We start from the raw sequence: 144,179 nt of genomic DNA, 5'->3' as shown, positions 1-144,179 counted from the left end.
AGGGAGGTATGCGGTGGACACTGGTGGCTGCCTAGCTGGTAACAGTCCTGCGCCTTCTTTCCTGCTCACAGACCCTCAGTGCGGGCGGTGGGGGAAGGGACTGGATTGCCATGTGTTTAAGGGGAAGGTTGGGCCTCTCCTCATCCCCAGTGCCCAATGTTTCTGTGTCCAAGTGAGTGTGCACACACACGTGTATCTTCGTGTACACACACACACACACACACGCACACACACGAATCTTAAATAGTCCAAGCAATCATTTTAAGGCTGTAACATCCACTTGCTAGCTTGTAATGGGTTTAGCATGTCATAACACCTTCCGTGTGGTTTTGGACAGGTCACTTATTCTCTTTGTGCCTCAGTTTCTTCTTTAAAGTGGGAAGAGTTCTTACTTTCCAATGTTTGTTGTGGGCCTTAAAATTAAGCCAGCTAAAGGGCCCAACGTCTAGCAGGAGTTAGAGTTAACAGTTCTTAGACAAACACTGTTAGCTTAATTCCCCATTTGAGGACTTTTTGTTCTTTTCATAGGTGACAACTAGTGACGATGTCTTTAGTAACTCCATTTGCTAGTCCTACTTGGAATATGTATGAATTATTAGGTTAAAGGCGCATTTTGTTCAATGAGCAAGGTGATCTCATAACATTGGGGGTGCGTATGAGGAGAAATCTCTAAGGACAGAGGATGTAGGCGGTGAAATATGGAGATTTACTTGTGTCTGGAAATTGCTGATGTCTGGAAAGCCATCCTGTGAGAAATATGGAATGCTGGCCCCTTCTCTACAGGTCCAGGTGCAGTGGGGCCTCTGTTAAGAATTTTATCAGTTGAAGAATTTGGGAAACCATGGTTTTAGAGATTCATTCTAATCCCTGATTTTGCCCTTTACCATCTGGGCAAGTCATCCTATTTCCATAAGCCCTGGATTCCTCATCTGTAAAATGGTAATGATATAACCAACCTCAGTGGTTTGTAGTAAGAGTTAACAGTGATTCCCAGCTGGGGGTGATTTTGTCCCCCAGAGGACATGTGGCTGTCTAGAGACATTTTTGGTTGTCATAACTGGATTGGTGGAAGGAGGGTGCCCCTGGCATCTAGTGAGTAGAGGCCAGGGATGCTGCTAAACGTCCTACAGTGCACAGTATAGCATCCACTACAGATAATTATCTGGTCCCAAATGTCAACAGTGCTGAGGCTGAGAAGCTCCAGGTTAAGTGTGTTAATGGGCCTACAGAGGGTGTAGGCCAAGAAGACTTTTTTAATTACCTTAGAACAAACAAAGCTGCCCATAACATAAAGGCCTTCCCCCAGTCCGGTAAAGCAGAGTTAAGTGCGGGGTGCAGATAAGGTTGGAAAGCCAGAGAGAGCTCCATTGTTCTGTGTGAGCTGTGGTGGGGAGAGTGGCAGCGGTGCCAGAATCTCTGTGTGTGACCCACTGGGAGAAGCCAACTGGCTGCCAGGGGTTGCCAGGGCCTTTACTCCAAGCTGCATTGTGTGGCAAGTTTGAGGTTTTTACATAGATGGTATCTACAGCTCAATGAAAGTGACTCTGTCTTCTGAAGTTGCTTGTTGTTACATTTTATATAATATTAAGAAAATATCAATGGTCCATATCAGTGGTTCTCAACCGGGAGTGATTTTTGTCTCCTGGGGGCCTTTGGCAATGTCTGGAGACAATTCTGATTGTCACAACAGTGGAGGAGGCTGCTGGCATGTAGTGGGCAGAAGCCAGCGATGCTGCTAAACATCCTGCAGCACAGAGGACAGTCCCTTCCTCCCTGCAAAGAATTATTTGGCCCCATATGTCAATAGTGTGGATATTGAGAAACCCTGGGTTATATTAGGATGTTTTTGTTATTGTGTATTGCGGTCTAAAAGCCACCCCAGCTGTCAGAGGATGGGGGAGGGCAGGTTTGATGGAGTGGAAATGATAAATTCTGTTTGGACAGGTCAGGTAGTTCCTGAGATCATTTGGGAGCCAGAGGGGGACCCTAGGGGGTATTTCACAGACTGCTTCTTGAGTGTTTCTTTTACATGCCATGTCCTCTGCCCTCTGCTGACCACAAGGACATCTTAGAGAGAGTTCGTCTCAGCTCTGGAGAAATGTCTGGTCAGTTGAATGACAGGCACTAAGGATTTTGAGGGTACAGAAGGAAGGGCCCTGGGCTGGGAGTTCAGGTCCTGTCTTTGTTTCAGTGAGGCCAGCAAGAGCCTCTCTCCTGTCGAGCTCTGCAAGCCCTGGACTCTCAGGGGCTGAGATGATAGGGAAACAAGATGGCAGGGACACGGGGAACTTGGGAGCAGGACTGGCACCACTGGGATTCCCAGGACACAGGACACAGTTGAGGGCCAAGGAGGTCCAATAGTAAGGACTTAGTGTAAGCAGATGCAGGGCAGGGCAGAGGCCTAGCCAGCTTTTAGCCAGAGAGGAAGTGATGAAGGGAAAGAGAAGGTTGTCAGGGGGAGGAGACGGTGCAGAGGATACACCTCTCGACCTGGAGTTAAGGTCTCAAGCCACATAGGGGTGGCTGCAGTTCCTGAAGTGGGTTTTAACACTGTGTCCCCAGAACCCCCTTAGTCCTAGGCAAACTGGGACAGTTGGGCACCCTGCTCAAACTTCCCATTCCCAGTCCGCCTTCCTCTACTAGAGAAGCCAGGAAGCTAAATATTTCATTTTCCTAGCCACCTCTGGCCAGCGGAGACCATGAGACACAGTTCAGGCCAACCAGAAGTAAGCTGAAGTCCACTGGGAAGGCTTTCCTTCCGGAAAATAAAGACAAAGCCTTACCAGGACAGGACATTTGGACTTTCTCTTTCTTTTAGTAGCAAAATCCCTGAATTTTAGCTGGGTGGCCAAAGACTGCATTTCCCAGAACCCCTTGCAGATAGGAATGTCTGTGTGACTATGTCCTGGCCAATGGGATGTGAACAAAAGTGACATGCACAAACTCTGCTGAAGTTCCAGCATTCACTCTGATTGGACTCATTTAGGTCATGGCCTATCTCAGAACCAATCACTGTCACTCAAGGGAGGCAATGCTTTGATTGTCCAGGTCTGGTCACTTGTCTCTTGGGGTAGGGACAGTCTCACCTGAACCTCAGGGATGAGACATGGGAGAGGGAAAGTTCCCCAAAGAAATAACTGGGTGCTGTGAGCAAACGATAAGGGGATGAATGCTGGACAGGCAAGGGGAATTGTTTTCCGTGTAGAATTCCTGTTCTAGGCCATACATCTCCCCTACGTGCTCAGGGGCTCTGGACTTCTTGGCACTCTTGGTGGGTCCAAGCTGCCCTTTTGTCCAGATCAAGAAAGGAGAACTAAGGCACTGACTTAGGAGACCATCAAAACCATGAAGCAGACTTTGTGGATTGCTTTATTCCCCTTCTTCCTTGCCAACAGAACCTAATTTTGTTGTTGAAGAGCAACATGCCAGGTCCAGAGAATGAATTCTGATTGGCCTAAGCCAGCCATAGCAATCCTGTCTCCCTTTGTCTTAGTCTTGGGGTAAGCTTGGGACCCAGTCCTGGCCAATGAGGCAGCAGGGAAAGTCTGCTGAGGGCTTCTGGGAAGGATTTTCCTTCTTGTTAAAAGAAAGAGAAGTTTTCTCCCCCAACCCCTTTTCTTTCACAGATGTCTTCTTATAGCCTTTGGATGTTGTTGTGACATTTGGAGCTGTAGCAGTCATTCTGAGACCATGAGGGAAAGACCAAGGGAATCCTCCAGAAGCTGACTCACTGCCCTAATACTGAGATGCTGAACTATCCAACCCTGAAACATTCCACCTGTTGGCTTATTGTTACCTGAGATTAAAAATGTCCTCATCATTTAAGGCCCTCTTAACTGAGTATACAGTTATCTTCAGCCCAAAGCACCCCAGTGGATTTACCTTCAGCCTATAAATTTTAAGGCAAGGAGGCTGCCACTCCTCAGAGATTATTTGGTTCTAAAGCTGGTCAGGCCTCTCCTACTTTGCTCTCTGAATGTTCTATTATGAAGCTCTTGCATGTGATAAACATTAATAATTCAGGCTTCCCTCGTGGCAGTGGTTAAGAATCTGCCTGCCAATGCAGGGGACATGGATTAAAGCCCTGGTCCGGGAAGATCCGCACTTTGTTGCTGCGGAGCAACAAAGCCCACGCACCACAACTACTGAGCCTGTGCTCTACAGCCTGTGAGCCACAACTACTGAGCCCACGTGCCACAACTACTGAAGCCCACGGGCCTAGAGCCCATGCTCCGCAACAAGAGAAGCCACTGCAATGAGAAGCCTGCATACCACAATGAAGAGTAGCCCCCGCTCGCTGCAACTAGAGAAAGCCCGCATGCAGCAACAAAGACCCAATGCAGCCAGAAGTAAATGAATAAATACATTTATTAAAAAAAAAACACATTACTAATTCATCAGGACCCTACCACCATGGACTGAGTTTTGTACCTTCCTTGTAAGTCTCAAAGTTGCCTGAAGCTCTTTACAAGCATTCACAACACAGAGAGTAAGTGTGGGCTGGCCTAGGAGTCTGGTCTCTAACATTTTAATTTTTGTTTCTAATTTTTAAATTTGTTAATAATATCAAACCTACAGGAAAGTTAGATGAATAAAAATAGAATAAAGTATATCTATATACCCTTTACCCCAATGCACTTATTGTTAATATTTCTTCTTCTTCTTCTTCTTTTTTTTTTTTTGCGGTATGCGGGCCTCTCACTGCTGTGGTCTATCCTGTCGCGGAGCACAGGCTCCGGATGCGCAGGCTCAGCGGCCATGGCTCACGGGCCCAGCCGCTCCGAGGCATCTGGGATCCCCCCGGACCGGAGCACGAACCCATGTCCCCTGCATCAGCAGGCGGACTCTCAACCACTGCGCCACCAGGGAAGCCCTTATTGTTAATATTTCTATAATATCTTTATCATTTGTGTTCTCTCTCTTTCTGTCTCTGTGTTTACATAATTTTTTGAACCTTTTGATTGTATGTTACATATGTCATAGCCCCTCACCACTAAGTATTTCCTAAGAGTAGGAATATTACCTTACATAAACCCAGTGCAGTTATCAACCTCAGTACCTTTAACATTGATAACGTTTTAATTTGTGTTCCAATTTTGTTAATTAATTGATCCAATAATGTCCTTAAGTTTTTTTTCTCTTCCAGTATAGGGAGGGTCCAGTTTAGGGTGTCATATTGCATTTAGTTGTCATGTCTATTTAGTCTCCTTTAATCTGGAACACTTCACAGCCTTTGTCTTTTGTGACATTGACATTTTTGAGTAATACTTCCGTCTTTTTTTTTTTTAAACAATGTGTCTCATTTTGGATTTGGATACTTCCTCATGATCAGACTCAGATTATGCATTCTCAACCTGGCCTTTAATTTTGATTCTAATAAAATCTGGCCATATGATCCTAAGCAAGTTATACCTCCTCTTTGAGCCTCAGTTCCCCTAAATGTAATAAAAAAAGGGTTGATTAGAACCCCCTCCTAGGATTCTACTATAATTTTTCACATGACACCAACCCTGTAAATTCTTTCCTTCTTTTCTTCTAAAAGGAAAAAAATGAATAAAAGGAATTGATAAGAGAAGTATATAGCCACTGACAATTTGGGATTCATTCACTCAATAGATATTTACTGTTCACCCATATTGACCAGGACTCTTTCAACTGGAAGGTACAGAAACTTAACTCATACTGGCTTGAACTACAAACAGAAGAAGCCCAGAGGAAGGTTTAGCTTCAGATAAAGGTGGGTACAGGTGATCAAGTGATGTCACATGGCATCTGTGCCTCTCCCTTTCTTCATCCTGCTCTCTTTTCTGTTGACTTCATTCTCTGGCAGGCCCTCTCCTCATTGTGGGGAGCTGCTCACCAGCAGCTCCAGGCTTGCAAACAACCAGCTCAGGAGCAGTAGTGGAAACGTTGCTTCTGCTTTCCCATTCTTCTAGCATAAATCCTGGGGCGGGCTGTCACTGGCGAGGACTGGGTCAGGTGCCCATGCCTGAACCAATCACTGTGGATGGGAAAGTAGAATTATCTGGATGGGGGCCTGGATCATGTCTCCACCCAAAAGCCAGAAGATGGTGTCTGCCCTGGACTGTATCAATCAGCGGAACAGAGCAGAGTCACTGTCAGTGACTCTCCCATAGGATAAGGGATTTATTATAGGAAGTAGGTCGCCTACAATTGTGGGAGAAGTGGGGAAGTGAAGGCTTGGAAGAGGACTCAGTGGATCAAATAACAGTCATCAGTCAAATTGAGAGACTAAGGCAGCTTTTGGTCAGCAGGGCCAGCAGTTAGGAAAAAGAGCTGGAAGTGGCATAGTGGAGAACAAGAACAAGTCCACCAGTCATGAAAACAGACAATTACAATCTAGTTTGATAAGTGTTTTAACAGAGGAAAGCATAAGGTGCAATGGAACCCTAAGGGTTTACTGAATCCTGTCTAGAAATCAAGGAAGACTTCTTGGAAGAGACAGCATTTGAGCTGAGACATGAAGAATGAAGAGAGGGCCAGATGAAATGGGGGAAAGTAGAGGAATTAGCACATGCAAAAGTCTAGAGCCAAGATAGGATATTAAAGAACTAAAAGTAATTTAGTCTGGCTGGGGCCTAAATATGAAGTGAGGAGGGTCAGGGGTGATGCCAGGAGGCCAGCAGGGGCCAGATTGCAGGTCCTTACAATGAGGAGTTGGAACTCCTAAGAGCAATGGTGAGTCATGGGAGGATCTGAAGCAAGGGAGAAGTAAGTGTCATATTTAGGCGTTGGCAATTTGGAGATGGGAGGATTTTCTAAACATCTTTCCAGGAAAAGTGCAAATACCTCAGCTGGAACTCTGAGTTCTGTACCTTCAAGGGTTTGCTAGCTTTGGTTTCCTTCCTTGCAATTTGGGCAATAGGGCAGGGGTCCCCAACCAGCAGGCCATAGACCAGTACCGGTTGGTGGCCTGTTAGGAACAGGGCCGCACAGCAGGAGGTGAGCGGCAGGCGAGTGAAGCTTCATCCGTATTTGAGGTCTGCCTCCAGTCAGATCAGTGGCGGCATTAGATTCTCATAGGAGCACGAACCCTACTGTGAACTGCTTATGCCATGCGAGGGATCTAGGTTACGTGCTCTTTATGAGAATCTAATGCCTGATGATCTGAGGTGGAGCTGAGGCAGTGATGCTAGCGCTGGGGAGTGGCTGCAAATACAGATTATCATTAGCAGAGAGGTTTGATTGCACCGAGACCATAATTAATCAACTGCTTGCAGACTCATCTAAACCCTATCTGTGGGACTTCCCTGGTGGTGCAGTGGTTGAGAATCTGCCTGCTAATGCAGGGGACACGGGTTCAATCCCTGGTCCAGGAAGATCCCACATGCCACAGAGCAACTAACCCCGTGCGCCACAACTACTGAGCCTGTGCTTTAGAGTCCGTGAGCCACAGCTACTGAACCTGTGTGCCGCAGCTACTAAAGCCTGCGCGCCTAGAGCCCGTGCTCCACAACGAGAGAAGCCACCGCAATGAGAAGCCTGTGCACCGCAACGAACAGTAGCACCCGCTCGCCACAACTAGAGAAAGCCCACGCACAGCAACGAAGACCCAACACAGCCAAAAATAAATAAATAAAATTAAAAAAAATAAAAATAAAAACCTATCAGTGAGTGGCAAGGAAAACAAGCTCAGCGTTCCACTGATTCTACATAATGGTGAGTTGTATAATTATTCACTATATATTACAATGTAGTAATAATAGAAATGCACAATAAATGTAATTTGCATTTAAATGTAAGTGCACATTAAATGTAATGAGCTTGAATCATCCCGAAACCATCTCCCCACCCCGCCCCTCCCTGGTCCGTGGAACAATTGTCTTCCACCAAACCGGTCCCTGGCGCCAAAAAGGTTGAGGACCGCTGCAATAGGGCGTTGGGAAGGTGACTGCACTGATTATGATATTTTCAACTGTAAGTGACAGCATGCCTGACTCATAGTGGCTTAAGCAAAGAAAAAATGTTGTTACCTTTTATAACAAAATGTCTGGAGGTTGGCAGCTCCAAAGATGTTGCAGTGGCTTGATGGTGTTCTCAAGGACCCAGGCTCCTCTCACCTTTCTTCTCTGTCATCTCCAGCAGTTGGCTTTAGTTCTCAGACTCATCACCCATGACAGCTGCTTCCAGTGCCCCACATCATGTGATCACAAGACACTGATCAAAGCAGGAAGGAAGGGGCAGGGGCAAAAGGCTCTCACCTCCCGAAGTTCTATGTTATTAATGAAGTTAACCCCCAGATTTCCCCTGACCTTCCATTGGGGCGAAGAGCTGGATCATGTGACCATCCTGGACCAATCAGTGCTGCAGGGGAATAGGATTATTGCTCTTACTCAAGATGGATCATGATTTATCAGCTGGGGCTGGAGAGCAACCTATCTTTCAGAGATCAAGGGATTTCTGCCTCTTAGCTGAGCCCCCAATCAAGGTTCTTTGGTGAGGGAAGATGTGGAAGTGGAATGGGAATGCCTGCGGGGTAGCAAAGGGTCGTTTGTCCGTTCGGGTGCTCTGTGAAGCAGATGCTAAAGTGGAGTTAGGAATACAAGAGGTTTATAGTGGGTGGGAGGAGTGTTATACTTATGAAAGATAAAATATGGGAGAAAGCAGAATTGATCGAAGGAGCTTCAGACTTCAATACAGACCTGACAAAGTCTTCGTCAACAATGTGGGGAGCTCCAGAGCAAAGGCCGTTGGTTAGAGGAGCCCCATGTTGGGCGGAAATGGCTGGCCCAAGTTCCCCACTATACTCAGTCATTGCCTGGGGGCTACTCAGGAAGAGGCTGGCCTTGGCTTGAAGTTTAGACAGATCCCAAAGATGCTGCAGCTGGAGGCTGTCAGCTAACTGCACTCTTCACAGGAGAATAGCAAGTTCTTTCTTGAAGCTGTGCCCCTCCAGGACTGTTGTCCTGCCCCACCCAGCATCTGGCCTGTCTGTGTCCAAGGAAGTCAACTTTGAGGTGACAAATCTATTTCTGCCCAGATCAGCATCTGCCTTTACAGAAGAAGTGAGAACAATTGAGAGATTAGGCTCAATTCAGAAATTGAATTTCATTTTTAGAAAAACATTTTTTCCCACACATAGGCTATTTTCATTATAGTAAAATTAGAAATTGCACATATGCACAAAGAAGACAAAAATCAGTCGTAATTCTTGCACCATTGATGAGGATGATATTAATAAGATAATAATAGCTAACATTTATGGAGTGAGGATTATGTGCCAGGTGCTGTGATAAACAATTCATATTCATCACTTCATTTAATCCCAACTCTGCTGCTTGAGTGAGTTGCTTAGCCCCTCTATGCCTCAGTGTGCTCATCTGCCTAATGGGGATATATGAAAATATCAACCACATGGGGTTGTTCTGTGGATTCAATGAAGTTAATCCATGTGAAGTGCTTGGAACATGACCTGGCTCAAAAAATGCTCAATAAATATTAGCTATTATTTTCATTACAAGTCCTCATTCTTTTATCCACAATTCTGAATTTTTTTAAGTTATGAAAACCAACAGTTTCCCAAAAGTCTAGTGCCAAAGCTCATCTGGGAACAAACCCTGACCTGATCTGAGGTTATGTATAGGCTTGTTGAACCCACTTAGCGTGAGTTTTCATGTGTTTCATATCAATGAGTTTGATTACTTTTCTGAAATGTAAAAATTTCTAAATTTTGAAACGCTGATTTCTGATAATGGATTGTAGACTTGTGCTATCAATCCTCGTGACAACTCTGTGAGGTGGGTACTAGTAATATCCTCGTTTTATTTTATTTTATTTTTATTTATTTATTCTTTGGGGGGTGTGTGCGCAGCATGGCTTACGGGATCTTAGTTCCCTGACCAGGGATCGAACCCGTGCCCCCTGCAGTGGAAGCGTGGAGCCCTAACCACTGGACCACCAGGGAAATCCCAATATCCTCATTATACAGACAAGGAAGCCGAGGGTCAGGGTCATTATGTGTGTTGCCCAACCCACTTGGCTAGTAGGTGAAACCGTGAGATTTGAACACAGACAGACTGACTCCAGAGCTTCTGTTTGGGGGAAATTTTTTTTAATAGTTTCCTTTACTGCAAGACTTTCCAGAGGCTTTAATCTGCTAACATGCTCTATAAATCTCCAGGAGGGGCCTACAGAAAGTGGCAATCCCCAAACTTATAGACGTCAAGGTCACTTTTTCACAGGGGATTTCCCAGTGCTAACACTGAGAATGAGGGAGTCCCCTCGGAGCAGATAAGGAACCTGGGCTGACCAGGATCATCAAGGGGCCAAAGCAAGTGAACATGGGCAAGCAGGGGAATTCTTGGCAACTCCCACCCTGTCACCAATTGACTGTGTGTGACCTTGAAAAAAAATCCTACTTCCTGACTTGTAAAACAGATGAGGGTTTTGTCCAGTCTTTGAAGGAGAAGAGGCTGACTAATGCGTCTGAAGTATACATTCAAAAAGAACTTCAAGGAGGTGCAGCTCATGCCAGCCTCCTGGAAATCCTCTGAAACACTAGGCGGGGCTGGTTGAACTGCTCAGTGGCAGGAAAGCAGGCAGGAGAAATTCCGAGCGTCCCTCGAGCTCTGCAGTGCTGAGTCCCAGATCACCTTCCAACCCCTTCACAACTGAATTTGTCAACATTTCTGTTTTGGCTGTCCTACCAGCCTCTCTCAGATTATATCGGTAAGGACCAGGCTTGCCAGATTAAATTTATTTATTTCATGCCTTTAAAAGAAATGTAAAACTCAGTTGTTCCACTGGCTTTTTTTTTTTTTTTTTTTTTGCGGTACGCGGGCCTCTCACTGTTGTGGCCTCTCCCGTTGCGGAGCACAGGCTCCGGACGTGCAGGCTCAGTGGCCATGGCTCACGGGCCTAGCCACTCCGCGGCATGTGGAATCTTCCCAGACCGGGGCACGAACCCATGTCCCCTGCATCGGCAGGCGGATTCTCAACCACTGCGCCACAAGGGAAGCCCCTCCACTGGCTTTTGAAGTTTTATTTTCTAGTTTTTGAAATGGTAAAAAGCTGACCCGAGATAAACAAAATTTAAGCAGAATGAAAATATCCAGAAAAAGTAAGTCTTCCTCTCATCCTCTTCCCACTGCCTCCTGCCCCCTTCCCCAGAGCCATTCGCTGCCACCACTTTTACGTATCTCCTTCCAGGTAAACTTGAGACATACACAAGCATATATTGTTGTATCTATTGAGATGCTTTGGGCTGCAAAACACCCAACCTACAAACATATGATTTACTTATAAGACGTCTGGATGTAGAAACGTTTTAAAGTTGGTTCATTTAAGGGACCAATGATATCATCAAGGGTCCAGGTTCTTTCCTTCTTACTGCTCGGGCCTTGGCAGTATGACCTCTGGCCCTGCACCTTTGAGTCTTGATACTGGGTGAGTCAGAGTGTTGGCAGCCAGAATATTCTGGAAGCTACTCCTATGCCAGGACAGCAGGCAGTATTTTCACTATGCATGGAAGAGCTTGTGAGCTCCGTGATCACATCCACTGAACCCAGACTGAATGTATCCCCAGTTCAGCTTCTCTTTAGCTGGTCCCCCCAGTGCCTGTGCTTCCCCAGTGCCACCTGATGCCAGGGCAGGAAATGGGGGGAGGTGGAGAGACAGCAGTCTTGATGATTACAGTTAAAATTCCTTACTTTGCAGATGTTACAGACCCACATGACCCTGTGGACACATTGAAAGGGCTGTGTGGCTGAGGGACCCTGAACTTTTCCTTCATTCTCTTCATGGTAGAGCTACCTCTAGATTTACAGGAAAGCCAGACAGGACTGAGTGATAGATTGGATGTAAAAAGTGAATGAAAGGCAAAAGTTGAGAGTGATTCTAATGAGCTTCTTAGCTTGAGCAACCAGATGTTCAGTAAGGGAGAAGTAGGTTTTGGAGGGTCAGAAATCAAAAGTTCCATTTTGACCATATAATGTTTGAAATTTCTATTAGACATCAATAAGTAACAGTTGCACACATGTGACAGGCCTTTATTATCTCCAGACTTCTTGATAAGTAAATCATACATTTATAGGTTATTATTTTGTACTTGCAGCCAAAAGCATCCCAGCAGATACAATATATGCATGTATATGTGTGTGTATATGTATATTAGGTATAGGTATACATATATACATCTAAATATACATATACATCAATCTGTTTCTTTCTCTCTCTCTCAAATTTACCTGGAAGGTGTTATATGAACGTAGTAACAGTGCATGCATTCTGGGGATGGGGAAGCTGGGAGCAGCAGGATGGGTATGGGAGAGAGCTGACAGACTTACTTCTCCTGCTTGAACAAGGTAATGGAGGCTCAGATGTAACTTGCCTGAGGTCTCACAGCAAGTGGGTGACAGAGCTGCCATTTGAAATGAGCTTGGCCTGTCCCTGGAGTCCAAGCTCTTTCTATGCCGACAGACTCACTCTTCTTTTTTGGCCATGGCTCATGGCATGTGGGATCTTAGTTCCACTACCAGGGATCGAACCTGCGTCCCCTGCAGTGGAAGCACGGAGTCTTAACCACTGGACCGCCAGGGAAGTCCAGACTCACTCTTAATGGAAACGGAAGTGAGTTACTTCAGGACACATGCTGGTCTTCTCACCTGCCTCTCCCAGGGCTGGCTCCTTTGTATGTCTCACTATGGCACCTCCTGTGGTTGAACATCAGTAACTGACAGCCTGAAAGGATTCCTGTCTGTGACCAGGAAAGGCTTTGTGCTCTCTTCTCCCCTCTTTTATGGAAACCACAAAGCCTGTGGCTGCAGATGCAAGTGAAAGTAATCCTAGAAGGCCCCCAGACTACACACCTTCCCCAAATGGATGAATTTCTCCTGCCTTCCTTTACTTAAGGATTAGAGCTGCTTGGGATTCTGGTTGGAGAGGTCGAACATCCGTTCTACCACTGCTGGTGGAGCTCTGTGTCCTTGGGCAAGTTACTTATCTTCTTTGTGCCTCAGTTTCCTCATCTGCAAAATGACACTGAAAATAGTAGCTACCTCATAGGATTGTTGTAAGGGTTCACTAGTCAGCAGATGTATCATAAATTGTATGGTTCTCCGCCTACCTGGGTCACCATTAGTCCACCTACATCACTCCTGCCTCACCCACTCCCTTCCCCTACAGGGCCTTAGCACATGCTGTTCCCTCTGCCTGGAACGCTTTTCCCTTTCCTCTTTGCCTAATTAATGGCTATTTGTCCTTCAGATCCTCCAACATTTGACCATAACCTTCTTGAGGGCAGGATCATTTTTGCCCTCCACTGTGGTCCCAACACTCAGGACACACGTATTTGGCATATAGTCGGCATTCATTAAATATTTGTTCAGAGAGTGAGTAAATGACTAAACGAATAAATGAGGCAAATGATCTGTTAATGCTAATTCAGTCAACAAATGTTCTGTAAATGAGGAAAATAAGTACCTACCTCATTGTATCACTGTGAGGATTAACAACGTTTTGCATGGGACTTCCCTACTGGTTCAGTGGGTAAGACTTCGCCTTCTAATGCAGGGGGTGTGGGTTCGATCCCTGGTCGGGGAGCTAAGATCCCACATGCCTCGTGGCCAAAAAAACAAAACATAAAATAGAAGCAATATTGTAACAAATTCAACAAAGACTTAAAAAATGGTCCACATCAAAAAAATCTTTAAAAAAAATAGTTAGGCATTTAAAGTACCTAGAGTAATGCCTGGTAGTGGTGCTGAAGAAGGATTACTAGTAGCACTATTTTGTATTGTTGTCATGATTATTATTTCCTGCAGGTGTTCTTGTGATTTCCGGGTGGGATCAGGCTCTCTTGGTCCTGTTCTGATTGGATGCTTCTCTGGGGACCCTGTGGAGCTCCACCCCAACACCTGGGTCCACTTGTCCATCCAGGCAGCTTCATCCATTCCCCAGAGGCAAGAATTTGTCCTGTCCTAAGGAAACACATTCTTGGTTTCCGCACTGCTTCTGCAACTTGGCTTCAATCTCTATGTAGATCACCTCATCGGGATACAGAGTGTCATGGACACATTATGTGGTACCTTCCCAGTCCATTGGTGACCTCTCTCTTTGAAACAGGTGTGGGCACCCCAGGAAGCCATGCTTACAACAACTACATGACCCTGTCCTCCAGCCAGAGTTGACTGGATAAAGGTGGGTGCCTGATTACATGAGCCAATCAGATCCTCTCTCCTGTGAATCTGGGATTATGACCTAGTGATTTTTGTGGGTAGTGTTTAAAGGAAGGGGTCGTGCACTCAGGTGCTGTGAGGCAGCCATGTTTGGTCATGGGCTTGGGGAAGAGGAGGAGAGAGAGAGAAGGGGCAAAGGGAAACAGAGGTCAAGGAATCTGTGGGCAGGGTGATAAAGGGATGCAGAATATTGCTCCCACAATTCCTGGTGGTTTTTCAGACACTATTTCCAGAAATGTCTGAAGCCACTGCTCTTCCTGCCCTTGTGTTCGATATGATAACAGTGGTTCTCACAGAAGGATAGCTGGGTGATGTAATGGACACCTATTGTCTTAGCTTTTCAGGTCTTGATATTCCCCCTTCTTCCAGAAATAGCACCTTGATTTTCCCAGGGGAACTACCCCCCTTTTAATTCCTGTCCATGGTGTTCAGCAAAGCTGATTCCATCTTCACCTGACTCTAAGCTGGCCCAGTCATAGCATTTTATCCCCTGAGGGTGATAAGTGGTTCAGAAATGGACACATGACCCAGTTAGAACCAATGAGGACTCCATTCTGGGAGTGAGAAGACAGTGAGAAGACAGACTCTATTGGCCCTGTAGTTGATGAGAGGGCTGGAGCCACTGGTGCCATATTGTTCCCAGGAGGAGAGGCTCACTGCTGAGATGGAGAGAATGTACCTGGAGCATCATTTAAGCCTTAGGTCCAGCTGTGCCTGAAGCTGGCACTCATCCTGGTCTTTTAAATTAAGTGAGCCAAATGACTTCTCTTTTTGTTTAACCCAATTTTGGTTGGTTTCTTCTGTCGCTTACAAAGGAAATGCTCCTTACTAATACTCCACACAGTAAGCCCCTCCTTTTCACTTGAGCTAGTTTGAGTGGGTTCTGTTACTTACGATCTAAAGATGTTGGACTAGGATTAGGATTGAGTTTCTATTCTGATGACCATGCTTCTATTCCTTTCCCAGTGACTCTGTTGGTTCTTTTTCCTTTCTCTTTTGAGAACCTGCCTGGGAAAAAGAGAAGTGGGAACGCCCGTTCATCAAATGATTACAATTTTAATGGTAACTCTGAAGAAGGGATTGTAATCAGCCAGAAGTGAGCTGAGGATCAATGAAGGCAGGGCTGTACAGATGAGGAAGCTGAAGCGACTTGCCCCAAATTAGCCACGTAGTAAATAGCTGATCTGGGATTTGAACCCTGATCTATATGACTTCAAAGTCTGGCCTTTAACCACCACCTGTTTGCTGCTCAGCAACAAGAACACGCCCATGTACCACCACCTGCCAACATTATATACATGGAAAGTCTCCAGGTTTATGCTCTTTGACCTGCAAATCCCATATCAAAGTTTTATTTTAAGAACTGAAGATGTGCTTCACAACTGAGAGTTGTGAGTCAAAACTGGAGACAACCTAAATGTCCCCGAATGGGGATTCGATCAAGTATGATATAATAAATTATGCTAGGAAAAGCTATATTTACATATATTACAGGGTTATGGTTAAGGTCATAGGCTCTGGAATCAGACTTTCTTGAGTTCAGATCCTAACTCTGCTGTTTACTAACCATGCACTCTTAGTTAATTTACTTGATCGCTATGAGCTTCACTTTCCTCTTCTATAAAATGGGTATAATAATAGTCCCCACCACAGAGCATTCTCAGGAAAGATTAAATGAGTTAAAACAGAGACTGCCTAGAGATATCCCTGAGCGTAAGTAAATGTGGGCTCTGGAACTAGACTCTCTGGGTGAGGGTCCTAGCCCTGCTGTTTACTTAACCTCTCTTCTTTCCCCATCTGTAAAATGGGCCTAAGAATAGGATTATTGTGAAAAGTGAACACATACATACAAGTAAAGTGCTTTGGACAAGGCCTGGCGTATAGCAAGGACTTAATAAATGTTAGCTGTCCGGTGGGGCAGTGTCCTGGCTCCTCCTCAAGGGATATACATAACAATCTGGTACATATCTCTGAGTTCTACAGGAACTAAGACCCCCACCCAGGTGGAGGATGGTAGCTTCAGGCTGAGCACAAGCCCTGGACCCCAGATTGGTTGGAACCAGAAGGCTGATGATTGAGATTCCTGGAACACCACCCCATTACTTCACCACCAACCAATCAGAGGAAGGTCACACACCCTGCAGACCTCCCCTCAGATTTTGCCTATAAACACTCTTCCCTGAGAAACCATTGAGGAGTTCAGGTCTCCTGAGCACAAGCCACCTGTACTCCTTGCATGGCCCTTGCAATAAACCTTTCTCTGCTCCAAAAAAATTAAAAAAAAAAAAATAAATGTTAGGGGCTTCCCTGGTGGTGCAGTTGTTGAGAGCCCGCCTACCGATGCAGGGGACACGGGTTCGTGCCCCGGTCCGGGAAGATCCCACATGCCGCGGAGTGGCTAGGCCCGTGAGCCATGGCTGCTGAGCCTGCACGTCCGGAGCCTGTGCTCCACAACGGGAGAGGCCACAACAGTGAGAGGCCCGCGTACCGCAAAAAAAATAAAAATAAATAAAAAATAAATAAAAAATACATGTTAGCTATTATTATTTTACCTGTTAAAGCCTTATAGAATCACCTGTATCTACTTTTTACAAATTCTATGTGTTACTCTCAGTATGATAATTGCTAATGTTCTGGAGCACTTATATGTGCCAGATACTGTGTTAAACTCTGTCCTAAGCCCACTGCCTGTTTGTTTGTTTGTTTTCCTAGATGGGCAATTCATATTTTGTTTCTCCAGTGACATATTTATAGTTGAATATAAATTAAAGGCTTCCTTGCCCACCAAAGCCAGGTCCTCTGGGTGGACCTCACCTGTTTTTGTATGCCCATAGAGCTCAGATTTGTTTTTTACATTTTTTTATGGTTTAAAAAAATCAAAAACTGGGAGTTCCCTGGTGTCCTAGTGGTTAGGATTCCAGACTTTCACTGCTGTGGCCCAGGTTCAATCCTTGGTTGGTTAACTGAGATCCTGCAAGCCACTTGGTGAGACCAAAAAACAAAAAAAAAATCAAAAGCTGAACAATATTTGATGCCACATGAAAATTATATGAAATTCAAACTTCAGTGTACAAAAATAAAGTTTTGTTGGCACACAGCCGTACCCATTTGTTTTCTTGTTGTCTATGGATGCTTTGGCCTCTGATGGCAGAGTTGAGCAGTTGTAGCAGAGACTATATGGCCCTCAGAGCTTAAGATATTTACTAAGTGACTTTTACCTAAAAGTTTTGTGGACCTCTGTCTTATTTGAGTCTTATAATGTTTTTATCCCCTTTGTACTAATCCCATTTTAATCTACTATCCCATTTTTATTCCCTTTCTATTAAGGAGAAGAACGAGAGGTTATGCCATGCCCAGGGTTATGCAGCAGGAAAAGCTCGTCTTGGAACCCAGGTATCCTGGCTTCTGAGTTCTGGGCCTGCCCACTGGCCTAGAATCCTCCTCGTTAGCTGTGCCTGAGACTCACCCTGGGGAACCCCCAGCCTGTGGCCCATCATCCTGGTTACAGCAGAGGCTGGTCCAGCATGAGAGACTGCAGTGTCTCCTCATATGGCCTCATGGGGCACCTCGCCAAGCCCTTTTTCCCTCTGGAGCCCGGCCTAGCTCACACAGGCTGCTCTGTGAGGCTGTGGGCAGGAGACCTCTCTTGCCAGCTGTGTGCAGTTACCCCAGTGACATTCAATTGTTCCTAGGGGAGGAGGCCCATTTTTGGCAGCTCCTAGACCTGGATTCCAGGAAGTTCTGCCCGACTCCTTTTCTGTTTGTTTCCAATCAGCAAGTCGGCCTGTATCACTTTCCACTGGGTTGCATAAGTCCGCCTGCCGCTCTCACTCTCTCTCTCTTGCTGTCATCTTTATTTATGCCACCCTGAGCTCACTGCCGGTCAGGGAGGAAGACCTGGGGCCTATAAGGGGAGGGGACAAGATGCAGGGTGCCTCAGCAGGAGTTTATTGCTGCCCAGATAGACCCAAATGGCAGTTTGGCCGAGCCCCAACATTTCCAGGGATGCATGTCTTACCCTAGACAGAGGAGCCCAGGCTCTCAGCCCTGAGAAGAGATCCCTGAGGTGGCAGCTCAGCCCTGCAGGTGAAGAACCCATGTCTGTGTGTACACTGATATAGCCCCTCTACCCTCTGCATGGTAATGTGGCAGGAGCTTAGAAAACTCCAGGTTGAACACGCAACCCCAGAGGCAACTGCCCAAGTACAGATTCTAGCTCTGCCACTCATTGGCTGTGTGACTTTGGGCAAATTACTGAGCTTCTCTGTGCCTCAGTTGCTGTATCTGTACTATGGAGATAATAATAAAACCTCCCTTATTAGACTGTAATAAGAATTGAATCAGTTAATACATGTAAAGGACTTAATACTATGCCTTGCACATAATAAAGGTTCAATAAATGTAAGTGATTTTACTATAATTACAATAATAATAATTATTGCTATTCACCAGAGAGAAAAGGTCATATTTGTGCCCAAGGAGATATGAACAGTAACATTTATTGAAGCACTGTTTTTAATAATGGTAAACTGAAAGCCATCTAAATACCTCTCAGTAGGGAATGGCTAAACAAATCATGGTACACCCACACTATGGATTTCTGTGCAGCAGTTCAAAAGAAAGGTGCAGATTAATATGGCCTGAGGTGTTTTCACTTCCAAAATATAGCACTCAGTGACAAAAAGCAAGAAGCTGAAGGATTTACAGACTTAACACGGATGTAAAACACAAAAATGCAAAACAGTGTGTGAGTAATATATATATGTAAATGCACAGGGAACTATGTCTGGGACAGCACCGTCTGATATGGTTGTCACTAGCCTCACATAGCTATTTACATTTCAAGGTAAAAGTTTACTTAGTTATTTATTTTTGAATTTTATTTTACTTATTTATTTAAATGTAAAAGTTTATTTAAAATTAAATAAACAATTCAGTTTCTCAGTGGCATCAGTCACACTTCAAGTGCTCAGTAGACACATGTGGCTAGTGGCTAGTGTATTGGACAGTGCAGATACAGCCTACCTCCATTACTGTAGAACGTTCTATTGGATGGTACTGGTCTAAATGGTTGAAAAAGCCAAACTGATAATAATGGTTAACTTGGCATGGAGGGGGCAAGGATGGCAGGGTCTCATTTATTCTTTTAACAGGTATTTATTGAGCACTAACTCTGTGCCAGGCACAGAGTGGCCCTTACACAGGGACCATGGCTATGAGTAAATCACTGAACTCCCTGCCCTCTTGGAGTTTTCATTCCAGTGTGTGGTATGTCAAGTGGAAACTGGTGCTTTGGTGATAAAGAATGTTGGCAGGTGGCACAGGGTGGTCATTAAAGACATGTTTTACATTCACCTGCATTTTTTAAAAAGGAGGAGACTGCCTTACTTGTGTAATTAAAAACTGATAAAAGGAAACAAAAGTACCTCAGCCCTGGAGAGAGGAAACCTGGATTCCTGCTCCAGGTCTGTCCCTAACCGTTGTGCCCTGTGCCTAGTGGCTTCAGCTTTCTGGTCCCCCAGTTCTGTATCTTGATGTGCATTAGATGAGGGCTCTGAGGCCCCACCGGCCCCTCCATCCTGTGGTTGGATGTTTGCACGAGTCTCTTCATCTGTCCAGGAAGCCCATGGATCACTGGAGTCCTTTGGAAGTGTTAACATGTAAAGACTCTGCACGAACCTGTTGCAAGAATCATAACAAACCAAGGAGGAAAAGGACAGAGAAGAGGAGGAGGACGGGATGGGGGGCGGAGGGGAGAGACAGGAAAGCGGGGGAGACCTCCTGCTGTCAGCAGAGGCTTGGATTTCCAGCAAACTCAGCCTGAGAGCTGCTTCTGCATAGCCAGGTTAAATTAACACAGAGTTCTTATTATAGTAGTGCAGACAGACACTTTATAATCATAGCTAATGTTTATTGAGATTGATCATGCTGCAGGCACACTTTACGTGGATTAACTCCTTTAAACCTCACTACAGCTCTATGGAGGTCAGTACAATTTATCAACCGCATTTTACAGATGAAAAACCTGAGGTTCCAACAAACTAAATAACACCCGATGGTTAGGTGGAGAGGGATGGACTTCAACCCAGAGGTCTTATCCACCGTGCTTCAGCGCCTGTGGCTTATAGTCAACTAGAACGTGAAAGAGAAGTAAAGGCTTTTGCTTGTTGAAAGCAGTCCATGCATGTGTTCTGGGGGCATAGACCAAATGGGGATTAATTCTGATTGAGGGTGTTGGGTCTTCTTGCTTCTGCCTTTGCTAGCCACTCCCCAAAAGCTAAAGGAATCTTTTTTTTTTTTTTTAATCTATCTATTTATTTATTGCGTCTTCGTTTCTGTGCGTGGACTTTCTCTAGTTGTGACAAGCGGGGGCCACTCTTCATCGCGGTGCATGGGCCTCTCACCATCGCGGCCTCTCTTGTTGCGGAGCACAGGCTCCAGACGCGCAGGCTCAGTAATTGTGGCTCACGGGCCCAGTTGCTCCGTGGCATGTGGGATCCTCCCAGACCAGGGCTACGAACCCGTGTCCCCTGCATTGGCAGGCGGATTCTCAACCACTGCGCCACCAGGGAAACCCTAAAGGAATCTTAAGTCAGATCCTGTCCCTCTGCACAAAATCTCCCACGGCTCCCAGCTCATTCAGAGTAAAAGCCTTTCTTTGATCAGCAAGGCCTTCTGTGATGGCCCCCACCCACGTTACCTCTGACCTCGGTCCTCCTGCCCGCCCACCCCCACCCCCGCCAGCCCACTCCAGCCACACGGGCTGCCTCCCTGCTGTTCCACCTGTCAGGGTGTGTAGGTGTATTTAGCCTCAGAGAGTGGGAAAGGGAGGGGAGGTTTTCAGGGAAAAGGGGTGTGTGTAGGGGAGGGGGCAGGGCTCATGCAAGGGACATAAAGAAAACCAGTGAGGTCCATGCTCCTGAGAAAAGAGACTGAGTGGAAAAGCTGGAGGAGGAATGACAGGTGCCCAGAGATCAGTTCACGCAGGTCTGAGCAAATGTTAAGAGTATTTGGATTCTCTCTTGAGGGCAATGGGGAGCTATGGAAAAGGGTTTGAGCAGAGGAAGGACACATTTGAATTTGCTTTTCCCCAGTTCACTCAGTCCTTCCTGGGGGCACGTTGCTGCTCATGGTTGGCTACAGGTGACCCTCAGTTTCACCTCGATCAGTAACTCAAACAATATATATATTTTAAAATTGTGTCTTTTTCCCCCTTGAGGAATGTGTTCGTGTGCGTGTTAATTGTCTATTTTATTTTTTTAGTGCAGTTTGAGGTTTACGACAAAATTGAAAGGGAGGTACAGAGATTTCCACATAACCTCCCCCCTCCACCGTGCATAACCTTGCCCATTGTCAATATCACTCACCAGAATGGTACATTTTTTTTAAAACCAAAGATGAACCTAGGGCTTCCCTGGTGGCGCAGTGGTTGAGAGTCCGCCTGCAGATGCGGGGGACGCAGGTTCGTGCCCCGGTCCGGGAAGATCCCACGTGCCGCGGAGCGGCTGGGCCCGTGAGCCATGGCCGCTGAGCCTGCGCGTCCGGAGCCTGTGCTCCGCAACGGGAGAGGCCACAACAGTGAGAGGCCCGCGTACCGCAAAAAAAAAAAAAAGATGAACCTACATGGACACATCATAATCACCCAAAGTCTACAGTTTACCTTAGGCTTGTATGTTCACTCTTGTACATTCCATGACTTTGGAGAAATATGTAATGATGTATATACACCATTATAATATCATAAAGATTATTTTCACTGCTCTAAAACTCCTCTGCACTCCGCCTATTCATCTTTCCCCCCTGCCCCCATCCCTGGCAACTACTGATCCTTATTTTGTCTCCATAGTTTTGCCTTTTCCAGAATGTCATATAACTGATATCATACAGTTTGCAGTCTTTTCAAATTTGTTTCTTTCACTTAGTAATATGCATTTAAGGTTTCTGCTTTTGGGCTTTTGTGACTAATGCTGCTATGACCACTCATGTACAAATTTTTGTGTGGACGCATATTTTCACATTTTTTTGTGTGTATACCTCAGAGTAAAACTTCTGGGTTATGTGGTAACTCTATGTTTAACTGCTTGAGGAACTACCAGATTGTTTTCCAAAGTGGCTGCGCCATTCTGCATTCCCACCAGCAGTGTATGAGGGTTCCACTTTTTTGATACCTTTTTATACTTTTTGTTTTTTTCAGTCATACAACCATATGAACATATAGAGAAAGAGGTGAAGAAAGGTGAGGATAGGGTGACCAGAGCGGGTTAGAGAGGATGGTTAGAGAGGTGGCTGGTTGGTACCTGATCCTTCTGGGTCCCTAGGCCTCAGTGAGGTGTTGACTTTTATTATTATTTCAGGGCATGGCTCTTGGAAGTTTTTAAGCAGGGAAGAAGCATAAACTGATTTGTATGTGTGTGTATATGTATGTGCACTTTCATTGTTTCAACATTTAATCCCTAAATGGGTAATGAATGATTCATATAGTTCCCTCCCCCTGCAACAGGTAATTACTGTTTTATTTTTGTATGTGTTCATTTAGAGTATTTTTTGAATACATGTGCAAATACAAACATACAGTCTTGTTTTACTACAGTTTTTATACAAGGTAGGTATCATCACACTTATTTTTTCCCATAACAATATATTTTAGAGACTTTTCCATATCAGTACATAGAGAGCTTCATCATTCTTTTTTTTTTTAACTGCTGCGTTGTATTCTATCATAACTATTCGATCACAGTTTACTTTACCAGTCTCCTCTCAATGGACAATGGGTTTTTGTTTTCTTTCTTTTTTTTTTTTTTTTGTTATTATGGCCCATGTTTTTGTTAAATAATTTCATACAAATGTCATCTTACACATATGCAGGGTTATTTGTAGGACAACTTCCTAGAAATGAACTTGCTGGATCAAAATGTATATGCATTTATCATTTTGATAGATTTTGCCAAATTGCCCTTCAGAGAGGTTGGGCCAATTTATACCCCACCAGGAATAGAAGGTTCCTGTTGCCTCAAACTCTTATCACTCAGCATGTTATCAAGCTTCTGGAACTTTGCCAAAGTGATAGATGGAACTAGTTTTATTTTATTTTATTTTATTTTTTTGCGGTAGGCGGGCCTCTCACTGTTGTGGCCTCTCCCCTTGCGGAGCACAGGCTCCGGAGCACAGGCTCAGTGGCCATGGCTCACGGGCCTAGCTGCTCTGCGGCATGTGGGATCTTCCCAGACCGGGGCACGAACCCGTGTCCCCTGCATCGGCAGGCGGACTCTCAACCACTGCGCCACCAGGGAAGCCCTGGAACTAGTTTTAATTCGCATTTCTTAGAATGAGAGAAGCTAAGCAGCTTTTCATATGTTTAACAACCATTTGAATTTCCTTTTCTATGAACTGTATGTTTATATCCTTTGTTTATTCTTCTATTGGGTTTTGTCCATTTTTCTTATCTGTCTCTATGAGCTCTTCTTACATGAGGAAGAGTAGCTCTTTGTGGGATGAGTTGCAAGAATTTTTCTCTGGCTTGTCATTTGTGTGGTTTTTTTTGTTTGCTTGTTTGTTTTTTGTTGGCCACTTTGGGTCTTCATTGCTGCGCACGGGCTTTCTCTAGTTGAGGCGAGCGTGGGGAGCTACTCTTCATTGTGGTGCACAGACCTCTCATTGCGGTGGCTTCTCTTGTTGCAGAGCACAGGCTCTAGGCGTGTGGGCTTCAGTAGTTGTGGCACGCAGGCTCAGTAGTTGTGGCTTGCGGGCTCTAGAGCGCAGGCTCAGTAGTTGTGGTGCACGGGCTTAGTTGCTCCTTGGTATGTGGGATCTTCCCGGACTAGGGATCAAACCTGTGTCCCCTGCATTGGCAGGGGGATTCTTAACCACTGCGCCACCAGGGATGTCCCGTCATTTGTGTGTTTTTTCTCTCTCTCTCTTTTTTTGCCATAAGTTTTTTTTTAACATAGTCAGATTTATCAGTCCTTTATGGCTTCTGGTCATTGAATCATAATTAGAAAGCCCTCTTTCATATTTTCTTTTAGTATTTATAGTTTCATTGTTTATATGTTTTAAATTCAGCCAAATGTTATCCCCCTGTATGTCTCATTTTGTAGCTTGCTGTTCTCTCACATTATTGATATATAGAGAAACTTTAGTTCATTCATTTTAACTGTTGCATGGTATGCCATCATGTGACAAATAAAACCACTTTTTCCCCCGTTCCCCTAATAATGGCTTTAGGTTGCCTGTAAATTTTCACTGTTACACTCTATGCTGCAATGAACACCCTTGTATATACCCCCTTATGCTCACTTGCCAGAATTTCTTTGGAGTACATATCTAGAAGTAGAATTTCTGTCAATCTCTGGATGTAAAACAGTATCTGATTCTGGTTTTAGTTTGTATTTCCCTGATTAATCCTGACACTGGGCACCTTTTCATATGTTTACGGGTTACCTCTTCTCACAGAAATGCCTTTTAAAACTCTCTAGTCCTTTTTCACTGGGGTGATTGTCTTTTTTCTTATTGATCTGAAAGAGTTCTTTATAAATTCTGGATATAATCTCTTTGTTATATTGGTTGTGGGTATCTTCTCTGGCTTGTCTTTTCCCTTTGTGAGGTCTTTTGTCATTGAGGGATATTCATTTTGATGTAGTCCAATTGGTTAATCTTTTCCTTTATACTTTGTGCTTTTCATGCTTGGTTTAGGAAATCCTTTTCTCTCCAAGGTCATAAAGATATTCTTCTATATGTTCTTTAATCATTTTAGAGTTAGAGGGAAAAAATTTCTTTTGAAATCGAAATGATGCCAAAGGAGACTGAGGTGCTTTTATGTTCATTGAAGGCGGGGTATGGGTTAAGAAAATGGAAGAACAGAGCTCTAACCTCTGCCCATCCTGTGGCCTCTAGCTCAGGGCAATATTACATTTGCTGTCGTACGGGCTGACTGATTATGGCCGGGCTCTGGGATGTTTAGACCCTAGACTCAGACGTTCTCTCACCTCCTTTGGTCAACATTCCTAATTCCTGCCTGTGACCCTGGGGCTTAGCTGCTGCCACAGCTCCTTCCTCTGACCCCCATTACTCTGCTTGGAGTCATGCTGCGGGCTCAGAGGATGGGAGGGGGAGAAGCAGACACAGCTGTTTTTCCTTCCTGATACCATGACAATATCTGATTGCTCCAGACACATGCCACAACATAATGTCCTTGGCTCACTGGCTTTCCCTGTTGTGGACATGGGCAGCCTTTCCTCCAATCAGTGGGTGATATTTGGAGCCCTGTCGGTCTCTTGGGAGTTGGGATATTTTATCACCCCAGCAGAGGATGAACTGAGCCCAGCTCTGGAATGTCAGCGTTCTGCTCAGGAGCTGGGCTGGTAGGGGTAGCAAGTGGCTTGGAGATGAGAGTCCTCTGACCTTCCCACGGGAACTTTCCAGCAACTTCCCCATCTAGGGTCATTTTAGGATATTCCTGGGCCTCTGGCATTGTTACTTTGTAAGGCCGCATCCACATCATATTAAGCATAACAAAATGCATCCCCATGGCTCAGTAGATACAATTACATGCAATCGTGTGAGTTCAGAGGTAGATGACTAGCTGACCTAACATTATATTTTATAGACATTTTTATTAAACCTAGACTAATTTCAATTTTTGCGGTTTCCATTTTATATTTTGGAGTCAGTATTGGTCTCAGACATCTTTATGTGCACTTGAAACATTTAGAGACTCAGGGCTCTGGCCTTTGGGGTCCATTGATGGAACTGCCCATCCCCCAGCTTTCCTTTGTAAGATCAGATTTGCCAAGCCCACTACAGCCCACAGAATTCCCAAGCACTTGCCAAGCGCTCTCCTGCGTATTAAATAATGAACTGCTTCCAAATCCTCTTCCTGTATGTAACATCGAGGGACATTTGTAAGGATTCTTTGTCTTCTCAGCAGAATCAAGGAGTGTTTGCTGGACTCCCTTCATCTGTGTAAAATCTTGGAATGTGTTCTGAACCCTCTCCTACATATAAAATCATGAGATATTTGTAGACTGCCCCTTCTCTGTGTGAAATCAAGGAATATTTACAGAATACCCTCCTATCTGTAGTATCATTAACTGCACACAGAGTTTCCTATGTTTGGTACCATGGAATCTTTACAGAGCATTCCTGTTCTCAGTAGAATCAGGGAAATGAACACCCTCTTCCAAGTAGAATCATTAATTGTTTGCAGATCCCTCTCCAGGATCACCAACTGTTTGCAAAACACCTTGGAAAATCAAGGAAGACTCACACAGCCCTTTTCTATCTATAGAATTATGTAATATTTGTAAGTCTCTTCCTAGGTATAAAATCATAAAATGTTTACAGAACACTCCCTGAGTATAGAATTTTAGGGTGTTTGATCAACTTTTCCTTCCTGTATATAGAATTATGAACTATTTTTGAGGAACACTCTTATATATACAGAATCATGGAATGTTTGCAGAACCCCTTTTTGTGGCTTAAATCTTGTACTGTTTGCAGAACACTTGCTTCTATAACATCATTGAATGTTTGCAGAGCCTCTTTGCTTATCATTATGGAATGTCTACAGAGCTTCCTGATCTGTATAGACCCAAGGAATGTTAGCTGAACCCACTTCTTTTTTTTTTGGCTGTGTTGCGTCTTCGTTGCGGTGCGCGGGCTTCTCATTGTGGAGGCTTCTCTTGTTGTGGAGCGTGGGCTCTAGGCATGCGGGCTTCAGTAGTTGCAGCACGTGGGCTCAGTAGTTGTAGCACGTGGGCCCTAGAGTGCATGGGCTTCAGTAGTTGCAGTGCGTGGGCTCAGTAGTTGCGGCGCGTGGTCTTCAGTAGTTGTGGCTCATGGCCTCTAGAGTGCAGGCTCAGTAGTTGTGGTGCACGGGCTTAGTTGCTCTGTGGCACGTGGGATCTTCCTGGATCAGGGATTGAACCTGTGTCCCCTGCATTGTCAGGCGGATTCTTAACCACTGCGCCACCAGGGAAGCCCTGAACCCCCTTCTTCTGTGTAGAGTCATGGAATGTTGACTGAGCCCGGTATGGTGTAGGATCATGGAATGTTACTAAGCACACTCTTCAGTATAGAACCTGAAATACTTATTCTCCATCCCCACTTGCATGTTGGAGAGACGTAAAAGATACAAAGGGTCACGGCCAGGTCATGGAGGGTCTTGAAGGTCAAATGAAGATTATGTTTTCTTCTATAAGCTATAGAGAGCCACCAAAGTTTTTGATAAGAAGAGTGAATGATGAAAATTATGTGCCAGGAAGTTTAATATACTGAAGGAAGTAAATGGGATAAGCTGAACGGTGGTGGCTTAAAAAATAATTTTTCAAAACAAAGTAAAAATTAAGGTACTGATGGATTTTACTAGGTGCAATAATCTGTAGTAAATACTTTGATACAATAGAGACTCATTCTCTAGTGCAGGGGTTAGCAAACTACAACTCATGGGCCAAATCTGGCCTACTGCCTATCTTTGAAAATAAAGTTTTATTGGAACACAGCTGCATGTCTATGGCTGTTTTTGTGCTACACTAGCAGAATTAGGTGGTTGTGACAGAGATTGTATGGCCTGCAAAACTAAAAATAGTTGCTATCTGGCCCTTTACAAAAGAAGTTTACTTACCCATGCTCTAGTGGGAAAAGAAATACCTTGAAACATTTTTTAATAATTGGATTTTGAGGGGGAATTTTTTTGTTTTCTTACAGCAGACTCAGATGAATTCATAAACATTTTATTCATGCATTCGTTTAACCAATATTTGCCAAATATCTACCATGTGCCAGGCCTTGATTTAGGCACAAAGCGTGCAAAGATGAAAAAGAGACATTTTCTTGCCCTCAAGGAAATGTATAATCTAGCCATAACTGTCGCATAACTTATATATATATATAAAAAAAAAACACAGCTGTGTGACTTTGGGCAAGTTCCTTAAACCTTCTACACTTCAGTTTCTTCATCTGTGAATGAGGGTGGTGATAATACCTCCCTCAAGACGTTGTTGTAAGGCTTAAGTAAAGTGCTTAGAACAGAGCCTGATGCAGCATAAATGCTATTTAATTGCTTGTTTTATTATGTACACACGTGAAAATACACCCACATGTATGTATGTACACATAAAGCAGTGTAATTGGTGCTCTCACAGAGGTGTCTATGATTATTCTACATCAGAGAATTTTATGTCAGGATGTAGTTCAGGAAATAGAAACCACTCCAGGTCCTTAGTCAAAACAGGATTTGATACAGGACTTAGGTGCTTGCAAAGTCACCAGAAGGGGTGGAGGAGTGATCGGGGTGACCATTCTGGACTTCTCTCTCTCTCTCTTTTTTTTTTTTGGCCACGCTGCGCGGCATGTGGGATCTTAGTTCCCTGATCAGGGATCAAAACCGAGCCCCCTGCAGTGGAAGTGCAGAGTCCTAACCACTGGACTGCCAGGGAAGTCCCCATTTTGGACTTTTGATTTTTTTTTTTTTTTTTTTGTGGTACACGGGCCTCTCACTGTTGCAGCCTCTCCCTTTGCGGAGCACAGGCTCTGGACGCGCAGGCTCAGCGGCCATGGCTCACGGGCCCAGCTGCTCCGCAGCATGTGGGATCTTCCCAGGACTGGGGCACGAACCCGTGTCCCCTGCATCGGCATGCGGACTCTCAACCACTGCGCCACCAGGGAAGCCCTGGACTTTTGATTTTAAGCTTCCTCCACTTTAAGGTTCCTTCTGGCCGTGCTTCAGAAGTCACCAAACTGCTGCTGCTCCTGCCATCACCACTGCCACATCCTCCTGCCTCACACCCTTCAAACTGGGGCCGAGATGGAGGACTCCACTGCCCATGCTCCTCCCATCTTCCAGGACTGGCTGGTCAGGAGCCACAGCCACAGGAAGAGGACCACTGCCTCCCTCCCACCCTTCAGATCTCATGCACATGCATCTAGTTGACAGAACTTAATTTACCACTGGCCTCCTTGCTGCAAGGGAGCCTGGGGAATGTCATTTTAAGCTTTTGAGCCTCTTGCAGTAGAAGGAGAGTGAAATGGAGGTCAAGAGCACCCATCTGAGTATCCAGACCAAGAATTCTGGGAGATATCACACTGGGGAAAAATATTTGAGCTGGGTCTTAAAGGATGAAGAGAAATGAGAACCCAGGGTTTCCAGGTAGCAGAAACAGAGTATGTAAAGTCATGAATGCATAAAAAAAGCTTGGTATGGTCCACAAACGTCTATTGTTTTTGCCTACCCAGCATCTATTCCACTGGAGTAACTGCACCTTGGTCTCCCTTTGGGAAGTCACCCTTTCCACCATCAGTCAGGTAGTTCATATGAAGTTCCTCTTGCCCACTGGCTCTGGGTGTAGGCATGTGACCAGGTCCAGCCAATCAGCACACTCCATTCCCTTAGTCCCTGATTGGTTCAGGGATGGCCATGTGACTGAAACCAAGCCAATGAGACTTGATCATAAACACTTTTTTTGGCAGGGATTCCTTAGCTGTGGGGACCACCTCCTCGGGGGTACAGGTGAATCTGATGAAGCCAACCCAAAGGAAAGCAGAGATAAGATATGGAGAGAAATTGTGTGCTGTTATTACATGAGCCCTTGGGATTCAGTTATGCCTGAAGCCATGTAACCTTGCTTCGGGCCATTATAGTCATTTAAGGCAATACATTTCTTTTTTGTTTAAGCCAGTTTGAGTTGGAAGTCCTAATACATTATGTCAAGAGAGTAGTTTACTAGTACAAGAGCTACTACACTAAAGACTTTACAGCAGCATTATTCATAGCAGCCTCCAGCTAAAAACTGCACAAATGCCTGATAACAGTTGACTGGAAAATAAAATGTGGTATAGTCACACAATGGAATACTATTCAGCAATTAAAATGAGTGACTTACAACTTCACTCCTCAATACGACTGAATCTCACAAACATAATGCTGAACAAAAGAAGTCAGACATAAAAGAGTATACTTGGGCTTCCCTGGTGGCGCAGTGGTTGAGAGTCTGCCTGCCAATGCGGGGGACGCGGGTTCGTGCCCCGGTCCGGGAGGATCCCACATGCCGCGGAGCGGCTGGGCTCGTGAACCATGGCCGCTGGGCCTGCGCGTCCGGAGCCTGTGCTTCGCAACGGGAGAGGCCACAGCAGGGAGAGGCCCGAGTACTGCAAAAAAAAAAAAAAGAATACACTCTATGATTCTATTTGTACAAATTGAGTTCCAGTGATGTTCTTCTTTTTGATGTGAGTGCTTGTTAAATGGGTATATTCAGTTTTAAATATTCAGTGAGCTATACACTTGTGATATGTGTATGTCTCTGTATGTATACTTCAATTAAATATAAAACAAAACAAAACAAAAAGTTCAGCAGGTAGAAAACCTGGTGTGTGTGGGGCGGGGGGGGGTGGCGGAAAGAATGGCAGGCTAGGACTAGATGGATTCAGGACTCAAATTATGTCATCAGGACTCGATTTCTCTTTGTTACTTGCATCAGTTTCTCTCCATATGCCGGCTTCATCCCCAGGCTCCACATGTGGATAAAATGGCTGCCATTGCATCAGCCTCACAACCTTTCATATTTATATCTAGCATGGAAGAGAAGGTTGGCTTCTCCAAAAGCACAACTTTAAATGTTTGGGAATTGAGTCTCATTGGCTCTGACTGGTCTACCCAACCCTGAACCAATTACTATTACCAGAGGAATACGATGTTCTGACTCGCCAGGCTGGCTCACCTAACAAGTCTGGAGGCAGAAATGGAGTCAACAACCTCAGAGAACCCCACAGACTGAAAGCAGAGGAGGAGGAAATTGGAACTATTGCAGAAGTGAGTGGAAGTTAAATATCTAAAAATGTTCAATAAATATCTGGTACCTATACTTCTTCTCCTCCTCCTCTTCTTTCTTTTCTTAGCATTTTGAAAAATGCCTGGCACCCACTTTGGTAGATATAAATACTTGCTGAATGAGAGAATCACTTCCATCGCTTGATATTCCCTAGGAGTCACCTGGTCATGTCCTAGGTCTTCCTGTCCAGGATAGAAAAGATAGTGTCAGAATTTAGAAAAGCGATATATATCAGTCTTTTGACTGCAAAGCCATAGGTCTCCATAGAATTAATGCTCCTGAAGACTTTTGCTAACTTTTTATGCCAGTTCCTCATATCTTACTCTCTTTCTTCAGAGGGCCTTTGTGGCAGAGGGACAGAGCCCTGGAAAAGTCTCATCATAGCAGCCATGGTTGAGGCAGGAAGTCCTTGTTCACTGCTGCAGAGAGTGTAAATTGGCACACCCATTTCAGAGAACAATTGGGAAACAGTCAGTTAAACAGAGGATGTGCATATCCTACTGCTCAGCAAATGCACTCTTGTATGTTTGTGCTATGGAGAAACTTTTGCCCTGGTGTGCAGGAGACATACAGAAGAGCACTGTTGTAGGTACTATTGTTGCATAGAAAACCACCCCAGACCTAGTGGTGTAAACAAGAAACATTTTATTATGCTCATGGATTTGGAAAGGGCACAGTGAGGACTGCTTGCCTGGGGCTTCAGCTAGGAAGGCTTGAAGGTGGAGGATGACTTGACAGCTGGGGGCTAGACTGTCTAAAGGTTTGCTGTCTCACGTGTCTGGTGATTGATGCCGACTGTCAGCTGGGACCTCTGCTGGGGCCTTGACCAGAGCACCTGGACGTGGCCTCTCCATGTGGCCTGGGCTTCCTCACAGTGTGGTGGCTAAAGGCTCTTAAGGTGGATGGTCCAACCAACAAGTCAGAAGCTGCATTTCCTCAGAAGTTGTGCATTGGCATTTCCACTACTTTTTATTGGCTATAAGTGATTCACAATCCCACCCAGGTTCAAAGGGAGAGGAATTAAAGTAAGTTCCAGAAGAACATGGGAATGGGAAATATTGTTGAGGCCATCTTTGTAAATGACATTCTGCAAGAGATGTTCGTTGCAGCAGCGTTTGTACTGGGCCACCATCCCTCATCCAAACCCCTTTGGGGCCGGATATGTTTTGAAATTAAAAAAAAAAAACTCAGAATTTTGAAAGGTAACATGGTACATACACTGAATATTTATATAACACCCCTTGAGAGGAATGGGTCACCCTGTACGTAAAAATCTAAATATTTTCTCACTGGAACATATGATTATTCATATTAAGTGTGATAAAGATTATAGATAGCTTTCTGTCTATTGAGGTCAAGTTTTGCCACCAAAGAAGTTCAGGTCAGCTCAGGTCTTACTGCCAAATAAATTATGAAAAATTAGGTTTCAGATTTTTAGATTTTGAATTGTGGCTAAGGATCTATGGACCAGTAATAGCAAAAAAAAAAAAAAAAAAAGGAGGGCTTCCCTGGTGGCGCAGTGGTTGAAAGTCCGCCTGCCGATGCAGGGGACACGGGTTCGTGCCCCGGTCCGGGAGGATTCCACATGCTGCAGAGCGGCTAGGCCCGTGAGCCATGGCCGCTGAGCCCGCGCGTCCGGAGCCTGTGCTCCGCGACGGGAGAGGCCACAACAGTGAGAGGCCCGCATACCGCAAAAAAAAAAAAAAAAAAAAAAAAAAGGAAACAAATTAACATCATCAAGAAATGAATAAACCTCAGTTACATGTTTCATTGCGGCTATACCTTATAAAAATATGTTGAGATGCTGCCTATGATGCTGCCCAAGAGTATATTTGTGATCAGTTAGGATAAGTCAGTTATGTTGTAGTAAAATAAACAGCACCTGTATCTCAGATGCTTAAAACCAAGTTTTATTTCTTGCTCATGCTATATGTTCATCACTGGCCTGATGGGTTCAGGGGAATTTTCTCCTCCCTTTGGGACTCAGCTGGTGGGGCAGCTGCTCTGTGGAACATTGATGGTCACTGTGGTAGAGGGGTAAGAGGACACACTGGCTCTTAAAGCTGCTGGCAGGAAATGGTGTCTGTCACTTCTGCTCTGAGCCTCAGTTTCCTCTGAAAGGGTTGATTAAGGACTGCCTGGCTGGAGTTTACCAGGGTGAACCTCACAGTCAATATTCAGTCAACAGGAGTTTCTGGCACCAGAAGTAATCAATGCCAAGTCTCCTGGGGCCTGGAAAGCAGTTATGACATGTCAACTACCTTTATCTACTCACTGCCTCTGGGAGTTTGAACTCAGATAGTCACTGCTTTGTAATATTATCACAATACTGGTGATTGGCATTTATGGATTGTGCGATGGCTTCCTCGGGGCAGGTGCCTGGAACAGGAGAGTTTGAGGGGGTTGGGGAGGGCATAGTGTTATTTCTGACTTACTTCAGGCTCTGGATCCTTTTCTTCATGTGTTTTACTTGGGCTAGTCTGTAATTGAGTGTTGACAAGCATGTGAGGCCCAATTCATGCTATCCTGGAATTTCTCAAGGGACCCCCCCACCACCTTTCTTTAGGCCACTCCTCTCTTCTAAAGCCTTCAAGGGTTCCCTATGGCCCACAGGAAAAAGTGTAAGAATAGGACAGCTCCCATTGATTGAGCGCCTGCTACATGCCAGACACTTTATAGGTACTATCTCTAGTCCTCACAGCAACTCCAGGAGGAAAAACTATGATCCACATTTTACAGATGTGGAATTGGAGGCTCAAAGAGGTGAAATGGCTTGCCAAGGTCACAGAGCGAGAGTGAGGAAGAGGCAGGACTGGTTGGTCATGAGATCTTTCTGACTCTGGGGCCCCTACTGAGCTATAGGGTTAAGGCCCCTCTGATCTCGCTCCATCCCTTTTCCTTTTCCTTGGAGGCACCAGCTGCTCCAGGCAGGCTGGCCTCCTCTCACTGCCCCTCGAGCAAGCATGTCTCAACTCCCTTTCAAAGGCCATCTAGAATCTCACAGGACACTTCCCCAGACTGCTGCTCATATGAGTCTTGCCCTCGTCGCGTTGTACCACAGTTACCCACTTTCCTATCAGTCCTGCCAGTGGGCTGCAGGCACCTCCTCTTGGTCACCTCTGCATTTGTCATGCCCAGATGTGCTCAATGCATATCTGCTATTCATTCAGCATTCCTTCAATAATTATTGAGCACCTGCTGTGTGCCAGGCACTGTGCTAGATGCAAGGATTCAGCAGAGAATGAAACAAAATCCCTGACTGCATGGAGCTTATGTTCGATACAGGAGACAGAAAAGGAACAAATAAACACATACATGTATAACATGATGTCGGGGATGAAAAGTGACCTTGGTCTCATGGACAAAGGCAGAGGCGCCTCTTCCCTCAGCCTCCAGAGCCCTCTGTTTCCTTGGCAGAGTCATAATTTTTAGCTCTGCCATTCAAGGTGGACTTCCTCCAGGCTCGGCTCTAGGCACTTCCTGATATCCTCTGAATCAGCAGCCCAAAGATGGTATTGAGGTGTGGTTTTAATTTGCAGTTTTCAGAAGACAAATGAACGCAAGCACCTTTACATGTGCTTATTGGCCACTTGCATATCTTCTTCTGTGAAATGTCTGTTCAAGTTTTTCCTTTTTTTTCCTTATTGGTTTGTTGGTCTTTATAAATCTGTGTGTGTTTTAAACAATATTCTGGATATAAATCCTTTTTTTTTTTTTTTTGTGGTACGCAGGCCTCTCACCGCTGTAGCCTCTCCCGCTGCGGAGCACAGGCTCCAGATGCACAGGCCCAGCAGCCATGGCTCACGGGCCCAGCCGCTCCGCAGCATGTGGGATCCTCCTGGACCGGGGCACGAACCCGTGTCCCCTGCATCGGCAGGCAGACTCTCAACCACTGCGCCACCAGGGAAGCCCTGGATATGAATTCTTTGTCAGCTACGTATTTCTATTTCTTCTACTGTGCAGCCTATGCTTTCCCTTAAAGGTGTCTTTGGATGAAGAGAAATTCTTATTTTAATGTAGCCCAACTTATCAAAATTTTCCTTTTTGGCTGGTGTTTGATGAATCTTTGCCTACCCCAAGGACAGGAAGATATTCTTCTATGTTTTCGTCTAAAAGCTTTTGTTTTTTTGTTTTATCGTTCGTATTTAGATTTACAATCCATCTTAAACTGATTTCGTGGATAGTGTGAGGTAGGAGTGATGTCTTTTTTTTTTTCCCCATATGGAAGTCCAATTGACCCAGCACCAATTGTTTTGTTTCAATTAAACAAAACATTGAATGGTGGTGTACGGGTGTTTATGGTACCATTCTTTCAACTTCCCAATGGGTTTAAAAGTGTTTTAAATAACATGTTGGGGGAGGGATGATAAAAAAAAAGGGTAGAGGGACTATGGTAGATAAACGAATACTATGGAAATAATTTCAAATGCAATGTGTAAACCCTGATTTGATACTGTTTAAAAAAAGCTATAAAAGACATTTTTTAAAGCAAAGGGTAAATTTGGGAATGGACTGGATATTACAGGTCATTGTGGTGTGATTGTTCATTTTCTTAGGTGTGATAATGTTATTGTGGTTATGTAGGAGGATGTAATTTTTCTTAGGATTTCTGTGGAAGTATTGAAGCATGAAGTACCAATAAGGCAGCAACTAATTTAAATAATTCAGAAAAAAACTGTACATATGAATATAGATAGATAAATTTGAAAAAATAGGGGGAGGGGCAATATAGGGATGAGGGAGTTAGAGGTACAACCTATTAGATGTAAGATAGGCTCAAGGATGTATCATCTGACATAGGGAATATAGCCTATATTTTGTAGTAACTGTAAATGGAAAGTAACATTTAAAAATTGTATAAAACATTTAAAAAGCTGGAAAAATAACAATCCAAGTGGAGAGTGTACAGGTGCTCCTTGTACTAGTCTTTGAACTTTTCTGTATGTTTGAAAATATTTGTTAAAGACAGAGCTGGGCAGGAGGCGGGGGCCATTGTATGGTCCAAACAAAGGTAGTGGCAGGTCAGATTATTCCAGCTAGTTTGAGATTTCTGGTCTAAGGCCTCACCTCTGCTATCTCAATTACTCTGCATCACATCCCTATGGGGTAGACAACACTGGGCCCATTTCACAGGTAATGAATAGAAGCTCAGAGGGTGAAGTGACTTGCCCAAGGTCACACAGCCAGTTGAGACCAAGCTAAGATTTGAACTCATATCTGTCTGAGTCAAAATTATTTGCTTTTCTTTTTTGTTGTTTAAGCCTCTTCTCTCCCATTCCATTTCCCAGGGGTGTTGGTCAGCTGAGAGCCTGTATGCATGTATTACTCAAATTCTCACAACAACCCGATGCAGTCATTACTAATAATACATGCCATTTTACTGAGAGGCCGAGAGGTTAAGTAACTTGCTCAAGGTCACTCAGCTAAGAATGAAAGAGACAGGAACAGGGAACAAGGAACAGGAACAAGGAACCAGGACAGTCTGGCTCTAGAGCCCAAATTTAAAGAGTCAAAGAAACACCATAAAAAGATAAATCACTTCAGGAATACAAAGCAGGATTATTGCTGGTTCTCACAGAATCCCTGCAAAGTCCTTTCTTCTCCTGACTGCTATGGCATTCCAAGGGGACACTTGCCTCCCCAGTTCAGCTGGCAACTTCTTGAGTTGAGGCTGAGGCAGGTTCTATTTGCCCTCACCTGTGTCTCTAGTTACTACCTACTGCCATCAGAGGTCTTCTGGCCTGGGGCTGATCTTAAAGCATTGTTTTGGATATGGCCGCACACTATCCTACAGAGCAGGGTACCGATTTGTCTGCAGGATGGAAATTAGGGTTCAGATGGAATGCTGAGGCACTGACAACCTAGTAGTCAAGGGTGCCTTGGGAGACAGGTCATTTTTTATTTAAGCCCTTATTGCAAGGCTTGGGTGGATTACTTTTTTTTTTTTTTTTTTTTTTTGCGGTACGCGGGCCTTTCACTGTTGCGGCCTTTCCCATTGTGGAGCACAGGCTCTGGACGCGCAGGCTCAGCGGCCATGGCTCACGGGCCCAGCTGCTCCGCGGCATGTGGGATCTTCCCGGACCGGGGCACGAACCCGTGTCCCCTGCATCGGCATGCGGACTCTCAACCACTGTGCCACCAGGGAAGCCCGGGTGGATTACTTTTCCATCTAGGAGCCTCAGTTTCCTCATCTGTACAATAGGAATAATAAGAGCACACATCTCAGGCCTGTTGGGGTGATTTAATGAGGTAGGTAAAGCCCAGTGTCTCTCAAGGGCAAGTCTTCATATTGATAACTGTTATCATTAAGCTCCTTAGGAATCTTTGGGATATGGAAACTGCTCAGAGCTACAACCTCATCCCTGTCGCTCTCCCTGCCCCACTGGATTGTATCCATGCTGGCCTTGAGTTAAGCTGGGGTCAGATCAGGCTTTTTAACCTCAGGACCTTTGCATCTGCTGTTCACCGTTTTATGTCACCCCTCAGTGAGGCCTTCCCTGACCACATTAGTCTGCCTCAAACATATTCTCCTGTTTTATTGTATTCATATCACTTATCAGTACCTGACATTATGAACTGATTTGTTTCTTTTTCTCCTCCCATTTGAGTGTTAGGTTCAGGAAGACAGAGATTTTGTCTGTTTTGTTCTATGTAGCATCCCCAGCGCCAAGAACGGTGTCTGGCATATGTCTGGCTTTCAATAAATGGTGAACTGAATGAATGAATGAATGGAGGTGTATACCGAGCCCTCATGCCTACAATCCCTGCTCTTCTGTCGCAGTGGGTGGCCAGCCGAGTCAGACATTGCATACGGTCCCTTGGCTCCCAGGTTGGGGGCGTCCAAGAGCGGACCGACGGGCACTTGAGCGACATTCCCCAAAAGCCAGGGCGGTGGCCGCGCCAGTAGAGGGACTGTCGCCATTTGGCGACTTTCCCTGCGGGCCACTGAGCCGCCGCGGGGGCCAAACAGGGGATCGCTCTGTGAGCGCGCGCGCGCAGGTCTTTTGCGACGGTGCCCGGCGGCGCTAGCCCCGCCCCAGGCCCGCCCCCGCGGCCCGCCCCGCCCCGCCCCGCCCTCGCCGCTGCGCTCTCTACCGGGCCGCTCAGGCCCCCGCCCGCTTCATGTGGCCCGGCCAGCGGCGGCCGGCGGCTGGGAGCGGCGAGGCGGCGGCGAGCGGCGGCCGGCGAGGCCCGGGAGGTGGCCGAGGCCCAGGCGGCGGCGGCGGCGGCGGCCCAGGAGGCGGCGCACGGAGAGCGGCGGGAGCAGGCCCGGCCCGGCCCTCGAGCGGCCGCCTGGCTGCAGCATGCGCGTCCGCCGGGGGCTGCTGCGGCTGCCGCGCCGCTCGCTGCTCGCCGCGCTCTTCTTCTTCTCGTTCTCGTCCTCGCTGCTCTACTTCGTCTATGTGGCGCCCGGCATAGGTAGGAAGGGGGCCTGGGACCCCGGGGGTGCCGCTCTGGCCTCGAGGGGACCCCGGGAACCCCCGCCCCGCCCTGAGGGGACCCCGGCTTTCAGAAGACACCCGGCTGGGAGGCGACCCCGAGCCTGGCCCTTAGAAGACTACGGGGACTCCGGCCCGACCCTCGGGAGACCCCACGCCTGGCCCTCGGGGGGCTTCAGGACATTCCAGTGCCCTGCACCCCGATGGGCTCCAGAACCCCCCTCCCCCGCCAGCCTCCCGCCCACCCCTTGCCCTCCTTTAACCCCTTCCCCGCGGGAACCCGACTATGCCTTCACACACACACACACACACACACACACACACACGTGTACACACGTGCTGGGACGCCCCCTTTCTTGCCCTGGCCTCCCTAGAACCCCCACTTAACGCTCCTCGGCTCGAGAACTCCCGCTCCCCCTCCTCCGGGGTCTCCTCCAGCCCCGGTTCCGGGCATTCCGCGGCCCCCGGACCTCCGCGGCCCGCCCTCCCCTCCTCGCGGAGCCCCTGTGCTGGGGTCTCCAGGAGTCCCACCTTCCCGGTTCCCCATCCATCCTTCCCCTCTCTCCTCCCCGGTGACTCCACCGTTTCCTGCTCTCCCTCCTACCCTTTCTTCCCTCGACTTTCCCTTGTTACATCCACCTTCAGGTCCTCCTCCCCAGCACACACATTCTCCTCTTCCAAGTGGCCAGATCCCTTTCCTAGCAGGGTGGCATCCCCCACCCCCCAGGGAGGTCCACCCCCCCCCCATTCAGCCTAAGAACCCCTGAGCGTGCCACGCCTCCTCTCATCCCCTCCCCCTGCCCCGCCTACCCCCAAGGGCACTCCCTGTCATCTCTGCTCCCTTATCTCCTATCCTTCCCCGAATCCTCACCAGCCCCCTCTGGCCCTCAGCCACAGTTTCTTTCTGATTGAAGACTTGGGGAAGGGGTGCTGTCTGGGCTCTTCCTTTCTCCGCTTTCTTTCACTTCTGCCCTCTCCTAGCCTTGAGGGTAGAAGGTGGCCCTTCAGTATCCTATGGGGCCGGGGGGTGGGGTACATTTAAATTGGTCCTAGAGAAGGAGATATGACAAGGGCCTTGGGGAAATGGTGCAGGTGGGAAGGAGCATGGAGAAAAGGTGGAGTGGGGACTCATTCTTCTCAGAGGCATGTCCTTTAAAGGAAAGACAGCCCTGGAGAAACTGAACCCTGACCGAGCATAGGCTGTCTAAGAGCACAGAGCAGACATTTAGGCCGTGAAGAAAGATTAGAAGGAAATAACAGCATGAGGGTTAAGGTCAGAGGACATGGAGGTCAGATTTGGATTCTAATCCCTGCCCTTTATGACCTTGAACAAGTTACTAAGCCTCACCTTTTCTCCTCTGTAAAATGGGGGTACTCATCCTAACCTCATAGGGTTTTAAGGATGGAAGTAGATAAATTCCCTTTTAAAGCACTTATCATTGTACCTGATGCTTAGAGAGTTTTCCAAAAAAAAAAAAAAAAAGCTATTATATGTAGCTTTCAGGAAAGAAGGGAGTAGATGGAAGGTTTAAGGTATGTATTTGCCTGACTTGGCATCACCATGAGGCCCTAGAGAAAACCTCAGCTTAAGGTGAAAAATGATCAGAAAATGCTGTTGGGGGTGTGGCAAGGAGAGTAAATTTTGCTGTAAAAAGTCTGGATCATTTGGATGTTAGGAAAGGGTTGATGGTTTAACCCTAGGGAAATACCCTTTAGGATTGTAGTAATGATTAGTGCCATTCTCTGTTGACCTGTCAACACTGAACTAGCTGAATAGAGAAATTTCCAGATAGAGCCGGAGATTGTCTCCTGATTTTTTAAAAAAATAAATTTATTTATTTTTGGCTGCGTTGGGTCTTCATTGCTGCGCTCGGGCTTTCTCTAATTGCGGCGAGTGGGCTTCTCACTGCGGTGGTTCTCTTGCTGCAGAGCACGGGCTCTTGGCATGTGGACTTCAGTAGTTGTGGCATGCGGGCTCAGTAGTTGTGTCTCGCGGGCTGCAGAGCACAGGCTCAGTAGTTGTGGTACATGGGCTTAGTTGCTCTGCGGCATGTGGGATCTTCCTGGACCAGGGCTTGAACCCATGTCCTCTGCATTGGCAGGCGGATTCTTAACCACTGCACCACTAGGGAAGTCCTCTCCTGATTGTTTTTTTTTTTAAGAGCATATATTTCATTTGATGGTTAATATTGATGATTTGTAGTACAAACTAGATCTAGTTTGTACTACAAAGATAGAACAGGTAATATCCTACTGCCGTAACATTTTATGAAATGTCTTAGGAAAAGCATCCCTCTGGGAGGGTGTTGTATGTGGCCTGATGGATCGGATGAGGGGATAGGAGTCTGGGCAGAATAAGAACAGGTGAGTAATTAGTGGAATTAATTGAGAAAAGAGTTCATTAGCATATTGGATATTAGACTAATAAAAATGGGTGTGAAATGATGGATTTGAACCTAGAGGCAGTCTTGAAGCCATAACCCCTTTTGTGAAAGTGATGGGTTTTTTCTGGTGTGGGTGCATAAATCAGCTATGTTGAAATGCAAAAATATATCCCACTGGGATAGTAATCACCCTCTTGATTAGAAAGATTAGAAGCCAGATTCTAAAACAGAAATGGAACGTAACAACTTAACTAAAACTCTTCAGCAGTAGATATTTAGGTCAGTGGAACCCCAGTGTAAGGCAGTGGGCTTGGGGCTTCCCTGGTGGCGCAGTGGTTAAGAATCCGCCTGTCAATGCAGGGGACACAGGTTTGATCCCTGGTCTGGGAAGATCCCACGTGCCGCGGAGCAGCTAAGCCCGTGTGCCACAACTACTGAGCCTGCACTGTAGAGCCCGCAAGCCACAACTACTGAAGCCTGCGCACCTAGAGCCTGTGCTCTGCAATAAGAGAAGCCACCACAATGAGAAGCCCTCACATCTCTACAAAGAGTAGCCCCCGCTCCTGCAACTACAGAAAGCCCGCGCGCAGCAAGGAAGACCCAACGCAGCCAAAAATAAATAAATAAAATAAGTAAATTAAAAAAAAAAAGCAATGGGCTTCTACCACACTTAGATTCCTACATCACTGATAACTGAGGAAGATGCAAAGCACTTAAATATTCACTAATTTCTTCTTAAATGTGGGTCTTCTAAAGGGCAGATCTACTTAAGATTCACTTCTGTTAGTTGGAAAGGGGAGTGGTGGGAAGGATGTGAAGTGGTTTTAGAAGGGTACATTGAGCAGTTTGGTGATTTTATTTATCTTGGCTTTCCTGTTTATGAGCTTAATTTTTTAAATAATCAGCTTTGGACAGAGGGTGGCAAATCTTTTCAAAAGGTTAAGACAGTCTAGAGAAATAGAAGGTTTTATATGCCTTGGATTATGAAGACCTTATTTTAGACAGTTGTTAAAATGAGCTTAGAAAATAATACTGGGTTGAACCACATGAAATTTCCATTTTTTGCAGGTCAAAACCAGTTGTATATTGGCAGTTTGATATAGCTCAACCTAATACATTTCCAAATAATGACAATCCTGTTTTCTGGCATAACGGGAAGTGTCAGACTTGTATTTCCTTCCAGGTTTAATATTTTTCCAGTCCTGCTTTTGATTTACTTTGTATACCCTGTGGCCACACTGTGCTCTAGGGCTAAAGAGAAATCATCAACCCGAGAGTGTGTTACAGCTATATTTGGAATTAGGTAGACTTGAATTTGAGATATGAGAAAAACCATGTTAGTTATAAATGTTTTAAAGTTGCTCATGTGTAATATAGCCCAGCTACAATTTCAACCTAACTATTGTTGGTATTTTTGAGATCTAATGCTAGCTCTTAATGTTAGTGTCCCATAGTCTAACAGCAAAGGGAAATTTTCTTGGACTTGAGGGTCATCCGAAATGGAGGTAGTGGTACCATTTGGCTTAGAAAATTGGATGTGAGGAATATTACTAAATATGACTATAATGTGTTTGTAACAAATACAGAGTGCGCTTAGCTACTTTAATAAACCCCTGCCAATCCAGTTAAGTAATTTAAAAATATGACTTCATTGGCCATTATGTTTTTGTTATTAAATCAAAAGTAGTGTTTTATATCAGCAGTTTAAAAGTAGAAAAGAAAAGGATGGGGCAGAAAGTGTGAGGGAGGTGGTGGATTTGAAAAAGGAAGAGGAAGGGAATACGGTTATAAAAATGCATACATGGGCTTCCCTGGTGGCTCAGTGGTTGAGAGTCCACCTGCCGATGCAGGGGACACGGGTTCGTGCCCCTGTCCGGGAAGATCCCACATGCCGTGGAGCGGCTGGGCCGGTGAGCCATGGCCGCTGAGCCTACGCGTCCGGAGCCTGTGCTCCGCGACGGGAGAGGCCACAACGGTGAGGCCCATGTACAGCAAAAAAAAAAAAAAAAAAAAAAAGCATACGTGCCTCTTCTCTGTAGCCCCTTGCCCTCCACAGCCTGAGTGATTATCATTTATTTCATCACTTGTTTTACCTGCACTGTTGAAATATCCCTATTCCTTTCAGGGTTCCGAAGAGAACTTTGAACTTATTTATGATCCTTTAACTTAAAAAAAAAATAAATCTAAGAGCTCGGAGTACCTCCATATTCCAGTCTGACCAGGTCTTTTAGAAGATAAGAGAAGTGAACTATTTACGGATGGACGTACATTTGAAGGGCTGATTTAAAAAAATCTTATTAACTTTATGGTGCTGTCACGTGGCAAGGTTGTATAGAGGTTACTGATCTTTGCAAATTGTTTAGTTACTGATTTTGAGAGAGATGCCTGTGCATGGTTAGAGGCAGTAGTCTATATACTGATGAAATTTTATTAAAGTTCCACTATTTAAATTAATTTTTCTTTTGTCTTGATTATTGAGGAAAGGAAATGGGGAATGATTTTTCCCTTTTGGCCTGCTTGGTTCCAAGAAAAGTTTGATTCATGGCTGGCTTTTGGAAGACAGGAATCAGTAATTCTAATCCCACCTGATTTGACCAAATGACCTTGAGCAAGTCACTTGATTCTCTGATCTTACACTTGGCCAGAAAACAAAGCTGTTTGAAAAACTAGAACTGCATCTTAGCCAAACTTTTAGTGAGAAGTTTTTATGTATAGAAAGTTGATAATTCATTCATGTCCTATGCAAATTTTGGACCTAAGATTTTAGATAACATACATGTTTTATGTAACTGAATGTAACTTTTTCTAATAACCCCAGGAAAATTTCAGATTCCCCCCCTTGTTTTTTAAAAAAAAAAAAATATATATATATATATTTGGCTGCGTTGGGTCTGTGTTGCTGCGCACTGGCTTTCTCTAGTTGCGGCGAGCGGGGGCTACTCTTCGTTGCGGTGCGCGGGCTTCTCATTGTGGTGGCTTCTCTTGTTGCGGAGCACGGGCTCTAGGCACGCAGGCTTGGTAGTTGTGGCTCACGGGCTTAGTTGCTCCGCGGCATGTGAGATCTTCCTAGACCAGGGCTCAAACCCGTGTCCGCTGCATTTGGCAGGCGGATTCTTAACCACTGGACCACCAGGGAAGTCCCATCCCCCACGCCCTTGTTAAGTGTAGTATGAAAATAGCCTTTTTGTTGTTCCTCACATGAAAGTGTCCTCTAAATGCTGCAGTGCACTTAGTTTCTGAGCTTTTCTGGAGTGAAATACGTCATATTGTGAATGTGGGTTATTTTATTTTAGAAAATTAAAAAGCCTTACCCTGTTTAAGGACCCCCTTCTCCCCACGTGTGCCTGTACGGACTCACTCACTCACTCAGATGTTTCCTTTGAGTATTGCATCGTGTCAGTCTTCTTAGAAGGAAACCATATTTGGAGAACAGATTGAAGTTATAAAACTAAACAGCACCACTTTTGACCAGGATTTTGGTGATGTTTTATGTCCTTTCTGCATCAGTTTGCTATGTCGGAAACAAAGTCTTGGGTTTGGAATTGAAGTCTCTTGAACAGTGAAAATATGCTAGTCTTGGACAGTCTTTGGAAGCAGCCGTTCGGCCAGTATCAGTTGCTGTTCCAGGGCATCGCTACTCTAGCCAGTAGATAATTCTGCTCCCAACCCTGACATTTCCCCCCAGAGCTTGACAGGCCAGTGAGAGCAGCGTATAACATCGTATAACAACGCCAGGAAGGAGGGTCTTCTTGTGTTGCCATGACTCTTTAGAGCTCTTTAAGAGGGTGGAAAGCCGTAGAAGCCGAAGTGCTATACTGACTTACTTGCTTCCCTAATTTTGCAGCGTTTTAGATCGTGGAAGATACATTGTACACATCCAATCCAACTATATAAGCAAACAGAACTTCAGTAAGCAAGAAGTAGGCAATGTGATGCTGCAAAGGCCTGTCAAAGAACTAGAGAAAACTAGTGGTTAACATTGGTCAAGATAAAGGTTAATCAGAAGCAAACAGATTGGGTGTTGGCTTAAAAGAAGTTAAAGGAGTTATCGTGAGAAGAGGCAGGCCTGTGTGTACTATTAGTGAAAGGACAGTTATTCTTTAGTTTCTAATACTAGCTAAATAAGAGTATGCCTTCCTTTGCACACTGTGTGTATTTTTGTAGAAAGCTGTGAGAAAATTAAAGGAATTTAAGATCTGTGGGTCAATAATAATCCAGTATTTGAGTATCTTCCTATCATGTTACCAGCTATGGGAGATATTTGGATTCTAGACTTTTGACTGCTTCTTTCATTTTACAGATGATTGTATAAACCCAGGTTGAGTCATTAACTTGCCCAAAGTTGAGAATTATAAAATAGCTGTAAAAATAAATAAATAAATAAATAAGATAAAATACCTCTGCAGCACATACTATATGGTTGAAAATACAAGATTAATCATAAGAAATAACTAGAGAAAATAGAAAATAGTATGTAGTCAATTGCTGACTTGTATGATACTGGTCCTTAATGAGGTGGGAGATTCAGACACAGGCACTCATTCCTTTATTCAATACGTAGTTTTTTTGGAGTGCCTTCTCTTGTCAGATACTCTTTTGGGTATCGGACAGTCTAGAAATGAGTAAGGCAGAACGTTTCTGCCATCCTGGTGATTTCATTCTAGTGGGACGTTTTTGCCCTTTGTGGTGCTTTTATTCTGATGGGGAGACAGCCAACATACAATATAATTTCGGATAGTGGTAGGAGTGACCGAGGGTCTATTTTATTATTTATTTATATTATTTTATTTATTTATTTTTGGCTGTGTTGGGTCTTTGTGGCCGCGCACTGGCTTTCTCTAGTTCTGGCGAGCGGGGGCTACTCTTCGTTGCGGTGTGCGGGCTTCTCATTGCGGTGGCTTCTCTTGTTGTGGAGCACGGGCTCTAGGTGCGCGGGCTTCAGTAGTTGTGGTGCATGGGCTCAGTAGTTGCGGCACGCAGGCCCTAGAGCACATGGGCTTCAGTAGTTGTGGTGTGCAGGCTCAGTAGTTGTGGCTCTCATGGGCTTAGTTGTTCCATGGCACGTGGGACCTTCCCAGACCAGGGCTCGAACCCGTGTCCCCTGCATTGGCAGGCGGATTCTCAACCACTGCGCCACCAGGGTAGTCCCTGAGGGTCTGTTTTAGATAGGGTGGTTAGGGAAAGCTTCATTAATGAGGTGATATTTGACTTGCAGGGGTAGAACAGGTCACAGGTCTGGGGATTGGGATGGTGATGGGCGTGTCAAGCATATGTGAAGGTCTGGAGGCAGAAATGCGCTTGAGGGCAGGTTGACTGGATTTTTGTAAGTGAGAAATGGTAGGAAATGAGCTTAGAAAGATGGTAGGGGTCAGGCCATTTAGGACCCTATAGGCCATGGTAAGGGCTGTAGGATAGGAGTGAACATTAACTTAGAATTCAGCCCGATCTGGGTTTGAATCAACTCTGACTGAGTGGGCACACTATTTTCAATTTTCTTATCTGCCCAGTGGAGGATACCATCTTTCTCAGGGTCGTTGTGAGAATTGAGTGGAATGTGCTTGTAAGAGGGCTTAGCACAGAGCTTGACACGAAGCTCCGTATGTTAATAATTATTATTTATAACCATAGGAGATGTCCTCTTGGCCTAATGCTAGTACTAAACTGAGGGGAGGATTGAGCTCCAGTCCAGCTTTATACCAATAACTAGATGGAAACCTTTACTTCAGTTTTCTCATCTGTAAAATGAAGCAATGGACTAAAGTACAGATTCTAGGGTCCCTCTCAGATCTGAAGTTCCATGATTCTGAGCAAGTGTGAGTTGAACCTTGAAGGAGAAGAAGGAATAATGAGTTCTGTCAAGTAAAGACACCCCATTTAAAAAAATTCAGATCTCCCATTCACTTAGTTTCCCACCTTTAGTGAAATACTGAGCCATGGATTCTGTGAAGTGTCGGTGTATAACCCTCAGACTTAACAGTTTCACTCTGTAGGGTGAATGGAGAAATTCAAACTGTGCAATGCTATTGTTTGAGGACATTTGCCCTAAAAATGAGACAGACGTAGAATGTCTGCACTGAAGTCTATCTTTGAAATCATTGTGACAAAGAAACAACAACAAAAAAGAAATTTGCGTTGTCTTGGTCAAAGGAAAAAAACTAAAAGAATTTTACAGAAATATCTTTGGGATGTTAAGACTTTTTTTTTTCCTCTTTTTTTCTCTGCTTTTTGTCCCCTGGGTAATCCTTTTAGGTTTTAATCTGCTAAATCAGTCTTTTCCTCTAGCCTCACACTTTTGCTTTTAAGCATGAAATAGAGCCCTGGACTCATTAGCTCTTGCCCTATCTTCATTCCTCTAGGTAATTGGACGTTAAATGAGAAATGAATATTACATTTTGACCCAGTAATTCTTTTTTTTTTAAACATCTTTATTGGTGTATAATTGCTTTACAATGGTGTGTTAGTTTCTGTTTTATAACAAAGTGAATCAGCTATACATATACACATATCCCCATATCTCCTCCCTCTTGCCTCTCCCTCCCACCCTCCCTAACCCACCCATCTAGGTGGTCACAAAGCATGGAGCTGATCTCGCTGTGCTATGCGGCTGCTTCTCACTAGCTATTTTACATTTGGTAGTGTATATATGTGTCCATGCCACTCTCTCACTTCATTGCAGCTTACCCTTGCCCCTCCCCGTGTCCTCGAGTCCATTCTCTACGTCTGCATCTTTATTCCTGTCCTGCCCCTAGGTTCTTCAGAACCTTTTTTTTTTTTTTTTTAGATTCCATATATATGTGTTAGCGTACAGTATTTATTTTTCTCTTTCTGACTTACTTCACTCTGTATGACAGTCTCTAGGTCCATCCACCTCACTATAAATAACTCAATTTTATTTCTTTTTATGGCTGAGTAATATTCCATTGTATATATGTGCCACATCTTCTTTATCCGTTCATCTGTCGATGGACACTTAGGTTGCTTCCATGTCCTGGCTGTTGTAAATAGAGCTGCAGTGAACATTGTGGTACATGACTCTTTTTGAATTACGGTTTTCTCACGGTACAGTAATTCTTTTTAATATTGTGGCTTATATAGAAGAGCATTCATACCTCCTCTACTGATCCCATGAATCCAGTGTTTTCCCAAGCCTGGGAATCACACTGAATAATTTAAAGTGCTGTCTCTTCTTAGATTCCCTCCCCCCACCCCTTTTGTTAGTTTGAGTAATTATTAGACTATAAGTATTGTTCCGCCTCCTTCCCAGGTTACAAAGATAGCCAGGTACTTTGCAATGACTAGAAGGGAAGCTGGGCATTGTTTCTGAGGTACCTTAGTTACCATCATCAATTATGAACAGTTCTCTGAGGCTTATTAGTGGCATAATTATGATTATGAAAAATGTTGTGGAGTGTCGCGTACAGGGAAATGTAGATTGTAGGAAAGCTCAGTGTTGTGTTTTAAAACTTAAATTAGAGGTGTGCCAGTGAGCACAGCTGTTTATTATTTTTATTAAAGAGCTGTAAAACATTTAAATACCAGTAAAGAGGGAACTTTTTTCACCATCTAAAAGTGTGATTAATAGTCATTTAAGGGCTTCCCTGGTGGTGCAGTGGTTGAGAGTCCGCCTGCCGATGCAGGGGACACGGGTTCGTGCCCCGGTCCGGGAGGATCCCACATGCTGCGGAGTGGCTGGGCCCGTGAGCCATGGCCGCTGAGCCTGTGCGTCCGGAGCCTGTGCTCCGCAACGGGAGAGGCCACAACAGTGAGAGGCCCGCGTACCACAAAAAAAAAAAAAAAAAAAAAATAGTCATTTAAAATTTTTGCTTAATTCTCATGTGTTGAACAACTGTATGCTTGGAAAAATGGAAAAGCAGGAGTATTTTTTTTACTCATAGAACTAGTTACCCCATTTTGAGGAGTTGTGCTTTTAGGCACTAAGCCTAAATTATACTCATGATTGTAATGTATGCGTTTTCAGATTGGTAGGCCATTGGCTTTTGACGGTCAGAAAATAGTATTTTCCTAAATGCTGTGTTGGGGTCATGTTTGTGTAGTTAAAAAAAAAAATCCTTTCTTCCATTGCAGAAAAATGAAAACATTGCCAACTTAGGGAAGTTAAACCAGATGGATCAGAGATGATAGTAGACTGACTTTAGGATTCTTGATGTATTTATTATGAATCTTTATATTTTAAATAAAACCATTTAATCGGGGCTTCCCTGGTGGCACAGTGGTTGAGAGTCCGCCTGCCAATGCAGGGGACATGGGTTCGTGCCCCGGCCCAGGAAGATCCCACATGTTGCGGAGCGGCTGGGCCCGTGAGCCATGGCCGCTGAGCCTGCGCGTCCGGAGCCTGTGCTCCGCAACGGGAGAGGCCACAGCAGTGAGAGGCCCGCATACCGCAAAAAAAAAAAAACAAAAAAAAAAAACCCATTTAATCGTTTAACTTTTAAAGAAAAACTCATTTTATCCATATCATCATAATCTATAGAGTAATGATAGGGAAGTTCTCTGGGTTGTAGTGTCCTTGTGCCTAGCACATTATATGCACTTAAATATTTATTGAAATGAATGAAGAAACTATTGCCTGGTCAAGCTAGCCTCTTTGTTGTTGGATTGCATTTAATCTGGGGGAAGGATTGCTTCTTCTGTTAATCCTGATTTTGAAGTGATTTTGAATTCATTTTGACCAAAATTACTTTGTCTTTTTTTCCCTTTCTATTTCTTTGTGGTAAAATATTTATAGCATGAACTTTGCCATGTATTTTGATAATTTAAATGTGCAATTCAGTGGCATTAATTACATTCACAATGTTTTGCAACCACTACAGCTATTTCCAAAAATTTCTATTGCCCCAAACAGAAAGTCTCTTCCCACTAAGCAATAACTCCCCATCTACCCCCTCAACTGCTAATCTACTTTCCATCCTGTAAGTTTGACTGCTCTAGGTACCTCATATAAGTGTAATCATACAATGTTTGTCCTTTTGTGTTTGCTCTATTTCACTTAGCAAAATGTTTCCAGTGTTCATTCATGTCATAGCATGTGTCAGAACTGTATTCTTTTTGTGGATGAATAATATTCTATCAAAAAAAAAAAAAAATAATAATAATAATATTCTATCTTCTATATACCACATTTTTTCTCATCTGTTGATGAACACTTGAGTTGCTTCTACCTTTTGGCTGTTGCAAATAGTGCTGCTGTGAATGTTGGCATACAAGTATCTGTTTGAGTCCCTGCTTTCAATTCTTTGGGTATTTACCTGGGAGTGGAATTGCTAGGTCATATGGTAATTCTGTTTAATTTTTTGAGGAATTGCCAGACTTTCCACAGTGGCTGCACCATTTTACATTCCCACCAACAATATATTCCACATCCTTGCAGCCAACACTTATTTTCTGAGTGTGTATTTTTTTTTTTTAAAGTTCAGGCATCCTTGTAGGTGTGAAATGGTACGTCATTGTGGTTTTGGTTTGCATTTCCTTAATGACTAATGAGGTTGAGCATATTTTCATATGTTTATTGGCTATTTGTGTATCTTGTTTAGAGAACTGTCTATTCAGGTTCCTTTGCCGTTTTTAAATTGGATTGTCTGTTGTTAAGAGATCTTTATATTTTTTGAATATTAAACCATTACCAGATATATGATTTGCAAGTATTTTCTCCCATCCTATGGGTTGTCTTTTCACTCTCTTGGTAGGGTCCTTTGATGCACAAAAGCTTTTGACTTTAACGAGGTTCAGTTTATTTATATTTTTCTTTTGTTTGTACTTTAAAAAATATACTACTTGGTAAGTTTTATGACTGAACTTTTGCTCCCTACATTGTAGTCGTTTACTTTTTCTGCCCGTGAAAGGTTTCCCTAAGTTACTGATAGGCATATCTTACACAAGCTATTATTGAGCTGATTTCTGAGAAAGCAGGAGGCAAGGTTTCTTGGTTTATCTTTCTCTTACTTGTTTAATTAAGTTTGATGCTGGTTTCTTGATTTCTTTTTTTTTTAATTAATTAATTAATTTATGGCTGCATTGGGTCTTCGTTGCTGTGCACCGGCTTTCTCTAGTTGTGGGGAGTGGGGGCTACTCTTCGTTGTGGCTCGCGGGCTTCAGTAGTTGTGGCTTGTGAGCTCAGTAGTTGTGGCTCACAGGCTCTAGAGCGCAGGCTCAGTAGTTGTGGCGCACGGGCTTAGTTGCTCTGTGGCATGTGGGATCTTCCTGGACCAGGGCGCGAACCCGTGTCCCGTGTGTTGGCAGGCGGATTCTTAACCACTGAGCCACCGGCGAAACCCTGATTCTTGGTCTTTAAAATGGTTACTCTCTGCCAAACTTGACATGCTCTGCAGATTCCATTAAATATTTCAAGTGTTTGAAGAGTCCTGTGACTCTTCTGATGAAGGGAGGGATCTGTATCTTATTGATGTCTTTGTTGATTATTTTGTTCAGTAGGACTGAAATGTAACTTAAATTTAAATGTTTTCTGTTTCTAATTGCAGTTCTCTGAAAGTCCATGTAAGACAGGGCCAGAAGTTGGCACACCAAATTTTTGGTGTTGGGGACAATACAGTTTACTGATTAAACATATGATATAGAAGAGAAATTTAGAAAATATTATAGATTGATGAATATAGTCCATGAAACACTGGGCTTATTTTTTTTTCCATACAGAAATGAAAGTATACGATGATTTTGAAGATAGGGAAAAGTAAATATCACATGGCATTTTGTTAGCCTCAAATCTCCATTAACCAGCACCTTCTATGTTTTGCTGTTTAATAATAAGTGGTGATACTTAGAATGTAGACCCGGATGCATGACTTTGAGTTTGGTGTTAGGTATGATTTTTTTCCTTCTGATTGTTTGAAACAGCACTCTGTTTCCCCATACCTCCCCAGGCCACCACATAGGCACAGGATGGCAGGTAGTGATGAGGAACAGCTTGCTAAGATGATGGTGCCTGGCTGACTAAGAGGTGTGTGATGTGAACACAGGATTTGTTTTTTCCCTTTATAACATTTTTTTATTTTTTTTAATTATTTTATAACATTTTCCCTTTATAACATTATCAGAAAGTGAAGAGAGTGTTAAAGAATGAGGAAACAGAAAAGTCTAACGTGTAAAACCTGCTGGACTTCTACATCTGTGACATGGTAAAATTTGGCACTTTGATTTTTTTTTTCCTGGTATCAGCTGGATTTCAAATGTATTTATCTAAAAGTGAGTGATAATGGTAGTGATTAAAGACAGGTGGGTACTTAGAAAATTTTTGTGTTTTGGGGCCTGTGGTAAAAGAAAAAATTTACAGACTTGCCTTTGCATTTGCCTGATTTGGCTGTTTTCTTAGAGCTAACTTAATCTTTGTGTGTTAAACCCTTAGAGTGTGCTAGGTTTGGGGGTACATTGATGAATGACGTGGACACCGTACCTCTGTTATTTTTTAAGTCTTCAGCAAGGGAGCATGGCTTCATTTTAGTAAAAAATTTTCAAAATTTTGAGTGATTTTATATTCCCAGAAGATGTGTTTAATTGAGGGTCAGTTCAGTTGATGTTAACGTACCTTAATTGCCAGGAATAACAGTGAATGTATTTTAATTGTAGACATTTAAGACAGCAAAAAAATTTTAAAGAAATTCTTGAAGAGGCATTTAGTTTAATTTTTTACCTCACTGGGCCCATTGGCTGTACATGTTCTTGGTGGTATTCATATTTACATGAATGTTTTTGCTGTTTAACTCCTGGACAGAGTCATGGCAATGGTGGTGAACAGTGACCTGAAGTTTCTTAGTAACATAGATGCTCTCTGGACCAGTGGCGGAAGGATGCATTTATATACTGAGGCCTCTTCCCTTCCACCTGGAAGAGTGTCAGTCTTAGAATAGAGGTCTGGCACTGAGCAGGTGCTCAGAGAGCATTTGTCAGACAGGATCAGTCTGTCTTCTACCCTTCAGTGGCTTTCATTGCTTTTAGGATAAAGTTCAGATTCCTTATTGTAGTTTATAAGAATTTTTGTGATCTGACCTCTACCTCTCTCTCCAGCTTCATTTATGCCACTTCTCTCCCTCCAGACACATGGGCCTCCCCCCTGGTTTCCAGCATAGACTAGGCTCTTTCCTTAAGCTTTTCACTAGCTAACTCAAATATTCCTGCCCATCCTCAGACATCTAAATCAGTGGCAAATGCATGGGCCTCATTTCTCTCTTTTTTTTTTTTTTCGATACGCGGGCCTCTCACTGTTGTGGCCTGTCCCGTTGCGGAGCACAGGCTCCGGACGCGCAGGCTCAGCAGCCATGGCTCACGGGCCCAGCCGCTCTGCGGCATATGGGATCCTCCCAGACCGGGGCACGAACCCGTGTCCCCTCTACTGGCAGGCGGACTCTCAACCACTGCGCCACCAGGGAAGCCCCAAGGGCCTCATTTCTTGTTCATTGTTGTATCCCTGCCTGGAACGCTGGTCTGGCACACTGTAGGTGCTCAATGAATATTTCTTTGTTAAATCAGGGAAGTAAGGTGGAGGTGGACAGATCTGAGGTCCTGAAAAGTACAAGTAGCCAATTCGCTGCTCATTTGGGTATGTTGAAGGTTGCTGTGCTAACTGCTAGGACTTCAAGGTGAAGAACTAAAAAGGATCAAATAAAAACACAATGGATTTTTAAAAATATTAATTGTAACTGAAAGTATGATTCCTAGCTCAGTCTCAGATTAATTATGTCCAGTCCAGTCAGATGTTTGGTTTTGTGGGGGCCTGGTTTGGTGGGCAGATGACAAGTAGGAATTTTAAAGTTTTACCCATTTAAGACTCAACACGGATTTTAACCCTTTTAAGTGCTTTTTGTATCTTACATAGTATGTGTATGATAATGCTTTGAAATTGCAGATCACAAATGAATGTATTAATGGTTAGTCTTGTTCCTCAACTTGAAATCTAGATGAAAAAATTGATAAACAAGGAATTCCCTGGCAGTTCAGTGGTTAGGACTCGGGGCTTTCACTGCTGTGGGCCCAGGTTCAATACCTGGTTGGGGAACTAAGATATTGCAAGCTGCGTGGGGTGGCCAAACAAATAAATAAATAAAAATAAAATAAAAATTAATAAACAGGAAAACACTCAGTCCTGATTTAGGAAGAAGTAGGTACAATAATTCTTATATATTGCTAGGAACGTTGTTTCTAATTTTTAATTAGACAGATATTTAGGTTAATGGTTTTGGTGTTTTCAAATTTATGATAAAAGCTATACTTTTGTGTCTTGAATATGCTTGTCAGTCTTTAATTTGAGAGATACTCTTTGCCTAGGAAATGAGAAATTGTTGTATATTTTACTTCTTCCAAGGAGCAATGAGGAAGAAACAATTTCTGGAATTGGAAGTCCATATGGATGGTATGGAAAGTAAGTCTGTTATTCATAAACAGCTAGTCTCTTGTGCTCTATCTACGCTGTTGGATGGAAGGTGGAAATAACCTTGCCTCTGTTGCTGAGATTATTTTTGAGCTGACTCGTGCTAGGCTGGCACCCATCAATTGCTTTGTGTGGAAGGGACAACTGGAATCCTTCATTTTGTGTATGTGTGTGTGAATGTGAGTGGGAGGAAGTGAAATGTTTGGTTTTGGTATTGGCTTGATTTTTCTGTTTCATTGTTGACTTGGCATGCCTGGCTTTTTCTTTCTGCTTTTAAGTATTCAGAAATCTTAAGATATGTGTGAATTAGAAGATTTGGATTTATTTGAATTTCATTTGGCACTATGGGAAGTTAACTTTAGGTAAGAGCTACTTTTTGGGTTGGTTTTATGTTAAAGATAATTTTTTCCCTTAATTATTTTATTTTATTATAGAAAATTTCAAACACATACAAAAGTAGAGTGAATAGTATACTGGACTCCCATGAACAAAGGTATTTTGATATGACCTTTATATTCGTGAAAAATATAAATGTGAAAGGGCACAAAGACAGCCCCCCATCCCCCCAACAAAACAAAACAAAAGTACAAGCTTAGGCTAATTAATAACCTGTATTTTTAAAACCTTTGGATAATTGGATTTCATTTTTGTTCACATGTTTTGCTGATCCATTTACCTCAATGAGAGTTTCTTAATATGTAAAAAGGGAAGACTAAAAGTATATAAACGTAGGCTTATTGTGAGGATTAAAGGAGAGTATTTGTCAGATGTTTCCATGGCTTGGTACCAGTTAGGTGCTCAACAGTTAAATGTCTCCTTGCCCTTTCACAGTTCCTCAGTCACAGTGCTCAATTGGAGTGGAGAGGGGAAGGGACACGTGGATGAACTGGTACACGGTAGAGAGTTGATTACGGCGAAGTTTCCAGAGGATTTATTTATTTTTTCTCTTACCCCGTCCTTCATTTGAACCCTTGAAGTTTAGAGCTGGAAAAACAAGGGTCAGATGTTTGCCAAGAATAAACCTTTCTGTACTGTGGTGGTACCTCGAAGGCACTCCTTAGCTTGAGGAGCAGGTGCTCTGGCTGAGGATGCTCAAGTCTCCGAGGTGCCCTGGGAACAGATGATTACTGCTCGAGTGTTTAACACCTGTGTTCTTTTGCTTCTCTTGGCCTATTTTTCTGAGAATATATTGCTGAATTCTGTTGCTATTTACATCAGCTTTGACCAAAGCCAAGTGCCAAGCTTGCAAGTGAAAGAATGGCAAAAATACCTCTTTTAGGATCTGTGTTGGCACAGATTTTGTGCTTTGTGTTTAGTAACAAGTGAACAACACCACTGATTTAATTTTAGTATTATTAGTTATATTAATTTATTAGTTCTATAATTAAAAAAGTAAAACAGTCTGTATAGATTGAAGCTATAGTTTCGGGTTGTATGTGTGAAAAACTGACTCTCTTCATTGTGAATTTTGAACAAACTTACCGGTAGATTATTTATGTAAGCTTGTGTCATCAGAAGCATTCCAGAATGAATCATGTTTAGTTAGGATCTAACAAATGTTACCACCATTGTTCTGTTAAGCAATATTTTTAAACTATTAAATCAACTTCAAGGATAATAAAGGAAATTACAGTAATTTATTCACAATCGTCTTTTCCTCACAGGTGTTTTCATTTCATTGTTTCCTTCTCATCTTTGTATACACACACAGATATTTGAAAATTTTGTACCTTAGAAATTGCTAGGCTGAGAGAATTGATGTTATAAGGGTGGCACCAATTTAGTAAACGCTATGAGTGTTTGATTTAGAATAATCTTGTACAGTCTCTTTGCTGTAACATCTTTCCTGGTTAGTTCTGTTCTCCTCACTATAACTAAACATGTGTCTTTTTTTTTTGAATTTTTGAATTTTATTTTATTTATTTTTATACAGCAGGTTCTTATTAGTTATCTATTTTATACACATCAGTGTATACATGTCAATCCCAATCTCCCAATTCATCCCACTGCCACCCCCACCACCACCTTCCCCCCTCGGTGTCCATACGTTTGTTCTCTACATCTGTGTCTCTGTTTCTTCCTTGCAAACCGGTTCATCTGTACCATTTTTCTAGATTCCACATATATGTTAATATACGATATTTGTTTTTCTCTTTCTGACTTCACTCTATATGACAGTCTCTAGATCCATCAATTTCGTTCCCTTTTATGGCTGAGTAATATTCCATTTTATATATGTGCCACATCTTCTTTATCCATTCGTCTGTCGATGGGCATTTAGGTTGCTTCCGTGACCTGGCTATTGTAAATGGTGCTGCAGTGAACATTGGGGTGCATGTGTCTTTTTGAATTATGGTTTTCTCTGGGTATATGCCCAGTAGTGGGATTGCTGGATCATATGGTAATTCTATTTTTAGTTTTTTAAGGAACCTCCGTACTGTTCTCCATAGTGGCTGTATCAATTTACATTCCCACCAGCAGTGCAAGAGGGTTCCCTTTTCTCCACACCCTCTCCAGCATTTGTTGTTTGTAGATTTTCTGATAATGCCCATTCTAACCAGTATGAGGTGAGACCTCACTGTAGTTTTGCTTTGCATTTCTCTAATAATTAGTGATGTTGAGCAGCTTTTCACATGCTTCTTGGCCATCTATATGTCTTCTTTGGAGAAATGTCTATTTAGGTCTTCTGCCCATTTTGTTTGGTTTTTTTTTTTTTTTTTTTTTTTTTGCGGTTCGCGGGCCTCTCACTGTTGTGGCCTCCCCCATTGCGGAGCACAGGCTCCGGACGCGCAGGCTCAGCAGCCATGGCTCACGGGCCCAGCCGCTCCACAGCATGTGGGATCTTCCCGGACCGGGGCACGAACCCGTGTCCCCTGCATTGGCAGGCGGACTCTCAACCACTGCGCCACCAGGGAAGCCCCCCTTCTGCCCATTTTGGCTGGGTTGTTTGTTCTAGTTCTGTAAAAAATGCCATTGGTAATTTGATAGGGATTGTATTGAATCTGTAGATTGCTTTGGGTGGTATAGTCATTTTCACAATATTGATTCTTCCAATCCAAGAACATGGTATATCTCTCCATCTGTTTGTGTCATCTTTGATTTCTTTCATCAGTGCCTTATAGTTTTCTGAGTACAGGTCTTTTACCACCTTAGGTAGGTTTATTCCTAGGTATTTTATTCTTTTTGTTGCAGTGGTGAATGGGATTGTTTCCTTAATTTCTCTATCTGATCTTTTGTTATTAGTGTATAGGAATGTATGAGATTTCTGTGCATTAATTTTGTATCCTACAACTTTACCAGATTCATTGATTAGCTCTAGTAGTTTTCTGGTGGCATCTTTAGGATTCTCTATGTATAGTATCATGTCATCTGCAAACAGTGACAGTTTTACTTCTTTTCCAATTTGTATTCCTTTTATTTCTTTTTCTTCTCTGATTGCCATGGCTAGAACTTCCAAAACTATGTTGAATAATAGTGGCGAGAGTGGACATCCTTGTCTTGTTCCTGATCTTAGAGGAAATGCTTTCAGTTTTTCACCATTGAGAATGATGTTTGCTGTGGGTTTGTCATATATGGATGGCCTTTATTATGTTGAGGTAATTTCCCTCTATGCCCACTTTCTGGAGAGTTTTTATCATAAATGGTTGTTGAATTTTGTCAAAAGCTTTTCCTGCATCTATTGAGATGATTGTATGGTTTTTCTTCTTCAATTTGTTAATATGGTGTATCACATTGATTGATTTGCGTATATTGAAGAATCCTTGCATCCCTGGGATAAATCCCACTTGATCATGGTGTATGATCCTTTTAACGTGTTGTTGGATTCTGTTCGCTAGTATTTTGTTGAGGATTTTTGCATCTATATTCATCTGCGATAATTGGTCTGTTTTTCTCTTTTTTGTAGTATCTCTGTCTGGTTTTGGTATCAGGGTGATGGTGGCCTCATAGAATGAGTTTGGGAGTGTTCCTTCCTCTGCAATTTTTTGGAAGAGTTGGAGAAGGATGGGTGTTAGCTCTTCTCTAAATGTTTGATAGAAGTCACCTGTGAAGCCATCTGGTCCTGGACTTTTGTTTGTTGGAAGATTTTTAATTTCAGTTTCATTACTTGTGATTCCTCTGTTCATATTTTCTATTTCTTCCTGGTTCAGTCTTGGAAGGTTATACCTTTCTAAGAATTTGTCCATTTCTTCCGGGTTGTCCATGTTATTGGCAGAGTTGCTTGTAGTAGTCTCTTAGGATGCTTTGTATTTCTGTGGTGTCCGTTGTAACTTCTCCTTTTTCACTTACAATTTTATTGATTTGAGTCCTCTCCCTCTTTTCCTTAATGAGTCTGGCTAAAGGTTTATCAATTTCATTTATCTTCTCAAAGAACCAGCTTTTAGTTTTATTGATCTTTGCTATTGTTTTCTTCATTTCTATTTCATTTGTTTCTGCTCTGATCTTTATGATTTCTTTCCTTCTACTAACTTTGGGTTTTGTTTTGTTCTTCTTTCTCTACTTCCTTTAGGTGTAAGTTTAGATTGTTTATTTGAGATTTTTCCTGTTTCTTGAGGTAGGATTGTATTGCTATAAACTTCCCTCTTCGAACTGCTTTTGCTGCATCCCATAGGTTTTTGGATCGTCGTGTTTTTATTGTCATTTGTCTCTAGGTATGTTTTGACTTCCTCTTTGATTTCTTCAGGTATCTCTTGGTTATTTAGTAATGTATTGTTTAGCCTCATGTGTTTGTGTTTTTTACGTTTTTTTCTTTGTAATTGATTTCTAATATCATAGTGTTGTGGTCAGAAAAGATGCTTGATATGATTTCAGTTTTCTTAAATTTACCGAGGCTTGATTTGTGACTCAAGATGTGATCTATCCTGGAGAATGTTCTGTGTGCACTTGAGAAGAAAGTGTAATCTGCTGTTTTTGGATGGAATGTCCTATAAATATCAATTAAACATATCTGGTCTATTGTGTCATTTAAAGCTTGTGTTTCCTTATTAATTATCTGTCTGGATGATCTGTCCATTGGTGTGAGGTGTTAAAGTCCCCCACTATTATTGCATTACTGTTGATTTCTTCTTTTATAGCTGTTAGCAGTTGCCTTATGTATTGAGGTGCTCCTATTTTGGGTGCATATATATTTATAATTGTTATGTCTTCTTCTTGGATTGATCCCTTGACGGTTATGTAGTGTCCTTGTCTCTTGTAACATTCTTTATTTTTTTTTATTTTTTTTATTTTTATTTTTTTTCCGTATGTGGGCTTCTCACTGTTGTGGCCTCTCCCGTTGCGGAGCACAGGCTCCGGACGCGCAGGCCCAACGGCCATGGCTCACGGGCCCAGCCGCTCCGCGGCATGTGGGATCTTCCCAGACCGGGGCACGAACCCGTGTCCCCTGCATCGGCAGGCGGACTCTCAACCACTGCGCCACCAGGGAAGCCCAACATTCTTTATTTTAAAGTCTATTTTATCTGATATGAGTATTGCTGCTCCAGCTTTCTTTTTTTTTTTTTTTTTTTTTTTTGCGGTATGTGGGCCTCTCACTGTTGTGGCCTCTCCCGTTGCAGAGCACAGGCTCCGGACGCGCAGGCTCAATGGCCACGGCTCACGGGCCCAAGCCGCTCCACGGCATGTGGGATCTTCCCAGACCGGGGCACGAACCCGTGTCCCCTGCATCGGCAGGCGGACTCTCAACCGCTGCGCCACCAGGGAAGCCCTCCAGCTTTCTTTTGATTTCCGTTTGCATGGAATATCCCTTTCTATCCCCTCACTTTCAGTCTGTATGTGTCCCTAGGTCTGAATGGGGTCTCTTGTAGACAGTGTATATATGGGTCTTGTTTTTGTTCATTCAGCGAGCCTGTGTCTTTTGGTTGGAGCATTTAATCCATTAACGTTTAAGGTAATTATCGCTATGTATGTTCCTATTACCATTTTCTTAATTGTTATGGGTTTGTTTTTGTAGGTCCTTTTCTTTTCTTGTGTTTCCCACTTAGAGAAGTTCCTTTAGCATTTGTTGTAGAGCTGGTTTTGTGGTGCTGAATTCTCTTAGCTTTTATTTGTCTGTAAAGCTTTTGATTTCTCCGTGGAATCTGAATGAGATCCTTGCCCAGTAGAGTAATCTTGGTTGTAGGTTCTTCCCTTTCATCACTTTAAATATATCATTCCACTCCCTTCTGGCTTGTAGTGTTTCTGCTGAGAAATCAGCTGCTAACCTAATGAGAGTTCCCTTGTATGTTATTTGTCATTTTCCCCTTGTTGCTTTCAATAATTTTTCTTGAATTTTTGTCAGTTTGATTATTGTGTGTCTTGGGGGTGTTTCTCCTTGGGTTTTTCCTGCCTGGGACTCTCTGTGCTTCCTGGACTTGGGTGGCTATTTCCTTTCCCATGTTCGGGAAGTTTTCAACTATAATCTCTTCAAATATTTTCTCGGGTCCCCTCTCTCTCTCTCTTCTCCTTCTGGGACCCCTATGATATGAATGTTGTTGCGTTTAATGTTGTCCCATAGGTCTCTTAGGCTGTCTTCATTTCTTTTCATTCTTTTTTCTTTATTCTGTTCCGCGGCAGTGAATTCCACCATTCTGTCTTCCAGGTCACTTATCCATTCTTCTGCCTCAGTTATTCTGCTATTGATTCCTTCTAGTGTATTTTTCATTTCAGTTATTGTATTGTTCATCTCTGTTTGTTTGTTCTTTAATTCTTCTAGGTGTTTGTTAAACATTTCTTGCATCTTCTTGATCTTTGCCTCCATTCTTTTTCCGAGGTCCTGGATCATCTTCGTTATCATTATTCTGAATTCTTTTTCTGGAAGGTTGCCTATCTCCACTTAATTTAGTTGTTTTTCTGAGGTTTTATGTTGTTCCTTCTTCTGGAGCATAGTCCTCTGCCTTTTCATTTTGTATGTCTTTCTGTGAACGTGGTTTTTGTTACACAGGCTGCAGAATTGTAGTTCTTCTTGCTTCTGCTGTCTGCCTTCTGGTGGATGAGGCTATCTGAGAGGCTTGTGGAAGCTTCCTGATTGTAGGGACTGGTGGTGGGTAGAGTTGGGTGTTGCTCTGGTGGGCAGAGCTTAGTAAAACTTTAATCTGCTTGTCTGCTGATGGGCGGGGCTGGGTTCCCTCCCTATTGGTTGTTTGGCCTGAGGCGACCCAGCACTAGAGCTTACTTGGCTCTTTGGTGGGGCTAATGGCACCTCTGCAGGGACCCTCCAACACTAGCAGGTAGGTCTGGTTCATTCACCTATGAGGTCACTGCTCCTTGCCCTGGGTCCTGATGCACACACTACTTTGTGTGTGCCCTCCAAGAGTGGAGTCCCTGTTTCCCCTAGTCCTATCGAAGTCCTGCAGTCAAATCCTACTAGCCTTCAAAGTCTGAGTCTGTAGGAATTCCTCTTCCTGTTGCCGGCACCCCAGGTTGGGAAGCCTGATACGGGGCTCAGAACCTTCACTCCAGTGTGTGGACTTCTGTGGTATTAATGTTCTCCAGTTTGTGAGTCACCCACCCAGAGGTTCTGGGTTTTGATTTTATTGTGATTTCACCCCTCATACCATCTCATTGCACCTTCTCCTTTGTCTGGATATGGGGTATATTTTTTGGTGAGTTCCAGTGTCTTCCTGTCGATGATTGTTCAGCAGTTAGTTATGATTCTGGTGTTCTTGCAAGAGGGAGTCTAAACGTAGTGTCTTTTTTTTTTTTTTTTTTTTTTGCAGTACGCGGGCTTCTCACTGCTGTGGCCTCTCCCGTTGCGGAGCACAGGCTCCGGACGCGCAGGCTCAGCGGCCATGGCTCACAGGCCCAGCCGCTCCGCGGCACGTGGGATCCTCCCGGACCGGGGCACGATCCCGCGTCCCCTGCATCGGCAGGCGGACGCGCAACCACTGCGCCACCAGGGAAGCCCCTAAACGTAGTGTCTTGATATAAGATTATTTCTGGCAAGGGACTCTTGAAATGAAAGCTCTAAAGAAAACCTACTTGCTTTCTTTACCAATATGTGGAAAACTTGATGGGAAATTTCTAGCCCTTGTGGCGTCAAGTCAATTTAATCTCATTCTTAAATACTATTAATAAAGTTAAATAGAAGAACCTTAAGTTTTATTAAATGTTATAACAGTGTGGCTAATCTAATGTGAGAGTGTAGTATTTGATCTGTCTCCTCCCTTGATGGGATTCCACAAAGTAGAAATAAAGTCTTTCTCAGAAACCTATTTGTACTTAGTGGTTATTTTTCTCCAGTCTGGTATTTTTTTCTCCAGTTTGTGAAGAGTAACTAAACTTTGAATGAGTAAGAAACTGTTCAAAGACGGATCAGGTCAACTGAGCAGAAACCAAAGTGGGTAGGTTGGACTGCCCCGGCCACACTATAATCATATACATTATTGCCATTATTTTCTTTGTTTTTCAAGTGTAAGCTGTGTGACACAGCTTGCCCTCTATATCTTTAGTTAAAGGAATTAAATATGTAAAGTTAATTTGTGTGGCCTTCTCTAGGTTGACCTGGGCTTCCTTTAGCCCTTTGGAAGATCCCACCTGGGAGATCCCCATACCTATATGTACAGAAGGGGGACACCATCGATGTCATGCAATTTATTCTTTTCTGTAAAGGTGATTATATCAAATGCAATTAGCTCTGCTCTGACATGACTTAAGTGTTTCTAAAGATCGCTGTGCTGTACAAAACTGTTGAATGAAAACCTAGAGCTTATGGGAAAAATGGGGTTAAGCACATAACACTTAAAAACTAAATTAGTGTCCTATTAAAAAAGAAAAAAAAAAGGAACCTAATGAAACCAGTACAGTTTGACACATGTTACATGGTTAAGAAACACCATAAGTAGGGCACTTTATGTTGATAAAGACCTGAAGTTTGCTTGTGGAAGTGGGCATCAGAAGGATTGCAACTTGTGAGTTATTGTGAAGTGGAGGAAGGAGAGTTGTTCTAAAATAGTACTGGATGTTGTGACATCCAGATGTGTATGGGATACTCACTTGGTGAACTGAGGTCGCTGGTAGACGTTTGAAGTGTGTGCATAGGTGTGTGTCAGTTCAGCGAGTTGTAGTTTTCTGGGTGTCACTCGTGGGTGGAATTGCACATAAGCAGATGCAAATCCACTTAGGCTCAGATTGTTCCCAAATATGTCAGTTGTGTTGGAACAAATGTGTTCGCTTCAAACGCTTCAAAATAAGCGTTATAGCGGAACTGACTGTGAGACAAAATATGGTGTAATTTGTATAAACATGTGAAACTTAAAAAAAATGATTAAAAAAAGTTTTGAAATCTCAAGCTTACAGAAAAGTTGCACGTGTAGTACCGTGACTTTTTCTTGAACCATTTGGTGACATTATGCCCCTCACCCCCAAATATTAGAGTGTGTTTTTCAACAAAGAAGGATATTGCAAAAAAGGACAATACAACCATTAATGTTAACATTGATACTTCACCTTTATGGCCATCTAATCCTCTGACCTCCGTTCAAGTTTTGCCAGTTGCCCCGGTAATGTCCTTTATGTCAAAAGGATCCAGTTCAGAATCGCCCATTGTGTTTGTTGTAATGTTTCTTTAGTCTCCTTCAGGAAAATTTGGAAAAGTTCCTCAGTCTCTCTTTGAATTTCATGACCTTGACACTTTTGAGGATGACAGGCTAGCTCCTTTGTAGCATGTCGCTTACTTTGAGTTTGTCAGATGTTTCCTTACAGTTCGATTCAGGTTATGCATCTTTGGCAGCACAATCACAGAAGTGTATTACATCCTTCCAATGCATGTCAGGTGACACAGGATTGTGATTTGTTCCATTGCGGGTGATGTTTGCTCTGATCACTTGACTGAGGAGGTATCTGCCTAGTGTTTCCACCATAAAGTGACTCTTTTCCCTTCTGTAATCAGTATGTATTTTGTGGAGAGGTACTTTAAAACTATACAAATATCTTTCTTCATCGGACTTTTCAGTGTATTTATTTATTTATACCCATGCTTTTTAGTTTAAAGAGTTTATTATTACTAGCATGGGCTTGTGGTTTTAATCTGTTTACTATCATCATCTTCATGCCCAACTGTCCTTATTAGGCCAATGGGAACCCCTTTGCGCTGGCATCTGTCCTTTTGTCCCTCTCATTCTTTTTTTTTCTTTTTAAAAATTATTTATTTATTTATTTATTTTTGGCTGCGTTGGGTCTTTGTTGCTACGCGCGGGCTTTCTCTAGTTGCAGGAGCGGGGGCTATTCTTCGTTTCGGTGCGCGGGCTTCTCATTGCGGTGGCTTCTCTTGTTGCGGAGCACGGGCTCTAGGTGCACGGGCTTCAGTAGTTGTGGCTCGTGGGCTCTAGAGCGCAGGCTCAGTAGTTGTGGCACACGGGCTTAGCTGCTCCCTGGCATGTGGGATCTTCCCGGACCAGGGATCAAACCCGTGTCCCCTGCATCGGCAGGCAGATTCTTAACCACTGTGCCATTAGGGAAGTCCTAATTGTTATGTTGAAAGTGGGTTTCTATCATGTGGTTTTGCATTATTTGCCAGGTACAGAGACAAATTGTTCTGTGCCTTTGTCCCCCTTTACATCAGCTCTCCCTTGTGACTGTTGTTAGGTTTTTATGAGGTAGCTGTCAGGAATTGGGGAACTTCCCCCCAGGCTACTCCTTATGCAAAGAGTTGTTCTCTAAGCAAAGCTGCAGGACTGCATTTGCACTGCTCTCTAACCATGGAGCTGAGCTAATCATATCTGAGCATAAACACAGTCAAGTCAGTCAGGCTTTTTGAAACTGGTGAGGAAAGTAAACTTGTTTCTTGATGATGTATAACTATGAGAATAGTAAGGATGTTTATACTTAGAATTCCTAGAATCCTAAAAATCAGAGGTATAGAATTCTTTCTTTCCTTTTATCTCTCTCTCTCCCCCTTTCCTTTCTCCCTCCCTGCCTCCCTGTCTCTTTCTCTATCGTCAATCAATCATCTGGCTTGCAGGTCTTTTAGAAACACAAGTTATGTTGTACTGGCCGGCCGTTGTGCTCTATTTAGGACAAGGGGAATTCGCCTGCCCCTGGGAGATGTAAACCCGCAATGAGTTCTGGAGTCACACCTTCTGAGCTCATGTCCCACCTCTGCAGTTTGCTGGTTTTGTGACTTCATGCAAGTTTACTGAACCGTTCTGTACCTACTTCAGTTTCCTCATGGGATAATATCAGTTCCTACCTCATAGTGAAGTGCTTAGCAAGGTCCCTGGCAATGGTGAGCATGCCCAATAAATGTTAGCTGCTACTATGATTGATAGTCTGCCTATTGGGAGATTGTAATCTTAGATGTGTTTTCAGGACTAAGTCACACATATAGGATCACAACTTAAGAGAAGAAGAGGATATTCAGGGTTACTGGAACAAACTCTGTATTGTACAGGTGGGGAGATGGAATCTGAGAGATGTTACAGGATTTACTTAGTCTCCCAGGCAATACCAAGACTAGAGCTGATTCCCAGTCTGGTTGTAATACCAGGGATTTTCACCAGTCTTATCAGGGATTCTTATAAAGTTGGCATTGAATGATGATGATATGATGATACCAGGATTTTTTTTTTTTTTTTTTTTTGGTTGGGGATAAGGCAGAGAGACATTTGTGTATAAATAGAAAAAGCACACTCAACATACCTATTGTTTTTATAATGCAGACTACAGCGAATAAGTTAAAAAAAAAAACTTGGCAGGTGGGAATACACCAAAGATAGTGAGAAAGCCTGATTGTAGGGGGCATAGGTTTAAAACATTGAATTACTATCTGTTGTCCTTACAAACACGGGGTAAGTGGGATGTCAAGGTGCTTTGCTGCTGGGAGAACCAGGTTATATGCATCTTTGGGGTGAGCAGAAAGATAAAACAGGTACAAAGGGCATTGTAAGTCTGTACTCAGAGTGAGATGGGGATCATTACAGGTCAGTTGCTGCTAGGGTTTTTGTATTATTTTTTATTTTTTTAAGTATGTATTTTGGATTATAAAACTAATACATTCACTGTTTAAATTTGGAAAATACAGCAAAGCATAAAGAAAATAAAGACAGCTTAAAATCTCAACCCAAAGATAATTTGCTATTAACATTTTGGTGCTCTTTCTTTCTTCTCTCTTTCTCTCTTTCTTTTTTTTTGGTATGTGTGTAATTTTTCAAAAATATAATTGAGCTCACATTATGTACAGTTTTATATACTTAAAGTGTTAAAACAATCTAGAGGCAAAGTGACTGTCACGTTTTCAGTCCTGTAAGAAAATCTGGACTTTACCATATGCCATAGAAGATCGGTCTTTCGTGTGTGTTTCATGTAGTAGTAATGCCTAAAGCGGGGGGCTGATTGTGATGCACCTTCACTTTTATCAGAATGACTCATATTTCCCCACCTATAGGATGTCTCAGAAATGAAAAGAATAGTAATTAATTCTCAAGGAAGTTTTGCTTGGTTCAACCAGCACCATTTGATCGCTTACTTACTTAGGTCTTATCTGCTATCTGTCTAATAATATTCTAGGACCAGAGTACAGGCATAATCTGTTAATTTATGTTAAATTAACTGGTTGCTAGATAACGCCAGGTAACTACCGTTCACAGCAGAGAGAGCAATCCATTCTTGCCAAGAAAGATTCACTTTGGTCATGTGCAGAAAGGAAAGCCAAATATTCAAGGAATATAAATTACAGATAAAATGGAAGTCTGAAAGTAAGGATTCTTCCCTAGAATATTTTGTGCTTCCATGAATTCATAAAAGTAGAATTTCAGAAAACAAGGACAGTTGTTAAATAATGGCTACATATGTTGGACATACCAATCAATGTGCCCTCTTTGGAGCTAAATATTATCACATTGAAAGATATTGGCAGTAAATTAGCTATCACTAATACCACACTTTAAGTTGGTTTATAGGAATTGAAAGATGTCACTTTCTTTCCTACTTTACATGTATAGATACATTAAATTTAACTTCAGGAATGGGCTTCCATTTAATATTTTATAATGAAAATGCTTGTCCTTTTTAAACATTACTTTTCTAAGATTGACTCTTTACACCAGAGACTTGAAAATGTTTAAAATTCAGTTCTGTAACATAGTGGGTTAAAAGTAACACTTGTTCTGGGAGGGGGAAGTGGTCATGGGGATTGACTAGGAGGGGGCTTGAGAAACTTTCCGGGGTGATGGTTGTATTTCATATCTTGATAGGGATTTGGGTTACACAGGTGTGTGCATTCGTCAAAACTCAGCAAATGTATACTTGTTCATTTTATGGAATTTTACACCAAAAGGGGAGTATTTATATGGATATCGATCTCTTAATGATATGTATGTTGAAGTATTTAGAAGGCAATATACTGATCTCTGCAATTTGCTTGGAAATGCATGAAAAAATAAGATGAATTGATGGATAGATAGATGGATGTATTTTTGATGAGAAAGTTAAGAGTAAGGGGGGACAGGAGAGGGTTGGATTGGGTGTTTGGGATTAGCAGACGCAAACTCTTATATATGGAATGGATAAACAACAAGGTCCTATTGTAGAGCACAGAGAACTATGTTCAGTATCCTATAATAAACCATAATGGAAAAGAATATGAAAAGTAATATGTATAACTGAATCACTTTGCTGTACACCAGAAACTAACACAACATTGTAAATCAACTATACTTCAATTAAAAAAAAAAGTTGAGTTGAATCAAGATGGTGAGTATATGGGTGTTCACTGTAAAATTCTTTCAACTTTGCTATATGTTTGAAATTTTTCATAGTAAAATATTGGTTAAAAATGTTATAAATTAGTATCTTTTTTTTTTTTCTTTTTTGGATGCACTGCTGTGCATGTGGGATCTTAGTTCCCCAACCAGGGATCGAACCTGTGCCCCCTGCATCGGAAGGCAGGGTCTTAACCACTGGACCTCCAGGGAAGTCCCATAAATTAGTATCTTTAAGGTTCTAGTTACCATAGGGCAGAAATGGAGCCATTTGAATCTGACCACTGACTTGATCATTTTAACTTTGAGATTGATAGAGAGCAAGCTAAGAATTGTTAGATTCTCCATCTTTACTGTGTTAAGGCTCTCACAGTCTTTCTCATTAAGTCCAAAGATTATTTTTCTGATTATTGTACTATCTTGGATGTGACCAAGTAACATAAATCCTGTATAATTGTCAAAGGTAGCACCTGTGTTCGTTTCTACATACAATATCCAGTGGGTACATAAACACTACTTTGCCAAGGCACTTTCTAAGGTTAGTGCTCAGTACAAACCTGTATTTTTCTATTCTCCTCCCCTACTCTACAAACTTCAATCTCGATGTTTTCTATTGTCCTGACTTCTAGTTCACTAGTTCTCCTTTTTTTTTTGCTATGTCTAATCCAATATTAAACCTGTCTACTAAATTCTTAATTTCTTAGCTCTTGAATTTTTATTTGATACTTTTTAAAAAAAATTTTTGGCTGTGTTGGGTATTCAGTGCTGCACGCGGGCTTTCTCTAGCTGCGGTGAGTAGGGGCCACGCTTCATTGCAGTGCGCGGGCTTCTCAGCGCACGGGCTTCAGTAGTTGTGGCTCACAGGCTCTAGAGTGCAGGCTCAGTAGTTGTGGCGCACGGGCTTAGTTGCTCCGCGGCATGTGGGACCTTCCCATACCAGGGCTCGAACCCGTGTCCCCTGCGTTGGCAGGCAGATTCTTAACCACTGCACCACCAGGGAAGTCCCAATATTTTTTTATAGATTCCATTTATGGTGAAATTCTTCTTTTTTCTCCCCATCTTTTTTCTTAATTTTTTTCCTCTCTTTTCTCGAATGTATTTATTTTTAAAGCCCATGAGCGATAACTCCAATACCTGGATCACCTGTGGGTCTTTTCCTATTGTCTGTTTCTTCTTTTGATATTCAGTCATCTGGTGTCCTGTCACTTGGCATCCTTGGTAATTTTGATTGAAAACTGGATGTTGTGTATAAAAAATTGTAGTTGGCCTTACGTGATTTTATTCTTTTCTAGAGAAGGCTCACTTCACTTGCTACGCAAATAGGATGAGAGCTGATCCCATTTATCCTATTGGGTGGACCAAAGCTAGGGTGTGGTTTTTGTAAGGCTCCATTTACTTCTGCTTTGCCTGCTCTTAGGGAGTAGCCCTGCAGGAGTTCCAGCTGAGAACCTGGGCTGTTTACCATGACCCTTCCTCCATGGTGTGTCCTGAACTTTAATCTTTGTCTCCTCAGCACATGGGATGGATAAAAAACCCAGCTGTGCTCTTCAGAGGCTTTCGGCTTGGTTTCTTAGCCCCCTGACCTATGCAGCATTGGGATTCTACAAAATCTCATAAAGGGAAAACTGGCTCAGTTCTTTTCATTAGGATACTGGCCCCTTAAGTCTCTATTTTTGTTTCTTAGACCTGAGATAACTGCCAGAAGCTCTCCTGGTTTCTCTGCCTCTTAGTAGTGGCTTCAGTCCTGTGCCCAGACTGTTTGCCTGCTTCTTCAGCCTTGTTCTTGGTACCCAGAATTGGCGAATACCTGGAGGAACAAACCAACTGCAGTGTGTGGCTCACTGCCAAGGGATTCTCCCTTCTCCAGGATTTTGTCTCCTCAAGTCCTGGTTGCCTCAGCAACTCTCCAAAGTCTTCAAACTTTTTTTTTTTTCTATTTTATTTGGCTTTTCTAGTTATTCTCTGAGGAATCCCTGGTCTACAGTAAGCTACTCAGTAATAGTCAGAAGCAGACACTACTTTATATAAATCTTGCTCATGTGTTTTTTCCTTATGTTGTAGAAAAGATGGTATTAGTCTTTGCTTCATTTATAAAGGAAGACATGTTCAGTTCAAAGGGAATTGAAAAGAAATATGATCTGTTTATTAATCTAAAAGTGGGGGCTTCCCTGGTGGCGCAGTGGTTAAGAATCCGCCTGCCAGTGCAGGGGATACGGGTTTGAGCTCTGGTGCTGGAAGATCCCACGTGCCGCAGAGCAACTAAGCCCGTGCGCCACAACTACTGAGCCTGCGCTCTAGAGCCCATGAGCCACAACTACTGAAGCCTGCGTGCCTACAGCCCGTGCTCTGCAACAAGAGAAGCCACCGCAATGAGAAGCCTGTGCACCGCAACGAAGAGTAGCCCCCGCTCGCCACAACTAGAGAAAGCCCGTGCACAGCAATGAAGACCCAATGCAGCCAAACAAATATAAAATTAATTAATTAATTAATTTAAAAAAATCTAAGAGCGAACCAGACATTAATAAACTTACTTGTACATTACTGCTATGCTTTTTGTCTAAAAATATTAATGGTTAATTTAAAAGTAAGTGTTAGGCACAAACAAGTTAAATGATTTGTCTAAGGCAGAGTTTCTCAATACCAGCACTAGTGACATATTGGGTTGGGTAATTCTTTGTCGCTGGGGGCTGTCCTGTGCAGTGTGGAGTGTTTAGCAGTATCTCTGGCCTTTTACCCATGAGATCCTATAGCACCCCCCTCCCTCAGCTGTGACAACCAAAAATGTCTCCAGATACTGCCAGCTGTCCCCTGGGGAGCAGAATCACCCCTGGTTGAGAGCCACTGGTCTAAGAGGAGGGATTAGTTTTCCTAATTTGATATATTACCAGAGAAGTGGAATTGAATTTTGAGTTACCCGTTATTGTCTTTCACCACTGGACTAATTTCCAGCTTCATTGTTGCCTGCTCATTTGATGGGAGACACTGGGGCCCTAAAACCGTTATAAGAGTAAATAGATTTTGTCACCGTTAGCTTGCCTGCTGTGAATTTGGAGCTTAGGTCACATGAGAAGACAAACTTGGTTTTCAGGTGATAGTAACTGTCCAGCCCGTGTGTGGTGTCTCCTTGGGCTTCTGCAGAGCAGTACTGTTGCCCTCTGGTTTCACAGTGATCTAACACATGTACAGTCTATTCTTGACAGGAGCAAATTAACACAGAGAAGTCCACTCAGAATGTAAATAACCATTGGGAATTTAAGGGACACAGGGCATAAAGAGATCAGAATTAGGGCTAAAACTAAGGGTTAAAAGTGGAAAAGACAGCTTAGAAGAAAAGAGAGTTGGAGTGGACATTTCTGACACTGGCAAAAATGATTTAAGCTGTTTGCTACTCTTTCTCTGCAGACATTTCCCTGTTTTCCAAATCATTCTGCTTTGATGCCAAGGCTCTTATTAATAATGCATGGCTTTTTTATGGTACTCCCATCGTGCCTCTTAGGTGCTGAGTCAGAGAAGATTGTTACAGCAGCAGCTCAGCACCGGTGAAGAGGAGAAACCCCGCTGCAGGGCTCAAATGCTGCCATCTTTCATGCGCGCATATCTTGTAGCAGCTTTTCCACCTTAATTACTCTAAAGCTTCAATTCAGAGGATGCTTTTTTCTTACTCTTAAAGGCTTTAAAAACTATCCAGAAACGTCTATGACATAAGGTTTTTGAGAGCTCTTAAAAGTGGGTCTGAAAAAAAAAAAATTGGTCTGAATGTTAGTGTGAACTGCATTCAATTTCTGGGACAGTAGCTGTTGTTTTCCCACTTTTTTAGCTATTGTCTGGATATGTCTCTTCTGAGTTCCCTAATTTCTATTTTGTAAAATTTAAAATGATACTTTTCGCATTACCTTTATGATAGGCAGCTGCTAGGAGTCAGATATAAGAGAATAGAACAAGTAATTAATTGCTCCATGAGAACTAGGGTCCAGGCTTAGAGCCAGCATTTTTCTCCCCTGCCTTTGCCAGCCCACAGCCTTCTGGATGGCCGCTCAGAGTCTGACCTTCAAGAGCCCAGCCGCTGCTGTCCCTGCTGTTTTCAAATGCAGGTCTGTTTGGGCCACAGAGTTTTATTTCTGGTTGGTTAGGAAGTAACTATGTTAGGATGGGCCCTGGAGAAAAAAGGAATTTTTGAAGCCATTGGGTTTGTGGTATGGGTTGAGGGGATACCCCACACACCTGCTGAAGCTCCTGTTGGAGGTGGTCACGTGGAGAAGGTGTAACGAGGTCTGTGGTGAGCATCATAGCCTCTTCCTCAGGTCAGCCTTTAAACCATGACACATCTTAACAAACTTGTTAAATCAGTTTATTGATGTGCTGTGGTGCTTTGAGTGCTTACATTGGGATTTTCCCAGAGTGCTAGTCCTCATTGTTGCCATGGGTTTTGTTGTTGATGTTGTTGTTGTTGTTGGTTTTTGCTGTATGCGGGCCTCTCACTGTTGTGGCCTCTCCCGTTGCGGAGCACAGGCTCCGGACACGCAGGCTCAGCGGCCATGGCTCACGGGCCCAGCCGCTCCGCGGCACGTGGGATCTTCCCAGACCTGGGCACGAACCCGTGTCCCCTGCATCGGCAGGCGGACTCTCAACCACTGCGCCACCAGGGAAGCCCTTTGCCATGGGTTTTAAAGGTAGCCTAGAAGTTATTTACCTCTCTTCACGATCAGAATAACAATATGGATAAAAAAGAATAATTGTATGGGAACTCTTTGTAATATCACAATTTTTCTGTAAAATTACTCTAAAATAAAAGGCTCATGAAAATAATAATAACTGTGACTCAGCAAAGGGCCACTCTGTTCTAATCACTAACTTTTGGGTCTGACATTTGTTATATCCAACCTTCACAAGACTGTGAGAAGTTCAGTCTTGATCTTAAGACCACACTGCTGCGCGGGGTCCAGACTCAGACCTTGATCTTATATGAATGAAAGACTAATCCTACCCCATTTCACTTCCTCTCTGTTTACCAGGGAGTGAGGATAGAATTATTTGAACAAGTGGCTCTTCAGTGCGTCATTTAAGTCTACACATAAGCCTTGATTTCTTTCTGTTATAGCGCCATTAATATTGCGTGGCACATAATTGATTTGCATGCTCATGTTCTTGGTATGTGGCCTCCATCAGTTCAGGAACCAACTTTTTCTTTTTTTCTTTTCTAATTAAAATTAATTCTAAGCTAACATGTGAGTGCTAGCCATACACAAGGTCCTGGTCTTAGAGCTTTGCATTTGTTACTCATTTTCCTTACCCGATGAGGTAGGTGTTGTTATTTCCTTCATTTTATAGGTGAGGAAATTGAGGTACAGAGAGTCTAAGTAACCTGACCAAGGTTCTTCAGTTACCATGTGATGAAGCCAGCACTCAAGCCCAGGTAGTCTTATTCTGGAGGCCAGGCTCTCAAACACTAAGCTGTAGTCCCATTTTAATGTCTTTGGATCCCCATTGCTTCGTAGTAGACACTTAAATGTCGACGGGTGGTTAGATTAATAAATTAATGAATATAAAAGCAACTCCTGGGCTTCCCTGGTGGCGCAGTGGTTGAGAGTCCGCCTGCCGATGCAGGGGACACGGGTTCGTGCCCCGGACTGGGAAGATCCCACGTGCCGCGGAGCGGCTGGGCCTGTGAGCCATGGCCGCTGAGCCTGCGCGTCCGGAGCCTGTGCTCCGCAACGGGAGAGGCCACAACAGTGAGAGGCCCGCATACCGCCAAAAAAAAACAAAAAACAAAAAAAAACAACTCCTTGGAGGGTAGAAACAATGAAATTCTGATTTTATAAAGTATTTTCCTTTTTCAGTTTAGATCAGAGGGTATAAACTCAAATGCTGGTGTCGGTAAGCACTAGACAGGCCCTGGTGAGGATTAGAGTCAACTAAAAAGGTGTATTCTGTTAAAAGGAGAGAGCCACTAGGCTACTCAGCACCTGATGATTGCATTAAGTTGGGAATTGCATGCCCATTTTTGCTAGATCTTCCAATATTTCAAGAAAATCTAGAAATCTGGACTTTTATGTGAATAATAATAGCAAATATTTAAGTAAACATAGTGCTTATTATGTTCTAGGCTTTATTCTTAGTATGTGACAAATATTAACTCATTTAATCCTAAATGAGGTAGGGATATTGATATACCCATTTTATGGATGAAGAAACTGAGGCACAGAATGGTTAAGTAATGTGCCCAAGGTCATTCAGCTGACTAGGATTTATCCCTAGGTAGTTCTGCTCCAAAACTGATGCTTTTAACCACTAAACTCTCTGGTAGTTAATTTACAGTTTGAAAGTGAAAGGAAAACCGGAAGACACCTGATAGGCCAAACAAAACACATTTGTGTGTGGTTTGCAACTTCTCATCTGAACGTTAGCTATTTGTGAGATGAAAACAATTTATTTCTAAGATAACTGCTTCATTAATCATTTTCAGTTGAGAGTTTTTATCTGCTGTATACAAACTTATTTCTATATCATTTCTCTATATCTTTATTTTACTCTTACAAAGGAATATAAGGTTACATAAAATGCAAACATTATAGAAATATATAATCTTAAAAAGTCAAAAATTCTGTGTAATCCCACCTGTTGCTCCAGGTAACCACTATTTAAACAGCCTGCTGCATGTTCTTCTAAGCTTTTTTCTAAACAAAAACTAATGTGTTACTAGTTTCTGAGTCATTTCAGGTATACTAGTGTTAAATGTCAACATTGTATTTTTTAAACCCTCTGCCTATAGGGCTGGTTTGTTACTTGGTAAATTCAAAACCTGGAGTTCTTACAGATTTCCTTTCAGGTTTCCTTGGTATTCTTGATAGTGGGGCAAACAATTTACTATCATTCTAACATCCTTGACTTTACTTGCATGATACATTTTTCTTCTTTAAAATATTGCTTATAAAAACTAGAGTTGCCAATTTTGTTAGCACATGGTTGGTTTTATTTTGCAGACATATCATTTCTTTAACCTACTTCATCAAAGCAGGAGTTTTTTTTACTAGTTCTGGTCTTTTTAGCTAAGAGGGTAATATGAAAAGCAGTATTAATGGGATATTGGAATAGAATAATAGGAAATGTATCGAATATTAATTAAAATGTCGATTTTTGAAGATTAAAAATAAAGTTCAGAAGGATATGAATAAATTGGAGATTACAGCTTAAAACAGGTTTCGCATTGTGAGCACATATTTATTACTTAATTGCAACTCTAGACTGGTGTTTGATTTTTTAATTGAGAAATTTAACTTTGGAAGTATTTGTCTGTGTTTGGATGTGTTAGAAGCCAAAATTGTGTTTTCAGATTCTTTTAAAGTACGGATCGTAGTTTTTCCCATCTCTTTTGTTAATCATTTGATTTTTACCCCCTACGATTAGAATAGAAATCTTGAATTTAGCCTTAGGCTCACAAACTATACCATGCATACTCTTTGAACTATATTAAACAAATATTTATTGGGCTGTTACAGTATGCCAGGCACTGTTCTAGGCACTGGGATACATGAACAAAACATACAGAAATCTCTGCCCTCATGGAGCTAATATTCTAATGTATTGAGGTCAAGTCAGACAAAAAAGAAAATTACGTACCATAATAGGTGATTGGTGCTATGGAGGAAGATAAACTGAGAGGGGGAAAGGTGTGGCTACGTGGGTTTTTTGGAGGGTGGGGCAAGGGCTGCAGTTTGAAATATAGTTGGGTTAGGGAAGGTCTTGCTCTAGTTGCACAAGCAAAGCCCTGCGGTTGTCTGCGGAAGAGCAGCCCCGGCGAGCCACGTGGGCGGTGGCTTTGAGGTGCTAGCTTGCCTGGGGGACCCGCGGAACAGCAAGGAAGCCGCGGTGGCCAGCGCAGAGTGAGTGAGGCAGACAGTGGAAGGAGATGCCGGCAAAGGGGCGAGGAGAGGTGCAAATCATTGCGAGCAGGGGAGGACAGACTGACGCTGTAAATGTTTTAGGCCTCACAGTCTCTATAGCAACCACTCAGCTCCGCCCGCCCTGTAGCTTGTAGCGCTGAAGCAGCCATAGACAATACATAAACCCGTGGGAGCGGCAGTGTTCCAATAATACTTTGTTTACAAAAACAGGCAGTGGACAGGATCTGGCCTCCAACGTTTGCTGACTCCTGATTTAGAGCCTTGTAAGCCGTTGTCCAGAGTTTACTCTGAGAGAGATGAGAATTCGTTGGAGGGTTTTGAAGAGGGAGGAGTGAGACCATTTGACTTCTGTTTTAAAAGGATGCTGCTGGCTGCCTGGTTGAGAATGACCGTAAAGGGGGTGAGGGTGAAAGTAGAGTTACCACTAACCAGGACAGGACGACTACAGGTGGAGCAGGTTTGTGGGCAGGAAGGACCGTGATTTGGCTTTTGACCAGTCAAGTTTGGGAGGACTGTTGGACATCCAAGTGGAGATGTGGAGGATGCAGTTGGTATACAGACCGGGTGTCTGGGGAGAGGTCCAAGCTGGACTTACAAACCTGGGAGTCGTCAGCGTAGATGTGGTACGTAAAGTCCAGAGACGGGATGAGAGAAGCCGGAGAGCAGCGGTAGCTTCGTCTGCACTGTTTTGGCACTTGGGGAGTGTTGATCCTTTTGACTCTTAAGTGGATTTTATTTATTTATTTTAATTTTAATAAAAAGATTTTTTTTGTTGAGGTGTAGTTGATTTACAAATATCATGTAGGTGTCAGGTGTACAGCACAGTGATTCATTTATACATGTATGTATATACTTTTTGAAATTCTTTTCTTGTATAATATTGAGTATAGTTCCCTGTGGTATACAGTAGGTCCTTGTTGGTTATCTTAAATGGATTTTAAATACAGAACTTATATGCCCCTTTGGTTAGGTTTATTATTTATCACCTGTAATTTTATCATTATAATTCTAGTTTTTACATACAGCTTTTTAAAAATTGTGGTAACATAAGCAAACTTAAAATTTCCCATTGTAACCACTTTAAGTATACAATCTAGTGGCATTAAGTACCTTCACAATATTGTGCAACCATCACCACTGTCCATATCCAGAACCTTTTCATCATCCCAAACAGAAACTACACTCCTTAAACAACAATTCCCCAGTTCCCCTTTCTCCTGGCCTTTGGTCATCACATTTCTACTTTCTGTTTCTATGAATTTTCCTGTTCTAGGTACCGCATGTGAGTGGAATCATACAATATTTGTGCTTTTGTGTCTGATTTAGCATGTTTTCAAGATTCATCCATGTTACAGCATGTCAGTGCTTTTATTACTTTTTAAAACTTCTTTGAATAATTAATATCTCTTATACTGAGTCTTATTTCTAAGAGGAGTTCTTTGCTACAGAGCAACCTCAATAACCCAGCCTCGTGTCCCCAAATACTCATGGTCTGTGTGTCTGGAAAGCTTTAAGAGTTTGTGAAGTGCCTCTTCAGCCCATGCAGCCTTCTTTCTTACTTGTGCAGCTAGTGAAACAATGGCAATGATATTGAGGAGCCGGATGACTTACACTCTGGCCTACATGACTTTTTTTTTTTTTTTTTTGGTTTTTTTTTGTGTGTGTGTGTGTGTGTGGTACGTGGGCCTCTCACTGTTGTGGCCTCTCCCGTTGCGGAGCACAGGCTCCGGACACGCAGGCTCAGCGGCCATGGCTCACGGGCCCAGCCGCTCCGCAGCATGTGGGATCTTCCCAGACCAGGGCACGAACCCGTGTCCCCTGCATCGGCAGGCGGACTCTCAACCACTGCGCCACCAGGGAAGACCATGGCCTACATGACTTGATGGATTTTCTGATATTATATGGCATGTTTAATCAAAGGATAAGCTTGTCTCATTTGGAATAGATAGAAAACCTGAAAAAGTGGCAGCTTAAAGGCAGCGACCAAGTCAGAATAGATTCCTTCTGGTAATGGGTGGAGAGGTGTTTGGGGGAGTGTAATTTTACGCTGGCTCATTTGACAAATTGCTGAGCTTGGGGGCAAGTCCTGTAAGTTTGCCTCTCCCTTCAAAGCAATTACAGTGTTATTTGCCATATCTCCTAAATAACATCTTCACTCTGCTTGATAGCAGCAGTGTTTATGGCAGTGAGTGCATTGAGGAAAAATCTGGCTCTCCTTTGGACTTGGGGATTGAGTCTGCTGCAAGCTTAGCTGACATGTGAACAAGGTGATGTTTGTTTAACCAACATTCGGTCTCATAGGCAAGACTCAGTGATGTTCCTGCCTGGAGTGAGAGAATGACTAAGGATAGAAAGAAAATTAATGTTCAGCTTCACTTCGGGACTGGCAATTGCAGAAAAACCTTTGTTAGTTAAAAAAAATAATAAATTAACAAAATTGGAGGCAAGAAGTCTTTTTCAAGACACAGTCCCCGTTTAGTCATTACCAGTGGACCTTTCAGGTCATTTCCCATAGTTCACTGAGCCATCCCAGCAGTGCTGAAAACAGTCAGCTGTGATGAGAGTTGAAAAGGAAGATCAAAGTATCCATTGTTCTCTCCTTTTGAATTGTGGTTGGCTTTGGGTCTTGGCCCTAGGTTTTATTTCTTAAAAAATAAATTTATTTATTTATTTATTTTTGGCTGCATTGGGTCTTCGTTGCTGTGCATGGGCTTTCTCTAGTTGCGGCGAGCTGGGGGCTACCCTTTGTTGCAGTGCACGGGCTTCTCATTGCGGTGGCTTCTCTTGTTGTGGAGCACGGGTTCTAGGCGCGCGGGCTTCAGTAGTTGTGGCATGCGAGCTCAGTAGTTGTGGCTCACGGGCTCTACAGTGCAGGCTCAGTAGTTGTGGCGCATGGGCTTTGTTGCTCCATGGTATGTGGGATCTTCCCGGACCAGGGCAGATTCTTAATCACTGCGCCACCAGGGAAGTCCCCTAGGTTTTAAATTTTTTCTTTTTTCTTTTTTTATGTCATCACCTAGTGGGCAAGGGATGAAATTAGTGTGTCTGGGAGGTTGGAGGGGACTCTGCTTTGGGTTCCAGGAACCCTGAGAACGTTCCATTTTTGCCCCTGTTAGCAGTAACAGTGTCTGTGTTGAAGTATTTTTGGAGGCCAAGGGTTTCCAAGGTCTTAGTAGCAAGCTTAGTGGGAGCTTTTAAGCCAGGTCAGAGCAATGATTAACTCCCAGGTTGTTTTTCTTTTTTTTAAAATAAATATTTATTTAATTTACTTATTTATTACTTTTGGCTGCGTTGGGTCTTCATTGCTGCACGTGGGCTTTCTCTAGTTGTGGCCAGCAGGGGCTACTCTTCGTTGCAGTGCGAGGGCTTCTCATTGCAGTGACTTCTCTTGTTGTGGAGCACGGGCTCTAGGCATGCAGGCTTCAGTAGTTGCGGCATGCGGGCTCAGTAGTTGTGGCTTGCGGGCTCTAGAGCACAGGCTCAGTAGTTGTGGAGCGAAGCCCTGTTTTTCTATAAAATGGAAATAATAATACTTACTTCATCAAAATCAAATGAAACCCCTTGTCTCTTAATTTTCTTCTCGATCAAGGCTTGTGCTAGGACGAAGTTTGAGAGGAGTGTGTCCTTGTTACACTGTTATATCTGTCTCACTTTGCCCTTCCAAAGACCTGGTGAGCTCCTGGATGGCTTCCAGGGCTCAGTGATTATGTATCTTATCAAGTATACATTGGTAGGCATTTTTCAAGACCTCATGGCCAGCTGATTATAAGTCTTGCCCTTCAGAGGTAGTGCCCGCCTATACCAGAGGGTGTATCCACTTAAGGACTCCTGGCTGGTGTCTAGCTTGTGGCTACAATAGGAAGGCATTTGCATTCTTTGAACAGTAGGTGAATAACTCAGGAAAGGGCCTAAACTCTTGTCCAGCCAAATTATTACCCACCTGTCCTGGGCTATAAATAATGCTATGATATGCATTTAATCCTATTTGAGTCCCAGGGTTGGTTCTGCTTTTCTGTCTTGCTTCCCTTGGGCTGTCTCTGGGAAATTAGTAACCAAGTTGACCTTCATCTTCTAATTTAGCCCAGGAGCCCTAGGCTGTATCTGATTGGCATCTGAGGAGGGGTGAGATCTAGGCTCTCTTCCAATGTCATCTGATTCTCTACCTTGCCATTCTCCTCTGCTCTGAAGAAATAAAATTTGTTTACTCTGAGTCCTAAGATGGAAAATGTCTTTAGAGCATATGCTAACATTTGATTTAAAAGATATTTCACCTACCACATTAGCCAAATCCATATGTAATTTTGGAGAGTATGACTCTTGTATTGTGTTCTGGTTATATTTAATTTTTGTTTTATCTGTTCAGCTGCATCATAAAAAAAGCAGTTTCAACACTTTTCCTCTGCAGAGAATTCCACTTCAGAAATCAGATAAAGATCAAATAGAATTTAAAAAGCCTGACTTTAACATAATCAACCAAGGGTTTGCACCTAGCATTTGGGATTAGAGATTTGTGTGTTTACAGTCTAAATGGTGTAAAAGGGAATTTTAAAAAAATAGAAATAATAGTACACTTTAGCCAGTGTTGAAGTTTCAGTGGATTAAAGAATCGTGCTGTCCTGGAAATGCTGCTTTGGGGAAACTGGAGTGGAGGTGTGGTGCTGAGGGGGTGGGGGGAGGTCAGTAGAAGGAGATGGTGAGCATTTTACCCTATCCAGGGTCTAAGGTGTGATCTTAGGGCCAGACTTTGGGGAGGGAGATTACTTTGAGACTTCTCATACTCTGGGTGAACTTGTACTTGAGTGTGGATCATCTTTGCATGATAGGTGGTGAGGCTGTGGTCATCCTTGAAGCCTTGTGCTTCCCTTTCTAGCCCACGCTCCCTGACTGACATCAGAAAGCGGTAGCACTTTCTGGCTAATACTCTTAAGATTCTTCTAGAAAAGATTGCAGAAATGCCTCCAGGAACAAAGAAGTCATCAACATTGTAGCACCTTTTAAAAGCTAGGCACACACACACCTCATAGGCTGGTTTTAGGATACCCGAGTCCCATAATTAGGATGATGATGGCTTTCATGTTGTAGAGGAACACAGAAGTAACTCTTTGTTTCTCAGGTGGACTCCCCTTCCTTACTCACCAGAAAGCAGCAGGAGCTAGTCCTCTTAAACACAGAGAACGAATGTCATTGAACCTTATTCTTTTAAAGAGTGAAAACTATTGTTGTGTAGAGATGGGCCAGGACAGGCCGTTCACCGTCTTATGTGCCTTGTGCCTCCCCTGCCTTCAGCTGGCTTCCTACTAGTTTTATGTGTGCCAGCTCTAGTCCTAGTACCAGGAGGCCTTCACAGACTTCACAGCCACTGCACAACTGCCAAGTGCAAAAAGTGTGCCCATAAGAGCAGCAGGGCTCTTTAAAGCAGGAAGAGGTCGACTGGCAGGTACATTTGCACTGGGTCTTGAAGGGACTCATTCAGCCTTCTTTCCCTTTCTCTCTCTTTTTGGTTGGGGTGAAGAATGAGGTTGGCACAGTCTTCAATTAATAGCTTAACTTCATCTCCGCTTTCATTACTGCTCCCAGCATAAATTATTTAGCACAAACGCAGGCATAATCTCCTAAAATTACTTAGTATTAGTGTCCTGCTGTGAGCATCATTTTCTTGTGTTGTGCTCTAACCACAAATTAGCAAAAGACACTTCAAGACAGTCTTCTGTGGATCCACTTAGAGGGGTCATGTGGGTAGAAGGTTATAGTTGGTGCCGCCCGATCTTTCTTTTTTTTTTCTTTTAGGTGAATTTTTCTATTATTCTTATGTACTTCACAGCTCTCCTAGAACAGTTTTTTTTTTTAACTCACTTTTTAACCTGATAATCTTTCAGTTCCTTAAAAATTAGCCAGTGACCCCATCAGTAGACTGAGTCATTTTATGAGCAGGGATCCAGAAAGTGCCAGGCTTTGTTTGGGGAGCTAGAGCTGGAGTCGGGGGGAGAGGCAGTAATAAAACTCCACCCAGAAGACTCCGGGCCTACAGTTGAGTTCAAGAACTAGGTTTGTTTTAGGGTGGCCTCAGAGTACAGCAACCCTACTCTAAAGATGAGTCACTCACTCACCCCTTTAATGATTTGCTCGATCGTCGAAGTAAAGTCTAGAGCTGAAAATTTTGCTTCTCTTTAATAGTGATCTGATTGTGAAAAGTACAGATGGCCACTGACAGTTTATGAATGTTACGCGTTTGCTGATTTTATTTTATTTTATTTTTGAATATTTATTTATTTGGCTGCATTAGTTCTTAGTTGAGGCACGCGGGATCTTCGTTGCAACACGTGGGATCTTCTTTTGTGGCGCACGGGCTTCTCTCTAGTTGTGGTGCACGGGCTTAGTGCACATCATGTGGGATCTTAGTTCCCCGACCAGGGATCGAACCTGTGTCCCCTGCATTGGAAGGCGGATTCTTAACCACTGGACCATCAGGAAGTCCCGGCATTTGCTGATTTTAAAAATAACTGTGAGAAGGGAAAACCAAGGTGAGAAGAGAGACTAAAAATCAAATGGCCGCGTTAGATTGTGGATTGTCAGCAAAAGACAAAAAACAAAATCTGGGCAATACTAAATTTGCTCAGGTAGTTATTTCTTATAGTTCAGGTTTTCCTCCCGTACACTGAGCCCCTAGTACATTCATCGTAATAGGTTATTGGTCAGAGGCACCTGCTGACAAACCCACAGGGTCGTAAGCAACTTTGAACGCCTGGAGGGCAGAGTTGCTGGGCGTGGTGAGAAATGTGAATTGGCCTCTGCTAGGATTCTTATCCCTTGATAAACTTACTTCCTCTGGCAGTCTTGTTAATACTTAAAAATAAAGTGCTAAATCTATTACAAAGGACCGTAATTTAATTTTTTGACATTTCAGTGCTGTATGGTTGCCAGCAGAGGGTCAGTGTCCTAAGGTCTTTGGACATACTGTAGTGTTTTTGATTGTGGGGTGTGCAGGCCTAGGAATTGTCTTTTGTCTGATAATAAATCCAATCTCAGGAATTAGCCATTTTTCTTTTGGCCAACCTACAACTGTAATTGAAGAGAGCTGCAAACAAGCCAACCTAAGGAATATGTGAAGGGAGAGGGAGGCACAGCGGGGTTTGGTCTTCGCTGGAATCTTTTCTCCTCCCCTCCCTTTTCATCCCAAGCACATGCTTCTTCTGTGATAGTTGATTTCTTCTGGGAAGCTTTCCTTGTTTTCGTGCCTTTAAGATCCAGGCAGTCGGAGCAGAGTTGTCTGGGATCCTGGAGAACTGCTGATGTCCATTGTGGGCTGGAATTGGGGAGTGGCAAGATCTGAAATTGCAGAGACAGGGGACAGGTTTTATGGACTCAAACGTCATGCTAAGCACGAGGAATTTGAACTTGACCTTGAAGGTGGTAGAAAGCCATTCAAAGATTAAGTGAGGGAGCAGGAAGATTTATTTATAATTTCTCTTCAGCTTTCCTGAGGAAAAGAGTAAATGCAACTTTTGTTTCCAAAAAGAAAGTAAAGAATTAGGGAGGGGGGCATAGAATAGCCACTGAGGGGCTGCCCTGGTGACACTGTGGTTAAGAATCCTCCTGCCAATGCAGGGGACATGGGTTTGATCCCTGGTCCGGGCAGATCCCACATGCTGCAGAGCAGCTAAGCCCACGTGCCACAACTACTGAAGCCCGCACGCCTAGAGCCCGTGCTCCGCAACAAGAGAAACCACTGCAATGAGAAGCCCGTTGCGGTGAGAAAGAGAAAGCCCGTGCGCAGCAACGAAGATCCAACTCAGCCAAAAATAAATTAATTAATTAAATTAAAAAAAGAATAGCCACTGAATGCTTTAAGTTTTTATGTGACCATCACTAAGGGTATTTACTCCCTGTATTATAATTTTTGACCCACTTACAGAATTCTTAGTATAGCATTAGTATACTTTAATTTAGATTTAGTTGGCTGTTGAGATACATCCAAAATCAGACTTCGCCCCCAAATTTTTATTATGAAAAAATGCAGACATACAGAAAAGTTAACGGAATAGCACAGTGAACATATTACCCTCCATCTAGAGTCAACAGTTATTACCACTTCGCTTTATTTATTTTAACTCTGGCTTTCTTTTTTCTTTTTCCTCTGAGCCATGTACAATTAAATTGTAAGTAGACATCAAGTTTTTGTTTGTTTGTTTTGCCATGCCGTGCGGCTTGCGAGATCTTAGTTCCTGGATGGAACCTGCGCCCTTGGCAGTGAAAGTGTGGCATGCTAACCATTGGACTGCCAGGGAATTCCCAGCATCAAGATATTTAACTCTAAATACCTCAGCAGGCATCTCTTTAAAAAATAAGGATATTCTCCTGTATAACCACAATACTATTATTGCAACTAATAAAATTAACAGTACTTTCATAATATCTTCTAATATCCAGTCCATATCCAAATTTCCCCAGTGGTGCTGAAAATGTTACTTATAGCTTTCCTCCCTCCAACTCACATTATTATATCATTATATTTGATTATGTCTTTTTGGTCTCAGTCTGTAGCTGCCTGCCCGGTCCTCCAACCCCCCAGTAACTTTCTGAAGAGTCCAGGCCAATTGTTTCATAGACTGTCCTACAATCTGGAATTGCCTGGTTTGAGTTTGATGTCTTCCTTAATCCCCTGTATTTTTTGTAAACCAGAGATCTAAAATCTTGATGAGATGTAGGTTAAAAGTTTTTTGGCAGGAATTCTCTTGAAGGTAATGTTACCTTGTTTTAATGTTAGCAATGCCCAGTTTGATCCCTTGGTCAAGGATGCCTGTCTGATCTCCCCATTGTAAATGTGTACTTTGCCCTTTGCAATCAAGTAATCTGTGGGAAGAATTTGTTTTTAATGTTCCAGAGTAGTCTTATAAGTTTTGAACACGATTTACACTTTACAGCATTCCCTTGTAGAGTAGGTTGGCCCTTCTGTTTCTGTGGACTTGGTGGGCCTTGCATTGCTGTAACATGTGAGCATCACTTAGCTGAAGAAAGAAGAGTTATCGTCTGATCATTCTGGATCAAGTGAAAGGCAAAGCGATATCATAGATGACAGCAAATGAGTGGCTCAGAAGACCCCTTTCTAGGACTACAGTTTGATGTTTGCTAAAGACAAGTCATCTGGTCTGGAGGGAGGGTTTCATACCCACAGGGTGTTAAGGGAAGACCTTGTTTTGCTGAGTGTTTATGCCTCAGAGTCAAGACATTTTCAAGTGCTTTCTTTAGTAATTTTTGTCTTTCTGTAGAAATCATGGCTCTGATTTCATGTGTTTGACAATTGGGTTGCTAATTTCAGCTAGAATGATGCCTTCTGGAAACACTTAAGTTCCTAAAGAGTAGATAACCCTATTAGTCTGTTACAATCTTCTAGGGTAAAAATAATATGATTATCATATATTATCCCCATAGGACATGGAGAATAATCTCCTTTCCAAAAGAGGATCAGGAGGGAGACCAAAGAGCTGTCTATGGAAAAAGACTTTGGGATCGTGGGATGGATGGAAAAAACATGCTTGATGAAGTTATAACTAGAAGCACCAGAAGTTTTAGGATAATTATGAATCATTTGGGGGTAGGCGAAAGTAGAATAATGGTTTGGGGTTGGGGAAATTATTTGGGTCTGGAGCGGTAAAGAGGGGGGAATCCTTAAGAAGGCAAAAGCTTGGTTGTGTTTTTGTGTCCCTCCCCCATATAAAAATGTATGATCATTGTTTAAAAAAATGAAACCATCATTATTTTAAAAAATGAAAAGAAAAAGACCATGTCCTAAGGCCGCATTCCTAGAGTTTGTTCCTAGATATTAAATAGGTGCTGTGAAAAAGGCATTCTTAGTAATTCTGGAAACTTTGAAATTTTGGATCAACTCAAACAGATTTGGTTACTGCAAGAATTTCCACTGCTGGAACAGAGACTCTCTTTATCATACAAGGGTTTTTCTGACTGTCAGGGAAATGCTGCCTTGTAACAGCAAAGGAACTACAGAAGACCCATAATTCTACTGAGCAGAAATGACACTGTGAACTTCTTGATGTACAATTTCCAAAATTGTTTTATGCATGTATTTTCCTCTGTGTCTTTTACTTTAACACAAATGTGATGTCCTGTGTACATTGTTACACAATATGATTTGTTTTCATGAAGTAATGATTGCTTAGTTTTCCATGGTATGACTCTGCCACAGTTTTTTCCTCTAGTCCTTTTGTTGCTCATTTAGGTAGGTTTGTGTTTTGCTTCTATAAATAATACTGAGATAAACATCCTTGGACGTACTTCGTATTTGTCAAGTTATTTCTTTAGGATGAATACCTGAAAGTGGGTTTAAAGAGTGTGAACATTTCACTTTGACATAGTACATCGCCAGGTTGCCCTCTATGGGTTATATCAATTTATGTTCCCTTCAACAAGGTAGGAGACACCTATTCCGCCACATCCTCACCAACATTCATTATTGTCAGTCTTTTGAATCCTTTAGACAAGCAACTTTTAGCCTGATCCTAAAATCTTATGTTATATATTTGCAAAGGGATAGAAGAAACTGAGTTGTAGGCAGATAGCATTTCAGAGTTAAAGAAATTCAGCTCTTTACTATAGAATTGTTTTCTTTTAAATCATCATGAAGATGCAATTTTTCAACATGGTCAGAGAGGAAGAGAGGAAATATAGGGAATTAGAAGCCCTGTGTGAACCCATGTTCCCTCTAGATCACTCCAGTGTGTATGGAGAAGGCAGTGGCTCTGGGAATGTGCTTTGCCATCTCATTCAGGCTCCACTCCCAGCTTTATCATGAAGAGGGCTAAAGCGCCGTTGTTCCGGAAAGGAAGGCTGACAGTATAAGGACAGCCAAACCCTACTCCCTATGGAAAAGAAGGAGCGACAAGGTAGACAAATGTAAATCTGAGGTGTTTGTGAGTCAGTTTTTCCCAAATGAAGAGAGGAGAAGACAGTGAGTTTATAATTGTGGGATTTTGAGCTGAAAGAGACTTTGCAGTCTAGTGATTCTCTAGATCCAAAGGGAAGGGAGAAGAATCAGAATTTACAGGGGTTTGTGTGATTTGCAAAAGCACATTCAGTATTATGTAAGTTTATGTCTTGAAGATATTCAGTGTAAATATAAACATTTTTATTCGCAGAAGATCTCCTATGTATATCAGTGATGGGGGTCAGGCTTGGTAGAAAAGGATAAGGAAACTGTATCCATTTCAGCAATGCCATCGTACAGATGGGGTGGTCGAGGTCTGGAGAGGACCACGGAGCCAGCCAGGGACGGGACTCAAACCAATATCGTCGGCCTACTGAGTCTAGGAATTTACCCTCTACCTTTTTCCCTTAGAATATGAGGGGTTTCTTCTCCTTCCCCTCATGTCTGTTGTTTGTGCAGTGTAGATATACTCTACTCGCAAGAGAGAAAACTAGAATACCTTGTCCATGCGTAAATTCTTGGTTTCTGTAGGCAATTCTGGTCTAAGAAGCTCTCCTGGCCTTCAAGGTAGGGAGGACTTAAGGAGCATGTGGCAGCCATTATTGGCAACCTTTCTAGAACAGAATGTGGATGTGGAGATAGTTCAAGTGTGGCAGCTGCACACTTTATACACCCACCTACCTCCTCTCCCATTAGCCTGACAAGCAAAGAACGGAATTGTGAATATCTTGTTTATAAATGTCATGTTAGATAAATTCAGTCTGGCTGGAGGATTCCTTTATTTTTCCCTACTGTATATTAACAACAAAAAGCTGTTACAGAGAAAATTGGAAAAACAGAAGAAGGAAAAAAGTCAATTCATATCACTGTTACCCCCAACCATCTAAGCATATTAGTAAATTTGCTTCTAGTCATTTTTTGCCTTATGCATGTGCTTATTCTTTAGCAACAATTACCATAATATAACAGAACTTTTTTTCATATTGTTAAGAGTATGATAGTCTATGCTAGGTGTTCCACATTTGTTCTGTTTATAAGGTTTCATGGCTTTTGCTTTTAAAGTTGTATAAGATTCTACCAGGAATATGTATTACTGTTAACCTATCTGTTCTTTAATTGTTGCTTTTGAGTTGTTTTCCAAGTTTTTGTTTTTCGGAATAATTTAATTAAAAACTTCATGCATAGAATGTCCTCATATTTAGGATAATTTCCTTGAAATTGTTAGATCAGAGGATACGAGTATTTTTATGGCTCTTTGTTGAATTTGCAAATAGTTTTCCCAAAAGGTTATACTTTACACTTCCACCAGAAAAGTTAGTCAAGTATCAGTTTCACTATGCTGTCTTCTGGCTTATAGAATCTTTCCTGTATGGTTGCAGAAAAACCAGTCTACTTCTCATTTGAGAAAACAAGGCTCACCTCCACCAAATGGCCATAACAGCATGCTGTGTGCTGAGCTGTAATTCAGTAATTTAATAAGTAGCTAAGTGTCTACTGTTTATCAGGTATTGTAGATGAGAAAAAAGAGTAAGACAGTCTGTACTCGTGACGTTTACAGCCTGCTGGAAGAGATAGGCTCACATTTATAGGGGTCATGGTAAGAGTTTATGTATCAGCTGGGAAAGAGTCAAGACAGTTCTAATCTTGGGGGTGGGATGATATCAGGAAAAGCCATGAAAAGAGCCATTAAAGCTTAGTATGAACAGGTGTCACCAGAGAGCATTCGTACAGAGGAGTGTGAAAATTGTCACACAGTTGCTCCAGAACGTTAAAATAGATGTGCCGAAGGGTGTAAATTTATTGTCAAAAAATTCCTTGCGTCTTAAAAAAAAACCCAAACAGCTTTCTTTTTTCCTTCAGTGTTTGTCACTGTGTACCCACACCTTGGATCTTCATCTCTCTCTGTATAGTATGAGTATCCAACATTTTAAGTAGATCTGAAATGCAAAAATTCGTGATTCATACTAAAGCTTCAAACTGATAACTTTTTTTTTTTTTTTTTTTGCGGTACGCGGGCCTCCCACTGTTGTGGCCTCTCCTGTTGCGGAGCACAGGCTCCGGACGTGCAGGCTCCGCGGCCATGGCTCACGGGCCCAGCCGCTCTGCGGCATGTGGGATCTTCCGTGGTGATGACAGCTGTGGGTTCACAGGACTCCTGGGCATCCAGAACCTGGGAGATGATAGGACATATTTATTAAAAACCTGGACTCTGGAGACAAAGACCTGTTGGGAAATCTTGGCTCCAAATAGTCAAGTTACTTATATCCAAACCTCAGTCCCCTCATCTATAAAATGAGAGTAATAACCTACCTCTCGGTTTATTGTGAGGATGAAATGGGATAACGCAGAAGGTATTTAGAAAGGCACTGGCACGTAGGGGACTCAAGAAATGCATTGCTTTTTACAGGAATCTGTCTCTTTATAAGCAGAATAAGTGGATTCATTCTTTACAGAACACCTATTGTGCGGAGCAGTGAACACTGATCATCTCTGATTTGGGGAGTAGAGATCAGTTATTTTTCAGGTTCTGGTATTGCTCCGAAAATATTGGTCCAAAAAAGCCGTGCAGGTTTTGCAGATATTCTAGCCTGGCAGAAATCAAACTTCAACATTCCTTTGACATATTCTGTTCGTTGTTTCCCCTTGATTTTTATTATATCTCATTGGTGTATTTTATATATGGGGGCAGGAAGAGAGAGTGATCAGCCTTCCTGTTTTCTTCTATTTATTCCTTTTCTACTTCTGTTTCCTTTATATGCTCTCCCTTTCCCCATCCTTTATTTTATTTTGAAATCATATGAACGTGAATGGGGTATAATCCTTGGTCCATCGATTTGTTCCATTGTTTTCCTGGAATGTACTTGACCCTGTTAGAAATCATACATTGTTTGGCCTGTAGGGGGTGTTGAGAACAAAGATACCAGATGTGAGTCAATCCCGGGAAAGAACACCTAGTCTGATGGGCCCACTGAAGGCCAGGCCTGCCTTTGCCCTCCCCTGCCCCAGCTCTCCCCGGCTGTGTATCAGCAGTACCGGCTTTATATCTTGATGTCTTTCACTCCATCTGCTTGCTCCAAGATTTGGCAGACAGGGCATTCCTCCTGCTGCTTCATGTAGAGTGAAAATACAGTCTTTGGTAAGATTTGGCACCCAGCTTGTAGTAAGCAAATGGGATTCTACGTACAGCACCTTACTCAGTTCATCCAAAGAAGTTTCTCCCTTTAAGGAACTTAGGTCTGGATACTAAAAAGCTCAGTCTTTTATCTGGAGCCCTGAATTTGAGTAGGGGTGTATTCACTTGTTTTGATTGATTCCTACTAGTTGGCCCACCTGAAATCTGATCCTGGACTGTTTCTTCCATGTCACGCCCCTAAGTATAGCACATAAAGCCCTTTGTGTTCCTGCTCCCCTCTGCTTTTCTAACTCCATCCCCACCCCGCCGCGTCCTCGCATTTTGGCCATACATACCCTTCATTCCAGCCATACCCGACTGCTTTTAGTTCCTCACATGTATTTTCTCCCTTTGTGCCCCTTCATTTGCTCTTCCCTTTCCTATTTCAGCGCTCTTCTTTCAAGACCATATCCTAGAGTCACCTCTTCTTGAGAGTATTTTCTGATCCCCCGCGTCACTATATGAGTTACAGCCGCTCTCCTGTGCCCCCTTACAGACAGCACTGGCTACAGTTTCCTTGTCTGGCTCTTTGACTGAAGATAGTGACAAGGACTGTATCTTATTTATAATTATCATTTTATTCACAGAGTGAGGGGCAGTTCCTGGCACACAGTAGGTGTATAATGAATGTTTACCTGGTTTGCCTTTCCCCTGTTTCTTCCTATAAAAATATGTGTATAAAATTTCACCTTATGTCTTGAACAGCCAGCATAACACACACACGTGCGTGTGCGCGCACGCGCGCACACACACACACACACACTATTGCTCTTTGCTTTTTTCCAGTTAACGATATATCCTGGAAATTAGTTAATAGATTTTCCTCATTCTTTTTTTTTTTTTTTTGGTAAATGTTATGGAAGTATAGCGTACATATTAGAATGTGCACAAGTAAGTGAGCAGCTTGATGACTTTTTCCAAAATGAATATACCTATGAAACCAGTATCCAGGTCAAGAAATAAAAGTTGACCAGAAGCCCCCTTTCCAACCCTCCTCCCCTGCCCCGCAGATAACTCTTCCCTGGCTTCTGACACTACAGATTAGTCGTGCCTCTTCTGGGGCCCTGTGTACATAGAATTACACCATCTGTGCCCTTTGGTGTCTTTGTTCCATGTGATGTCTGAGACTCATCCATGTGGTTGCATATAGTTGCTGTTTGTCTCTTCTGGTTGCTGTATAGTTTTCCAAGATTCAAACAGGCTACACATTTTTAATCTGTTCTACTATAGTTGGGTTCTTTCCAGGTTGGGGCTATTATGAATGGTTCCTCATTCTTTTGTGTAGCCTCATGGTACTCCATCCATGTGGATGTACAGTAATTTATTCAACCAGTCTCCTTTGGGTGACATTTAGTTTTTTCCCCAGTGTTTTCCGATTACAAATAATATTGCACAAGGTTTTGAATAAACTTGTGCGTTATATTAAGGAACATTAAAAAACCAAACAACTTGGGCTTCCCTGGTGGCGCAGTGGTTGAGAGTCCGCCTGCCGATGCAGGGGACACGGGTTCGTGCCCCGGTCCGGGAAGATCCCACATGCCGCGGAGCGGCTGGGCCCGTGAGCCATGGCCGCTGGGCCTGCGCGTCCGGAGCCTGTGCTCCGCAACGGGAGAGGCCACAACAGTGAGAGGCCCGCGTACTGCAAAAAAAAAAAAAAAACCAAACAACTTCATGAGGAGTGAGAGTACCAGAGAACATTTTTAGGGAAAAGCTAATCTATTTGGCAGCTCTGCTCAGCTGGTGAAAAGGAATTGCTGAACTTTTCTTAAGAGCAGGTTCGTGCAATGAAGCTGGCTAACTCAAAGCATTTTGAGTTCCTCTCATAAAGGGGAGAGAAAGGCTTGAAATCTCATATCCACGCCTTCTTGGGCACAGCTGAGTTTAGAGGTCTCCACTGTTCATTGTCCTGACTTAGATACTGATTTATTCAAGTGTTCATTGTGCATCTTGTGTGTTCCAGACACAGTGTTCTAGCCACCAGGGGCATAGATCCTTGCCCTCACAGAGCTCACATTCTAGAGGGTGATAACAAGACAAATAAGAAAAGGTGTAATAGGAAAATAAAGCCGGGAGTGTCTGGTTGTTGGTGTTAAGACAGATTTTAGACAGTGGTCAGGAAAGAAATGGCTTTCTTTTTCTACTTCTTAATGCTGTTTTAGCTTACCAAGCCAGATGTAACAAACATTAAGGATACACATGTTTAGGTTAAAACAAATCGTGAACTCTTAAGTATATAGAATCTTCTAATTGTCATTTCCTCCTGGGTTCAGTTGTGTCAAATGATTCTACTCCTAATCGGGAATGTCAGATTTCATTATCTAGTGAGGAATTTTTTATGAGTGAGAGTCATTTATTAATGTGTGTGTTCAAGTGAAAATCGTGTTACTTGATTCATAGGGATACGGAGGCTGACTGGAATTCTGATGGAGAGAGGAGAGGATGCCTTCCTGTTAGGAGGCCCGGTGCTTTGCTCCCGGAAACTCTCCAGTTAAAGCCATGGCCCAAGGCTGCTTATATTGGCATCGGGATGGAAATTTCCAGTTATGTAAACCTGAATGGGGCTTATTTTTCTCAGCTAAGTTATGATCATAAGAGATGCCTCAATCTAGAAACAGGGGCTGGATAATAATTACCATTTCTCATGAAAGTGTAAAAAAGCTACTGGTAAGCCTGAATTTGTAGTAAATGTTATTTTAGCATTTATCACACTGCATTATACCTTCTTATTTAATTGTGTACCTTATTCTTTGTTGTCCTGCTCATCCTTGGCCCACAGTGGCCTAGTACTGTGTGTAAAAAAATAAAAAGCACACAGGAGGGCTTCCCTGGTGGCGCAGTGGTTGAGAGTCCGCCTGCCAATGCAGGGGACACGGGTTCGTGCCCCAGTCTGGGAAGATCCCACATGTCTCGGAGCGGCTGGGCCCGTGAGCCATGGCCGCGGAGCCTGTGTGTCTGGAGCCTGTGCTCCGCAATGGGAGAGGCCACAACAGTGAGAGGCCTGTGTACCGCAAAAAAAAATAAAATAAAAAATAAAAGCACACAGGAAAGTAGGGGCTCAGTAGGTACTTGTTGACACAATTAAGGATTTAACAACCATGTGCCAATTAAAATTTTTTTTTATATCTATGATTCAGCTACGGTTGATCAGGAACACATTATTGGAAAGTACCATTTTTCAAAGAAATGTTCATCAAAGTGGTATGGAACGCCTAACCTCACCTCTCTCTGTTTTTGACTTCACTAACTATGTGACCTTGGGTAAATGACTTCTGGAGGACTTGACATCTTTATCTTAAATAGGAAATCAAGATGATATCTACTTCACAAAGATGTGAATTTTAAATGAGATCATTTAGATTGAAAGCAGCGCACATATACACTTCCTAGTTTAGGCCAGAACCATGGGCTAAATTTAGTAACAAGACTTTTAATAGGGACACTTGTAAGGTCCTACAGTTTGATCTCTGTAACCAGCTGCATGAGCACAGAACAGAGGAAGTGTAGCTTAGCAGCTAAAAAGATTGAGTATTTTGCCTCTAGCAAGCTTAATGTGAATCAGTAATATGGCGTGACTGCTATTTACCAACAACACTCAGCAACTATCGATTGATTATCTACCATGTAATGGAAGTTTTAAATTCTGTTAATAAAAATACCCAAAACAGAATTCCCCAAAGTGAGTTCTGCAGAGAATCACTTGATGCTACTAGTTATATTATGTGGGGGAAATGGGGCTGGTTTGGGAAATGGTGGATTAGATTATTCAGCCTCTCCACTGTAGGATTTCTTTGGCCTTGAGTTATTGTTCATTTGCATCTCCAAGAGGGGGCCTGAGTTGACAGCGCTTTGGTAACAGATGGAATAGGGCTGCTGGTAGTTCTGCTTGTTTCTGGGCCCATCAGACTGCACCTGGACCACTGTCAACATGGGCACCGCTCTTTGTCAAAGTGTAGACCACTGGGCGGGTATTCAGAGGAGAGCAGCCAGGATGGAGAGGGGAGGTGTGGTGATTGTAAGGGCAGGGGGCTCACAGAGGAAGTGGGGCTGTCTAGCATGGGGTTGCAGGAGGAGGTTAGCAGGGGTAGAGGTGAGGGTGGGGGGAGGTTGAAAATGCCTGTCTTCCAATACCTGAAGTGTGGGAAAGGGACTTTACTGTTTTGTCAAGGGGCAGGATGAGAACCAGTGGGTAAAAGTGGCTGGAAAACATTTTGGACCCAACCCAATATAGAATTTTCTTTGAAGATGGCTTTATTTTACTTACTGACTCTGTGTTCTTGGAAGGCATAGTTTTTGGGTGGTGTATGAGGAGGTATTGAAAAGTGTTCTTTAAAATCCCATCCAACCCTGAGTCTGTGAATTTGTGTTTATTTTCTTTTGTTTGGCAAAATTTATGTCTTCAGCCTTTTGTTTTTTCAGCCTTGTGCTAATTCCTGTGGGTAATTAGAAAAAGCATTGATAATACGTGGTTTGTGCAAATTTGTTAATTGAATGACAAGACTAACACACGAGACAGTTGTTAGCAAACTAAGACAAAATGTAAACAAAAGGCAAAATTTTGACAATCTTTAACAGTACCACAGAAATTCTAGAAGGGGAAGACTGGAGAATTATATAGACTGGGGTTTGAAGGATTAATGATATTTGGATGGCAGAAAGGAGAGCAGAAGCATTGCAGGTCAACAGAAGCCCAGGCATGCAGGCAAAAGACTTAGAAGGCTTTTGAGAAGGAGCAGTATGGCTAAATCTGTAATTCAGAAAGATCCACCTGGCAGCTTTGTGTAGGAGATAGACTTGAGAGCTATCTCCTTAAGAGCAATCATTTAAGTCATGTGGGTGTGTGAAATCTTTGAGGGACAGGTTGTGGCTAGAATATGGATGAGCAAGTTCTTAAGCTCAGTGGTTAGAGTATAGGTACACCTAGTTCAAATCCATCCCTCAGTGACCTTGGTGAAGCAAGGTGGAGAAACTGAAGCCTAGAAGTTGACTCTAAGTTGGATAGTATTACTTGCCTCTTAGGTTATGAGGATTAAACGAGATAAAGAATTAAGTAATTAAGTGCTCAATAAATGTTACTCTCTATTATTTATTAGGTAGCTGAAGTCTCCCTAGAGCCTTGGTTCTGGAAATGTGGTCCTCTGACCAGCCACACTGGTATCATCTGTGAGCTTGTTACAAGTGCAAATTCATGGGCCCCACTCAGACTTACTGAATCAGGGCCTCTGGGGGTGGGAGGCGTAGAAGCAGGCTTCAGAAAGCTCTCCAGGCAGTAGGCAGGGAAAGGTTTGAGAACTGCCCTAGAGGAATCCTACAGAACTAAGAAAGGGAGGGAATTTTTAAAAGAGGGGCTAACAACAGTGCCCTTTACAGTGTAGAAGATAAAAAGCTCAGAGAAGACGAAATTCGGGAGAAAAGAGGTGGTGTATTTTTTGCAGTGCTGACAGCTTTACACACAATGTTCAATAAATATTTGTTTCTATATTATTGAAGACAACTGGTTTAATAGTATGTTGGGGATAGAAGGAAGGTTTAATATGATATGTATAATATACATAAGTCTACGTGATTAAAAAAAATAGTACAGAACCACATTAGAAATATGATATTGGAAGAAGTTTAAATCTTAAGCTTAACTACCTACCTACCTACCTACCTACTATGACCCGGCACAGTGCTCTCTGCTGTAAATAGAAAATGAGATGCTACTGTTGTTTTCAGAGGCTTCACAGCATGGTACTTTCTTTAAGGATTTGAAGCTAATTTTTTTTCCTGTAACTTTTTCTTGCTACAGAGAGTAAACACTGTATCTGATCTATTCTCAGCCAGTGCCAGGAGTTAAGCATGCAGTTGTCTTCCAGTCACAGCCGGGCCTAATCTGAAACTGCTCGCTCATTTCTAAAAGCATTCTGAACATTGATTTCTTTTGTTAATTATTTTACAGCTCTGGATTTATCTTAGAGATGATTAGAAATCTTTGGAAAGAGTTTTTGTCCCCGTTTAATGTGGGCCACCTGATGTTTTCCACATTGAGAGTTGTGCCATTTGATTTGTCCCTGTCCCCACCCCATCACAAGCACCACACACAATAGCTTGAAATAAAGTAAATAGACTTCTAAGCTTCATCCATTTAGTCGTTATTTACTGCCCATTATGTGCAGGACACTGTGATAATAATGATGAGACAGTGTCCACAAAATAGGTCTTGCTGAAGCACCAGGACCGCCCAAGGCTGTGTGTATTGAGTCTGGAGGAGTGGCCCAGCCTCTCTGTTGCATACCTGCCTGGGGCCTGGTTAGAGGTCAGTCAAGTGTTCGGATGATCCCTAGCACATGCCAGAGTTTAGACTTATAAATGTGCCACCCCTGAGATCGCTTTCCAAAGATGACGATGATTGGGCAGTTAATATGTTAAGAATATGGTTTTTCTTGTTTTGCTTTTTTATTGAGATATAACTTGCATATAACATTATTTTAGTTTCAGGTGCACAACATAATGATTAGATATTTGTATGTATCATGAAGGGAATATGTTTTAACTGACACCTGAACCAAGCCCCCTGCTCCTTTCCCATTGCTTTGAACTTTGGGGCTGAGGTGGGTGGGTAGTGAGGACTGCTAACATTCTTTCGTTATTTTCTTCTTCTCTCCAAATAGCGCAAAGAAAAATAGCTGGAACCTTCATCACCACTTTCGAAAGATAGCCAGGACCAGACCTACATCTAAGTGTTTCCAGAAGGCAGGGCAATTGGTGGTTTCCTTTCTCTGAGGATAGCGATTAAGTATTGAGAATGTGAACTTAAAGAGAGCAGAGATCTTTTTCAGAATGTTTTAACTGATCCATAAAGGTCTTTCTGATCATAACAGTGGGTATTTGAAGACCAGGTAGAATATAATTTTTTTTTCATTTATGGTTTTTCTAAAACTACTGAATATGGACAGAAATACCCCTAAGTTCTACTAGCTACCCAAGGAATATTGGTGTCCTGAAAATGTAGAACCCAGTATGGAAAATAGAAGTTACAACATTTGTAGGGTTTTAGAGCTGAAAGAGGTTTCAAAAAGAAAAGGGGATAAAAAAAAGAAACCCAAAGTTATGTGGGGTTTTCTGTGTGTTTTATGTTACTGATTACTTTTGAATTAACCTCTTTTCCCTCCCCATCTGTTTCCTGCAGTGAACACCTACCTCTTCATGATGCAGGCTCAAGGCATTCTAATCCGGGACAACATGAGAACGATTGGCGCTCAGGTTTACGAGCAGGTGGTTCGGAGCGCTTACGCCAAGAGGAACAGCAGCGTGAATGACTCAGGTATATTTTTAGTAAAGAGGTGGTCTGCTCAGAGGGCCTCCTCCCAGGAGTTCAGCTAAGCGGTAATGATGGACCCAGGAGTGAACATTTCTGCCTCAGTCTTTGGAACTTTTACCTGTAACTTTTATTATCTTATAAGCACTAAGTATATAAAGAAGGAAAAAGAACACTGAGGTTAGATGGCTTGCCTAACATTATATTCTAAAAACTTGTTCCTGAATCGTGGTTTTGACTTTAACTACTTTTACAAAAGACTGTACATAGCAAGTTCTTCACCTTTGAGAGGAGGCTGTCTTTTTTATGTCTCTCTTTTTAACTCTTCCAAAAATTGAACAGAGGAAGTATTTCCAGATGGTTAAATGGGTCTGTCGTGAGGCCTCTCCAGTCTCCAGCCAGGGATGGTTTTTATTTAGAAAATAGATTCTGAGATTTCATTTTGCTTCGTATTCATGATTTGCCACTTAATCTTTAACTGAGGACTAATGTGCTTTCCCTGTGGCTTCTTACTGATTTCACTCAAGCCTAGTATTATAAAATATGTATATTTTTTAAAATATTCTTTCCTCCAAATCAATCCTTTTTTCTTCTCTAGTAAGTTCTAAGATTGTCCAGAGCTCACCGTAGAATGTGAAATTGCTTTGCAACGGTTGCAAGTGAGAATTATTCTGGGGTGTTGGGATATCAAGAGAAAGCATTGCCTCTGAAAGGAAGGTTAAATCCTGAGAAGAACTGACCACGTCCTAATTTATCAGTCAGTCCTGCTGTCCAGTTTAGCAGCAACCAAGCACTACAGTTAGCAAACCCATAAGCTTTGGTACTTACTTCCTTTCTTCTTGTTCGCAAAGAGCGAACGATCAACTTTTCAGAGCTTTTCAGCCAAATTGTGGCCTCACGGGACAAACTGCCTGAGCTCTGTACCGTACCTGGAAGAGGAGTCCCTGCAGCTCTTGAAGTCAAGGGAGAAGGCCAAGCACATTTTTGTTTCCTAATTCATCCTGTGTGGTGTTCGGTTTTAACAGATGATCCCACACACATTGTCTCACTTGACTCGGTTATGGCTCCATCGGATAGGCAGGATTTTGTTACTTCCATTTTTCACATGTACGAGTAATCTTGGGGGTGTTGGAGTGGCTTGGTCATGTGACTTTCCCTAAACCCCGCCCGAACCTGCTTCTAGTTGGGTGATAAAACTCCGGAATACTTTGACTGCCATTCAGAGCTCTTTCCCCTGTATCACTCCAGATAAAGGAGCCTGTGTGCTGTCATGACCTTTACCCAGTCCAGGTGTTCATGCCTCTCCAAGGTTAGAGGATGCTGGGGCTTCTCTCTGGGCCATTGGCGAGGTAGCCTGTTTTCTCTCAAAGTTAGAGGGTGCGCAGCAGGTCTCCATCCCTGCACCACTGCTGGTCTTGCAACACAGGTCATGCTAATTCCCTGAGGGGTTATTGTCCCTGGAAGTTGAGCAGAGAGTGAGTTGCACCCTTGGAAGGCCTATCCAGGAACCCATTGTTACTTGAATTTGCAGGTGTTTATCCTCAAATTATCATACACTAAAATAATTCTTCCCAGCATCCCTCTGGTTGAACTAATTAATCATCCATTTTGTGTTTAATGCGTCTCTTTTCCTCATAAATCGAAGTCTTTGCTGTCGGGGCCTGCTTATGATGGGGTAGATGATTTTTTTTTTTTTTAAACTTGCAATCTTTATTCTTGATGATTTTGTAATAGGCTTATCCTTAGTTTGGTTAAGCAAACTCTAATTTGGCTATGAGAACTCTTTCAAATTTGCTAAAGGAACTATGATGATAAAATTATACATCAAGTTGGGAAAAATACCCATGAAATAACACAACTTTTTATAAAATTGTCAGGTTTCAATTCCAGTAACCCGTAAGACAGGGCCTAAAGCCTATTCATAGTCACATCATTCCAGAATGAGGGGCTATTGCCAGAAACATTTTATGGGGTGGGAAAAGGAATAAAAGATGGTCAGTGCTGATAAATACAGGTTTAATGATACAGGGCTCTTCACAGACAGCTACAGAGACTATAAACTATTATCCAGAAACTTAAAACCATACAACACAGATCACTTAGCCAGATCTAAAATAAACTGGCTTCTTGTAACTACCCTGTAAATACTACAGCCCTTCGTCCATCCAAAGATGACCCTAATCTCACATGAAAACAGTTATTGTAGGGGAATCAGAAACCCAGCTTTGTGGCCCAAAGTAAAAACCAAAGGAAGAATAGCAGTTCAGTGGTTAGCTGGTCAAAATGGGAGATCTGGTGCCCTTCCCTGCACTGCTCTGCTCTTCTCACTCTTGCCCTTTTTGTCCCCCTTCTCCAGCCCATCCATGTTAGCTCTCGGTAGGTTTGAATAAGCCATCTGAAACTTAACCACTTCTTCGGAGCTCACCACAGTGCTGGTCTTCCTTTTCCCATCAGTAGCTCTTAACGGACACTTGTCGTCTGAGGGCTCAAAGCCCTCCACAGAACCCTTCCTTGGAATGGGTTTATTAGTTCTACCATTAGTTCTACCATCCTGGCGCTGCTGGCTCCGCTCCGTCGGCATAAACGCCCTGGGGTAGATGATTTGCTTGCATTATCTCATAGGCTCTTCACAAGAACTCAGTAAGATAACGACTGTGTCCCCCTTTCAGGGATGAAGGAGTCGGAGTTATAGGACTCTCTGCAGCAGTGGGGTTGGGATTTGCTGACCTCTGAACCCCAGCAGCGCCCCTCATTGCCTGTGTTGCCTTTGTACTACCCCTGGTACCTGGTACACTGCCTAGCACATAGGAGGCATAGAGTAAATGATTTCTGAGTGTGTGAGTGGATAGATTTAACAAGAAAACACATTTTAAGTGTTGTAACCTAGTTCTGAGATTACCATCTTGATTGGCTTCTATTTTATTGGCACATCCTTGGTGAGTAAGTGTTACAGAGGAAACATCATTTCATTGGAAGTTATCCAGTAAAAACCAACTATTTTTATTCATTTCAAAGTAATTTTCTGCCTAGCACAGTCAGAAAGAGCATTTGGGGCCTAAAGCTGCTGAGATAGCCAGATGACCACCACCGCTGACCCGGCCACTCCCGCCAGGAGCACCGTGGGTTTGGTAAGAGTAGCCTGGACTGAGGTAGTTCCTGAACTGTGTTGCCCCGCTCTGGAAAAAAAGTGCTGTGGCACACACCCATGTTCAAAGGCCTTCAGGAGGCCAAGGGTAGCTAAAAAGCTAGTGTGTCATTTAAGTAATGCTAGCTTTCTTTATCCTTGAAAGCTAAAATGGCTACTGCCTAAAAAGGAAGTACTTTGAGGGATCAGGACTGTGACCTGGAATTAAGCCTGAAGTAATGACCTGGAGAAACTTCTTGTCACTGAAAGCCGTTGGTACGTGAGATTGTGAGTCCTGTAAAATTAACTCAGAGCACTGGGGGGGAGACGCTCAAGAGAATATTGTTATCAGAAGAGAATCCCTGGGCTCATCCAGTCCAGCCACTTAGTTGTATATGTGAGGTGAGTGGTTGGGTGGCCTGGCGTTTCTCATTCTTAAGTACAAATTTCCAGGTGTCATTCTACGCAGTCACTTTTACCCAGAGGGAGATTTCTTCCCTCTGTATTCACGTGCACATGCACACAAACCTCCCCACGCTGATGGCCTCAGTCCCCTTCTGGTCACATACTCAGGAAAGTATTCTCTTGCCCACATCCTTCAAAACAGGTCTGTTGGGGCCTCCCTGGTGGCGCAGTGGTTGAGAGTCCGCCTGCCGATGCAGGGGATACGGGTTCGTGCCCCGGTCTGGGAGGATCCCATATGCCGTGGAGCGGCTGGGCCCGTGAGCCATGGCTGCTGAGCCTGCGCGTCCGGAGCCTGTGCTCCGCAACGGGAGAGGCCACAACAGTGAGAGGCCCGCGTACCACAAAAAAAAAAAAAAAAAACAGGTCTGTTGTCGTAGACAAGTAAAATGAACAGAGTCACTGCCAGTACGTTTCGTACTTTATTCAGTGAGGTCAATGTTCTTAACCTCTTTCTCTCTGGTTTTTCGCTGCTCAGTCCATAGTTGTCTTTACGTCTCCTCTCCCAGCAGGTAGTCAGCCTTAAGCGTGCTAACTCTCGAAGAATGCAAATTCTTTATATTTTACAAATGCTTGTCCTGATGACGTCTTTCTAATATATATATATTTCCACTTTTTTTCAGTCAGAGAGGCAAGGGTTTGGCCTTTTCTCAAATGGGAGGAGAAAGTAGTGATTCTTCCTGGCATCTGTTAGTCAGCACTTTTCAGTCCCTGCTCAGCTGGATTTGATCATTTGAGGGAGAAAGCAGAATTCTCCCACCACTGTGTACTGGGGTAGCCATGTCAACCTGGAGGCACACTGGACTCCGCTGGGCAGCTTTACAAGATGCTGATGCCTGCCCCCAACCCTGACCCCCAGAGAGTCTTATTTAATTAGTCTGGGGTATAGCCTGGGCATAAGGATTTTTAAAAAGCTTCCTAGATGATTCTAATATGCAGCCAAGGCTGCTGAACCACTGATGTAAAGCAAAGTTGACCGAACAGGCCATTTGAACCTGCAGGTAGGAAGGATGTCTGTTGTGGTCCCATGTTATAAATGTAAAAGCAGCTGCCTTCTTTACCGTCTATCTCCCTTGCTGGAAGAACATGTCCTGATTCGAAATGGATTAGATTTAAATTAAAAAGTAAAACCGTGACCATAGAAATTCAGCAGGCTGGCTTTTTCTCTCAGCAGTTCCCTCATTCAGTAGGGTCGTCCTTTAGAAGACTAAGAAATGGGTGTTTGGAACCCCTGAAGAGAGTATGCAGTATAGTCCTCCCATCTCTAGGCGGCTGGAGGAGAGCTAGGACTCCACAATAACCAGGCACAGTTTTACCAGGTCATGAGCAATTAATTTCCTCTGCCTCTTCCAGCTCAAAAGGCTTCTACTACTAGTGGAAAGGTAGATTTTGTTTAAATTTTTATGTAAAGAATTTAAAATTAGAAATGAGGAAATTAGTGTTTCTTGGGAGTGGGTGTTCACGGTGTAGGGCAAGGTTATGGAGGACTTTCACTTAGGAGTTGTGTGTTTCAGGTTTTCTTTTTTAAAAATGACATTATTGGGCTTCCCTGGTGGCGCAGTGGTTGAGGGTCCGCCTGCCGATGCAGGGGACGCGGGTTCGGGCCCCGGTCCGGGAGGATCCCACATGCCACGGAGCGGCTGGGCCCGTGAGCCATGGCTGCTGAGCCTGCGAGTATGGAGGCTGTGCTCCGCAACGGGAGAGGCCACAACAGTGAGAGGCCCGCGTACCACCAAAAAAAAAAAAAAAAAAGACATTATTAATTTAGTAACCAGAAGCAAAGAATACGTGGTGTTTTGTTTCATGCTAGCTGCTAATGAAACAGGAGGGAAGGAGGCAGGGCACAACCTTTAAAAGAATGACATAGCCCTTGGGATACGACATAAACTGGTTAGAACCAACTAGGTCCAAGATGGCGGAAGACTCGACTTCCAGTAGACCTTGAGCCTCATGATATACTCTCTGTAATACATTAGCTAAATGACACACCCACAGACACATGACAGTTCCGAGGCTGACCATAAAAGGTCAAAAATTAGGCGGTGGCCCAATTCCTGGAAATTCTGCCCCTTCCCCCAAAAAGTTGGAATTATCCTCCCACTAGTTAGCCTATGAAGTTACCCAGCTCAGAAAGACTAACAACCCCATATTCGAGGACTCGCACCTTCTGAGATGGTCCACACTCTGTCTGTGGTGTGTGTTTCTTCCAAGGCCATTCTCGCCTTTTGCGATGGACTGCATCCTGCCTATGGAATGTGTATCTCTAAACAAATCCACTTCTTACCTATCACTTTGTCACTGAATTTGAATTTCTGTGCTGAGGCATAACCTGAGCTTCAGTAAATCCTGAGACCAGGTGTGTGATCTCAGTTAAAAGACAGTAGGTTCATGGGACTTCCTGGTGGTCCAGTGGTTAAGACTCGGCGCTTCCAATGCAGGGGGTGTGGGTTCGATCCCTGGTCAGGGAACTAAGATCCAACGTGCTACGGGTGTGGCCAAAAAAAAAAAGAAAAAAGACAGTGGGTTCAAGTCCCAATCTGGGTTGTACAGTTTCACTACCAGGCCTATTATATATATATATCAGTGTTGGAAGGAAGTGGAAAGGAATTTATCTGTGTCCTCAAACAGACCCCCAAAGTAGGATCATTAAGGTTAGATGGTGTCTTGCCTCCTCTACCACATGTTTTTTTAACTTCTTGTTCCCTCCTTAGGTTGTAGCTCTAAGGCTTGGTTCTGTCTTTGCCCAGAATTATTATTCTGTTTTTGTTGATTTGCTTATGAAAATGCCTATTGTAATACTTCTGGGAATTTCTTTGCCTAATTACTGTGATGCCGTTTCTTTTTTTTCCCCCCTTAAAAAATATTTATTTATTTATTTATTTATTTCACACACACACACACACACACACACACACACACACACACACACACTGTATTTTATTTTTACAAGAGATAAATAGACTGACACCAAGCATTGTAAATGGATGACCACAGCAAAAGCAACAATGATTGCAATTACCAAACACGAAACACACTCATACTATGTCATAATATTGACATTCAGTCCAGTAATCCTCCACTGTAACAGCTCCTTTACTTTGCAGTGAAAATTGATTCGTATATTTTACATGGGATTGAGTGAACTGATGAGGACGATTATAATTTTTGTGATGCCGTTTCTTACCAGCTTCTCCCTCCACACATGCGCACATCACAGACATACACGTTTTCTAGAACACATGAAAACTGCTAATTTTTTTTTTTTTTTTGCGGTACGCGGGCCTCACTGTTGTGGCCTCTCCCGTTGCGGAGCACAGGCTCCGGACGCACAGGCTCAGTGGCCATGGCTCACGGGCCCAGCTGCTCCACGGCACATGGGATCTTCCCAGACCGGGGCACGAACCCGTGTCCCGTGCATAGGCAGGCGGACTCTCAACCACTGCGCCACCAGGGAAGCCCCTAATTTTTTTTCTTAAAAAGAATCATTTTATGTACAAAAAAAATGTGTGTGTGTGTATATATATGTATATAATTAAGCAAAATGAGAATCACCCAGAGTAATGATTAGCATTGGAGGTTCTTGACGTAGTTTTTTGAAGTGTTAATACCTTCAGAAAGGGCTGGACTTACTTAGGATGGATTTGCATGTGTGAACTGAGGACTTTGGGCTAATTTCTGTGTAAATGTAATTTTACCTTTAGTGTTCATGGTGACTTGTTTTATGTGTTTATATAAATGCAAGCTTATTGTTTTTCAGGAAAGCTGCAACTAAAAAGGACAGAAAGCATTCTGTTCCTTTCCTCCCCTGTTAAGAGACTTAAATATTATTGTATTCATGAGTTGATATGAAACCTATTATATATATATGAATCCTTGTATTCAGCCATATTTATAATAAATACTCATAATATTAAAAAAAGAGACCTCAGATTCTCTTCAAGTTGCCTCTCATTGAGTTTCGTCCTCTGAGTACTTGTAGAATAGGCAGCCATGTGTCTGTATAAAAGGACTCACTGTATTAGCCATTTGATTCTTGGAAGCCCTTTCATAGTGCTTTTTTAAAAATATCCATGTTGAAGATTCTAGAATTCCAGGGTGCAAAGTGAATGTGAATAGGAAGTTTTAATTTTCATAGAATCAGCATGAATCCAAAAGGACTGGTGAAAGAGATTTTCATACTCTGAAAAAATAGTGCAGAGTAATGGAAAGATCACTAACCCGGAGTTCAGTCGGGTCTCTCTTATGCACTAGCCAGGTCTCCTTGTACGAGTTGTGTATACGGTGCCTCACTTTCTTTATCTGTCAAAAGATAAAGAGGTTGGAGGAACCCCTTCATACCTCCCCCAGGACAAAGACCTCTGCTTTACTCTTCAACACGTCACTAAAATGACAGTAGATTGTGTGTGTGTGTGTGTGTGTGTGTGTGTTTAATGGCGTAAACCCCTGAAAATGAGAACAAGAAAGGAGCAAAAAATTTTGGAAGTTGGAAAGCAGATGGACCAGTGATAAAGGACTTAATGGACCCAAGAAAACTGACTGCTGCTAATGTGGCAGCAAGGAAAGCCAACAACCACTGCAGTTTATACCCCAGAATCCCTCAGAAGCTCAAGAATCAGCAACATCAAGTACTTTGGAAGATAAGAATAAAGGTGGCAACTAAGATAAAGGTTGGTTGAAAGCTGTTTAAAAAGCAGTCAGATAACCAGATTCCTTCCCCCATCCTGGCAAAGTACTAGAGACTTGATAACCTCCAGAGATGGTAAAATAGAGGGTCCTTCAATTGGGGGGACCTGGCTTGGTTTAGGGTGCCCTAGCCATTTCCTCTTCCTCAGCTTTAGGGTGCTTGCAGCAAAGACCATATGATTCTGGCAGGAGATTAGAATAGACTTCTCTGGGGAACCTGACTGGACCAAGAGGAAAGACCCAAAGATATTGACATTGGAGGTTTTCAAACCAAACTTTTGGCCAGAACACCCTCCAGTGAAGAACCTCAGTCCAGACCCTTCCAGTTAGCTTTCATTCCTCACTCTTAAATATTAGCAGATGGCCAAGGATCACTGTGCTAGAGATCAAAACAAATAAGAAGCAGCAAATTGGAAGAAGCAGAATATGCTGGGAGGAGAAAACTTAACTATCACATATGTTCTCAAGGGTCAGAGGAAAAGGATTGCAAACATAGAACAAGATATTGAAAAATAAATGAACATTCAGAAAATTAAAGGGACACTTTGAAATAAAAACTATAACAGCAGAAAATGATAATTAAAAGAAGGACTGGGTAAAATTGAGGAAATCTCTCAAGGTAGAGCAGAAAAATAGCAAGGTGGAAAGTCAGTTAGAAAAGAGGAGAAAATTATAGGGCCAGGAAGTCCAACATCAGAGTCCTATTTTCTGTTCTCCAGAAAGATAGCACAATACAGAAGGGAGGAAATCATCACAATAATACCTCCTCCTCACCTCAAAATTTTAGAACAGGAAATGAATTTCCAAACTTTAAAAGCCCACCAAAAGGTCAACACGGTGGGCTAGGCACACCAATATGAAATTTCCTGAACAAAGAGAAAGTTCTTTACACTTCCCAGAAAGAAATTACTTCACCTTTTACAGAGATAAGGAATGGGAATGGCTTCGGACTTAACAGGCACAGGGGAATCTAGAAGGCAGTGGGAAAGCACCTTTACAATTATTTCCAGCCTTGAATTCTATAAAATCAACCAACCGTGTATCAAGTGAGGAAGAATGAAAATAATCAGCTATACAGGGTTTCAAAATCACTGCCCTTTCCCCCTTCTTAGGAAGCCACTGGAAGAATGTGCTCTACCAAGTGAGAACAAGGGAGAAGCTGAACTTAGGAAAACTGAGGTTCGATACTATAGGAAGATGAAGGGACTCCCCAGGACACTGAGGAAGGGAGATCCCAGAGTAGCATGTGCACATCAGGCTCACAGGAAAGCCTGTCCAAACTGGAGTGGATCGGGAGATGCTGGACCTTCTTAAGGAAGAGGAAATTGAGGGAAGACCTGATGCCCGTGTCTTCAGGGGAAATGAAATGGCAAAGGGCATGACGTCAAGTTGTCATCATTTCACATAAAACTAAGCAAACAGGAAAACAAGACAGTCGCTCCAGGAAAAAAAAATTATGCAGGAAAGGAAAAGTAATCATAACTTTCCACATTTCTCAGCTACAATGAGTATTTATTGAATCGTCGTAATAGAAATACTGAAGGTTGTCCTAACCACGATTATCATATTTGACTGGAGGGAGACTGGAGGATGGAGAGCGTATGCGTGTGGCGGGGGCAGGGGAGGGAGGGAGCGCAGTCTTCAGCTCCCGCAGTGAGAAGTCAACAGATGGACCTAAAACCGAAGCATCGAGATTGGGTGTGCAGGCTGATGGAGAAAAATACTGAGTAGTAGGTGAGGAAGTGAGAGCGGTTCCTTTAGAGAAAGACATGGGAGGGGGCCCTGTGTTTTCTTTTTTAATTACGTTGTAAGGTTATTTGACTGTGAACTGCCTGCATATAAAGCTATAACAACAGTAAGAATAGAAACACTGGTAAACTAGTATCATCTGGTTAACATTTTTATTGACAGGTTCAGATTTTAGCTGAAGAGCTAGGCCAGCGGCCTGCCTCCCCAAAAGGTGACATCTAAGAAAAACACTCCTTTGGTAGGCATCGAAGAGTTGCAGGAGGGATGGCATGTACCGGTCTGAGTTGCCTTTTTTTCTTACCTCTCTAGATTATCCTCTTGACTTGAACCACAGCGAAACCTTCCTACAAACCACAACTTTTCTTCCTGAAGACTTCACCTACTTTGCAAACCATACCTGCCCCGAAAGGCTCCCTTCCATGAGTGAGTAGAGTTCTAGCTTATCTTCCTCTGCTTTTAAAACTGATGCCTTCTTATTTGAGTAAACTAAAAGGGAGAGTGTTCTTGAGCTGTCAGTATGTCTACTTATAAAGAGATTGTAAACGCCTCCCGGCCGTTGGAAACAAGGATTATGAAAGTTACTGGTGCCCTGGCTCCTCTTCAGCACTTCTGTAGGGTGGCCTGTGTTCCTGGTGCCGTTTTCTACCACATTTTTCACTCTTTGCTTTACACATGCGCCCCTCCTTTGTAACTCGGGGTCTGTTAAGATGTCCTAGAGAAAGTGTAGGCAACCAGCATTGTCTTTTAGCATAAATCTCACACTGATTATATGACTTGTTCGCTATGAGGGAAGTTATTTTTTTAACAAAGTGCTAGTTTAGAAAATTCTTGGATCTTTTCTTTCTCTTCCTTTTTCTTCTTCCCGTCCCCTTCCTCTTCCCCTTTCCTTTCCTTTCCTTCTTAGAATCTCATGTATAATCTGAAGCAATGACAATGTACTGTTACACCTTTTCTGTACTTTGGGGCTTCTTGGACAGTCCTCTTCTTGACTTGAGTCCGAGATGATGAGAGTCCTGAGTGTGGACGTGACCAGTCGGGGTCACTGATCAATGAATTGGGACAGTGTGTCTATACGTGCCTCAGGAGCACACAGCGACGGTGCCAAGCTCAGCTACTTTTCTCCTTCCGTTTTGAGAAGTTCAGCTGCTGTACACCCTTGGCGGAAGCAGAACTCAAAGGCTCAATTTCTTGATTTGCTGCTTTACCCAGTAATAGTAATAGTGATTTGCTGAAATGCAATGAGATGGAAAGCAGAGGAAGGGACCCCCATCCCTGTTAAAAACACAACCTACTGAAAAAGCACTGAACTGCTCCAGAGATTACAACCCTGAACATAGGAATAAAACTCTACCATTTTCTGGCCTCTTAATTATTATTTTTTTCTCTCCTCTGTTCAGAGGGCCCCATAGCCATAAACATGAGTGAAATTGGAATGGATGCCATCCATGAACTCTTCTCTAAAGACCCAACCATCAAGCTCGGAGGTCACTGGAAGCCATCGGATTGCATTCCTCGATGGAAGGTAGGGGGTGAGGTGAGACCCCAAGTGCTGGGAAGCCTACCTGCCATCATCTGAATCACCATGGGTTTCACTCTGACCTTTTGTAATTTGCACCCTACTTACTACTTAATGCAAAATATTTGCATTTGATGAGAACATACTGGAGGAATGGATTTCCCTGAGGACTCTTCTGTAGCCACAGAAATTCACATTGTTCTGATGACTGAGCCAGGACCCTTTTTCTTCCTTACAGGAATATTGGCTAAGCAGGGGGTGGGGGGTGGTAGGTCTCTTGTGACACATTTGCAGAAGCCATCTTCACAAATTCAGTGCTTCATGCCTTATTTGGCATTGTTGCCATGAGTCTTGTGGGATAAAAAGTGGAGTTATCTAGCCTGACACTGATAATTGTTTAGTTTTTTTCTGCGTGACTCTAATCAGGAGACATCGGTAGTGTGGATCAAGCTTATGACACTGGCTTAAGTCCATTCTTTCAACAAGTATTTAGTAAAGTGCCTATTCTGCGCCAGCCCTATGAGATGCTGTGGTGCAGCAGTGATCAAAGCATGTCTGGAACAGATCAGTGTTTCCAGCCCATCACTGGGTTATAAAATCGATTTAATGACCAGCATTTAAAAAAAAAAATATATATATATATATATATATATATATATAAGTGCATTGCATGTTTTAAGGGGAAGTACTGTTTTGTGAAGCGTGTTTTAGTTGTATGTTTCTATATTTGTGTACTGGGTCACAGTGAATATGAATGTATGTCTTTCTCTGGGTTGTGGTCTCGAATTCATTTGCAGGCCCACTATGTACATGGTATGGCCCATGTAAGAACGAGATCCACTTACTTCCAAGGGTCGACTTGCCACCACAGGTTTTCATTTAGAGAAGCTGAGGATAAGACAGCTCCCAGAACTCCCCAAGAGCTGGTCCCCGATTCTGAAGAAGTGCCCTGCTGCAAAGCAACAGATGAGGGGACTAACAGGGCGGCCTCTTTTGCTGTGACCCATTGCAGGTGGCAATCCTTATCCCCTTCCGGAACCGCCACGAGCACCTCCCGGTCCTGCTCCGACACCTGATTCCCATGCTCCAGCGCCAGCGCCTACAGTTTGCATTTTATGTGGTGGAGCAAGTAAGTGGCCCTTTCTTCTCTCTTCTTTCTCTTCTGAGACAGCAGTTTAGAGAGCTTCAAGCTAGTGCATCCTTGGTGTAAAGATCCAGTAAAACTGAAAGCTCACGACTGAGTCGCCCTGCGGCAGGAAGGATCCTGCTCCTGGTTTGAGATGTTGCTCAATGTTAGCAGATTTGAGTGCAGCCTGGAACTTTGTTTACCCTTGAACAAAGGCCTCTTGTGGGCTGGTTTTGCTAGAGCTGCTTTAAGTGTTGTCTTTAGGCTCCAGACCCAGGAAATGCCCCTTAAGATAAGGAGCCACAGGTCGAAATGGCAGTGTATGGGGCTGGGTACCCTTCTAAATGCTGTTACATGGCTGACTGTCTGCCTTTACAACAGCCTTGGGAGAGAGGAGCTTGGGTTTATCTTTATCACCCCTTTTTATTTCTGAGGAAGTCAAGGCCAGAGGTCAAGTGATTGTGAGTCAGTGATGAGCTGGGCAGGACCCACCTCCCTTCTGGCCCAGTGACCTCTCAATAAGCTCTCCCTTAGGCAGGGCTGAGGCAGCAAAGATTGTGCTTCAAGAGTTCTTTTAAAAATAAAGGTTTGGGGGGCTTCCCTGGTGGCGCAGTGGTTGAGAGTCCGCCTGCCGATGCAGGGGACACCGGTTCGTGCCCCAGTCCGGGAAGATCCCACATGCTGCAGAGCGGCTGGGCCCGTAAGCCATGGCCGCTGAGCCTGCATGTCCGGAGCCTGTGCTCCGCAACGGGAGAGGCCACAGCAGTGAGAGGCCTGCGTACCGCAAAAAAAAAAAAAAAAAAAAAAAAAAAAAAAAAAAATATATATATATATATATATATATATGTATGTGTGTCTTTTAGGTTGGCACCCAGCCCTTTAATCGAGCCATGCTTTTTAATGTGGGTTTTCAAGAAGCAATGAAGGACTTGGACTGGGACTGTCTTATTTTTCATGATGTGGATCATATACCAGAAAGCGATCGTAACTATTATGGATGTGGACAGATGCCCAGGCACTTTGCAACTAAACTGGATAAGTATATGTATCTGTGAGTATCATTTCCTTTTAATTAAAAAGGTTAAATCTAAAAGGATGGTGAGAGATGCAAAGATGGCAAAATCCAGTTAGCTCCAACCTGAATGGCAATCAACTGATGAGTGGATAAACAGAATGTAGTATATCCATCCATACAATGGAATGCTATTTGGCAATAAGAAGGAATGCAGTACTGATACATGTGACGACATGATGAACCTAGAAGACATTATGCTCAGTGAAAGAAGCTAACTACAAAAGACTGCATGTTATATGATTCCATTTATATGAAATGTCCAGAGTAGGCAAATCTGTAGAGACAGAAAGGAGAATAGTGGTTGCATAGGGTTGAGGGGAATAGGGGGAAATGAGTGACTGTTGATGGTGGGTACAGGGCTTCTTTCAGGAGGGTGATGAAATTAATTAAAAGTGATGGTGGCCATGGTTGCGCAACTCCATGAATATACTAAAAACCATTGAATTATACACTTTTAATGGGTGAATTATATGGTATGTCAATTCTGCGTCAGTAAAGCTGTTATTTAAAAAATCAATTAGAAAAAAGGTTCAATTAGCTACTCAGATTGATGCGTCTCGTCCTGAGGAAACAGTTTCAGGTGGTTCAGGGCAATAACACAGAGAGTATTGTTTTACTTAAGACTTAGTTCTCCAGTGAGGTGGCCTGTTCGAGGGGAAAAAAAATCACCCTTTAATGCACAGATGATTGATACCATACATCTCCTTTTAGGCTTCCTTATACTGAGTTCTTTGGCGGAGTGAGCGGCTTAACAGTGGAACAGTTTCGGAAAATCAATGGCTTTCCTAATGCTTTCTGGGGTTGGGGTGGAGAAGATGACGACCTGTGGAACAGGTACTACCCTTCTTCTGATGTCTTCTAGAAATGCTACCGTAGACTCTCCAGACCATCACTGTCTAATAGGAATATGATGTATTAAGCCATGTATGTAATTTTCAGTGTTCTAGTAGCTACATTTAAAAAGGTTAAAAAAGAAAAAGGTGAAATTAATTTATTATATTAATAAAAATATTTTAACAATTATATTTATCACAGTATATCCAAGATAATACCATTTCAACATGTAATCAATATAAACTATTAATGAGATATTTTACATTCATTTTTTTCTAACTAAATCATAGAAATCTGGTGTGTACTTTACACTCATAGCACATTTTACTGAAACCTCCCCAAACCAGAGGTCAAATGTTAGTTATGTGTACACAGATTTATCCATGCCATCAGATAAGGCTTGTATTATGTAAGTCTGTATGAACAATCCTGTGTGTGAGTAGTGTAAAGTAGTATTTCTACAGAGTAAGTAAGTAGTAACCTAATAAGGAACAAATAACCAAAAGAATTTCTACCTTGTATCCACTTTCTATCTCAGCTTTCAAAAAAGAAAGGGTGTGTTGGTTGTTAATACAAAATAATATTTGCTGGTAAAAATTCAGATGGTACAGGTGTGTCTAAGCCAGGGAGTATAAATCTTAATCCCCATTGTTACCCTGTTTCCTTCCCAGGAAGTAGCCATTTGCACAAGCTGTTTCTTTCTATAGACTTCTTTCTATTCATACATAAACAACCCAGACACACCCCTTCTCCCCTTCCAACCATGTTAGAGAGCCACTTCATTATTTTTAACAATTGCATGGTATTTCTTTATGTAGATAGACAACAATTTATTTTAATCCTCTCTTGTTGATGAACATTGTTTAATTTTGAACATGTTTTGTTCACATGTGCGAATATATCTTTAGATTAAATTCCTAGTTGCAGAACCACAGAGTCAAGAAGTAAATGCACTTTTTTTTAATTAAAAATTTTTTTATTAATTAATTTATTTTTGGCTGCGTTGGGTCTTTGTTGCTGCACGTGGGCTTTCTCTAGTTGCAGCAAGCAGGAACTACTCTTTGATGCGGTGCGAGGACTTCTCACTGCGGTGGCTTCTCTTGTTGCAGAGCACGGGCTCTAGGCACACGGGCTTCAGTAGTTGTGGCATGCGGGCTCAGTACTTGTGGCTTGTGGGCTATAGAGCGCAGGCTCAGTAGTTGTGGCACACGGGCTTAGTTGCTCCGCGGCATGGGGGATCTTCCCGGACCAGAGCTCGAACCCATGTCCACTGCATTGGCAGGCAGATTCTTAACCACTGCATCACCAGGGAAGTCCCAAGAAGTAAATGCACTTTTAAATTTTGATAGTTATTGTCACATTTTCCTCCAGAAAAGATTGCAAAAATATTCTGACCAACAGCACATTAGTGTACAAATTTTCTTACACCACCAGCAACATTGGATGTAAACAACCTTTTAAATGTGTGCCGTGTTTCAGCTCTATAGTAGCTCCATGTGGCTTGTGGCTGCTGTTAGGCAAAGCAGCTCCAGACAGTTCTTTCTCAGTCTGTTAGGTAGAAGTGGCATCTCATCCTTTTAACTTGGGTTTCTTAGGAACCTAGTGAGGATGAACAGCTTTTCCAGACATTTAACTCAGTTTGACTGGTTTTTGAATCCAGTTGAGCTCCCCCAGGATATCTGTCATAACTCTCATCTTGCTCTTTTCTCAGCTCAGCAAGGAGCCCCTCAGTGCAGGAATCTACAGCTGGTTTTCCCCAGCGCCCCACACAATTCCAAACACACAGTAGGCATTTCATATATATTTATCAAATGAGAGTGAGAACACATCTTCACACAGTCGGCCCTCCGTACCCATGGGTTCTGAAGTTGAGGATTCAACCAACTACGGAATGAAAATATTAAAAAAAAAAATTCCAGGAAGTTCCAAAACGCAAAACTTGGATTTGCCACATGCTGGCACCTATTTACATAGCATTGTATTAGGTATTATAAGTAAGCTAGATTTGGTTTAAGGTATCCTGGAGGATGTGAGTGGATTATATGCAAATACTATGCCATTTTACATAAGGGACTCGAGCATCCACAGATTTTAATATTTGTGGGCCCATTGCTGGAACCAGTCCCCCACCCAGAGACAGAGGGCCGACTATATATCAAAATGAGAGTATAATTTGGAGTCGAGGAGGATGTTGAAATATGAAAATGATCGTAAATATCGCATAGATATCCAAAATCTACCCCACGTATTGAGTATTTCTTGGAGTCCTATCAAGTTTCCAGTAAACCCAGCCTGGGAAATCTTATATTTATCATATTAAGAATAAATATCCTGAACACCTCCTCTAAATTCTTCTTTCCTCATGGTGACTTTTCATAAATTGTGAAGTCTTACATCTCTATCAGAGGACATCATATAAATTAGTTCATCTCCCTGGTGATGGGGGAGGTGGGCGGAGACATAAGGTCTCTCTCGGGGGAACACACGGTGACTCTGACTTTGCTGACTTGCTCTGTGGTAGGCCATGGAAGACAGGTGTGCCCACCGGGGAGAACATGTTTTTGATGGGACCCAAACAAGCTGGCCCAGAGGGAGTGTGGTTGTACCTGTCACTGAGACCCTGTGTCACACCTCAAGAATTTTGAATTTCTAATTTCTTTCCTTCTTCAAAACGTTTTTGTATCGTAGACTTCTTTTCTAAAACCGTGAACTTATCCAGAGGGGAAGCAATGTGAATATTTAGATGCAGAAATTCTGTTGTTCAACTTGGGGTTCTTCAGCCTCGGGATAGGTTTGGTCACCTATGGGACTTGATCATTTTACCCAAAAACCCACCCTCTTTGTCTTGGACAGAGTACAGAATGCAGGCTATTCTGTGAGTCGGCCAGAAGGTGACACAGGGAAGTACAAGTCCATTCCTCATCACCACCGAGGAGAAGTCCAGTTTCTTGGAAGGTTGGTGCAGTTTATTTATTCCTTGTACAAATATCCTGTATACTTCACATTTCCAGGTGTCCCCGAGCATTACAGCCCCTTGTCTTGCTCCCCACCCCTCTCCAAGGTCTTGTTCGGACAGCTCTTTTAGAGTTCCTATATATATTTTAATTTAAGTGTGAGGCAGGTGTTTGGGGGCAAAATCGTACCATTGGTGAAAATTTTTGACCATAAGATCTTTTAAGGAAATCACTCATTCTGTGTCTTAAGCTTTGTTCGTCTCCTCTATAGCCTTCAGGGAGTTGGGGAAGAATCCATTCAGGTAAAGGTTTCTGTGTAACTCACAGTCACACGACAAAAAGTTTGGCACCCTCTCTGCAAGCTCTGGTTCTGGAAGGGTGTCCCTCGGCTTCTGTTTGTGTGGTTGCAGCTGCTTAATTACCCTCTATACGTTCAATAAAGAAATTCCAGATCGGACTGAGCGGGGCATGTGGGCGGAGTACGTCTCTGCGTCCTCAGGAGTGGTTCTTTGTGTCTTTTGTTAGTAGTAGGGCGCACTGTTCTCTAGACAGTCGATCTGGCTGCGTGAACTCTGTTCTCATGGGAGTAAGCAGGCACTGAACACAGACTCAACTTTCTCATCCCGTGTGTTTAACAGCTTACCTCCCACTTCCCCACTCTGTGGTTTTGGGAAAGCCAGTTAATATTGAGAGCCTTGGTTTCCTCATCTGCAAAGGGGCAGACACATTAAATGAAATAATGCTGTAAGTAAAACACCTCGCATGAAATAGGACGTGTTTCTAATTCTAATGATGACGTGTAGCCTGGAGGAGCTGAACGGCCAGTCACCCACCACGTGGGGCAGGAACATCGCTTTGGGTTGTGCCGCCTCCTGTGGTCTGCCCTGCCCCGTCCGTGTCGTGAGGAGCTTGGACCCTCGCTCAGAGCCACCCCTCTGTTCTCTGCCTAACAGGTATGCGTTGCTGAGGAAGTCCAAAGAACGGCAAGGGCTGGACGGACTCAACAACTTGAACTACTTTGCAAACATCACATATGACGCCTTGTATAAAAACATTACTGTCAATTTGACACCCGAGCTGGCTCAGGTGACCGAGTACTGAGACGAGGGGAGAATATATGTTTGCTTCACCCACCGCCCCCAAGAAAGCAGCCTGACGACATGTCTCGGGGCTCCACAGAAGAAGAAAACAGAAATCCAGTGTGGATCTGTGAGGGATCACAGGGTTCAAGGAAAAAATGTGAACAGAGCACACGCACATAACGCCTTCACCGTTTGGACCCACTGGGCTTGAGGGAGTCAGCCGGGAACTGACTTTCTCTTTTCACAAGACAGACGTCTGTCCTGCTGCTCTTCTCCCCCATCTTCTGCCCTGACGTCCCTTCTCCTCCACAATCTCCAGAACCGGAACTGTGATCCGCCACCATCCCGCCACGAATGGCCTTGGGAGCTTCTTGGCCTTCAGAGCAAAGAGGCAGACCCCCCACAGGGCAGCTGTGTTTTAGGAAGAGCAAAGGAAACTCCACACAACCATTCTTCTACATCTCTGGTGTTCTCTTTGGTTTCATTTAAAAAAAAAAAAAAATTACCTGCTTTGGGTGGGGATTGAGGGGGGAGTGGGGGAGGGATTGGGGAAGATAAATAGACATATAACAATCACTTCTTGAAGAAGTATAATTGTAAATAAGCCATGTAAAATGCCTTTTTTAAATTTAATTTTCTAGCTGGCTCCAATTCAAACCAAGGGTTTATACATTAGATCCCGTATTTGTTTGGCAGATGCAGGAACTCAGCTAAAGTGGAATAACATCATCTCCCAAATTGCTGTCACTCTGGAAGGGAGTGGTTATAGGGCACGTCACAGAAGAGCAAAACAGTCCAGTCTTTATCAGCGGTAGCTAACTTCTTGTGCCGCCCTCCCGTCCCCTTTTCCAGAAGTCTTGCTCCCGACTTTGGCTCTGGATCCTCTTCCCTGCTGGGCACGTCCACTCTCATCCCAGTCTTGTGCTGAACAAGAAGCTGCTGTGTTAGAACACTGCTCTCCTGCTTGAAGCAAACCCGTCAGGTGGGCCCACTGTGCACACACCCCTGGATCTCTGGACTTCCTGTCTTGTCCTTCCATCATCATAAAGAGAGAGTGTGGGTGTTGGTTCTCCCTACTTCCGTCTCTCTCTCTCTCTTTCTCTCTCTTTTTCTTTCGCTTGCTCTTACGGAACTTGGCCACAGTTTCTGAAGTCTGTGCCTAAATTACCAACCAGCTTCAACGATTATTCCTTTGAATGTTTCCCATTTTGGTTTCTGGAAAGCTTTGTTGTTAACACTATTAACTAGAACATAGAATAATGAGCAACTGAATTATGAAGAATTGAGCCAGGGAGCAGGTGACACTCGTGTGCTATGGGTCAGCTGAGATCCAGGTTAGACCAAATCCAGGCTTTGGGATTAGACTAACAAAGCTGCCGGACGGCCGCAGGAGCCCAGGTGCTCCGTTCACGCCCCCACGTGCTTTCTGAAGTCAGATTCTCAATCACATTTGACTTTGTGCCTTTCTGTTTTCGCCTGAGCCGAATTCCTCACCTCATGGTCCCCTTTGGCTTCTGCAGAATTCTGAAAAATGCCAGGTTTCCCCCCTCCTTTTCCGTAAAACATATTTATATATCATTATTAGGAGTACTTTCTAAAGAGTACTTCATGTTTTTTTTAATTGCCTTGTTTGCCTTCAACTTCCTTAATTTTCATGGTTTACATGGATGTGTGTAGAGGCTGTATTTGTGTATATACACATGGTTTGGGGTTTCTTCCATTGCATGTGTTGGTTCCATGGACGTATGATCCCCACAAGCTGTGGGAGTGATTGGCCAGGCCTTGTTTTTTTGTTGTGTTTTTGTTCTTTCGAAGAGGAGAATGCTATTTAGAAAATAAACTGCATTGCAAAGCTCTTACCGGCTCATATGAGAGAGCAGACTCCTGCCCTTGAACACGCTGGTAAGTTGTATCATAATGTTTTAAAAGAGGTTTTCTTTTTTTTTTTTGAGCATTTCTTGCTTTAAAAGACCTTCACGAGGAGCATGACACACAGAAGTTCTTTTGGCTTTCCTTTGATGTATGGTGCATATAGCAATAAAGATATCTTTCCCCCCTTCCTTTGAGCACCCCCAGGCCTCTGGGCTGGCCTGGCCTCTTCTCTCTCTGAGGGCTGTGAGCTGCTTTCAGTGTGACAAAATTATGATGTCATTTGGAAGAATTTGCCAGGACAGACTGATTCTTGGTCAAGAATGGCTCGTGTACACTCGGCAGCATTGTAAAATGATATTGTTTGAAGCCTTTCATTAACACATTTACCATCAAGAACAAAATGTTGGCAAAAGGCTAACACCTGATTTGAAAAAGAAAATGCTGATTTGAGGACAAAAGGAAAAGTCTCTTTCCACTGCTCGAAGTAGGGTCATTTAAATCATCTTGCAGTCATGTGTGAGTTTGTTTTATTTGTGTGAAATCTCTTGCTGTGCACTGTTAAGTCATTTATCCACCAACCTGAGTATCGTGTGGGGAAAGGTAAAAGTTAAAAATACAGCCAAGCCTGTGTGCTGTTAATAGTGTGAAATTCTCATGTTAAGAAAAAAAGAACAATAAGAACCAAACGTGACCTTGCATATATTTTGACAGCTGAAATTCTTTAAGGCTACCAATGAATGACCCCTTAAATCAGTCTTGTCTTTTGATTGCTGCATATAGGAAGAAGTTTTCCTTTCACGCTGTTTTGTTTTGGGGGGGGTTATCAGCAAAACTATTCATTCTGACATTACAGGGCCTCTTATGAGAGCCTCTCTACCACAGACATTAAGAGCTAAGCAACAGCACACGTACTGATTGTATCCACTCACCAATGACCATTACATTGAACGTAGCTCGCTTACTTCCATCACTACGAGTTTTTTGAGCTTGCTGTTATGTTTTAAGAGGTGCCAGGGGTACATTTTTGCACTGAAATCTAAAGATGTTTTAAAAAACACTTTTCACAGAAAATAGTCCTTTGTCATTACATTATTTACTCATGTGTTTGTACATTTTTGTATGTTAATTTATGAATGATTTTTTCAGTAAAAAATACATATTCAAGAACCAAACCTTGGTGGTTGTCTCTCTTTGTCTGGGACAGTTTGACTTCTTAGAGCCTTGGCTTCCACTTTGCTGGGCTGACCTCCAGGTAGTCCTGAGAGAAATACTGCCAGCCCGAGCCCTGCAGTCAGACCACTTGAGTGAAAAATGCTGCTCATGTAGCCAAAGCATGGAACCCCACTGTGCTACCAGGCATCCGCCCACACTTGGGTTTTTGTTCAAGAACTGGCCCAGGCGATGCCCATCAAGTCGAATAAGACACCTGGGCAAGGGGTGGAGTGAGGGTCGTTGGAGTTTGCCTCCAAAAGGTCCTCTGGGGCCAGTCCAGAGTTTGCCGTCTGCCTGATACTGAGTGGAGTATAATCGTAGCTTCTTTTTGTTGAATGTTTACCACTCACTAATATTTATTGCGTGGAAAGTTCTGTGCCCAGGTGCTAGGGATATAATGATTAGCAGAATAATAAAGGGTTAGTGGCTTCATAAAGCTTACTATCCTTTTCTCCTCCTGCACTCCCAGACGGAGGGTATGATTTAACTACAGCCACGGTAAGTGCTATAAAGGAGGTAACTCCGGACCATGAGTGCACGGTAGGGAAGGCGTCCCTGAGGTGCGGTGGGTGAGCTGAGGGGAGATGAATCGGGTACCCCGGGAGCTGCAAGAACAGAAAGCCGGTAAGGCGGGAGCAGAAAGGGCAAAAGGGCGCAGCGGGCAGTGTTAGGCTGGCGAGGTGGACGGGGCTGGACCATGCAGTGCAGGGCCCTGTGAGCCAAGGTAAAGCTTTCAGCTTTTATGTTTAGAGCAGTGGATTCAAGCGCTTCCAGTAGGTAGGGCTGTGTGTGATGTGGGTTGAGAGTAATTTGAACAGAGGCCTCTGGCTGCAGGGAGAATGGCGGATTGTAGAGAAACAAAACAGTAGGAGGACCAGGTAGGTGAATGCAGTCATGCTGGGGCATGGTGTGCAGGACGGAGGAGAGGAGATGGAGGGATGCTGATGTAATACAGGACCTGGACATGGATTGCTGTTGGGATGGAGGAATCCACTAAGCTGGCTTTGCCACTTGTATGGATGGCAAAGGCCATTTTCATGAGATGAGGGCACTGGATGGCATTGGACCAGGTTCACGGGGAAGGTCATGAGATCAGTCATGAGTGTGCTGAGTTCAGGGGGTTTTGAGACAACCAAAGCCGAAACAGCAAACAGGCCGTTCTGCGTATGCTGGCTCGGGGACTCAAAGGAATAGTCAGGACCACAGATGGATTTGTGAGTCTCTGGGGGTAGGAGATTAGTGAAAATCTAGGAGTGGATGAGATTGTTTCGGGACGGAGTAGAACAGGACGCATAGAGGGAGAACAGAAGGTGGCCTTGACCCAAGACTCTAAGATCTCCATTAATAACCGTTGGGCAGAAGAGGATTAGCGAGTGGGGCAGACAGGAAGAGTGATAGGAGGAAGACAGGAGCGGATAGGACAGGAAGGTCAAGGGAGGAGAGATGTTCAAGGGGGTGGTCAAAGGCACTGAATGCAGCAAGGAAGTGATGCAAGATGAGGCATGAAAATTAAGGATTAGCAGCGGGGAGGACATTGGTCGAGGCTAGAGCCATTTTGCTGAAGTGGAGGTGCAAGGGGAGCCACACTGGAGAAGACCAAGAAAGGAGGAGGTGGAGTAGCAGCGAGTGCGGGCGTTTCTTGAATTTCCTATAAAGGGATGAAAAAAGAAGGCTGGTACCTGGAGGAAGTGTGTGAGGCTCAGGGCGGGTTTTGATTTGGGCTTTCCAACAAGAGAAACTTCAGTGTGTTTTTGAACCCCAGGGAGATGCCCACCAGAGAAAGATAGCTGAATATACGTGAGACAAGGAATAATCCATCAGGAATGCTCCTGAACTAGTAGCAGGGGGTGAGATCAAAGCAAACACCAGGAGGAATTAGGAGCCCCTCCTATGCCATCTCTAATTGGCAAACAGCCCCTGAAAACCCCTGTTGCTGTTAAAAGATCCGGGATCCTTTCTAGTAAGTCACGAGAATCGGAATTTGGCCGAATTGATTTCTGGTTCTACCACTTCCTCCCCACTGAAAATTTTTTTTAATTTGGGGGAAGTCCAGTGATAAAAATAGTAGTTCCCATTTATTGAGTGCTGCTTCTGGGTCAGGCGCTGTGCTAATTAAGTGCATTGTGCACTCAATCCTCAGCCCTGCAAGGTAGACTCTGCCCCTTTCTCTAAAGCGGGGTTTCTCAATCTCGCCTCTTGACACTTGGGGGCGGATAATTCTTTGTACGGGATGGAGAGGGGAGGGTTGGCATCCTCTCTGCAATGTAGGCTATTTAGCTGCACCCTTGGCCTCTACCCTTTAGATGCTGGTAGCATAGCACTCCCTCCTCCTAGTTGTAACAACCAAAAATGTCACCAGGCATTATTACCATGTGACCCCGGGGGGAGCAAAATCCCCAATTGGGAACCATTGCGCTGGAGCTGAGGAACAGAAGCCACCAAAGCCACTACTTGCCTGAGGTCACAAAACTAGCCGATGGAGCCAGCCAGGATTTCAACACCAGGTCATTTTTACCCCAAGGTAAATGCTCTTAACCCCTAGGCTACTTGTGATGCAACTTCTTTTTTCTGCATATGTGCTCTTATTAGCTTTTGTTCACAAACACAACTCACAAATATTTTTATTATAAAAGTAATACGTGAGCACATGCTTGCTGAAAAAAATGTTTTAAATTCTTTTTTTTTTTTTTTTTAGATGTTGAGGGTAGGAGTTTATTAATTAATTAATTAATTTTTGCTGTGTTGGGTCTTCGTTTCTGTGCGAGGGCTTTCTCCAGTTGTGGCAAGCGGGGGCCACTCTTCATTGCGGTGCGCAGGCCTCTCACTATCGTGGCCTCTCCTGTTGCGGAGCACAGGCTCCAGACGCGCAGGCTCAGTAGTTGTGGCTCACGGGCCTTGTCGCTCTGCAGCATATGGGATCCTCCCAGACCAGGGCCCGAACCCGTGTCCCCTGCATTAGCAGGCAGACTCTCAACCACTGCGCCACCAGGGAAGCCCGAAAAAAATGTTTTAATTCTCCCTTCAATGTTAGCAGTTTAGCTGGGGTCTGTATGTACCTATATGCCTACGTGCATGTATAGGGAGATAAAGACATGTATACTTTTAAAGAAACTTAAATTGTATTACTTTTGGCTTTGTATATTACTCTTTCCTGGTGACCTCTTCTCTGTGAATGAAGAGCTGTCTCAGAGTTCAAATGTCATTCCCTCCGGGAAGCATTCCATGGGCACCCAGTCTACTGTGCGTCAGCCCTCATTCACCTTCCTTTTGCTTCACAAGATTTTCTTACTCTGAATCCGACTATATGGTTATTCGTTCTTTGTTCACTGACTGTCGGCCCCACTCAAATGTAATCCCCATGAAGGTAGAGACTGTTTTATTCCCTGCTCTATCCCCAGTGCCAAGAACCAGTCCTGGCACATAGTAGGTGCTCAATGAATATTTGTTGAATGAATGAATGAACAAACCTATATTATTCCTGTGAATGGTCGCATGTAGTATGGATGGATGTGATTTATTTATCTATTCTACTCCTGATGGACATGGAGGCTGTTTCCAGTTTTCCACTATCACATGATATGAACCACAGTGAACACAGCTGCCCATAAATTCGGGTGCATATATGTAAGCAGGTCAACTTGAGAGAGTCCAAAAAGTGAAATTACTGGGGCGAAGAATTTGCACATTTTAAACGCTGATGGAATACACCAATTTGTCCTACAAAAAGGAAGTCTGAATTAACAACTTCTACCATCTATGAATGACCATGCCCTTTATATCTTTAATCCCCTGGAATTGATTTTGTGTATGAGATGAGGTAGGGAGGAGGGTCCAAATTTTTATTTTTTTCTGAATGGACTGCTAATTGTCCCAATATTACTTATTATAATATGTAATTTCCTCATTTTTTTGGAAATACCATGTCTCATACATTAAATTCTTTAACAAGATTCTTTTTTTTTTTTTTTTAGTTAATTAATTTGGTTGCGCCGGGTCTTTTATGCAGCAGGCAGGCTCCTTAGTTGCAGCTCACTGGCTCCTTAGTTGTGGCATGCAAACTCTTAGCTGCAGCATGCATGTGGGATCTAATTCCCTGACCAGGAATCGAACCCGGGCCCCCTGCATTGGGAGCTCGGAGTCTGAACCATTGCACCACCAGAGAAGTCCCCTTTAGCAAGATTCTTGCATTCCACCAAGTTCTTTGTCTCATTCTGCTTTACATAGTTTATATTTATCCCTGTAGTATATTTTCAAAAGACAAATATCTCTCATCTTCCATATCCTCCTCGAACTTTTAAATGTAAGCTTTCCTAGAAGTGGAGTATACATACAGAAAAATCCATAAATCATAAGTGAATAGCTCTTTGAATTGTTAGAGTGAACATATCCATATAACCTCATGATTGTTTATTATTAAAAATTTCTTGGCTATTTCTATGTATTTTCTTAATCCAGTGAAATTTAGATTCATTTTGTCAAGTTCTATTAAAAAATCGATATAGGATTATGATTTTTTTTTTTTTTTTTTTTTTTTTGTGGTACACGGGCCTCTCACTGCTGTGGCCTCTCCCGTTGCGAAGCACAGGCTCCAGACGGGCAGGTCCAGCGGCCATGGCTTACGGGCCCAGCCGCTCCACGGCAGGTGGGATCCTCCCAGACCAGGGCAGGAACCCGCGTCCCCTGCATCGGCAGGCGGACTCTCAACCACTGCGCCATCAGGGAAGCCCTAGGATTATGATTGACATGACATTGAAGTATTAATTTGGGAAGTCTTAGTATCTTTACAGTATTAAGTCTAATCTCCAGAATTACCAAATCCTTTTGCTCAGAGAAAACATGAACCATTCCCTCTAGCTGTGACCAACTCATGATCCTGCAACTATGTTTTTGGGTTTTTTTGTTTGTTTGTTTTTTGCGGTACACAGGCCTTTCACTGTTGTGGCCTCTCCCGTTGCGGAGCGCAGGCTCAGCGGCCATGGCTCACGGGCCCAGCCGCTCTGCGGCATGTGGGTTCTTCCCAGACCAGGGCACGAACCCATGTTCCCTGCATCGGCAGGCGGACTCCCAACCACTGCACCACCAGGGAAGCCCTGCAACTATGTTTTTATTAGTCAGTGGGTTCACAACAAAAATACCATGAAAAAAGAAAAATCCCTAAATGATAGGCAAACAAATCTGATGGCATCTTTCTATTTTGTTGTATTATTTTGTATTTCATTCCATTACAATTTTTCTTTTGACAGAAATGTCTGTGATCTTGTCACCAGCGAGAGAAATCTTGGCTCCAAGTTACTTCTCCTGTGGGTGAGTTGGTCTTAAGAATTAGGATTTACTAGGGACTTCCCTGGCTGTCCAGTGGTTAGGGCTCTGTGCTTCCACTGCAGGGGGTGTGGGTTCGACCCCTGGTTGGGGAACTAAGATCCCACATGCCGTGTAGTGTGGCCAAAAAAATTTTTTTTTAATTAAAAATTTTTAAAAAAAGAATTAGGCTTTACTAATAGTAAGAATACCTTAGATTTATATACGGCGCTTCATGGTGAAGCTGCCATGATGAAGGAGGCTCCATTGGCTGACCACCTATTATGCGTCAAGCATTGTACTAAGTAACTCACATGTCTTTGTGCTTACCCCTCACAATGACATCATATGGAAAGTATTGTGACCTTCCTTTTGCAAAAGAGAAAACAGGACCGGAGAAATGTGACTTCACTTAAGGCCCCAAGCTCCTGAGTGGGATTCAGAGATGGGTGTGTCTGGCTCTTTCTACATTCATCTTATCTCATCTGATTTTTTCCATGTCAAATTGAGATGGTTCATTCTTTCGTTCATTCAGGAGATTTTTGAGCACCTACGTGATCCTTAGGTCCTGCTGTATACAAGTCCTGGACTGGGTGCTGGGGATTGAGCAGTGAGAAAAACAGAGTCCATATTCTCCAATCCAGTTGGGAAGAAAGACAAATACAAACAAAACCCACTTCATAGTATCTATCAATATATCGTGTTAGGGAGTGACAGGGTACAGCTAAGGTTTCATTTCTAAACTGTTTTGCCTCCAATAAGTGTTGACAAGGATGTGGAGAAATTGCATCCCTTGTGCACTGTTGGTGGGAATGTAAAATGGTGCAAATGGTATGGAAAACAGTCTTTCTTTGAAAAATTTAAAATATAATTACCACATGACCCAGCAATTCCACTTCTGGGTATACATCCAAAAGAATTGAAAGCCTCAGAGAGAGAGTTGTACTCCCATGTTCATAGCAGTGTTGTTCACAGTAGCCAAAAGGTAGAAGCAACCCAAGTGTCCATCAACAGAGGAATGGATTAGTAAAATGTGGTATATATAATGGAATATTATTCAGTCTTGAAAAGAAATTCTGACATGCTATAAAATGGATGAACCTTGAGGCTATTATGCTAAGTAAAATAAGCCACTCACAAAAAGACAAATACTCTACGAGTCCATTTATATGAGCTCCTAGAGTAGACAAAATCATAGAGACAAGAGCTAGAATGGTGGTTGCCAGGGACTGAAGGGAGGGGGAAATGAAATTTTGCTGTTCAGTGATAATAGAATTTCATTTTTGCAAGATGAAAAGTTTTGGATATGGTTTCACAATGGTGTGGATATTCTTAACAACACTGAACTGTACATGTGAAAATGGTTAAGATGGTAATTTTTACACTATGTATATTTTACCACAATTAAAATTAAAAAAATAATAATTATAAAATTCTGCTTCTCAATAACCCCATCCAGTAAGAACTGCCATTTTCCCCACTTTAAGTCTTGGTAGCCCCTAACATAGTAGGTCCTCATTAAATATTTGTTGAATCAATTTGTAAATTAAAAAAAAAACTTTTGCCTCTGTTCTGTTTTTGATCATCTGTTCAGATGACAAACATAAATGTTTGTCAGACGTAAAATGACAGACATACAGACAGAATGACAGACAAAAGCACCATGTCCCCCATTGCTCTAAATCTCTGGTTAGCTCTCTCCAGCCATGGGCCAGGATCAAGGAATGGACAGTTTAATATTGTAATCAGCACATCCTTTCTGTGGTGCATCCTTTCTTCACTATCTGGCTTGCTTTTCCATGTTTCTGTGTAATCTGTCACTCTTCGCTGTCACTTCCTTTTCCTTTGTGTTGACAGAGCTTAGCATGTTTGTCTATTCTTGTTGGGTGGTTTGATTTCCTTCTGCGGGATTGCTATTACCTGTAACATGGTGATAAACTGGCCAGTACACATTGTTAGCTTTATTTTTCCTGGACTTCTTTTTTGTTCTGTGATCTTCCTTCATCATTCATATTTCTGTTAATTTTTAGCCTAAAATTTTTTTTTCTTTTTTTTGGCCACACCGCTCAGCGTGTGGGGTCTCAGTTCCCTGACCAGAGATTGAACCTGCACCCCTTGTGTTGGAATCACAGAGTCTTAACCACTGGACCACCAGGGAAGACCCTTTAGCCTAAAAATTGACAAAGGTTGGCAAACTCTGGCCAGCCAGCCTCTGGTAAATAAAGTTTTATTGGCACACAGTCATGCCCATTGGTTTACATATTGTCTACGGCTGCTTCAAGTTACAGTGGGAAAATCGAGTGGTTGAGCTGTGACAGGGACTACGTATGGCCCCCAGAGTCTAAAATATTTACTATCTAGCCCTTTACAGGAAACATTTTGCCAGCCTCACGGCTAATAAATTCAGTTTAAAAGATTAAATTTTGTAGGTGTATCTGGCATATCTTAGGTAAGGTAGTAAGTCAAGAATTGGAGTGCATTTAAAGGTGACGCTGGGGACATTAGCTTTGGGGAATTTTCTCTTTTTCCTCCCTCTGCTGGGAGCACTCCATCAATTTCAGGTGTCTTCCCTAAACACCCAGTTTGGAGCAGCCGACTGTCCCAGTTCTGTGTTATTTTTCTTTATACCACATCACTAGATGAATCTGCTCGTTCATTTATGTGTTCACTGGTTTATTATCTTTCTTCCCCCTCTACATTGTAAACTTCTGGAGGGCAAGAATCTCAGGTCTCCTCCCCATCCAGGGTAGGGTGTGACAGTAGATGGTCTTAAAATATTTGTTGAATGAGAGAGAGAGAGAGAGAGAGAGAGAGAGAGAGAGAGAGAGAGAGATGCCTACCCAGCTACCCAGGCTTCTTGGCTTTTCAATTTGTCCTTCTTACAAAAATATGAACCACTGCTAAGGAAATGGAGCCCCCGAGACGTGAAATGACTTCCCCAGGCTGTGGAGTTCTAGCTATGGAGCTAGTTGTAGAAGTGGAATCCAGCTATAGAGCATCTTTCCAGTCCCTCTTCTTTCTAGAATTAAAAGCAGAAGATTTACATCTCCCTCTCCCCTATTCCTTCCCCCCCACCCCCGCCTCTCCACAAAGCAGGGACCTCTTTCCCATTTGGCTACTTCACTTCACCAAGCCACCCACCATTGTCCCGGAGATCAATCACACAGCGCCTGTCGGTGCCACATGCAGTAGTAGTGGGCAGCTGAGGGGGGCAGGGCAAGGTGGCAGGGAGGGAGAGAAGGTCTCAGAGCTGTGCTCTCTTGAGCTGCACAGCTCATAACCTCCCAAGGAAGTTTTCTGCCAGAATGGGGAGCAGAATTCATTTCACAAGTGGCATAAATTACCCTTAACAGGTTTCCCTTGAAGCTAATTCACAAGTGATGGTCACTCAGCCATCATGATCGTTAAAGGAACAGCTCACCCCCACTGGAGCGTGGGGTCCTGGGGCCAGCTTAGGAGGGAGTGTTGGCACCTGTCACGTCAGGCCTGGGGTGTTGTCATGGTCAGTGGTAGTGTCAAGGGCTGGCATCAAGGGCTGTGGGAAGTGCCTTTGTCTCTTCCCCCATAATTTCAATGCCTCCAAAGCCACTCCAGATAAACATGCAACATAAGACAAGTTTGCTAAGCCACAGTGGCTTCGCATAGCTGCTTCTCCTCCATCACAGCTCTGTTCCCATCCTACCTGCAAATCAAGAGACTTGAAAGGGTCTGAGAGGTGTGCAAAGACCAGAAGAACGCCAGCAAGACCGTAAGCTCCCAACAACCTTCACTGCCAGGGCTGTGGGTCTTCATGGTTTTGGTCAAAAGCACATGAGAGTGTGTTTTTACTAATCTGATGCTGCACAGCTCTTAGAATTGGAGGATCCGATAATTATCATTCAGATCATCCCTTCCTGGGACTTCCCTGGTGGTGCAGTGGTTAAGAATCTGCCTGCCAATGCAGGGGACTCAGGTTCGAGCCCTGGTCAGGAAGATCCCTCATGCTGCGGACCAACTAAGCCCGTGCGCCACAACTACTGAGCCCGTGTGCCACAACTACTGAAGCCTGCGCGCCTAGAGCCCACGCTCTGCAACAAGAGCAGCCACTGCAATGAGAAGCCCGCGTACCACAACAGAGTAGCCCCAGCTCACCACAACTAGAGAAAGCCCACGCACAGCAATGAAGACCCAAAACAACCAAAAATAAATAATTTAGGGGGAAAAAAAAGGAAAAACAAAACCAAATCATCCCTTCCTGAGAGACACTGCCGGGCTGATTGCTGGTAGTTTTCAAAATTTCCCTGTTACCACAAAGCCCCACCTCTACATACTTTTGAAACCCTGACCAGGAGCAGTGACCTGAAACAGTGAAACTACTCCCATATTCTAAATTTGGAAAGTGCCGCTCTCTGAGTCTGAAGCTTCCTGCGTCTGAGCCTTCTCCCTTGCTGGCTCCCCAAGTCACAGTGAGGCCACTTTCTCTCACTCACTAATTTTTGTATTTACTCATCAAATGTCTCTGATGCTGCTGACAAAGGGCTAAATGCCAATAGACCAAGATGAAGACCACCAAGACCCCACTCTCAGATGACTCTTGGCCTGGTGTGGGGAGATGGACAGCTAACCGATCCACTTCCTAACAGGCCATTATGAATGATTTATCTTCTGGGGGTGCAGTGAGTACCCAATGTGGGACCAGTTCAGAAAGCTTTGAATGTCACAAAGAAGAGTTTGCTGTCTATTCTGTAGACAGTGGGGAGCCAAGGAAGGTTCTTGAGTGGGAGAGTGGCAAGATTAAATGTGTAATTTAGGTTCATTTTTCTGGTTGCGTATGAATTCATCCATCCATCCAACAGATGTTTACTGAGCATCTACTCTGTGCTACACACCGTGCTGGGTACCTGGCTTCCGTCTATAGCAGCGAACAAGACAGATATAAATCCCTGCCTTCGTGGAACCAACTTTCTGGGGAGGAAGGGTGGATGGGCAATAAACAAGTAAACAAATAAATGACTGAGTTCCAGATGTGCTTAGAACTGTGAAGGAAATAAACAGGGAGATGGGGTCGAGAATGACCAGGACACAGGGTGGGGCTCCTTCAATTGGATGGTCGGGGAAGAGACAGACCCCTGGGAAGGTGACAATTCAGCTGGGGTTTAAAAGAAGGGCCGTTATGACAAGAACAGGGGAATGGGAAAGAGGAAGTGAAAACGTCCTGAGGCAGGAGAGAACTTGGCTTGTTGGAAGAAGTAGAAGAAAGCCAGAGCAGCTGAAGGGGGGAGGAGGAGGCAAAGGCGGGGCCTTGCAGGCTGTGGTGAGAACTTTGGTGATTGCGGAAGGGCAGCCAGGAGCCACTGGAAGGTTTCAGCAGGCGAGGGACATGTTTGGATTTACGTTTCCAAAAGTTGCCTCTTGGGAGCTCCCTGGCTGTCCAGTGGTTAGGACCCGGCGCTTTCACTGCCGAGGGCCCAGATCGGGGAACTAAGATCCCACAAGCCGCACGACATGGCCAAAACAATTTAAAAAATAAAGCTCCCTCTGGCTGCTGTAGGGAGCTATGTGGCAGCGGAGAAACAAGCAAGGAGGTTGTAGGTGAGGATGGCGGTGGCTCGGAGCGAGGTGGTGGCAGCGGAAGTGGACGATTCAGGACACGTTTTGGAGGTAGCGGTGAGGGGCACAGAGGAATCAAGAGTGCTGCCTGGGGGGTGGGGTGGGAGGGAGGTCCAAGAGGGAGGGGATATGTGTAGACATATGGCTGATTCACTTCGTTGTACAACAGAAACTAACACAGCATTGTAAAGCAACTCTACCCCCAATTAAAAACAAAAAAATAATGATGCCTTTGGAGCCTGAGCCACGGGGTGGTGTCACCAGGAGCAAAGACTGGAGGTTTGGGGTGGGGATGGGGGAGGAGTAAGTGTTTGGAGAAATGCAAGATGTCTTCTTAGGATGTTTCAAGTTGGCAATTCGATATTCCAGTCCAGAGCCCGGGAGAGATCAGGATGCTGATGGGAATGTGAGATTCATCACGCATGTTTATTTCAGGCAGCAGAATGGGTGAGGTCCCCAAGGGAGGGGGAGGAGCGCCACCGGCAGGGGCGCAAAGACAGGGCTCGGGGAGGACATTGCTGAGAAATGATGTTGCTGAGCATGGATGCCACGATTGGACTTGGCAACAAGGACTGTGACATTGAGAGCCATTTGGTGGCACAGAGGGTGGAAGCCTGGCTGGGGGACACCGAGGAGGAGGTAGGGTGTGGAAGTGGGCCAGGGAGTGTGGACTCTCACCAGGTATGGGAGGGAGTGGAGGGAGGGGCGCTCATGGTAAGGTGATGACGTCAAGGGAAGGCATTTTATGGGTTTTTTTTGGTTTTTTGGTTTCTTTTTACATCTTTATTGGAGTATAATTGCTTTACAATGGTGTGTTAGTTTCTGCTTTATAACAAAGTGAATCAGCCATACATATGCATATATTGGACATATATACATTTTATGTTTTTTAACATGAGGTCCTGGGAGTGGGGAAAACTGAGGCTGCACAAAAGAGACAATTGTTGGAGGAATATCCTGAGTGGGCAGGAGGAAAGGGCACTGCACCCCCTGTTCCCTGGCTGTGTCTGCTCTCCCCCTGTGTGACCCTGGGCAAGTTACAGGGAACTTCTGGGCCTCCCACCCCAAAATGGGCCACACAGGCCCCAGATGACTCCTATGTTGAGATGGGCTCCTCCTGGGTGGGTTGGGTCCCAGGGACAGAGTGGCCTCCAGCATGATGGCCAACAACCCCAGGGAGGCCACCAGGCTCCCCCAGGCCCACCTTGCTGCACTGACCAACCCTGCCCTGCCCCAAGGTCCACAGCCAGGCCTGGCTGGCCCCTGGAGGCTCAGTCCAGAGTGCTGTACTTTGTGGGGAAGAAAATGAAAGCTTAAGAGTCTGAGGGGCTGCCAGGCCCAGTCTAAGGGGCTCTGGAATGAGAAGGGCCTGGATTTGATCCTGGCTCTCCCCTTCCTGGCTCTGGGACTTTGAGAAAAAACTTTTCCTCTTTGGGTTTTAATTTTCTCATCAGTAGAATGGGTATCATCATCATCACTGGTTGTTATGAGCATTAAATGAGACGATAGCACTAGAATCCTTCCTCCTTCCCTCCATCCCTTCTTGCATCCCTTCCCTCCTTCTCTCCTTCCTTTCTTCCCTCACTCCCTCCCCTTCTCTCTTCCTTCCCTCTTTCTCTTATAGAGGCCAAGTTCTGCCGCAGGAGTCTCCCTCTTCTTGGGTCATGTTATCTGTGTGGGACGTGGGCCCCTGAGCTTCTGATGAGGTAGCCTTGGCCTCTGCTTCACCCACAGGAGTCTGGGCTCATGGGGCCCACAGGGGCTTCCCACTGCCTGCATGTATCTGTCCTGTCCTCTGCCCTCAGGCCTGGGCCCAGTGTCAGCAATGGGCCACGACTCCACACAGGACAACACGCACACTGAGGGCTGAGGTAGTGTAGCCAGAACTGCCGGGGAATCAAAAGGGCATGGATGCACTTCACAGCCACTGGGGCAGGACACCAAGGAGTGACCCTGCGAGGGACACCTCCCCGGGGCAGCTCTTGGCTGCTAGAAATTAGCTCTGGGCCCAACCTGGTGACTCAGGAGACCTGTGTTGGGTCCAGCAGGTGTCTTTCAATCCGCCTCCAACCCTGCAGGCCCCAGAGACAGACGGGGTGGGGAGTGGGGAGTGGGGGGGTTGAGCCCTGGTTCTGCCTCTTATTGGCCACATGACCTAAGGTAAATCATGCAAACTCTGGAGCCTCAGTCTCCTCATCTGTAAAATGGGGATGATGATAATGCTGAAGCCCTTTGACTAGGAGGATATAAAAGGCGAATGAGACCAAGCCAGTTCCCTGCTCACAGCCCTCCAGGGCGCCCGCTGCATACGGAGGGAAGTCCTGTCTCCTCGCCCCACAGGCCTTCCTGTCCGTTCATTTTCCCTCCTCAGCCATTAGGGCCTCCTCCCCGCGCCTCCCTCTCACCGAGCTCATTCCCACCTCAGGACATTTGCACTGGCTGGTCCCCCGGCCTGGCATGCGCTTCCCTCAGCTACTCCCATGGCTGTTCCTTCAACTCTCCCCTCAGAGCCACCTCTTCAGAGAGGCCGGCCTGACCCTCACCCCATCACTCTGTCTCACCCCTGTTCCATCCACTCCAGAGCACATCACGTCAGACTCACATTTATTTGTTTACCTGTTCCTGGTGTGTCACTGAAATGTGAGCTCCACAAACGCAGGGACTGGACCTGTTTAGATCTTGGCTCTTCCTAAAACCCAATAGTAGATGCCCTACATGTGTTAGCTACTATAATCTTTTCTAGAACTATATCTAAGTCCCTCGAGCTATGTAGTGCTATGTGGGTGGGGAAAGGCAAAATAAGGGCCAGCTGTTAAGTGGCTGGTTTCCCATGCACTCCTTATTTCATTTATTCATTCAAAACCATTTCCCTGGGCACCCACTGTGTGGCAGGCTCCAAGCTGGGTGTAGGGGATGAAGCTCTGAAGCCGAGGATCCTAACTATGTCAAGTCTCATGCAAAGAGCAGCTGGGCCCTCAATTCCCAAACCTTCCATGGCTCCCTAGTGCCCCAGGCCGAGTCCACACCCCTTATCTCCACATGTCCACTCTCCTTTCTTTGGGCGCAGCCGGCTTTTCTAGTAGGACCTGAAGCACCCATGGCCACTGTGTCGCTTTCCAGCCTCAGGTTCTCGTCTCTTGCTGCTCCCCGGCCTGAGATAGGCCTTCTCACCCTGACCCGCGGCCGAGCTCGTCCATGTGTTCACACAACACGCGGGTGTTGCCTACTCTGCCCCACGGCCCTTCCAGGCCCTGCTCGCATCCCCGTTCCCCTCCCAGCTCCTTGGAGCCTTGATGCCTACTCAGTTATGGGTCATCAAATCGGACCCTCAGCCTGTCAGCCACTCTTTGTATGAAACTTCTCCCATCAGGACCTTACACCTACCCCGTGGCCTAGTGGGGATGATCTTACCTTCTGTTTCACAGAAGAAGGCACCAAGGCACAGAGAGGTCTCGTAACTTGCCCAAGGACACACAGCTACCACGGGGGACTTGAACCCAGAAGGCTGACCCAGATGCATCATTCTTCTGCCATATCAGCCATTTAGCTGGGCCTTTCCAGAAACCCTTCCTGTTGTCAGCCTGTAGGGAACATGCCCTTACACTTCCCACCTGCCCTCCTGAGGCTGCCCTCTGAAGCCCTGGACCCCACATCTATAACCACAGGCCCCCATGCTGGGGTCTTTATAGCTATCGTCCTGTGTATGGCTCTCATTATCCCTTAACCGAGGCAAGGAGCAGGGAGATCACACCTGCCCCAGGCTGGAAAGCAGGAGATCTGGGTCAAACCCGGGCTCTCTGAACTGGAAACCCATGCCATGCTCCCCTGCTGGTCTTCATACTTAGTACCACCATAGCCAACTGCCACGGCCGGCCACCTGCCGTCAAGCTCCTACCACAGAACACCTGGTTCCCACATGGCCTCACACTCTCCTGTTTTTCGCCCCATTTTAGAGGTGAGGGCACTGAAGCCCAGAGAGTGGGATGATGTGGCCAAGGTCGCTTAGCTGGCGAGGGTTGGGGGGCTGGACTTAGAATGGGGCCGTGGGAACTCAAAGCCTTTACACAGCTGCCCTGTGTGTCCAAGTGACCAGGCTGCCCATGTTTCTCTCCCCGACCCAGGGAAACTTGAGTCTCCTGGGAAGCTCCAGACTTTCAATTGTTTCCAGCCAGAGCTTCCTGGGAGCTGACAAGAGGGAGCCAACCACTTGGGCCGCCCCGTGTCCTTCCCATCTGGCCGTGAATGAGCCTTTGTGTGACCAGGTGTAGCCCAGCCCCTGTCCACACCATCAGGCTTCCTGATGACTCAAGTGCTCTCAGCTGTGCACAGCCTGGGAGCTCACCACCCAGTGAGCAGACAGGCCTGCTCCAAGGCAGGCTCTAGGGGTTCATCAGCCCCCGGGCCTTTGCACTTGCTATTCCTTCTGTCAGGAGAGACCTTTCCTCAGTTTCTCCCACAACCAGTCCCTTCTCATCCTTCAAGTCACAACTCAAATGTCACCACTTCAAAGAGGCCCTTCCTGACCATCTGGCTCACCAGAACTTGAGCTCTAAGAGGGCAGAGGTTTGTCTGTTGTGTGGGGGAGATCCACAGTAAAGGAATTAACATTTTAACAGTAGCTTTTCTGCTAGTGATAAATGCGCTGTAAAAATAGTCAGGTAATTAGGTAGAGAGCGTCTGGGACAGGGGGCCTTTGAGGTGGTGATATCTTTTTTTTTTAAGTCTTTATTGAATTTGTTACAATATTGCCTCTGTTTTATGTTTTGGTTTTTTGGCTGCCAGGCATGTGGGATCTTAGCTCCCTGACCAGGGAGCGAATCCACACCCCCTGCATTGGAAGGCGAAGTCCCAACCACTGGACCACCAGGGAAGTCCCTGACGTGGTGATATCTGATCAGAGACCTGGATGAAATGGAGGAGCCATGCCAATATCTTGGGGGAAGAGAGTTCCAGACAGAGGGAACAGCAAGTGCAAAGGTCCTGCAGCAGGAATATGCAGATGAGTGGGAGGAGCTTCGAGGAGGCCAATGTATCTGGCACAGAGTGGTTGAGAGAAGAGCAGGGGTAGATTTTTCCCTCTAGGAGACGACCTGGCAATGTCTGAAGACAATTTTGGTGGTCACGCTGGGGCATCAGGGTGTGCTGCTGACATCGAGTGATCGGAGGCCAAAGATGCCGCAGTGCACAGGACAGCCGCCACCACAGAATGAGCCTGTCCAAACCTGGCTGGTTGAGAGATGCCGGCCTGGGGTCCTGTGTCCCCGGGTAAGCAGCCTCAGGCCTGCCTACTGTGCGCTGGTGCCACCTGGTGGCCTCGTGAGACACTGCAACAGCTCCCGGAGGAACCAAGACTTCAGAAATGATCCCTCCAGCATTCCTGGAATAATAATGCCAATAGTATCGAGCAAGCGCTTGCCCATGGCTCACGGTGTGCCAGGTCAATGCAAGATGTTTTATCCAGATGAGTCCAAACTCCACATCCACACTAACAGGCAACTGAACGGACGCATCTAAAATTGAAGTCTTCCCCCAAACACTCAGGGAGTCAGTTGTCTCCGACTTCTCTCTGTCTGTCACCCCCATGTCCCTCTCCTGCTCAGAACCTTCCATGGCTCCCACTTCTCCTTCACAAAGAAATCCAAAGTCCCTAAATGGCCCCAAAGGCCCCTGCCCTTCTATTTAAAATCAAAAGACACTCCAGCCTGCTTTCCCCCCACTTCTCACTCTATTTTTTATATACAGCAAGAATCACCAAGTGATATATCTTTATTTTGCCCACCTCCTCTATGTGAGCAGCTCCCTGAGGGCAGAGGCTGTCTGTTTGGTCACTGATCTCTCTCCAGCATCCAGCACCTTGCCTGGTACCCAGTAAGTGTGCAACAAATACTTGTTGAATGAATGAATGGATGAATCTGCACAACCCTTCCCACCTCGCACTAGAACTTTGTGGGTTTTAGTCTCACTTCCATAACCAAGGTTGTGTGACCTTGAACAGGCTGCTTAACCTCTCTGGACCTCAGTTTCCTAACAAGAGTAAAAACAGTACCCTCCTCATTGCATTCTGAGAGCGTTAAATGCATTCCTCCACAAGTGTTTAGAACAGTGTGTGGTGCCCAGTGGGTGCTTAATAGGGGCAGTCCTGTACTTCAGTCGCCATTCCCGGCCTCCTGCCTCCTCCCCTCTCCACCCCTTCAGCCCCTGAAGGGAAGGACTTGAGTCTCAGTCTCCTTCTTTGTCCTTTGCACATAGTAGGTGCTCCTTAAACGCTGGTGTTGAAGGAAGGACATAGATGATTGAGTGCCTCCTGTTTGCCATGCACTGTGAGACAGGCTCTCCTACCCCATTTTATGGGTGAAGAAACTGAGGCTCCCACAGGTGCAGAAGCAGGACCTGTGCCTCGAAGCTGGCAAGGTGCCCTCCTCCCGTCCAGCTCTGAGGGTGAGGGTCAGGGACCTTTGGGAGCAGAGGGAAGGAGTGTCATTCTGAAGAGTGACCAGCAGGGGGCAGCAGAGATCTGGGCCTCCTCTGAGGCTCCTGGGAACTGGGTCTTCGCGGCTCTGAGTGAGTGCCTCCTTACATTTCGCATCCTAGGCACCTCACTTGCCTCATCCTAGTCCCAGCCCTGGTCTGAGAGGTCCTGTCCTACCAAAGAGATGCCTTTCTCCTCCCCTGCCTCCAGCGCTGTGCTCAGGGCTTCCCACATATGTTAATTCAGCCCTCAGGATAGCCCGAATGAGGTGGGCACTGTTATTGCCCCATTATTCAGAGGCGGTAACTGAGGCCGGACAGCTGAGGTCGCTAGCAGAGGCGATGCTGTTCCACAATGCGTCTTCAGTGTATGGAGGCAGATCGCGCGCCTTTGGATCATAAGCTATGATTGTACGCATTAGACATTTGCGTGGTCTCCTTTGGGGAGGGGGTGAGTGTATCCACAGTGAAAAAAGGGAGGCAGACATTGTGCCAAGAGCATAATTATTTGTTTAAAATATCCATGGACCCTCCATATCAGAGAATCAGAAACTGTGGGAGGACTGGGGAGCTGGGATGGCCCAGAGTGGGGAAGCCTCAGGGGATGCTTCAGGGGAGGGCAGGAAGCCTACCTGATTTTTCTGGAGGAGCAATAGTTACCCATCTGGAAGCAGGAGAATATTTCAGACGGAAGGGGCAGCGTATACAAAGGCCCCGGGGTGGCTCAAGGAACCTCAGTAGCCAAGTCTGGCTAAAATAACATCAAAAAGATGGGGCGGGGGGGTGGGGGGCTTCCCTGGTGGCACAGTGGTTAAGAATCCACCTGCCAATGCAGGCGACCCGTGTTTGAGCCCTGGTCGGGGAAGATCCCACATGCTACGGAGCAACTAAGCCCGTGCACCACAACTACTGAGCCCACGTGCTACAACTACTGAAGCCCGTATGCCTAGAACCTGTGCTCCGCGACAAGAGAAGCCACTGCAATGAGAAGCCCATGCACTGCAACGAAGAGTAGCCCCCGCTCACCTCAACTAGAGAAAAGCCCCCGGGCAGCAACGAAGACCCAATGCAACCAAAAATTAAAAAATAAATAAAAATTTTTTAAAAAGATCAGCAGGGAGTCAGGATGAGGTAGATGTTGGGTCTCAATTCACTGCGACTGAAAGGCAGGGACGGACACAGGACACGCAGTGTGCCATGGGGTCTCAGAAGGCCACCCTCCACCTCCTGCGGGAACCTCAAAGGACTAACAATGTCCCCCTCTTACAAATGGGGAAGCTGAGGCTCAGAGAGGTAGGGCAACTTGCTCAGCCAGCCAGTAAGCCGAGGGCTGGGATTTGAACCTGCTTTCTGAGGAAACATCATGAACTCAGGAGCGACGTTCAATGAATTTTGGCTGAATGAATAGAATGAGTCCTTCGTGTGCCTGGCGCTGTGCTGAGTGTTTTCCCAGCAATGTCTTATTGAATCCTCAGAAATAACTGTGATACTAATGAGAACCTACTGTATAGCACAGGGAACTCTACTCAATGCTCTGTGGTGACCTAAATGGGAAGGTTTTATATATGTATATATATATCTGATTCACTTTGCTGTACAGCAGAAACTAACACAACATTATAAAGCAACTGTGCTCCAATAAAAATTACTAAAATAAACTAAAAGTTTCCTCAAAAAAAAAAAAGAGAAATAACTGTGATGGAAGTGCTATTATTTTCCTTTCTTTTATGGATTAAAAAACCCAGAGCTCAGAGAGGGCAAGTGACTTCCCTGAGATCACACAGCCCACAAGCGTCAGAACCAGGATTCAAGCCCAGGCCCTCAGGCTCTGGAGTCTGCCCTCTTAACTGTGGCACCAGAGTCTCCCAAACTCTAGTCGGCTCTGAGTTTTGTGTTATATGTGCTGTCTGCCTTCCTTAATCTATATTTTAAAGGGACTGCCCACCCGCCTTTCTTCTAAACTAAACCTGTTTCTGTACAAAGGAAACTATATATCATTAGCAGAAATGGAAAACCTATGTAATGAATTGAAGATAATGATAAAAAATAAACACAATAAGAGCTAAACAACACCATTGCATCCTTGCCAGATGCTTGCTTGCTCGCCCAGTCTGGAAGCAGAGCCTGCTGGAGCTTTGTTAGAAGGGATGAGAGGGTTAGCTAGATGATAAGGAGCTGTTAGCAGCAAGGAAGCATTTTCCTTGAGGTGCTCAGAGCAGTGCAAGAGAATCCCTGTGGGGAAAACTGCCTTCCTCTCTGGGACCTGATGCCCCATGTGACCTAGAACAGCCCACAGCTCGACCCCAGCCCACACCCTTCTCCTCTGGTCATCCAGGCCCTCCCAGGCCCTGCATGCAGAGCCTGTGCCCAGGGTGGGATGGGGGATCCTGGGAACAGAGCCTGACTGTCCCTCTCACCTTCTGCTCCTCCCTGGAAGAGCCCCTCAAGGAGGGTATACAGCTGGCACTCAGCCAGGCCTCCGGAGCCTGGCCTACAATAACTCAACGTTCGGTGTCTGGTCTCGTTTTGTTGTTTTTAATAGAAAAATGTTCCCTGCACCACCAACTCTTTCCTGGGCGAGGTTTGGAATCCATTTCCAGATGGGAAATAATTTTAGGGAAGCGGAACTGCTAAAATTATGGGCCATTCTGCTGCCAGCTCCCACTGGGACGAGCCAGCCTCGGCCCTGGAAATTTCCTGAGGTGGGGAAGCTTGGTCTGAGTTGGGGAGAGAAGCCAAGATGGATTGTTGAGACTGGATGTCTCGCCTGGCTGAGCTGTGGTCAGGTTACATGGGCACCCAAACCTTCTCGGCTCCTGCATTCAGGGGCTGCCCCCGGTGCCAGGCTCCTCTCCCATCCTCATTCCTCACAAATATCCCTGATCAAGCATCTGAATCTGGCTGCCATTTTGCGGGAAATGCCAAGGCTAGAGTGTGCTGTGTTACAATCAGCCCCAGGGAAGTCAACAGGTCAGACAGCCCAGGTTTTGCAACAGGTGAACTGTAAGGAAAAGAAACAAATGGCAGGGGAAACAGAAATTAAAAGACTGAAAACATATCAATTTTTTTGGGGGGGTGGCCATGCTGCACGCGGTTTGTGGAATCTTAGTCCCCCGACCAGAGATTGAACCCAGGCCCTCAGCAGTGAAAGTGCAGAGTCCTAACCACTGGACTGCCAGGGAATTCTCAATCAATTTATTTTTTTTTAATGGGCAAGAAAAAATATAGCCTAGAGATACAAACAGAAGTGATAAAACTATAAAGAAACAGAAGAGTTAACTCTAAAAGTCAGGGTCGTGGTTCCTTTTGGAAGGAGGGAGGGGCTGTCCCGGAGTAAGACAGGGCTCCTGCAGGGGCTTCTGGGGTAACTGGCCAAGTTCTGATTCTTCACCTGGAGGTGGCCACAAGGAAGTTTAGTTGCCTTATCATAAATCATTAAGGTATATGTCTGTACTGTGTGGTTTTCTGGATTTGTGTTTTATTAAAAAATTAAAACAAAACAAAACAAAATAAGCCACGGACATGTCCCCATGCAGATGAAGGAAGGGAGGTTTGGTGGAGTGAAGTGGCTTTCCCACGGGTGAGTAGAGAGCTGTGATTTGAGCCCAGCCTATAAGCCGAAGCTTGTTTATTCGCCATATATTTGCCAAGCCCATGGTCTGTGCCAGGGGCCTGGGAGTGAGAGAGACGCATTCCTGCCCTCACAGTGCTGAGAGGCTGGGCACTGGGACAGGTCAGGGACGGGGTCCCCCTCCCCCCAGGACACCTAGGGATTCTGGATAAAACATGGCAAGGAGCCTTTTAAAGGGACGGCTGGGCTCGCAGAATTGAAGGGAAATAAACCTTCAGGGGCTACAAGCAGAGAGGAATTGAACAGTGTAGCCTGAGCTCATGACATGGAGGGTTTACCACCACAGGGGGATGCTAGGGACTTTGGAAAAGATTTTTAATTTTGAAAGAAATGAAAGTTGCAAGACTGGTACAATGAACTCTAAAACCCCCTTTACCCAGATTTACCAATTGTTAACCACATTTTGCTCCATTTGTTTTATCATTCACTCTTTCTCTCTCTCTTCTGGAGAAATCTTTTTTTTCTCTCCCCGAATCATTTGAGAATACATTGCAGACGTGACGGCCCTTTACCCCTAAATATTTTAGTGTGTATTTCCTACGAACAGTGGCATTCCCTTATCCAACCCTGTAGCCATCAAATTCAGCAGCTTTACTAGAGATGCTACCCAAAGCCCATAAACATTTTGCCAACTGTCCCAGTGGTGTCCTTCATAGCAATTCCTCGCCCCCCTCCATCCAGAGTCTAATTTGGATTGTGCATCATACTTAGTCGTCATGTCTCTTCTGTCTCTCTCTCTTTTTTTTAAATTTATTTTATTGACATATTGTTGATTTACAATGTTACGTTAATTTCTGCTGTACAGCAAAGTGATTCGGTTATACACATATATACATTCTTTTTCATATTCTTTTTCATTATGGTTAATCACAGGATATTGAATATAGTTCCCTGTGCTATATAATAGGACTTTGCTGTTTCTTTTGTCTCTTTTAATCTGACAGATTCTGTCCTTAATCTTTATAATTTTTGAGGAGTACAGGCCAGTTATTGAAATAATTATTGATTGTCATTACCATTTATCGGTGATGTTGAATTCGATCAGTTGGTGGAAAAGGGGCTGGGGGGTGAGGTCAGAAGCAGGGAGGCTGAGGAGGGGCTTGTGGCAGTTGTCCATGCAGTGGTGGCAGGAGAGATGGAGGGACTGAGGAAGGTTGAATTTGGAACTCTGGGGGGAAGGGACCTCCTTTTTGCTCAGTGGTGCACCCTGCCCTTCTCCATTGCCCATAAGCTGTGTGACTTGGGCATGTTACTTCACCTCTCTGTGTCTTAGTCTTCCCATCTGTGAAATGGGGACGACAGCACCTCTCTAGAGGGTGGACTGTGAGATTAAAGGAGTTAACACGTGTAAAGCACGTGGCTTCTAGTAAGTGCTACAAAGTGTTGGCCTCTGTTACTCTTATTGCCGGGATCATCATAATCATCACCTCCCTCCAAAGTTCCCAGCAGTGAATCCGGACTCCAGAACTCCATGTAAATCTGGTTTTTTGTTTTTTGGCCATGAGGCATGTGGGATCTTAGTTCCCCGACCAGGGATTGAACCTGTGCCCCTTGCAGTGGAAGCACGGAGTCCTAACCACTGGACCGCCAGGGAAGTCCCAAGAACTCCAAGTAAATCTGGAGTTTAACTCTTGAAACTGAGTCCATTATCCATGCATCTTGCTCTGACCTCAAGAGTCCCAGCCCCTAAAATCTGGGACCCTTGTACCCACTCCTGATACTCCGTGACCCCCATCACTGAGTTTCTGACCCTGACTCCAGTCTCCCCAGTCCTGTCTGGGACCGACACATTGGTGTCCACTTGGACATGAGATCATGGCACATCCTCCCTCCTGTCCCTACCTGCCCTCACATCTGACTCTTATACTTGTCTCCGGAAACCGGCCACTTCACTGTTCCACAGCCTGTCCAGGTCACCATCTTTTCTCACCTTTACAACTACAGCTGCTTCCTTGCTGGTCTCTTGCATTAAAAAGAAAGCAGTTTCATGTTTAATTTCAAGCCATGCAGCCTGTCGTACAAATTCAAACAATACAGAAGCATGTCAAAATTCAACATCATATATTAAATCTGGAAAGTGGTTAATAGTAGTGGTTTCAGGGCAAGGGTTAGGGACAATTGGTTCATACTGTTTGTATTTCATTGTTTAAATTTTGTGATCAATTGAGTGTTGCTTTTCCATTTAAAAAAATTACATTCAAAACATAGGCAAGACATGTAAAAAATAAAAATTCAAATGACGCATAAAGGTAAGCAGTGAAAATTAAGTCTTTTCCCCACCCTGACTCCCAGCTCTCCCAGTTGTCTTTCCCAAGGCAACCCTGTTTCCAGTCTCACGTGGGCTCCTCCAGAGAAAGTCTGACCGTGACACGACCACAGACACTCTTTATTTACACAAATAGAAGCATAATACAACCCATGTCTCACGTCTTGCTTTTTCCTCTTGACATACCTTGTTGATCTTCCTAATTCATCAAATAGGATGATGATGTCTTGCATCATCCTTTTCCACAGCTGCGTAGTATTCCATTATGTGGCTGGACTGTATTTTACTTAATCATTCACTTATTGCTGGGCCCTTAGGTTATTTCTAGCTTTTTGCTCTTACCAGATAATACTGTAGTAAGTGTCTTTCTCCTTAATATCTTTCTTTGTGTGTGAGATTTTATGACACATTTGTGCATTTTACATTTTGATCTGTATGATCAAATTGCCCGTTGCAGAGATTGTACCAATTTATTCTCCCACCAATGATATGTGAGGCTTCCTCTTTCCCCACAAACTTGCCAATACTGTGTATTATGAACTTTTGGATTTTTTGGTCACTCTAATAGATGAGAGCAGATTTCTTAGTATAGTTTAAACCTCTCTTCTTAAATTGAGAGTGAAGCAGACACCTTTTATTTGTTGCGTTAAGCATGCTATCAGTTGGTTTGTGTCAGGGAACTCCATGGTTTTACTTTGTTATATTTTGTTGTATTTTTTCCCTTCATCCTTAAGGCCCAAGCCTGTGACATCTGTCTCTGGGTATGTATGTGTCTTTGTAACACAAGTAGTATTATTTTACACGTGGGTGTTTTTAATTTACAGACACGTTCTTCTTCTGTTTCTCACTTCTTTCACTCAACATTCTGTTTCCAAACACCGTTATCTCCACTGCTTTCCTTGCAGGCAATTTGCTCATGTCCTTTGGGGGCGGAACATTTTTTTGTCATGAGAAAACCTGGGCCCTGAGCCTGTCTCCTTTGAAGGCAGGAGGGCCTGCACCGCTGGAAGGAGGAGAGAGCTCCAGCTGCTACGTGACTAATTGGGTCCTGCTGGGTGCCCCCCTGCCCCGGATGGACAGGCTGGGGCTGGGCAGCTGTCTGCACACGCCGCCTGGCACGGCCTTGAGAGGAGAGCTCTTGAGGGTGGGGGGCGCCGGCAGAGAGGGGGTCAGGGCCGGGACTATCCCCACTTGGAGCCACCCAGAGCTCAGGCCTTTTCTCTGGGCCTCCCACATGCAGCCCAGGGCCTGTCAGAGAAATGAAAGCTCAGTCCAGGAAGGGGATGAGCTAAGTGGTGAGAGAGTGAGACCACCCACACCCGTCCTCTTTCTGTGGGCTCAGGATGACAGAGTGGGAAGTGCTCTGGCGGGTACAGCGAGGCCAGGGGCTAAGTCACAGCACCCCAGCCGTAGGCGTGTTGGCTTCCTCTGAGCCAAGGTCCCTTGAGTAAGATGGGGAGGACCCCTGGGGTGTCTGAGTCACCTCCCGGGCCTCCCTTTCCGTCAGTCACCTCATTCTGCTCCATCCACCCATCCAGTCACCAAATGTTATTGAGCACTGATTAAGAACCAGGCACTAGGCATAAAGCAGTAAACCAGACGGACAACAATCCGTGCCCTCCTGGAGCTCTGTTGGCGTGTGTGTGTGTGTGTGTGTGTGTGGTAGGTAGAATAATTCCCCCCACCCATCCACGTCCATTTAACCCCTGGAACCAGTGAATATGCTAGTTACATAGGGAGTTAAGGTGGCAGTGGAATTAAGGTTGCTGAGCAGCTGACCTGGAGCTGGGAGATGGTCCCGGATTATCCAGTGGGCCCAACTGAATTGCAAGCATCCTTGTAAGTACAAGAGGGAAGCAGGAGAGTCAGAGCCAGAGGGATGCAACACCAGACAGACTAGACCTGCCTCTGCTGGCTTTGAAGCTGGAGGGATGCAGGCAGGCTGTAGAAGCTGGAAAAGGCAAGGGATCAGATTCTCTCTCTGAATCTCCCCAAGGAAGTCAACCCTGCCCCTTGATTTTGGCC

The 144,179-nt window shown here is 43.9% G+C and overlaps 1 protein-coding gene across 1 annotated transcript; it reads left to right on the top strand.

Moving 5' to 3' along the window:
- Positions 1–38,319: 38,319 nt before the first annotated feature.
- On the top strand, positions 38,320–116,314 carry B4GALT5 (beta-1,4-galactosyltransferase 5; the record flags this gene model as incomplete). Its single annotated transcript, XM_079720211.1, has 9 exons — positions 38,320–38,434; positions 97,085–97,219; positions 107,541–107,654; positions 108,629–108,753; positions 109,760–109,876; positions 110,737–110,924; positions 111,660–111,782; positions 114,636–114,737; positions 115,690–116,314. The coding sequence occupies 9 exons, from the start codon at positions 38,320–38,322 to the stop codon at positions 115,835–115,837; spliced, it is 1,167 nt and encodes a 388-aa protein (XP_079576337.1). The 3' UTR covers positions 115,838–116,314.
- Between the last annotated feature and the right edge of the window lie 27,865 nt (positions 116,315–144,179).

The sequence above is a fragment of the Hyperoodon ampullatus genome (assembly GCF_949752795.1).
Source record: "Hyperoodon ampullatus genome assembly, chromosome: 14".
Lineage (NCBI taxonomy): Eukaryota > Metazoa > Chordata > Mammalia > Artiodactyla > Ziphiidae > Hyperoodon > Hyperoodon ampullatus.
Note: the sequence above shows the minus strand (reverse complement) of the source record. Positions and strands in the feature narration are given on the sequence as shown.